This window comes from Pholis gunnellus, assembly GCF_910591455.1.
Source record: "Pholis gunnellus genome assembly, chromosome: 6".
In the NCBI taxonomy this organism is placed as follows: Eukaryota; Metazoa; Chordata; class Actinopteri; order Perciformes; family Pholidae; genus Pholis; species Pholis gunnellus.
Genome location: NC_136532.1, coordinates 26,685,712 through 26,792,432, shown reverse-complemented (window position 1 = coordinate 26,792,432; position 106,721 = coordinate 26,685,712). Strand labels below are relative to the sequence as shown.

At 42.0% G+C, this 106,721-nt stretch overlaps 12 protein-coding genes across 19 annotated transcripts; 1 reads left to right on the top strand and 11 right to left on the bottom strand.

The window, feature by feature from the left end:
- The first annotated feature begins 3,207 nt into the window (after nt 1-3,207).
- Nucleotides 3,208-9,490, top strand: LOC306697296 (natterin-4-like). Of its 2 annotated transcripts, none has more exons than XM_079161113.1 (3): nt 3,208-3,493; nt 4,940-4,994; nt 5,973-9,490. In XM_079161113.1, the coding sequence occupies exons 2-3, from the start codon at nt 4,961-4,963 to the stop codon at nt 6,935-6,937; spliced, it is 999 nt and encodes a 332-aa protein (XP_079017239.1). In that variant the 5' UTR covers nt 3,208-3,493; nt 4,940-4,960; the 3' UTR covers nt 6,938-9,490. The 2 variants fall into 2 exon arrangements, with proteins under 2 accessions (XP_079017239.1, XP_079017240.1); XM_079161114.1 differs by lacking the exon at nt 3,208-3,493 and adding an exon at nt 4,200-4,466.
- Nucleotides 9,491-9,634: 144 nt separating this feature from the next.
- On the bottom strand, nt 9,635-11,295 carry LOC306697093 (nuclear factor 7, brain-like; the record flags this gene model as incomplete). The annotated part of the gene is made up of 3 exons (XM_079160835.1): nt 9,635-10,911; nt 11,162-11,185; nt 11,290-11,295. The coding sequence occupies 3 exons, from the start codon at nt 11,293-11,295 to the stop codon at nt 9,691-9,693; spliced, it is 1,251 nt and encodes a 416-aa protein (XP_079016961.1). The 3' UTR covers nt 9,635-9,690.
- A 2,126-nt stretch (nt 11,296-13,421) lies between these two features.
- Nucleotides 13,422-22,028, bottom strand: LOC306697298 (interleukin-1 beta-like). 4 transcript variants are annotated; one of them, XM_079161121.1, is made up of 6 exons: nt 21,986-22,022; nt 15,833-16,028; nt 14,927-15,172; nt 14,243-14,407; nt 13,964-14,097; nt 13,422-13,850 (listed from the first exon to the last, which is right to left on the bottom strand). In XM_079161121.1, the coding sequence occupies exons 3-6, from the start codon at nt 15,144-15,146 to the stop codon at nt 13,605-13,607; spliced, it is 765 nt and encodes a 254-aa protein (XP_079017247.1). In that variant the 5' UTR covers nt 15,147-15,172; nt 15,833-16,028; nt 21,986-22,022; the 3' UTR covers nt 13,422-13,604. The 4 variants fall into 4 exon arrangements, with proteins under 4 accessions (XP_079017247.1, XP_079017246.1, XP_079017245.1 ...); XM_079161120.1 differs by lacking the exon at nt 21,986-22,022 and adding an exon at nt 17,527-17,640; XM_079161119.1 differs by having other exon boundaries at nt 14,927-16,028; nt 21,986-22,028.
- On the bottom strand, nt 19,492-22,078 carry LOC306697291 (nuclear factor 7, brain-like). Its single transcript, XM_079161108.1, has one exon. It carries the CDS (start codon nt 21,942-21,944, stop codon nt 20,517-20,519), a length of 1,428 nt encoding a protein of 475 aa, XP_079017234.1. The 5' UTR covers nt 21,945-22,078; the 3' UTR covers nt 19,492-20,516.
- A 374-nt stretch (nt 22,079-22,452) lies between these two features.
- LOC306697300 (interleukin-1 beta-like) lies at nt 22,453-23,321 on the bottom strand. The gene is made up of 2 exons (XM_079161123.1): nt 23,198-23,321; nt 22,453-23,084 (listed from the first exon to the last, which is right to left on the bottom strand). Exons 1-2 carry the CDS (start codon nt 23,318-23,320, stop codon nt 22,839-22,841), a joined length of 369 nt encoding a protein of 122 aa, XP_079017249.1. The 5' UTR covers nt 23,321; the 3' UTR covers nt 22,453-22,838.
- A 1,710-nt stretch (nt 23,322-25,031) lies between these two features.
- Nucleotides 25,032-27,629, bottom strand: LOC306697289 (nuclear factor 7, brain-like). Its single transcript, XM_079161106.1, has one exon. It carries the CDS (start codon nt 27,499-27,501, stop codon nt 26,074-26,076), a length of 1,428 nt encoding a protein of 475 aa, XP_079017232.1. The 5' UTR covers nt 27,502-27,629; the 3' UTR covers nt 25,032-26,073.
- A 1,990-nt stretch (nt 27,630-29,619) lies between these two features.
- On the bottom strand, nt 29,620-46,145 carry LOC306697297 (interleukin-1 beta-like). Of its 3 annotated transcripts, XM_079161117.1 has the most exons (6): nt 33,758-33,877; nt 32,217-32,412; nt 31,310-31,555; nt 30,626-30,790; nt 30,347-30,480; nt 29,620-30,233 (listed from the first exon to the last, which is right to left on the bottom strand). In XM_079161117.1, exons 3-6 carry the CDS (start codon nt 31,527-31,529, stop codon nt 29,988-29,990), a joined length of 765 nt encoding a protein of 254 aa, XP_079017243.1. In that variant the 5' UTR covers nt 31,530-31,555; nt 32,217-32,412; nt 33,758-33,877; the 3' UTR covers nt 29,620-29,987. The 3 variants fall into 3 exon arrangements, with proteins under 3 accessions (XP_079017243.1, XP_079017242.1, XP_079017241.1); XM_079161116.1 differs by lacking the exon at nt 33,758-33,877 and adding an exon at nt 46,103-46,145 and having other exon boundaries at nt 31,310-32,412; XM_079161115.1 differs by having other exon boundaries at nt 31,310-32,412.
- LOC306697292 (nuclear factor 7, ovary-like) lies at nt 35,707-38,455 on the bottom strand. The gene has a single exon (XM_079161109.1). It carries the CDS (start codon nt 38,170-38,172, stop codon nt 36,745-36,747), a length of 1,428 nt encoding a protein of 475 aa, XP_079017235.1. The 5' UTR covers nt 38,173-38,455; the 3' UTR covers nt 35,707-36,744.
- Nucleotides 41,368-42,252, bottom strand: LOC306697638 (interleukin-1 beta-like). Its single transcript, XM_079161648.1, has 2 exons — nt 42,129-42,252; nt 41,368-42,016 (listed from the first exon to the last, which is right to left on the bottom strand). Exons 1-2 carry the CDS (start codon nt 42,249-42,251, stop codon nt 41,771-41,773), a joined length of 369 nt encoding a protein of 122 aa, XP_079017774.1. The 5' UTR covers nt 42,252; the 3' UTR covers nt 41,368-41,770.
- LOC306697294 (nuclear factor 7, brain-like) lies at nt 43,595-46,199 on the bottom strand. The gene has a single exon (XM_079161111.1). The coding sequence runs from the start codon at nt 46,059-46,061 to the stop codon at nt 44,649-44,651; it is 1,413 nt and encodes a 470-aa protein (XP_079017237.1). The 5' UTR covers nt 46,062-46,199; the 3' UTR covers nt 43,595-44,648.
- Nucleotides 46,200-46,552: 353 nt separating this feature from the next.
- LOC306697709 (interleukin-1 beta-like) lies at nt 46,553-48,986 on the bottom strand. The gene is made up of 5 exons (XM_079161738.1): nt 48,924-48,986; nt 48,278-48,523; nt 47,594-47,758; nt 47,315-47,448; nt 46,553-47,201 (listed from the first exon to the last, which is right to left on the bottom strand). The coding sequence occupies exons 2-5, from the start codon at nt 48,495-48,497 to the stop codon at nt 46,956-46,958; spliced, it is 765 nt and encodes a 254-aa protein (XP_079017864.1). The 5' UTR covers nt 48,498-48,523; nt 48,924-48,986; the 3' UTR covers nt 46,553-46,955.
- Nucleotides 48,987-59,865: 10,879 nt separating this feature from the next.
- LOC306697471 (metal transporter CNNM4-like) lies at nt 59,866-94,301 on the bottom strand (the record flags this gene model as incomplete). Of its 2 annotated transcripts, XM_079161415.1 has the most annotated exons (8): nt 59,866-60,264; nt 60,513-60,697; nt 63,817-63,879; nt 65,630-65,726; nt 77,632-77,801; nt 80,373-80,507; nt 81,109-81,252; nt 92,888-94,301. In XM_079161415.1, the coding sequence occupies 8 exons, from the start codon at nt 94,299-94,301 to the stop codon at nt 60,010-60,012; spliced, it is 2,463 nt and encodes an 820-aa protein (XP_079017541.1). In that variant the 3' UTR covers nt 59,866-60,009. The 2 variants fall into 2 exon arrangements, with proteins under 2 accessions (XP_079017541.1, XP_079017542.1); XM_079161416.1 differs by lacking the exon at nt 63,817-63,879.
- Nucleotides 94,302-106,721: the final 12,420 nt, after the last annotated feature.

Here is a 106,721-nt window from a genome sequence, read left to right as displayed (position 1 = left end):
GGACAAAAGAATTAATTTCGGCAGAAATAAAAAAGTGGATTACAAATATTACGTTAGATTTCATCAAAAGTTGAGAGAATAGCATAAAAGCACAAGAAGAAAGCATCGAATATTCAGCTGCATTATGTCCGACACTAAACGGGGATCAAAGATAAAAACAATGTCTGTCTGTAGGCTGGTCCCCCACTTTGGTCGAGACAGAAATACCTCAACTACGGATGAAGATGGAATTTTGCACGTGGATTCATGTTCCCCGGAGGATGAATCCTACAGATTTTGGGGGTCCCCTGACTTATCTTCTAGCACCTGCATGAGGTTGACAAATTAGGGTTTTGAGTGAAATGTCTGGACAACTATTGAATCGCCATGAAATCTGGTTCAGACATTCATGTTCCCTTCAGGATGATTCGTATTAATTAAAATGATCCTGTGACTTTAAATCTAGCGCAAACATCAGGTCAACATTTGCATTTCTTCCACAACCATTAAAAACCTGCAATATTAATGCAATCAGCCTCAGCTGTACAGTGCTGTACAGCTGATAGCATGATAGCATGCTAACGTGCTAAACAACGGTGACTAAAACAGCAGTTAGAAAACATTTTTTTGACGTGCGAATTAATCACACGAAACAAAACGCCCCCGGGTAAAGGCCTTTACACGGGCGGGGCAAAAGCTTTTTGGAGCTTTCAAACTGCAAATAAAGGCATCGTCACCCAACCAAGTTGTGCAGAATGGGATTAACAACCCGGAGGCTCCGCAGTCTGTTCTCTTTATACATTCCTGGTCCGAACCAAGACGCCAAACTTTACTTCTCTCATAGACCTTGACAAAGGGAGCGCAGACCAGATCCGATCTGTCCGTTCTTACCTTTGGCCCTGATCATGATTAGATGTGCATACAAGTTTAAATATTCTCAACTTTTTAGCGTCAGCTGCAGAGTCGCATCGCTCATCAATGTCACAACTTGGCCCCGATCAAATCAAGCAAAAGGCGGGCTTTACCACTAACTTCCTGTTTTGATGCCGGTTGATGTGGTAGGGCGGTTTTAAAACATTTTCTGTTTATCACATACAATTGGTTGAACACAAGCCATGCTCCACAGGCGCACTGCGTCGTTTAGCCTTATCTGCCGGTGTTTTTTTAAGCGGTAAGGTTGCACCTTAGTATGATCGGGGCCTTTCTCAGTAAGAGCCCACATATTGTGTGTATTTGGTTTATTGGCTGAACTGATTATATCTGGTGTTAAATGAACACAAGAAGATAATACTTTGTGGTAACATGATACCAGTAGGCCAGAAACTCAACCTTTATGGATCGTGACCCCTTAAAACAAAGTCCCTTCAGCCTGTTCTGCTAGGTTTGTTGTGAAATCGGACACAATCTGCCATCTTTATGCAGTAAATCTGGACTCGTATTTTAGCTTTGTTGCATGTCGCCCCCGTCAACAACAACAACAATAATTCTGGATGACAAAATAATAAGAAATATGTTGTGGTTTCAATGTTCAATAGAACTTGACTATGTCTTCTGTGTGTCCTTTGTAAATGTTGAGACACAAAAACATTTACAATCTTTCTCCATTTGTTTCTTTTGAGCCATAAATTCTTTCTGCAGAAGAAGTCGTCCCGAGAGGAAGTTCAGAGCGATTTATTCATATTCTTAAAAAGCTGAAATGTCTCAGATATCCAGCAGGTGGCAGTGAAAGATCACTAATCTATCACCAGACATGTAGCTCTCACCCAGCAGTGCAGTAATGCTCAAACATGATATTATATCATTTATTACATTGCACAACATCCACACATGTCAATTTGAATTTAGAAATACCAACAAATACTCTTCTTCTGCTTAAACTTGTGTCGTGATATTTGTGTTTCTTGAAGAACAAGTGAAATCTAGTTCTTTCTAAGAAATCAATGAATAAGTTTCATGTTGTGTCACATGAATACAAGTGAGCCATCTCCATGACGATGAAGCAAACTCAACCTCCTGATGAAGACTGGTTTTCTGACAGAACAGCCGATGTTGTGTTTTGGGTTTCTGCCTGATAACCAACACGTGTTGTGTCTCTGAATGTAAAGCGGGATGAAGGTGATTCCATCTGTATTATGGTCGCATGAGGAGATTCTGGATTTAGATGTTTGGAAGGACGGACGACATTTGAACACTGTAGTGAGTTCATGACACGCTGAAGGTCACTGATACAGTATTGATAGATTGGAGGATGGAGGTAACTGATAAGTATGAAGGCAAATCACTGTCAAAATCCGAGAGCGCAAATGAGATCCATGCGCACGCGTATTTTACTTTGACGAGCACTTTTATATCAGCAAAAGTCGCTCGAGAAGCTTAAACCTCGCGAAACTTTATTCTGCCCGCTCGCGAGTCTTTTTTCTGCTCGCTCGCGAGTCTTTTTTCTTTTTGACAGTAAGTGGGCGGACCCAGTCTCCATTGTATCTCTACATCTAATTGGTTACAATGCTCGTTTTTGGATAAACCGGATATCACTGACACAGACGCCAGGTCTGTTAGAGGTGGATCAATCCGCCACTTAACACTACTCCACTACATTTGCTTTGAATTCACTCCATCATTCTATTACAGACGATGTGTGTTTGATAGTCAAACTGTGACAAACCGCTCAAAGACTCTTTGATCTTAATTGATTAAAACATGATGCGATCATATTTAATCATACTGTTGTGTTTACAGAAGAGATATAATGTAGTTGTATATAATATGAGCAACAATTTGGACCTGCTCAAAGATCTGGAGCCAAGATTAGGGACCACTGTTTGTATATTAACTGTTAAATCACTGACAAGTAGTTAGTGGATGAAAAAGTATTCAGATCCTCACTGCAGTAAACGTACTAATACCATACTGATGAAACAATAATCCACTACGAGTAAAATACCTGCATTCAAAACCTTAGTCAAGTATGTTATTATCAGCAAAATGTACTTTAAGTGCAGAAAGTAAAAGTACCCGTGCAGTAAAATGTACATTATTTGCCCCTGACCTGTAGTGCAATCTGAAAATCTTCCCCTGACGTCTGTGTCAGTGATATCCGGTTTATCCAAAGACGAGCATTGTAACCAATCAGATGAAGAGATACAATGGAGACAGGTTCCGCCCACTTACTGTCAAAAAGAAAAACTACTCACGAGCGAGCAGAAAAAAAGACTCGCGAGCGAACAGGTTTAAGCTTCTCGAGCGACTTTTGCTCCCGCGACAGTACATTTTGCTCGCGCGAGAAGGACTTTTGCTCGCGGAGTGATATAAAAGCGCTCGTCAAAGTAAAATACGCGCGCGCGTGGATCTCATTTGCGCTCTCGGATTTTGACAGTGATTTGCCTTCATACCTCACGTCTTTGTGTTCTAGCATCTGTGACCTGTTTGCTTGAACCAAACTCTCACGTACCTGCCTGACCCTCTGCTGCTGACCCTCTGCTGCTGACCCTCTGCTGGACTTTTGAACATCGTAACTGTAAGTGTTTACAACTTCCCCATAAAGCCACTGTTACGTGTCGTGTGTTTGTGCTCTCCAAACAGTGTATATGTTTAAGCCGTGTGTGCTGATTGTTTGTATAAAGTAGTGTCGCTTTCCTTTGATAGGAAAGTGGTTTTCTTTTGCTGCCGTGTGAGCAGCTCGCCATTAATCAACATTATTCCTTTTGTTAAACGCGCATCAGTTGCTTGACTCTCTCTTTCACCGGGAAATTAATATCGTTACTCCCCGCATCCCTTAGACGCCAAAAGGGGGAACGTAACAGTTGGGGGCTCGTCTGGGATCTGGAAGAGCTGATTGTGTGATTGTTAAGAGTGTGTGCTTTTAGGTTCCGAGTGTCTTGTGGTAAGTGTTGATGTCTGTTAGATTGTCTCTGTTAAGTAAAATATTCCGCAGCTTCCTCAGGATAGACAGGTGAGTGTCCAGCTGGGCTTAGCCGTCTTTCCTTCGGGCACTCGTTTATTATTTTGCCTTTTTTAAATTTATTTTCGGAGTAATCCTGGGTGGGGATCAGTCCCTGGCGGAGGAAGGCGGTTCAGGGTTTCGGCCGCTGATGTTTGCCTTTCAAGTCCCGGCACGCTCCAGAAGACAGGTAGGTGAAGGTGTGGTTAGGCAGGATCTGAGGAAGTTTGCTGAGAGAGCCGTAAACACTATACTGTATGTGTGTGGCATCCGGTATCAACATGTATCGCGGTGGTTTCTTGTGACTGTACTTGTGTGTACATGTCAGGTGTTTGTAGAGTGTTTAGCGGCAGCGTTAGGGGCGTTTCTAGCGGTGAGCTAGGGCTGTGGGCTTCTTCGTGGTAAAATGTCAGAGTTTGACATGGAGGAGTTTGTGGCGAATCTTTCTCTCACTCCGCTCGAGAAGTGCAAGAAAAGTGATTTGCGGGAGATCGCCGCGTATTATAGTGTTCCTGTTTCGAGGACCCTTTCGAAAGGGGAACTTTGTGTGGTAAGGGCGTTCTCAGGCTACCGGAGCCGGGAGACCGTGGGCTTAGAGGCCGCGGCGGGTGCAGCGCTGTCTTCGGGTGACGAGAGCGCTGGTGCGCCAGGGCGGGAGGCGGCCGAGCAGCCGTTCACTCCGGCTGCGCAGAGCGGTTGTTTTGTTGTTTTGAGGATTTAAGAAATCTCAGTGGTGATTATATTCATGGTGCGTGAAGCATCATTATATCACATTTTAAAAACTCTGCAGCAAAAGACTACAACTTGGCATTTGTTTTGTTGGCCTCACACACGGCAGCACAAATCAGTAGTTATAACAACATTATTTGTTTTACTTTATCTTCATTCATAAAGTGATTCATGTTTAATAAACTGTCTCTCACCTTCCTGCTGTGTCTGCACTGACTATTCACACTATTATTATTGTTACATAGATTGGACTGATTTTGAAATCAGTGATTTTGTCATTTGCTTTATCTGCAGCTGAAGTTGTGAGTGTTGCTGATGATGGCCCGTTCAGCTCTGTCAGGTGAACCAGGTAAACTGAGACTGCCTTTACAGTTTGCAATATCCATGTCGCTGTTTCTTTTGTCCTCAGTTATGCATCACTTAAATTGTTCATTTTAATTATTTAATTTCAATTGATTGCAAGTGTTTCAGCTATGTTTCTTTTGGTTTTGAAGGTCAGTTCACCAAATCAGCTCTGTAGAGCCAAGACATGCAAATCGTTTCGGTTTGACGTGCTGACGATTTAAGATCTAAGTGGTGATTAAATCTGTGGTGCGTAAAGCGTCGCTAAATCACATTTGATTGTGCAATAATCTACAGACCTTGATAGATTTTCTAACTAGAAAATGCATTTCCTGCTGAAAATGCGTTGGAATGCTGAAAGCTGAAATTAATTAAAAAAAACATTGCTGAAAATAGATATTCAATTAAAAAGAAATTGCAAAAAGCTTAATAATTCAAAAAGTTTAAAGATTACAAATTGCTGAAAATACAGAAATGGGAGACTATCTGTCTGAAAAATGTTGAAGTCCGAAAGCATCTAAACTGCTGAAAACCCTTCTAGTTGAAATGTTGAACAATGGTGTCTGTAGCTGAAAGTATGAGGAAGAAGAAGGCTTTGAAAGTTGAAGAAGTTTAACAGGATTTGAAGATTTTCTCCATTGATATCCCATTCAAAAAAATTGCAAAAAGCTGAATAATTCAAAAGATTTAAAGATTACAAATGTGAAAAGTCCTATCAGCCCTCTCCTGAAAGAGCTGAACATTTTGATAGTCGAACGGTTTCTGTAGCTTAAAAAAGGGAAAAGTCCTCTCAAAATCTCTAAGACCTGAATGACTGTATGAGAGAGAGACAGAAAACAGAGAGAGAAAGAGAGAGAGACAGGTTTTATTTTGCCCTATAAAGCATTTATTATAAATTAATCTTAAAGCATCAGGAATACATCAATTGATTACTTGTTTTGCATTTGATTTATTTAAACATTGTTCCAATCTGTTATTCTCAAAGGGATTGATCAAACCAACCTGGAATGGATAACCTTTGATGGCTCTATCCCCAACGGAGCAGTTTCAATCAACAACGAATATGCTGGACGCATCGACTACGTGTCAAAGTACGAGAGCGTGGCTGGCTTCTACAACCCTGACAAGGGTCCTTACTGCTTCTACTCCTGGGGTCATAAAGAGCATCGTGGCTCCCCATTTGAGATCCTGGTGAACAAAGACAACTTTGAGTTTCTGGAATGGAAGGAAGGCTCCTACGGTTCAGTGCCTGAGAATTCAGTCAAGACTGTCTCCAACAACAAAATTTATGTTGGGAAGCACAAGTATGGTCTTGGGAAGGTGGATGTTAAAAATAAGTCCTTCTACCTTCCCTGGGAAGGTAAAGAGTATTTGTACAAGTACTACGAGGTCCTGACCTTTAACAACAAAATAAACAGCGAGCACATCTCTGATGTCAAGTACAAGACTGATGGGGTTGAAATCGTTAAGCATCCTCCAGAGACAATGAATAAGGCAACCCTCGACAACAAAAGCTGCCAGACAGCGACACAGACAGCATCCCTCTCAAAGAAAAGCCAAGTGGAGCAAAGGTGGGACGGCAGCTTTTCCTTCACATTAGGCGTCAACACTAGCATCACTGCTGAAATCCCCTCAATTGCCTCCATAGGAATTGAGTATAGCTCGTCAACAACCCTCCAGTTCACCAAGGGAGCAACTTATACTGAGTCAAAAGACTACACTGTTTCTGTTCAGTGCAATATCCCACCAAACCACTCCTGCAGTGTCAGTATGGTGGGATATAAGTACGAGGCAGACATCCCTTACACTGCACGCCTCAACCGCACCTACAACAACGGGGAGACCACATGGAGGTCCATCTCTGGGACCTACAAACGCGTCGAAGTTATGGAAGTCCGGTCTGTGGTGGGTCGCTGTGAACCTCTGCCTGACGCTAACCCCTGTGCCTGAAAGAATGATTGAAGAGGCTCCATGAGATGCAGTACCTGACATCATGTATGTTTAGTTGGGTACTTGTAATGTAATTATACTATTAGACGATTATTATTGTTATGGAAGTATATGAAGGTCATTCCTCTGCTGTTATTCCTCATAATTGGTTGCAGCAATTTCCATAATGACAATCTAAAAATAAATGTTGTGTGCCTAAATATATTTTATGAGACAATAACACTACTTAATTATATTTACCTTTTTCTGTTTTGCTTTTTCAGCTATTTTTTTTCCAACCAAAAAGAAAAGTTTAAAAAATTTGCATTTCACATAAAAAAAAAAAATTTGAAAAGTAAATATTTGTATTAATTCAACACTGTTTCTATTTAGTGTCTCTCTATAGACAGAATCCCTTCATTTGTTAACACCAGGCTTTTTTTTTTAAATATTTGCAGGACAGTATTGTTGGGTTGATGATATGATGAACAAATTGATTGAAAAAGTCATGAAAAATTGGAATGACAGAATTAAGAACCTGTGAGGTAAGAAGTCAGCAGGGACCCCAGTTAGTAGATGAGGGTTATATAAATGATTTGCTGTGAATGATGTCAAGTGTTTTTGATTTCTTTTTACTCCGTTGAGATCTTTAAAAACGATTCAGGGACGCATGAAGCTGGGAGTGAGAGGAGAACAATATGAAGCATTGAATGTTGGATTAGTGGTAAAAGAAGAATCCATCAGAAACTGCTAAGAGGTGCTGCTGTTGATCAACCTGTGCAGCAAAGAACAACACGGACTTTGTCTCCATCTTGTGACGTTTACAGGAAGTAGAATGTGTCCGTGCCGTCACATCCTGTACACATGCTGCACATTCAGTAACGTTGATGACATTGAGCACATGTGAGCATGTTGTCCCTGAGAAGTGCATTCAGTAGGTGACAGGATGAATGAAATGTAACAGTGAACGCGTTTCTTAAACAATGTGTTGTGTGTATACAACCCTCAGTGCTCCCTCTCTTCAGTGAGGCTGTCTATAACAGACGTGAGCATCAACACACTGTTACAACTTCACATGACAAAGATCATCAACAACCACAATCATTCTGCTTCTTTGACTGTTTAACAAACACAAAGTCTAACAGCGACTCATTCCTTGAGCAGATTGTTGTAAATGATGATTTGTTTAAACATCCTTTCTCAGAGTTGATGATGAAGCAGTGAAGTTGTAGGAGGTAAAGTTGAACCATCTTTTAAAATGTGATTTCTGACTGTTTCTAATGTTGAGAACACGCACACAGTGAGGTCCAGACCAGTGAGAGCATCAATACAACTCCATCAACATGAAACAAGTTGCACAACTCTTTGTTGCTCACATGTTTACAGCTACTGAGCCTTCATCAGGGAGGTATGAGGTCCATTCAGCTTTCTTTGTCTACAGTCGCTTCATCAGTCACGTGACTTTACAAAAGAACATTAACTTCATTCAGCTGGACTGTCCATCAATGTTGATGTTGAAAGAGTTTCACTGAGGAATCTGTTGATTTGAAAATTTAAAAGTGTAGATTTAACGTTTTCAGATTAAATATTGTCTTCTGTTATGATCTGGTTGATTAATTGTTTTTCATGATTTGTATTCTTTGTAATTTGTCACATGAATATTTCACAGATGTTTGTAAAGAAACTTGAAACAACTTCATACAGAATATTGTGAATAAAAACTGTTGGTGATTTAATGACACGTCATGAAGCAGCATCCATCTGATGTACATTTATAAAGATATAGTTGATTCAATGAAATAAGACGTTTTAAACTAAAGTTCCTTTATTTTGATCACAAACATTTTAATTCATCGTTCATGTTACTGATCATGTAAAAACTACAGAAATCATCATAAACAGAATGAAGAAGCTCTGAAAGAATTACAGACTGAATCAAAACCCATTTTTATTATTATGATCCATACTGTTCACCTGATTTTGTAATGATATATATTTGATGTATTTTAGATTCTTAGACTTTATATTTACACTCTTTATCTCATTTAAACATAAAAAACTAATAAAACAGACAAATATAACAAGGTATCCAAAACTAAAATAACTCAACAGAAAAATATAAAAAGTCAACAAACACAATTATAATCTGAATTAACAGCTTTTATCTTAAACATTTTTATTTTTAACACATTTTTGCTACAGATCCTTACATCTGTAATTTTTTAACTTCCAAAAAATGAATTTCAGATTAAAACAATGATTCATGTGTTGGGTAGTTGATGACAATAGAGACAGTTAAGAAAAACAATTTCAATCATAAAAAGAGAATCAATCAGAGTCAGAATGTGTTTTGATTCACTGAACCTCTGAGACTCTGAGTGTAAAGTGTAAAACACTGAAATTATAACATCAAACCTGAAATAACTCAACAGAAGATCCAGAAATCTTAGAAACTAAAACTGATGTCTGATGAAGATCAAAGTTAAAGAAACACACAACTGGAAACAAAGTGTTTGGTTTGGTGGATTCACTAAATGTTAGATTGTGTTCTGATTAAACACAAGATGCTGAAAACCAGTTTAATCAAAAAGTCATTTAAAAATCATCCTTTAATTGTTCCTGTAGGTTTATCACCTGATGATGTAATGCAACTTCTGTATTGAGTAGATGTAGATTTTCTGTCATAACTGTTGATTGTATTGATTCTATCAATGAGATGTTGACACACAGTGAAGTCAGAGTAAAGTCTGAACAAACACTAACATGTCTGAACATCACAGAGAAACATCAGGTTGATAGATTTTGATATCAGCAGTTTTAGCATCAACAGACTTTCCAATATTGAAATATGGGAAGAGTTTCTCAGTGAAAGTGTCTCTGTGAGTGTAGATGAGAGTCATGTCTTCAGGGTCGTAGAAGGACACGTCCCCCATGTCATAGTCCAGCTGGACTCTGATCCTCTGGAGACTCTTCTTCACTCTGACAGTCTGACCAACAACATCAGTGTATTTACCACTACGATGAGTTAAACACCAGACTCCATATTTTGGTAAAGCAACTATCTTTCCCTTCCTGTCAACTGACTCTTTAGCCAAACCTACATTCCAGTTAGGATGGTCTCCCACCTCCACCTCCCAGCTGTGTTTCCCTGAGCTGAAGCCCTCAGAGCCCAGAACATTGGTATACTTAGTGAATCTCTCTGGATTGTCAGGAAGCTTCTGGTTTGTGTCTTCACGTCTCACACTGGTCAGATCATCAGACAGATAGAGCCAGCGGTGTGCAGTGTTTGGGTCCAGAATGACAGAACTGAAGTGGACCTTAACCTCCATCTTCTCCCAGACTCTGGAGGACAGGTTGCCCAGGTGTTGGGCCACATCTATCAGCGCTCCTGAGACCAGCTGTGGGTCTGACAGTGAGCTCTGGACTCTGGCTCTGGTCTGAGTGGCTTTATAACTGCTGAGGAATGACACGTTGTGTTTCTGCAGGTCTTCTTCAACAGCAGAGATGCTGTCTGACAGAGAGGAGATCTGCTCCTGAATCACCTTCATCTCTCTGCTGACAGTCTTCCTCTTCTGCTGCTCTTCCTCCCTCAGAGCTGCCAGTCTGGACTCCTCTTCCTCTTTCAGGAACTGGTGGAGCTTGTTGAACTCTGCTCTGATCTGCCTCTCTGTGGACAACAGCTGCTTCTTGGAGTGTTCAATCATTTCATCGTATGTTTCCTCCACTTGTTTGTGTTTGTGCCTCTTGTCCTGCAGAGACTCTAAGTCAGATCTCAGCTGGTCCTTCAGGTCACTGACTGCTTGTTCTAAAGGAACCAACTTGTGACTCTGGTGGAGAGAAAACTCACAGACAGGACACACAACTCTCTCTTCATCCTCACAGAACAGTTGAGTCTCTTCTCCATGTTTACTACACACCACCTCCACCTTCTTCTCTCCTTTCACTGTCTCAGATGATCCAGTTTTCTGTCTCTCAGCAAACGAGTCAGACAGTTCCTTCAGTGGAAAGTTTACATACGGAAAGTCTTTTGAGGATTTTCTTTTACAAATGGGACAGTTTTTGTTTGTAGCTTGTTTCCAGAATTGCTGCAGGCAGCTTGAACAGAAGCTGTGGTTGCAGCTCAGAGACACAGGATCTCTGAAGGTCTCTGAACAAACATGGCAGTTCAGGTAACTTTCAACAAGAGCGGTTTTTTCAGCCATTTTCTTGCTTTTCCAAATTGTTCTTTAAAAAAAAAAGACTCACCAAATTATATTTCCCTTCGTTAGTCTTTCCTCAGTCCTCCAGGTGGAACATTGTTGGACAGAGATATCTCACAGTGTCATGTCGACGTGTCTCCTTTCAACAATGTCAGAACCTGCTTTCTATTTCACCAACATCTTTCATTGGTTAATCATTAATGGCAGTAAATGCAGCGATCTGTTTTTATTACCAGCAGATAGAACAGGATACGTTGCACACTGTCCTTCATAATCTGGAACACTCTCAGGTTTTATTTTGTAACTCCTGTGTTTCTCTGTGTGAGAAATGATCCTAAACACTGACAGGAAGCTGAAGACATTATCCCGACTAAATGTTGTGTCTCATGCTTCCTGTGTTACAATGAAAAAATACTTTGTCACAGTGAAGACAAAGCAACAGTTGGAAACACTTGATGATGAAAAGACCACCGATGTAAAACTCTTTAAAGGTTAAACTTCTTTAAGACACTCAGAGGCAGTTTGTTCAGTGCTCCTCCTGGTTGCTGATTAACGCTCTCACTATCTTTGGACTTTGTCAGTTTGTTTTATTCCAGAACCTTTGAACTCAAAGTGTTCTTGGTACGTGTACCTTGTGATTTCAGATCTCATAAACATTAAGGTCTTTTGTATAGAGTCAAACAAATATATAGTGGTTATGTTCCTAAAGATTGACAACAGAAACAATATTTATGTATCTTTTTGACTTCATTTTCAATCTAAAAAACATCTGAAAATACTGTCAAAGCCTAACGCAAAGACTGAGACTAAACAGGGAGACAAGTGAGCTGGCGGCAAAGAAAAACATTTTATTACAAATCAAACAAATGCAAAAGGAATCGGTATCAGTTGTCAGTTCTGAAGTGCATGTATGGATGCGTGTGGCAGCGTATCAGGAGAAACAGAACATTAACCCAAAGAACAGTGTGATGCTGGTGGCTGACAGGATCTCTTCTCCCAGAGAGCGAGGCTGCCAAATGAAGACGTATTTAAGGCAGAGACACACCGGCTCGGGTGTGGCTCATCTAGCTGGAGACCCTCCAATCAGCACCTGCAACAGATTATCAAACACAACAGGGACACTAGTGTGTGTGAGGAGGAGGGTCGTCACAATACTGAAAACTAAAAACTGACTGAAGGTTTGTAGGGTTTACGAGGCTTGTTTCAGATCATAATACTGTAATAATCTAATTTCAGTATTTATTTTCAGAGATGATGAGGTCATAATGATGCTTGGAGAAGCAACCATTACAGTTGATTTACATCCCAGCACCTTTTAAACATATATATTAATGCGTGTGGAAAATCAGACTTTCAACTACATTGTAGGAGAGCGAGGGGCGTTACCAGAGTGCTGGACATTGGCTCGTTGAACAAAGACAACCTCCTGGAGAAGGTGAAGGAGGTGCTTCACGAGCCGTCCTGCAGGGAGAACGTGCAGGAGCTCTCCAGGCTGCACAGAGACCAGACCATGAAGCCTCTGGACCGAGCCATGTTCTGGATCCAGTTTGTCCTGAGACACAAAGGGAGCCGCTCACCTACAGGCCGACTCCTACGAGACGTCCTGGATCCAGCAGCACTCCATTCATGTGATCACACTGTTGCTCGTGTCGCTCGTGATGACGTCACTGATCTGCATTTCAACAGTGAAACGATTGAGGAGCAAAGTGTTTGGTGGGAGGAAAGAAAACCTGGACTGACACAGATACTCATGTTGCCCTGTACGTCCTTTCTGTTATGTGTTTTATGGAGCAGTTTAAAGTACCTCAGAAGTGTACTAACAGTATTCAGCCATAGGAACACGGTGACACTGGTTGGTTACTGGGTCTCTGTGTTCTGTAGAAATATTAGATGGAGGACAGAACTGCAGCTCATCATCTGATCAGAATAACTGTCTCTAGAAAATGTGCGACAGCTGATGTTGATGGTGAAGTCCCTTATCATTTCAGTGAACAAATATAAGACACAAATCCACATAAGTTACAAGGCTTTATTAAATATATTTCACTGCACATCATTTAAATACTTGTTAGTACGCAGATTTCCAAATAAATATATACATGTATATTAAAATGGTGCATAAATAGATAAATACATGAATAGATGAAAGCATTAACAGTGTGTCGTGTCATTCAGCACAATAAATACACAGGGTGTTCACCAGAGAAGCACAATGATGCCATCTTCTGGTGAAACTTGACTTAAGTCAATACACGAAGCATTTCACTTTCTGTACTTGGTACAAACAGTAAATAGAAGCTCTGGAATACTCGCAACGTTTTACCAGACAACCGTATCGTGTCTTTGTTGCTTTTCTGACTCACAATAGCTGAAGTGCAGTTTATTGTTACGCTCTGCTCAACACCCCCAAAATAACGTCTCCTCCAGAGGGTCAAACTTGACCCCCAGATGCAGATCCACGTTCCACTTTGGGCGTCTTTGGCGGGTTTCTAACTCTGACGTTCGACCTCCTCTCGGATGCTGAAGATTCGGGAGCGCTCGGCGGACTCCAGGCACATCGCCAGCGGCTTGTTGTCCTGCTGCGCCGTGCTGATGTACCAGTTCTGGTAGGCGACGGACATGAGGGTGCTGATGTTCACCCCGGTGTCCTGTCTGTAGAAGAGGAATCTCACCATGTCGCTGTCCGTGCTGATGCTCGTGCCCAATCCGCTCAGCAGACTCTTGTTCTCCACCGCCTGAGGGTGTGAAAAGGTAAAGGTCAGGGTCTGCGTAAAGGGTCACTGCATCACCCTTTCATAGCGCTACAAAGTGTGCGCTGAGAATCTGTGTGACGAGTCACGAGCTTTACCTCCAGATGCAGAGTTGGCTCGGCACCGTCTTTGCGGCAACTCAGGTAGAGATTTGTGCCCTTGATGCCCAGAGCCACCGTTCTGCCCTCGACGCTGGGTGCAGGGTGCAAGTATGTCGACATGTTCAGGAGAACTGAGGAGAGAAGAGAGGGTAGAGGTTCCTCTTTATTGAGAACTGAAGGACTATCTGTCATGGTGCTACTTTAAGTGCTTTAAGTGAATTTAAATATCTACCATTAACTTTGTCTATGAATGATCTAACTGTCACATGTAATCACCTTTTTTGGTCTCGGCGCCTCCCTGCAGCATCACTGCGTGGAGCTCCATGCTGTTCTGGACCTGAACTAAGCTCCTCTTCTCTCCGTCGTACATGCTGCACTGCTCCTCGCCCGTCCAGCTGACCTGAAGCTGTGGAGCTGAACCACGCTCAAACACAATTTCCTCTGAGGGAAAAAGAGGCGCACCTGATTAGTGATGTTGTCTTCTTTCTTTAGGAAGCAGCAGGAATTGCAAACAAACAGCTGAAATAGATTTAGTCTCTTGCTGCACAAATGGGTCAGAAATGTGAGCACCTCTCTGGGTAATTTACTGCAGATTATCAAGAACTTCATTGCAGATAAATTCATTGAGGTGATTTCTGACTCAGCGTAGATTAAGTGAAACAAAACTACTGAAACAGTAAAAGAGACGTCAGTCAAACAAAGCAATAAATGAAGGAACGTGTGGATGGATCTGTGATAAACAAGTAAGTGAAGGCCAACAAGATCATGTAAACTGTTGATGGTAGAGGACTTAGATGGCAGCATTTCTGTTTTTACATAATATACAGATTTATTTATCTTTTCAGGAACTTGTAAGTGTTGGTAACAGAGTTTAACCTCTGTGCTAACAGAGAAACCAGCACAGAAAGTCCCTTTTGTTGATGTGAAATTGTTGAAATAAAGTCTCCTCCGTGTGCTTACCTTCCACGATGCTCTCCAGCATGATGTTGAGCAGGTCCTCGTCTCTGAATTCGGTGCTCATCGGGGATTCTGAGCTGCTGCCCTTAAACCTCTCCATGGCGATGACGAGGTTGGCCACGTGCCTCATTGTCAGCGGGTGATGGGAGATCTCAAAGTCCAGTCCTTTGGGCATCTTGGGGCTCCACATCTCGCTCACGTTGCATTTCATCTCGGATTCCATCTTTTGTTTTCTGAAGCAAGGAAGATCTGCAGGAAGATGAATGTACAGTGTCACGAAACATGTAGGGAAATACAGCAGCATTTTCAGGTAAACTTCTACTGTTTTGCTATTTATTCCCCCTTTTTTCCCCTAAATGTTGTATTCAATACCCTTAAATACAATTGTTTACTGGTTTACTCTCAGTTCTAAAAGCTATTGTACATCTGTGTGTGCTGCTGCAGTGATTTATGATGCACTACTGAACCTCCCTCACCTGGTCTGGAGGGCAACCCTGAGGGAGCGAGGAAGACTCGAGTCACAACTCACACAGGGAGAGAAACAGCATCAGTATGCTTCAACCAACGAGCTGGTTGTGTGTTAACTTCTAGCAGAAGCTCTCGGCTTTCATTATCTACACAAACTTCCTGGAGTATAAAAGTGTGCAAATGTCAACAATTATCACATTTCAGCTGTCTGTATAACAGCAGACCTCTAGCACGGCTGCAAGTCTGTCCATTTGGAGAAAGGTTGAAACTGTTTGGTCGCGTTCAGACCAACTAATTCACTTTGGAGTCATAAATTGATTTACCCTCCTCCGAGTATGCAGAGCCCATCCGACAATGTCCGCCACATAACTTCCAGTAACTTGTGAATAAGAAGGCCAGAGAAACCAAAGAGGAAGAAATCCCTCCCTCAACAGCACGTACCTCTCCCAGCAATTTGATGCAGTCGGCCGGGGACCGGTCCACGGCACGGATGAGGGAGTGGGCCTCGTCTCCCTCGTTCATGGCTCCCCAGAAAGGCTGGAGCGCGGCCACAGTGCGCCGGACCTGAGGTTGCACCGGCATTGGGGGACGCTTGTAGGAAATACCCTTGGCCTCCCGCCACTCCTGTAGCTTTCTCCTTGACACCAAACAATAGAGCAGAGGGTTCCATTGAAAGCACAGCAGAGAGACACAAAGGGGAGAGGAAGTGGAATGACTGAGGTCCCAGGACAAACTGGGGTTGATTCCTTTAACATTTGACTCTGGACAAACAACTCTCATTATACTTTCATGCTTAGTGTTTGAACGACAGTAATGAACTACTATCCAGCCACATGCTGGAGCGCATCATGAATGTGTCTGCGTACACATTCATTGTAGATGCAGAAATCTACTAAACGTTTTGTGAGCTCTCTTTAGGTGAACTCACTAACAAATCAAACATTCACAATATAAACAAATACAGTATGTTCATTACAGCCAGCACGCTGAACAACAGATCAGTTCCCCTTTATGGGATGCAATGGACAGAAAAAAAGCAAGTAAAGCTTGTGATGAAACTGATGAACCGAATAGAGATGATTCTTTAAAAGTATGTGAATAACTGTGTAGACACCTGCTGCCATCTGGCTGTGGATTGGTGAGACATGTATGCTGCATTTAGAGAGGATTTAGATTAATTATTAAAGTATATCTTTGTGTTTTGGATAGTTTTCAGACAAAACGATTAATAAATAACAATAATAGGCCAAATAAGCTATGATACATGAATAACTTGTTTGCAGTCTTGTTGCATACAGGTAATTTAACATGTAATTATAATAATTATATAATATAATTTTCAAAGCGCTCTTTATTTTAGGTATAAATCCATCCCTGGCAGAGCTTGTTTTCTACTACAGTGAAGCACCCATACCTGGAGAGTGCAGTTACGTAACGTTACATTTATTTAGACGTGGCGTTTGCTAATTATAATTATGTTCAAAGCGCTCTTTATTTTAGGTATAAATCCATCCCTGGCAGAGCTTGTTTTCTACTATAGTGAAGCACCGATACCTGTAATGCGTGTTCACAAAGCCACGTGATTAAAGAGACCAATGAAAAGACTGCATCATTGTTTGTAACGTTATAAAGGTTCAGCATCAGCATAAGCCCACAGCATTACTGCTAGTTTATGTTAACGTTTGATGCAATAACGTCAATATTGTTAGACAGTGCATCTTCTTCTTCTTCTTTTAAGTTTTATGGCGGATGGCATCCAGTGAAAGGTGCATTCCCGCCACCTACTGTATTGGAGTGTGGACCAGAGAACCCTATCCCCTTACAAAACAAAACAAAAAACAAACAAAACAAAATAAAAACAAACAACAACAAAAGTGGAGATCCATCATTTCAGTGATTTTAATTATTTAGCTCAATCCTGTTTCTTTCACGTATTGTAGTACATGTCCTGCCCCCACGTTTAATGCATCTGTTAGGTTTAGTTCCTCAACTTCCAGCTTCCTCTTAGACAGTGCAGTTACGAAACGTTACATTTATTTAGACGTGGCGTTTGCTAACTAACTAATAGCTAGCGTTAGCTCATAGCTAGCTAGCTAACGTTAACGAACGTATTTAGCTTTCATTCACTCGCTAACCTTTTCTGGAAAGTATCGATACGGTCTCTTCTTCTTCTTCCATGTCTATCAAACTTCAGTTTATTCCTATTGACCAAATAAATGTATTACAAATGGATTGATTGACTTGTTGTTGTGGTGGTTTTAGGACATGCTAAAGTAACGTTAGCTTCATAACAACCGAGCTCGCTCTTCCGGTTTTGAAACTGCCGGGAGTGAACAGCTCCTCTTGTCTCATTGGACGATTTGAAATCTCGCGCATGCGCTAAAATCCAGCGGCGAATGGAGCAGAGAATGTAAACGAAGAAAGGGGCGTACAAGTTGAACAGGTGCACATGGGAGTTTTCCTTCAGACCTGCAATTGTTTCCTGTCCTTACATGACTCTGGAGGTGTATAATGTGTCCTGAATAGAAAAGAAAAGTGCAAAAGTATTAGAAATATAAATTACCAAAAAGTGAAAGTTATGCATGATTGTTACGTGAATGGTACATTGCAGAGTAATATTTATTACATTATTGGATTATAACTATTGATGCATCTATGTGTATAATTTGTAATTATTTTAATTACTTTATAACTGCTTAACATGCTGCTGGATCACTTGTGAATTATCATTAAAGTATTATCTTAGGTTTCTTTAATACGAAGACCACTACGAGCAGCCACAGGAACAGGACGGGGGCCAAAAAGTGATAAGGCCATGCCAACCGGTGGCTGCAATATGCTGGCACTGATTAGGAATTGGTTGTGGGAGGAGCCAGCCAGCCTGGAACACACCCTATTCTTCATTCTCTGGGGAGCATATAAGTCAATCTGAATAACGTGTGAGATTATTTGACTAAATTGGTGGCTGATAAAGCATCAACAACATCAAGAGCCACAGCAATGATGGATTTGTGAGCTACTCTGGACAAACAGCACGTCAGACAAACACAATGAGGTTTCTGTGAAGGATCTGTGTGAAAAGAAGAATCCATCAGAAACTGCTAAGAGGTGCTGCTGTTGATCAACCTGTGCAGCAAAGAACAACACGGACTTTGTCTCCATCTTGTGACGTTTACAGGAAGTAGAATGTGTCCGTGCCGTCACAGCCTGTACACATGCTGCACATTCAGTAACGTTGATGACATTGAGCACATGTGAGCATGTTGTCCCTGAGAAGTGCATTCAGGAGGTGACAGGATGAATGAAATGTAACAGTGAACGCGTTTCTTAAACAATGTGTTGTGTGTATACAACCCTCAGTGCTCCCTCTCTTCAGTGAGGCTGTCTATAACAGACGTGAGCATCAACACACTGTTACAACTTCACATGACAAAGATCATCAACAACCACAATCATTCTGCTTCTTTGACTGTTTAACAAACACAAAGTCTAACAGCGACTCATTCCTTGAGCAGATTGTTGTAAATGATGATTTGTTTAAACGTCCTTTCTCAGAGTTGATGATGAAGCAGTGAAGTTGTAGGAGGTAAAGTTGAACCATCTTTTTAAATGTGATTTCTGACTGTTTCTAATGTTGAGAACACGCACACAGTGAGGTCCAGACCAGTGAGAGCATCAATACAACTCCATCAACATGAAACAAGTTGCACAACTCTTTGTTGCTCACATGTTTACAGCTACTGAGCCTTCATCAGGGAGGTATGAGGTCCATTCAGCTTTCTTTGTCTACAGTCGCTTCATCAGTCACGTGACTTTACTAAAGAACATTAACTTCATTCAGCTGGACTGTCCATCAATGTTGACGTTGAAAGAGTTTCACTGAGGAATCTGTTGATTTGAAAATTTAAAAGTGTAGATTTAACGTTTTCAGATTAAATATTGTCTTCTGTTATGATCTGGTTGATTAATTGTTTTTCATGATTTGTATTCTTTGTAATTTGTCACATGAATATTTCACAGATGTTTGTAAAGAAACTTGAAACAACTTCATACAGAATATTGTGAATAAAAACTGTTGGTGATTTAATGACACGTCATGAAGCAGCATCCATCTGATGTACATTTATAAAGATATAGTTGATTCAATGAAATAAGACGTTTTAAACTAAAGTTCCTTTATTTTAATCACAAACATTTTAATTCATCGTTCATGTTACTGATCATGTAAAAACTACAGAAATCATCATAAACAGAATGAAGAAGCTCTGAAAGAATTACAGACTGAATCAAAACCCATTTATATTATTATGATCCATACTGTTCACCTGATTTTGTAATGATATATATTTGATGTATTTTAGATTCTTAGACTTTATATTTACACTCTTTATCTCATTTAAACATAAAAAACTAATAAAACAGACAAATATAACAAGGTATCCAAAACTAAAATAACTCAACAGAAAAATATAAAAAGTCAACAAACACAATTATAATCTGAATTAACAGCTTTTATCTTAAACATTTTTATTTTTAACACATTTCTGCGACAGATCCTTACATCTGTAATTTTTTAACTTCCAAAAAATGAATTTCAGATTAAAACAATGATTCATGTGTTGGGTAGTTGATGACAATAGAGACAGTTAAGAAAAACAATTTCAATCATAAAAAGAGAATCAATCAGAGTCAGAATGTGTTTTGATTCACTGAACCTCTGAGACTCTGAGTGTAAAGTGTAAAACACTGAAATTATAACATCAAACCTGAAATAACTCAACAGAAGATCCAGAAATCTTAGAAACTAAAACTGATGTCTGATGAAGATCAAAGTTAAAGAAACACACAACTGGAAACAAAGTGTTTGGTTTGGTGGATTCACTAAATGTTAGATTGTGTTCTGATTAAACACAAGATGCTGAAAACCAGTTTAATCAAAAAGTCATTTAAAAATCATCCTTTAATTGTTCCTGTAGGTTTATCACCTGATGATGTAATGCAACTTCTGTATTGAGTAGATGTAGATTTTCTGTCATAACTGTTGATTGTATTGATTCCATCAATGAGATGTTGACACACAGTGAAGTCAGAGTAAAGTCTGAACAAACACTAACATGTCTGAACATCACAGAGAAACATCAGTTTGATAGATTTTGATATCAGCAGTTTTAGCATCAACAGACATTCCAATACTGATATATGGGAAGAGTTTCTCAGTGAAAGTGTCTCTGTGAGTGCAGATGTGAGTCATGTCTTCAGGGTCGTAGAAGGACACGTCCCCCATGTCATAGTCCAGCTGGACTCTGATCCTCTGGAGACTCTTCTTCACTCTGACAGTCTGACGAGATCCATTAGTGTATTTACCACTACGATGAGTTAAAAACCAGACTCCATATTCTGGTGAAACAAATATCTCTCCCTTCCTGTCAACTGACTCTTTAACCAAACCTACATTCCAGTCAGGATGGTCTCCCACCTCCACCTCCCAGCTGTGTTTCCCTGAGCTGAAGCCCTCAGAGCCCAGAACATTGGCATAATAAGTGAATCTCTCTGGATTGTCAGGAAGCTTCTGCTTTGTGTCTCCATTTCTCACACTGGTCAGATCATCAGACAGATAGAGACAGCGGTGTGCAGTGTTTGGGTCCAGAATGACAGGACTGAAGTGGACCTTGTCCTTCATCTTCTCCCAGACTCTGGAGGACAGGTTGCCCAGGTGTTGGGCCACATCTATCAGCGCTCCTGAGACCAGCTGTGGGTCTGACAGTGAGCTCTGGACTCTGGCTCTGGTCTGAGTGGCTTTATAACTGCTGAGGAATGACACGTTGTGTTTCTGCAGGTCTTCTTCAACAGCAGAGATGCTGTCTGACAGAGAGGAGATCTGCTCCTGAATCACCTTCATCTCTCTGCTGATAGTCTTCCTCTTCTGCTGCTCTTCCTCCCTCAGAGCTGCCAGTCTGGACTCCTCTTCCTCTTTCAGGAACTGGTGGAGCTTGTTGAACTCTGCTCTGATCTGCCTCTCTGTGGACAACAGCTGCTTCTTGGAGTGTTCAATCATTTCATCGTATGTTTCCTCCACTTGTTTGTGTTTGTCCCTCTTGTCCTGCAGAGACTCTAAGTCAGATCTCAGCTGGTCCTTCAGGTCACTGACTGCTTGTTCTAAAGGAACCACCTTGTGACTCTGGTGGAGAGAAAACTCACAGACAGAACACACAACTCTCTCTTCATCCTCACAGAACAGTTTAGTCTCTTCTCCATGTTTACTACACACCACCTCCACCTTCTTCTCTCCTTTCACTGTCTCAGATGATCCAGTTTTCTGTCTCTCAGCAAACGAGTCAGACAGTTCCTTCAGTGGAAAGTTTACCAGAGGATGTTCACTTGAGGATCTTCTTTTACAAATGGGACAGTTTTTGTTTTTAGCTTGTTTCCAGAATTGCTGCAGGCAGCTTGAACAGAAGCTGTGGTTGCATCTCAGAGACACAGGATCTCTGAACGTCTCTGAACAAACATGGCAGTTCAGGTAACTTTTAACAAGAACTATTTTCTCAGCCATTTGTCTTGGTATCTAAACTATCTTTCAATAACAAGACTCACCAAGTTACTGTTCCGTGTCTTCACTGGTTCAAATACTCCAAACGTGTGTTTTCAGCAGAGATCTCACACCCTGTAATGGCGTCTCAGCTCTGTTCAACAATGTGCACAATCTTCTTTCAGTTTCACTTTCCTCTGTCACAGTGTGAGTTATTAGGAGGAAATGCTGTGATGTCCTTTAGTCACCAGCAGATGGTGGAACAGGAAACATGTTGTGCTAAAATCTCTTTATAACTGTGTTCATTTCATCCAGATGTACTAAATAAAGATCTCACTCTCATCATCTGATCAGAATAACTGTCTCTAGAAAATGTGCGACAGCTGATGTTGATGGTGAAGTCCCTTATCATTTCAGTGAACAAATATAAGACACAAATCCAAATAAGTTACAAGGCTTTATTAAATATATTTCACTGCACATCATTTAAATACTTGTTAGTCCGCAGATTTACAAATAAATATATACATGTATATTAAAATGGTGCATAAATAGATAAATACATGAATAGATGAAAGCATTAACAGTGTGTCGTGTCATTCAGCACAATAAATACACAGGGTGTTCACCAGAGAAGCACAATGATGCCATCTTCTGGTGAAACTTGACTTAAGTCAATACACGAAGCATTTCACTTTCTGTACTTGGTACAAACAGTAAATAGAAGCTCTGGAATACTCGCAACGTTTTACCAGACAGCCGTATCGTGTCTTTGTTGCTTTTCTGACTCACAATAGCTGAAGTGCAGTTTATTGTTACGCTCTGCTCAACACCCCCAAAATAACGTCTCCTCCAGAGGGTCAAACTTGACCCCCAGATGCAGATCCACGTTCCACTTTGGGCGTCTTTGGCGGGTTTCTAACTCTGACGTTCGACCTCCTCTCGGATGCTGAAGATCCGGGAGCGCTCGGCGGACTCCAGGCACATCGCCAGCGGCTTGTTGTCCTGCTGCGCCGTGCTGATGTACCAGTTCTGGTAGGCGACGGACATGAGGGTGCTGATGTTCACCCCGGTGTCCTGTCTGTAGAAGAGGAATCTCACCATGTCGCTGTCCGTGCTGATGCTCGTGCCCAATCCGCTCAGCAGACTCTTGTTCTCCACCGCCTGAGGGTGTGAAAAGGTAAAGGTCAGGGTCTGCGTAAAGGGTCACTGCATCACCCTTTCATAGCGCTACAAAGTGTGCGCTGAGAATCTGTGTGACGAGTCACGAGCTTTACCTCCAGATGCAGAGTTGGCTCGGCACCGTCTTTGCGGCAACTCAGGTAGAGATTTGTGCCCTTGATGCCCAGAGCCACCGTTCTGCCCTCGACGCTGGGTGCAGGGTGCAAGTATGTCGACATGTTCAGGAGAACTGAGGAGAGAAGAGAGGGTAGAGGTTCCTCTTTATTGAGAACTGAAGGACTATCTGTCATGGTGCTACTTTAAGTGCAGTTTACTAAAGGTGCATTAGCATTTGTACAACAGGTAAAAGGCATCAAACTGCTTTGACGTGGAGGTAGTTATGATATATATATACAGGACTGTCTCAGAAAATTTGAATATTGTGATAATCCCCATACGTGTGATTTAGTTTACTGAACCAAGCTGAGTGTTTTTCAAGGCTCAGGAAACCCTTGCAGGTGTTTCGAGTTAATTAGACGATTCAAGTGATTAGTTGAATACCCTACTAGTATACTTTTTCATGATATTCTAATATTTAGAGATAGGATATTTGAGTTTTCTTAAGCTGTAAGCCATATTCAGCAATATTAAAAGAATAAAAGGCTTGCAATATTTCAGTTGATTTGTAATGAATCCAGAATGCATGACATTTTTGTTTTTTTAATTGCATTACATAAAATAAAGAACTTTATCACAATATTCTAATTTTCTGAGACAGTCCTGTATATATATATATGAGATTTATTTTTAAAAGCATCCAATATCATCAGTTCCACCAGTGGTGCTGCTGCTTTATGCTTCTATTCCACTATGGATTTGTGAGCTACTCTGGACAAACAGCATGTCAGACAAACACAATGAGGTTTCTGTGAAGGATCTGTGTGAAAAGAAGAATCCATCAGAAACTGCTAAGAGGTGCTGCTGTTGATCAACCTGTGCAGCAAAGAACAACACGGACTTTGTCTCCATCTTGTGACGTTTACAGGAAGTAGAATGTGTCCGTGCCGTCACATCCTGTACACATGCTGCACATTCAGTAACGTTGATGACATTGAGCACATGTGAGCATGTTGTCCCTGAGAAGTGCATTCAGTAGGTGACAGGATGAATGAAATGTAACAGTGAACGCGTTTCTTAAACAATGTGTTGTGTGTATACAACCCTCAGTGCTCCCTCTCTTCAGTGAGGCTGTCTATAACAGACGTGAGCATCAACACACTGTTACAACTTCACATGACAAAGATCATCAACAACCACAATCATTCTGCTTCTTTGACTTTTTAACAAACACAAAGTCTAACAGCGACTCATTCCTTGAGCAGATTGTTGTAAATGATGATTTGTTTAAACGTCCTTTCTCAGAGTTGATGATGAAGCAGTGAAGTTGTAGGAGGTAAAGTTGAAGCATCTTTTTAAATGTGATTTCTGACTGTTTCTAATGTTGAGAACACGCACACAGTGAGGTCCAGACCAGTGAGAGCATCAATACAACTCCATCAACATGAAACAAGTTGCACAACTCTTTGTTGCTCACATGTTTACAGCTACTGAGCCTTCATCAGGGAGGTATGAGGTCCATTCAGCTTTCTTTGTCTACAGTCGCTTCATCAGTCACGTGACTTTACTAAAGAACATTAACTTCATTCAGCTGGACTGTCCATCAATGTTGACGTTGAAAGAGTTTCACTGAGGAATCTGTTGATTTGAAAATGTAAAAGTGTAGATTTAACGTTTTCAGATTAAATATTGTCTTCTGTTATGATCTGGTTGATTAATTGTTTTTCATGATTTGTATTCTTTGTAATTTGTCACATGAATATTTCACAGATGTTTGTAAAGAAACTTGAAACAACTTCATACAGAATATTGTGAATAAAAACTGTTGGTGATTTAATGACACGTCATGAAGCAGCATCCATCTGATGTACATTTATAAAGATATAGTTGATTCAATGAAATAAGACGTTTTAAACTAAAGTTCCTTTATTTTGATCACAAACATTTTAATTCATCGTTCATGTTACTGATCATGTAAAAACTACAGAAATCATCATAAACAGAATGAAGAAGCTCTGAAAGAATTACAGACTGAATCAAAACCCATTTATATTATTATGATCCATACTGTTCACCTGATTTTGTAATGATATATATTTGATGTATTTTAGATTCTTAGACTTTATATTTACACTCTTTATCTCATTCAAACATAAAAAACTAATAAAACAGACAAATATAACACGGTATCCAAAACTAAAATAACTCAACAGAAAAATATAAAAAGTCAACAAACACAATTATAATCTGAATTAAAATCTTTTATCTTAAACAATTTTTATTTTTAACACATTTTTGCTACAGATCCTTACATCTTTAATTTTTTAACTTCCAAAAATGAATTTCAGATTAAAACAATGATTCATGTGTTGAGTAGTTGATGACAATAGAGACAGTTAAGAAAAACAATTTCAATGATAAAAAGAGAATCAATCAGAGTCAGAATGTGTTTTGATTCACTGAACCTCTGAGACTCTGAGTGTAAAGTGTAAAACACTGAAATTATAACATCAAACCTGAAATAACTCAACAGAAGATCCAGAAATCTTAGAAACTAAAACTGATGTCTGATGAAGATCAAAGTTAAAGAAACACACAACTGGAAACAAAGTGTTTGGTTTGGTGGATTCACTAAATGTTAGATTGTGTTCTGATTAAACACAAGATGCTGAAAACCAGTTTAATCAAAAAGTCATTTAAAAATCATCCTTTAATTGTTCCTGTAGGTTTATCACCTGATGATGTAATGCAACTTCTGTATTGAGTAGATGTAGATTTTCTGTCATAACTGTTGATTGTATTGATTCTATCAATGAGATGTTGACACACAGTGAAGTCAGAGTAAAGTCTGAACAAACACTAACATGTCTGAACATCACAGAGAAACATCAGGTTGATAGATTTTGATATCAGCAGTTTTAGCATCAACAGACTTTCCAATATTGAAATATGGGAAGAGTTTCTCAGTGAAAGTGTCTCTGTGAGTGTAGATGAGAGTCATGTCTTCAGGGTCGTAGAAGGACACATCCCCCATGTCATAGTCCAGCTGGACTCTGATCCTCTGGAGACTCTTCTTCACTCTGACAGTCTGACCAACAACATCAATGTATTTACCACTACGATGAGTTAAACACCAGACTCCATATTTTGGTAAAGCAACTATCTCTCCCTTCCTGTCAACTGACTCTTTAACCAAACCTACATTCCAGTTAGGATGGTCTCCCACCTCCACCTCCCAGCTGTGTTTCCCTGAGCTGAAGCCCTCAGAGCCCAGAACATTGGTATACTTAGTGAATCTCTCTGGATTGTCAGGAAGCTTCTGGTTTGTGTCTTCACGTCTCACACTGGTCAGATCATCAGACAGATAGAGCCAGCGGTGTGCAGTGTTTGGGTCCAGAATGACAGAACTGAAGTGGACCTTAACCTCCATCTTCTCCCAGACTCTGGAGGACAGGTTGCCCAGGTGTTGGGCCACATCTATCAGCGCTCCTGAGACCAGCTGTGGGTCTGACAGTGAGCTCTGGACTCTGGCTCTGGTCTGAGTGGCTTTATAACTGCTGAGGAATGACACGTTGTGTTTCTGCAGGTCTTCTTCAACAGCAGAGATGCTGTCTGACAGAGAGGAGATCTGCTCCTGAATCACCTTCATCTCTCTGCTGATAGTCTTCCTCTTCTGCTGCTCTTCCTCCCTCAGAGCTGCCAGTCTGGACTCCTCTTCCTCTTTCAGGAACTGGTGGAGCTTGTTGAACTCTGCTCTGATCTGCCTCTCTGTGGACAACAGCTGCTTCTTGGAGTGTTCAATCATTTCATCGTATGTTTCCTCCACTTGTTTGTGTTTGTGCCTCTTGTCCTGCAGAGACTCTAAGTCAGATCTCAGCTGGTCCTTCAGGTCACTGACTGCTTGTTCTAAAGGAACCACCTTGTGACTCTGGTGGAGAGAAAACTCACAGACAGAACACATAACTCTCTCTTCATCCTCACAGAACAGTTTAGTCTCTTCTCCATGTTTACGACACACCACCTCCACCTTCTTCTCTCCTGTTTCTGTCTCAGATGATCCAGTTTTCTGTCTCTCAGCAAACGAGTCAGACAGTTCCTTCAGTGGAAAGTTCACCTCAAAATGATCTTTTGAGGATTTTCTTTTACAAATGGGACAGTTTTTGTTTGTAGCTTGTTTCCAGAATTGCTGCAGGCAGCTTGAACAGAAGCTGTGGTTGCAGCTCAGAGACACAGGATCTCTGAAGGTCTCTGAACAAACATGGCAGTTCAGGTAACTTTCAACAAGAGCGGTTTTTTCAGCCATTTTCTTGCTTTTCCAAATTGTTCTTTAAAAAAAAAAGACTCACCAAATTATATTTCCCTTCGTTAGTCTTTCCTCAGTCCTCCAGGTGGAACATTGTTGGACAGAGATATCTCACAGTGTCATGTCGACGTGTCTCCTTTCAACAATGTCAGAACCTGCTTTCTATTTCACCAACATCTTTCATTGGTTAATCATTAATGGCAGTAAATGCAGCGATCTGTTTTTATTACCAGCAGATAGAACAGGATACGTTGCACACTGTCCTTCATAATCTGGAACACTCTCAGGTTTTATTTTGTAACTCCTGTGTTTCTCTGTGTGAGAAATGATCCTAAACACTGACAGGAAGCTGAAGACATTATCCCGACTAAATGTTGTGTCTCATGCTTCCTGTGTTACAATGAAAAAATACTTTGTCACAGTGAAGACAAAGCAACAGTTGGAAACACTTGATGATGAAAAGACCACCGATGTAAAACTCTTTAAAGGTTAAACTTCTTTAAGACACTCAGAGGCAGTTTGTTCAGTGCTCCTCCTGGTTGCTGATTAACGCTCTCACTATCTTTGGACTTTGTTAGTTTGTTTTATTCCAGAACCTTTGAACTCAAAGTGTTCTTGGTACGTGTACCTTGTGATTTCAGATCTCATAAACATTAAGGTCTTTTGTATAGAGTCAAACAAATATATAGTGGTTATGTTCCTAAAGATTGACAACAGAAACAATATTTATGTATCTTTTTGACTTCATTTTCAATCTAAAAAACATCTGAAAATACTGTCAAAGCCTAACGCAAAGACTGAGACTAAACAGGGAGACAAGCGAGCTGGCGGCAAAGAAAAACATTTTATTACAAATCAAACAAATGCAAAAGGAATCGGTATCAGTTGTCAGTTCTGAAGTGCATGTATGGATGCGTGTGGCAGCGTATCAGGAGAAACAGAACATTAACCCAAAGAACAGTGTGATGCTGGTGGCTGACAGGATCTCTTCTCCCAGAGAGCGAGGCTGCCAAATGAAGACGTATTTAAGGCAGAGACACACCGGCTCGGGTGTGGCTCATCTAGCTGGAGACCCTCCAATCAGCACCTGCAACAGATTATCAAACACAACAGGGACACTAGTGTGTGTGAGGAGGAGGGTCGTCACAATACTGAAAACTAAAAACTGACTGAAGGTTTGTAGGGTTTACGAGGCTTGTTTCAGATCATAATACTGTAATAATCTAATTTCAGTATTTATTTTCAGAGATGATGAGGTCATAATGATGCTTGGAGAAGCAACCATTACAGTTGATTTACATCCCAGCACCTTTTAAACATATATATTAATGCGTGTGGAAAATCAGACTTTCAACTACATTGTAGGAGAGCGAGGGGCGTTACCAGAGTGCTGGACATTGGCTCGTTGAACAAAGACAACCTCCTGGAGAAGGTGAAGGAGGTGCTTCACGAGCCGTCCTGCAGGGAGAACGTGCAGGAGCTCTCCAGGCTGCACAGAGACCAGACCATGAAGCCTCTGGACCGAGCCATGTTCTGGATCCAGTTTGTCCTGAGACACAAAGGGAGCCGCTCACCTACAGGCCGACTCCTACGAGACGTCCTGGATCCAGCAGCACTCCATTCATGTGATCACACTGTTGCTCGTGTCGCTCGTGATGACGTCACTGATCTGCATTTTAACAGTGAAACGATTGAGGAGCAAAGTGTTTGGTGGGAGGAAAGAAAACCTGGACTGACACAGATACTCATGTTGCCCTGTACGTCCTTTCTGTTATGTGTTTTATGGAGCAGTTTAAAGTACCTCAGAAGTGTACTAATAGTATTCAGCCATAGGAACACGGTGACACTGGTTGGTTACTGGGTCTCTGTGTTCTGTAGAAATATTAGATGGAGGACAGAACTGCAGCTCATCATCTGATCAGAATAACTGTCTCTAGAAAATGTGCGACAGCTGATGTTGATGGTGAAGTCCCTTATCATTTCAGTGAACAAATATAAGACACAAATCCAAATAAGTTACAAGGCTTTATTAAATATATTTCACTGGACATCATTTAAATACTTGTTAGTACGCAGATTTCCAAATAAATATATACATGTATATTAAAATGGTGCATAAATAGATAAATACATGAATAGATGAAAGCATTAACAGTGTGTCGTGTCATTCAGCACAATAAATACACAGGGTGTTCACCAGAGAAGCACAATGATGCCATCTTCTGGTGAAACTTGACTTAAGTCAATACACGAAGCATTTCACTTTCTGTACTTGGTACAAACAGTAAATAGAAGCTCTGGAATACTCGCAACGTTTTACCAGACAGCCGTATCGTGTCTTTGTTGCTTTTCTGACTCACAATAGCTGAAGTGCAGTTTATTGTTACGCTCTGTTCAACACCCCCAAAATAACGTCTCCTCCAGAGGGTCAAACTTGACCCCCAGATGCAGATCCACGTTCCACTTTGGGCGTCTTTGGCGGGTTTCTAACTCTGACGTTCGACCTCCTCTCGGATGCTGAAGATTCGGGAGCGCTCGGCGGACTCCAGGCACATCGCCAGCGGCTTGTTGTCCTGCTGCGCCGTGCTGATGTACCAGTTCTGGTAGGCGACGGACATGAGGGTGCTGATGTTCACCCCGGTGTCCTGTCTGTAGAAGAGGAATCTCACCATGTCGCTGTCCGTGCTGATGCTCGTGCCCAATCCGCTCAGCAGACTCTTGTTCTCCACCGCCTGAGGGTGTGAAAAGGTAAAGGTCAGGGTCTGCGTAAAGGGTCACTGCATCACCCTTTCATAGCGCTACAAAGTGTGCGCTGAGAATCTGTGTGACGAGTCACGAGCTTTACCTCCAGATGCAGAGTTGGCTCGGCACCGTCTTTGCGGCAACTCAGGTAGAGATTTGTGCCCTTGATGCCCAGAGCCACCGTTCTGCCCTCGACGCTGGGTGCAGGGTGCAAGTATGTCGACATGTTCAGGAGAACTGAGGAGAGAAGAGAGGGTAGAGGTTCCTCTTTATTGAGAACTGAAGGACTATCTGTCATGGTGCTACTTTAAGTGCTTTAAGTGAATTTAAATATCTACCATTAACTTAGTCTATGAATGATCTAACTGTCACATGTAATCACCTTTTTTGGTCTCGGCGCCTCCCTGCAGCATCACTGCGTGGAGCTCCATGCTGTTCTGGACCTGAACTAAGCTCCTCTTCTCTCCGTCGTACATGCTGCACTGCTCCTCGCCCGTCCAGCTGACCTGAAGCTGTGGAGCTGAACCACGCTCAAACACAATTTCCTCTGAGGGAAAAAGAGGCGCACCTGATTAGTGATGTTGTCTTCTTTCTTTAGGAAGCAGCAGGAATTGCAAACAAACAGCTGAAATAGATTTAGTCTCTTGCTGCACAAATGGGTCAGAAATGTGAGCACCTCTCTGGGTAATTTACTGCAGATTATCAAGAACTTCATTGCAGATAAATTCATTGAGGTGATTTCTGACTCAGCGTAGATTAAGTGAAACAAAACTACTGAAACAGTAAAAGAGACGTCAGTCAAACAAAGCAATAAATGAAGGAACGTGTGGATGGATCTGTGATAAACAAGTAAGTGAAGGCCAACAAGATCATGTAAACTGTTGATGGTAGAGGACTTAGATGGCAGCATTTCTGTTTTTACATAATATACAGATTTATTTATCTTTTCAGGAACTTGTAAGTGTTGGTAACAGAGTTTAACCTCTGTGCTAACAGAGAAACCAGCACAGAAAGTCCCTTTTGTTGATGTGAAATTGTTGAAATAAAGTCTCCTCCGTGTGCTTACCTTCCACGATGCTCTCCAGCATGATGTTGAGCAGGTCCTCGTCTCTGAATTCGGTGCTCATCGGGGATTCTGAGCTGCTGCCCTTAAACCTCTCCATGGCGATGACGAGGTTGGCCACGTGCCTCATTGTCAGCGGGTGATGGGAGATCTCAAAGTCCAGTCCTTTGGGCATCTCGGGGCTCCACATCTCGCTCACGTTGCATTTCATCTCGGATTCCATCTTTTGTTTTCTGAAGCAAGGAAGATCTGCAGGAAGATGAATGTACAGTGTCACGAAACATGTAGGGAAATACAGCAGCATTTTCAGGTAAACTTCTACTGTTTTGCTATTTATTCCCCCTTTTTTCCCCCTAAATGTTGTATTCAATAACCTTAAATACAATTGTTTACTGGTTTACGCTCAGTTCTAAAAGTTATTGTACATCTGTGTGTGCTGCTGCAGTGATTTATGATGCACTACTGAACCTCCCTCACCTGGTCTGGAGGGCAACCCTGAGGGAGCGAGGAAGACTCGAGTCACAACTCACACAGGGAGAGAAACAGCATCAGTATGCTTCAACCAACGAGCTGGTTGTGTGTTAACTTCTAGCAGAAGCTCTCGGCTTTCATTATCTACACAAACTTCCTGGAGTATAAAAGTGTGCAAATGTCAACAATTATCACATTTCAGCTGTCTGTATAACAGCAGACCTCTAGCACGGCTACAAGTCTGTCCATTTGGAGAAAGGTTGAAACTGTTTGGTCGCGTTCAGACCAACTAATTCACTTTGGAGTCATAAATTGATTTACCCTCCTCCGAGTATGCAGAGCCCATCCGACAATGTCCGCCACATAACTTCCAGTAACTTGTGACTAAGAAGGCCAGAGAAACCAAAGAGGAAGAAATCCCTCCCTCAACAGCACGTACCTCTCCCAGCAATTTGATGCAGTCGGCCGGGGACCGGTCCACGGCACGGATGAGGGAGTGGGCCTCGTCTCCCTCGTTCATGGCTCCCCAGAAAGGCTGGAGCGCGGCCACAGTGCGCCGGACCTGAGGTTGCACCGGCATTGGGGGACGCTTGTAGGAAATACTCTTGGCCTCCCGCCACTCCTGAAGCTTTCTCCTTGACACCAAACAATAGAGCAGAGGGTTCCATTGAAAGCACAGCAGAGAGACACAAAGGGGAGAGGAAGTGGAATGACTGAGGTCCCAGGACAAACTGGGGTTGATTCCTTTAACATTTGACTCTGGACAAACAACTCTCATTATACTTTCATGCTTAGTGTTTGAACGACAGTAATGAACTACTATCCAGCCACATGCTGGAGCGCATCATGAATGTGTCTGCGTACACATTCATTGTAGATGCAGAAATCTACTAAACGTTTTGTGAGCTCTCTTTAGGTGAACTCACGAACAAATCAAACATTCACAATATAAACAAATACAGTATGTTCATTACAGCCAGCACGCTGAACTACAGATCAGTTCCCCTTTATGGGACGCAATGGACAGAAAAAAAGCAAGTAAAGCTTGTGATGAAACTGATGAACCGAATAGAGATGATTCTTTAAAAGTATGTGAATAACTGTGTAGACACCTGCTGCCATCTGGCTGTGGATTGGTGAGACATGTATGCTGCATTTAGAGAGGATTTAGATTCATTATTAAAGTATATCTTTGTGTTTTGGATAGTTTTCAGAAAAAACGATTAATAAATAACAATAATAGGCCAAATAAGCTATGATACATGAATAACTTGTTTGCAGTCTTGTTGCATACAGGTAATTTAACATGTAATTATAATTATGTTCAAAGCGCTCTTTATTTTAGGTATAAATCCATCCCTGGCAGAGCTTGTTTTCTACTACAGTGAAGCACCGATACCTGTAATGCGTGTTCACAAAGCCACGTGATTAAAGAGACCAATGAAAAGACTGCATCATTGTTTGTAACGTTATAAAGGTTCAGCATCAGCATAAGCCCACAGCATTACTGCTAGTTTATGTTAACGTTTGATGCAATAACGTCAATATTGTTAGACAGTGCATCTTCTTCTTCTTCTTTTAAGTTTTATGGCGGATGGCATCCAGTGAAAGGTGCATTCCCGCCACCTACTGTATTGGAGTGTGGACCAGAGAACCCTATCCCCTTACAAAACAAAACAAAAAACAAACAAAACAAAATAAAAACAAACAACAACAAAAGTGGAGATCCATCATTTCAGTGATTTTAATTATTTAGCTCAATCCTGTTTCTTTCACGTATTGTAGTACATGTCCTGCCCCCACGTTTAATGCATCTGTTAGGTTTAGTTCCTCAACTTCCAGCTTCCTCTTAGACAGTGCAGTTACGTAACGTTACATTTATTTAGACGTGGCGTTTGCTAGCTAACTAATAGCTAGCGTTAGCTCATAGCTAGCTAGCTAACGTTAACGAACGTATTTAGCTTTCATTCACTCGCTAACCTTTTCTGGAAAGTATCGATACGGTCTCTTCTTCTTCTTCCATGTCTATCAAACTTCAGTTTATTCCTATTGACCAAATAAATGTATTACAAATGGATTGATTGACTTGTTGTTGTGGTGGTTTTAGGACATGCTAAAGTAACGTTAGCTTCATAACAACCGAGCTCGCTCTTCCGGTTTTGAAACTGCCGGGAGTGAACAGCTCCTCTTGTCTCATTGGACGATTTGAAATCTCGCGCATGCGCTAAAATCCAGCGGCGAATGGAGCAGAGAATGTAAACGAAGAAAGGGGCGTACAAGTTGAACAGGTGCTCATGGGAGTTTTCCTTCAGACCTGCAATTGTTTCCTGTCCTTACATGACTCTGGAGGTGTATAATGTGTCCTGAATAGAAAAGAAAAGTGCAAAAGTATTAGAAATATAAATTACCAAAAAGTGAAAGTTATGCATGATTGTTACGTGAATGGTACATTGCAGAGTAATATTTATTACATTATTGGATTATAACTATTGATGCATCTATGTGTATAATTTGTAATTATTTTAATTACTTTATAACTGCTTAACATGCTGCTGGATCACTTGTGAATTATCATTAAAGTATTATCTTAGGTTTCTTTAATACGAAGACCACTACGAGCAGCCACAGGAACAGGACGGGGGCCAAAAAGTGATAAGGCCATGCCAACCGGTGGCTGCAATATGCTGGCACTGATTAGGAATTGGTTGTGGGAGGAGCCAGCCAGCCTGGAACACACCCTATTCTTCATTCTCTGGGGAGCATATAAATCAATCTGAATAACGTGTGAGATTATTTGACTAAATTGGTGGCTGATGAAGCAACAACAACATCAAGAGCCACAGCAGTGATGGATTTGTGAGCTACTCTGGACAAACAGCACGTCAGACAAACACAATGAGGTTTCTGTGAAGGATCTGTGTGAAAAGAAGAATCCATCAGAAACTGCTAAGAGGTGCTGCTGTTGATCAACCTGTGCAGCAAAGAACAACACGGACTTTGTCTCCATCTTGTGACGTTTACAGGAAGTAGAATGTGTCCGTGCCGTCACATCCTGTACACATGCTGCACATTCAGTAACGTTGATGACATTGAGCACATGTGAGCATGTTGTCCCTGAGAAGTGCATTCAGTAGGTGACAGGATGAATGAAATGTAACAGTGAACGCGTTTCTTAAACAATGTGTTGTGTGTATACAACCCTCAGTGCTCCCTCTCTTCAGTGAGGCTGTCTATAACAGACGTGAGCATCAACACACTGTTACAACTTCACATGACAAAGATCATCAACAACCACAATCATTCTGCTTCTTTGACTGTTTAACAAACACAAAGTCTAACAGCGACTCATTCCTTGAGGAGATTGTTGTAAATGATGATTTGTTTAAACATCCTTTCTCAGAGTTGATGATGAAGCAGTGAAGTTGTAGGAGGTAAAGTTGAAGCATCTTTTTAAATGTGATTTCTGACTGTTTCTAATGTTGAGAACACGCACACAGTGAGGTCCAGACCAGTGAGAGCATCAATACAACTCCATCAACATGAAACAAGTTGCACAACTCTTTGTTGCTCACATGTTTACAGCTACTGAGCCTTCATCAGGGAGGTATGAGGTCCATTCAGCTTTCTTTGTCTACAGTCGCTTCATCAGTCACGTGACTTTACTAAAGAACATTAACTTCATTCAGCTGGACTGTCCATCAATGTTGATGTTGAAAGAGTTTCACTGAGGAATCTGTTGATTTGAAAATTTAAAAAGTGTAGATTTAACGTTTTCAGATTAAATATTGTCTTCTGTTATGATCTGGTTGATTAATTGTTTTTCATGATTTGTATTCTTTGTAATTTGTCACATGAATATTTCACAGATGTTTGTAAAGAAACTTGAAACAACTTCATACAGAATATTGTGAATAAAAACTGTTGGTGATTTAATGACACGTCATGAAGCAGCATCCATCTGATGTACATTTATAAAGATATAGTTGATTCAATGAAATAAGACGTTTTAAACTAAAGTTCCTTTATTTTGATCACAAACATTTTAATTCATCGTTCATGTTACTGATCATGTAAAAACTACAGAAATCATCATAAACAGAATGAAGAAGCTCTGAAAGAATTACAGACTGAATCAAAACCCATTTATATTATTATGATCCATACTGTTCACCTGATTTTGTAATGATATATATTTGATGTATTTTAGATTCTTAGACTTTATATTTACACTCTTTATCTCATTTAAACATAAAAAACTAATAAAACAGACAAATATAACACGGTATCCAAAACTAAAATAACTCAACAGAAAAATATAAAAAGTCAACAAACACAATTATAATCTGAATTAAAATCTTTTATCTTAAACATTTTTATTTTTAACACATTTTTGCTACAAATCCTTACATCTTTAATTTTTTAACTTCCAATTAATTTCAAATTAAAACAATGATTCATGTGTTGAGTAGTTGATGACAATAGAGACAGTTAAGAAAAACAATTTCAATGATAAAAAGAGAATCAATCAGAGTCAGAATGTGTTTTGATTCACTGAACCTCTGAGACTCTGAGTGTAAAGTGTAAAACACTGAAATTATAACATCAAACCTGAAATAACTCAACAGAAGATCCAGAAATCTTAGAAACTAAAACTGATGTCTGATGAAGATCAAAGTTAAAGAAACACACAACTGGAAACAAAGTGTTTGGTTTGGTGGATTCACTAAATGTTAGATTGTGTTCTGATTAAACACAAGATGCTGAAAACCAGTTTAATCAAAAAGTCATTTAAAAATCATCCTTTAATTGTTCCTGTAGGTTTATCACCTGATGATGTAATGCAACTTCTGTATTGAGTAGATGTAGATTTTCTGTCATAACTGTTGATTGTATTGATTCTATCAATGAGATGTTGACACACAGTGAAGTCAGAGTAAAGTCTGAACAAACACTAACATGTCTGAACATCACAGAGAAACATCAGGTTGATAGATTTTGATATCAGCAGTTTTAGCATCAACAGACTCTCCAATACTGAACAATGGGAAGAGTTTCTCAGTGAAAGTGTCTCTGAGAGTGCAGATGAGAGTCATGTCTTCAGGGTCGTAGAAGGACACATCCCCCATGTCATAGTCCAGCTGGACTCTGATCCTCTGGAGACTCTTCTTCACTCTGACAGTCTGACGAGATCCATTAGTGTATTTTCCACTACGATGACGTAAACACCAGACTCCATATTCTGGTGAAGCAAATCGCTCTCCCTTCCTGTCAACTGACTCTTTAACCAAACCTACAGTCCAGATAGGATGGTCTCCCACCTCCACCTCCCAGCTGTGTTTCCCTGAGCTGAAGCCCTCAGAGCCCAGAACATTGGCATAATAAGTGAATCTCTCTGGATTGTGAGGAAGCTTCTGGTTTGTGTCTCCATGTCTCACACTGGTCAGATCATCAGACAGATAGAGCCTGGGGTTTGCAGTGTTTGGGTCCAGAACTACAGAACTGAAGTGGACCTTAACCTCCATCTTCTCCCAGACTCTGGAGGACAGGTTGCCCAGGTGTTGGGCCACATCTATCAGCGCTCCTGAGACCAGCTGTGGGTCTGACAGTGAGCTCTGGACTCTGGCTCTGGTCTGAGTGGCTTTATAACTGCTGAGGAATGACACGTTGTGTTTCTGCAGGTCTTCTTCAACAGCAGAGATGCTGTCTGACAGAGAGGAGATCTGCTCCTGAATCACCTTCATCTCTCTGCTGATAGTCTTCCTCTTCTGCTGCTCTTCCTCCCTCAGAGCTGCCAGTCTGGACTCCTCTTCCTCTTTCAGGAACTGGTGGAGCTTGTTGAACTCTGCTCTGATCTGCCTCTCTGTGGACAACAGCTGCTTCTTGGAGTGTTCAATCATTTCATCGTATGTTTCCTCCACTTGTTTGTGTTTGTGCCTCTTGTCCTGCAGAGACTCTAAGTCAGATCTCAGCTGGTCCTTCAGGTCACTGACTGCTTGTTCTAAAGGAACCACCTTGTGACTCTGGTGGAGAGAAAACTCACAGACAGAACACACAACTCTCTCTTCATCCTCACAGAACAGTTTAGTCTCTTCTCCATGTTTACTACACACCACCTCCACCTTCTTCTCTCCTTTCACTGTCTCAGATGATCCAGTTTTCTGTCTCTCAACAAACGAGTCAGACAGTTCCTTCAGTGAAAAGTTAATTCCTGGATAGTCTTTTGAGGATTTTCTTTTACAAATGGGACAGTTTTTGTTTTTAGCTTGTTTCCAGAATTGCTGCAGGCAGCTTGAACAGAAGCTGTGGTTGCAGCTCAGAGACACAGGATCTCTGAACGTCTCTGAACAAACATGGCAGTTCAGGAAACTTTTAACAAGAGCGGTTTTCTCAGCCATTTGTCTTGGTATCTAAACTATCTTTCAATAACAAGACTCACCAAGTTACTGTTCCGTGTCTTCACTGGTTCAAATACTCCAAACGTGTGTTTCCAGCAGAGATCTCACACCCTGTAATGGCGTCTCAGCTCTGTTCAACAATGTCAACATCTTCTTTCATTTCCACAAACCTGTGTGACAGGAGTACTTGTTATTGTACTTGTTAGGAGGAAATGCTGTGATGTAAATTAGTCACCAGCAGATGATGTCATGATGTCTTTCTGAGGTAAATATTTTCCTCTTGATTAAGAAAATATTCCTCACAAAAGCTTTTGTTGTTTCAAAGTTAAATCCAAAACTAAAGTCTCGTTTTTAGTTTCACTAAACAAAGAATAGAACTGATCATAAAATACCAGAAACAAAGAGAAGATTGTCGTGTTGAGGACTGAACATTTCAACAGGCTCACTGACACTAAACCAGTTTTACTGCATATTTAGTTTTACAGCCGCTGTAACAGGAAACATGTTGTGCTAAAATCTCTTCATGACTGTGTTCATTTCATACAGACGGACGAAATAAAGATCTCACTCTGAACCTGCACTTTGTAGAAAGATCGTAGAAAAGTATGAAAGCATAAAAGTATAGCTAATATAACCTGTAACCTTTTTGAGTTCAAAGTATAACCATCACAACATATAGCGCGTTTACACTTTTTATAACCATCATAATATAACTTGTTTTATTTTATGATAGCTGTGATTAACATATAAACTGCATAGATGCCTTGTATAAAATAGTCTCTCCAAACTTTTAGAATCCTTACTCTTCTGAACAGGATCAAACCAGTTACAACCAGTTCCACTCTGTGTCAGCTCTAGAGAGAGGAGGACTCGTGTGTGAGTGACACATGAACTGGAGGAGGTTCCAGCCTTAGAGCAGCAGAAAAAGCAGCAGGAAAACTGTGAGATTTGGTCTTCTACCCCAACTAGAGAGTGGGACATACTTCTTACCCACTCTAAAGGGAACAGAAGACCCTTTAGGGGTCTTACCCCCTCAGAGATGGACCTTTTCCCCACTAGATCCTTAGGGGTCTTACCCCCCAAAAATAGAGCAAAACAAGACCCTTTTATTTACCCAAACTCAGACCCTTTTGCTATCAGACGACAGCATGAAAAGGAGAGATAGAATCCCAAAAAAGTAGGAATGTCAGAGAGCTGACTGAGCTTCCTGCACCGACAGGAGAACAGCAGAGCGGAGCAGAGAGGAGAAAAAGGGGGGCCGGTTTCCCCCAACTAGTGGATTATACCTCATAGCAAAATCAGTGAAAGCCGATAAAGAGGAGAACTTATTAAAATAGGAGTGTTGAATTAGTTATTGTAGCCACTGAAACTGTTTCATTGAATTGAAATTGTTGTATGTGAATCTTGTGTGAAGACCTGAAATAAAAACACAGCCTTACATTTAGTGAGTGTCTGAAACCAAACACAGTATTCTGGTCCTTTAGAACAATGTAACCCTCTTCCCCTGTCCGTTAACGGTGCGATAAGGTGTGACGACTGAAACATGCAGAGGAGCTTAAGGTGAGTTCTCTGGGTGAAGACTTGGCAGTGTTAGTCATAAAATGGTGAGAATGTTCACAATAGGCAATAGTAAAGTACAGACGATGTACATGACTATTACATACAGGGTGTTAGGGTTGCATCCCATTGAGAGCGCCTCGGGCATTAGCCGTAAAAGACTTTCAAAAAGACAATTCATTCTGAAATCCTAACGATTTAGCTACGGGGTGAGATAAAAGGCTGAAGGTCTTGTTCCGACACCTCAAAGAGGAACGTATATCCTCGCAGGTGGGACAGCCGACGGAGTGACCACCGTGTTGGGTGCGAAAGACTTCCCCGCCTAGAAACGGGGCAGAAGCCGCTGACGCTACAAGTTAAAGAATCAAAGCTGATGTTTAAATTTGATTTGTTTATCTCACATTCTCCTATTTATCACAAGTCAAAGTGGCCAAATGTATGTGCAATTTATTTAGTGAGTATTTTGTGTCTCAGTTAATGTACAAATAACCCTCCAAGCTGCTTCCTCAGCATCTGGAGGACTTTGTCCAGAGCTCTGCAGAGCATGGAGTCTTTGTTATGAGCTCGGGGACCTTGGTGGAGACTCTTCCTGAGGATGTAGCACAACATGTGGCTGCTGCTGTTGCCCAGTTCCCTCAGAAGGTCATCTGGAGGCATACTGGGAGGAGACGGTCTACTCTGGTCAACAACACCTTGCTGCTGGACTGGCTGCACCAAAAACGTCCTCTTAGGACACAAAGACCAGAGTGTTTGTGGCCCAACGGAGGAACCAACGGACTTCAAGAGGCCATCTACCGTGGAGTTCCCATCGTCGGCCTTCCTCTGATGTTTGATCAGGACGACAACCTGTTCAGGACGAGAGCGAGGGGCGTTACCAGAGTGCTGGACATTGGCTCATTGAACAAAGACAACTTCCTGGAGAAGGTGAAGGAGGTGCTTCACGAGCCGTTCTGAGGACAGTACTCGAGTAAATGTACTTGTTACTCTCCACCACTGACAAGTCCTAAAGTATACAAAGATAAATACATAAACTCCATCAATGCATGAGCTTCTAATCAGGGAAAACTCTGTGACAAGTATTTAGGTTGTTTACAGAAATAAAAGTCATCCCTCTGTTTAAACATACTCAACAATAATGAAGGTGAAACTGATCAGCACAGGCCAATCTAAAGAGGTGAAACTCACAAAAGCAGGAAGTAACACTAAACATGACACATGACGAGTGAACTTCAAAATAAAAAAAGGAAATAGACTATCAAAATAAAACCTGATAGACCATAAAGACCATAATATTATAAGATAACTCTAACGTCAGAGGACTCTTTCAGAATGTAAATACTCAAGTACAGTAAAAGTACCTCAGAAGTGTACTAATAGTATTCAGCCATAGGAACATGGTGACACTGGTTGGTTACTGGGTCTCTGTGTTGTGTAGAAATATTAGATGGAGGACAGAACTGCAGCTCATCATCTGATCAGAATAACTGTCTCTAGAAAATGTGCGACAGCTGATGTTGATGGTGAAGTCCCTTATCATTTCAGTGAACAAATATAAGACACAAATCCAAATAAGTTACAAGGCTTTATTCAATATTTCACTGCACATCATTTAAATACTTGTTAGTACGCAGATTTCCAAATAAATATATACATGTATATTAAAATGGAGCATAAATAGATAAATACATGAATAGATGAAAGCATTAACAGTGTGTCGTGTCATTCAGCACAATAAATACACAGGGTGTTCACCAGAGAAGCACAATGATGCCATCTTCTGGTGAAACTTGACTTAAGTCAATACACGAAGCATTTCACTTTCTGTACTTGGTACAAACAGTAAATAGAAGCTCTGGAATACTCGCAACGTTTTACCAGACAGCCGTATCGTGTCTTTGTTGCTTTTCTGACTCACAATAGCTGAAGTGCAGTTTATTGTTACGCTCTGCTCAACACCCCCAAAATAACGTCTCCTCCAGAGGGTCAAACTTGACCCCCAGATGCAGATCCACGTTCCACTTTGGGCGTCTTTGGCGGGTTTCTAACTCTGACGTTCGACCTCCTCTCGGATGCTGAAGATTCGGGAGCGCTCGGCGGACTCCAGGCACATCGCCAGCGGCTTGTTGTCCTGCTGCGCCGTGCTGATGTACCAGTTCTGGTAGGCGACGGACATGAGGGTGCTGATGTTCACCCCGGTGTCCTGTCTGTAGAAGAGGAATCTCACCATGTCGCTGTCCGTGCTGATGCTCGTGCCCAATCCGCTCAGCAGACTCTTGTTCTCCACCGCCTGAGGGTGTGAAAAGGTAAAGGTCAGGGTCTGCGTAAAGGGTCACTGCATCACCCTTTCACAGCGCTACAAAGTGTGCGCTGAGAATCGCGTGACGAGTCACGAGCTTTACCTCCAGATGCAGAGTTGGCTCGGCACCGTCTTTGCGGCAACTCAGGTAGAGATTTGTGCCCTTGATGCCCAGAGCCACCGTTCTGCCCTCGACGCTGGGTGCAGGGTGCAAGTATGTCGACATGTTCAGGAGAACTGAGGAGAGAAGAGAGGGTAGAGGTTCCTCTTTATTGAGAACTGAAGGACTATCTGTCATGATGCTACTTTAAGTGCAGTTTACTAAAGGTACATTAGCATTTGTACAACAGGTAAAAGGCATCAAACTGCTTTGACGTGGAGGTAGTTATGATATATATAAATATATATATTTATGAGATTTATTTTTAAAAGCATCCAATATCATCAGTTCCACCAGTGGTGCTGCTGCTTTATGCTTCTATTCCACTATGGATTTGTGAGCTACTCTGGACAAACAGCACGTCAGACAAACACAATGAGGTTTCTGTGAAGGATCTGTGTGAAAAGAAGAATCCATCAGAAACTGCTAAGAGGTGCTGCTGTTGATCAACCTGTGCAGCAAAGAACAACACGGACTTTGTCTCCATCTTGTGACGTTTACAGGAAGTAGAATGTGTCCGTGCCGTCACATCCTGTACACATGCTGCACATTCAGTAACGTTGATGACATTGAGCACATGTGAGCATGTTGTCCCTGAGAAGTGCATTCAGGAGGTGACAGGATGAATGAAATGTAACAGTGAACGCGTTTCTTCAACAATGTGTTGTGTGTATACAACCCTCAGTGCTCCCTCTCTTCAGTGAGGCTGTCTATAACAGACGTGAGCATCAACACACTGTTACAACTTCACATGACAAAGATCATCAACAACCACAATCATTCTGCTTCTTTGACTGTTTAACAAACACAAAGTCTAACAGCGACTCATTCCTTGAGCAGATTGTTGTAAATGATGATTTGTTTAAACGTCCTTTCTCAGAGTTGATGATGAAGCAGTGAAGTTGTAGGAGGTAAAGTTGAACCATCTTTTTAAATGTGATTTCTGACTGTTTGTAATGTTGAGAACATGCACACAGTGAGGTCCAGACCAGTGAGAGCATCAATACAACTCCATCAACATGAAACAAGTTGCACAACTCTTTGTTGCTCACATGTTTACAGCTACTGAGCCTTCATCAGGGAGGTATGAGGTCCATTCAGCTTTCTTTGTCTACAGTCGCTTCATCAGTCACGTGACTTTACTAAAGAACATTAACTTCATTCAGCTGGACTGTCCATCAATGTTGATGTTGAAAGAGTTTCACTGAGGAATCTGTTGATTTGAAAATTTAAAAAGTGTAGATTTAACGTTTTCAGATTAAATATTGTCTTCTGTTATGATCTGGTTGATTAATTGTTTTTCATGATTTGTATTCTTTGTAATTTGTCACATGAATATTTTACAGATGTTTGTAAAGAAACTTGAAACAACTTCATACAGAATATTGTGAATAAAAACTGTTGGTGATTTAATGACACGTCATGAAGCAGCATCCATCTGATGTACATTTATAAAGATATAGTTGATTCAATGAAATAAGACGTTTTAAACTAAAGTTCCTTTATTTTGATCACAAACATTTTAATTCATCGTTCATGTTACTGATCATGTAAAAACTACAGAAATCATCATAAACAGAATGAAGAAGCTCTGAAAGAATTACAGACTGAATCAAAACCCATTTATATTATTATGATCCATACTGTTCACCTGATTTTGTAATGATATATATTTGATGTATTTTAGATTCTTAGACTTTATATTTACACTCTTTATCTCATTTAAACATAAAAAACTAATAAAACAGACAAATATAACAAGGTATCCAAAACTAAAATAACTCAACAGAAAAATATAAAAAGTCAACAAACACAATTATAATCTGAATTAACAGCTTTTATCTTAAACATTTTTATTTTTAACACATTTTTGCTACAAATCCTTACATCTTTAATTTTTTAACTTCCAAAAATGAATTTCAGATTAAAACAATGATTCATGTGTTGAGTAGTTGATGACAATAGAGACAGTTAAGAAAAACAATTTCAATCATAAAAAGAGAATCAATCAGAGTCAGAATGTGTTTTGATTCACTGAACCTCTGAGACTCTGAGTGTAAAGTGTAAAACACTGAAATTATAACATCAAACCTGAAATAACTCAACAGAAGATCCAGAAATCTTAGAAACTAAAACTGATGTCTGATGAAGATCAAAGTTAAAGAAACACACAACTGGAAACAAAGTGTTTGGTTTGGTGGATTCACTAAATGTTAGATTGTGTTCTGATTAAACACAAGATGCTGAAAACCAGTTTAATCAAAAAGTCATTTAAAAATCATCCTTTAATTGTTCCTGTAGGTTTATCACCTGATGATGTAATGCAACTTCTGTATTGAGTAGATGTAGATTTTCTGTCATAACTGTTGATTGTATTGATTCTATCAATGAGATGTTGACACACAGTGAAGTCAGAGTAAAGTCTGAACAAACACTAACATGTCTGAACATCACAGAGAAACATCAGGTTTGATAGATTTTGATATCAGCAGTTTTAGCATCACCAGACTTTCCAATACCTAAATATGGGAAGAGTTTCTCAGTGAAAGTGTCTCTGTGAGTGCAGATGTGAGTCATGTCTTCAGGGTCGTAGAAGGACACGTCCCCCATGTCATAGTCCAGCTGGACTCTGATCCTCTGGAGACTCTTCTTCACTCTGACAGTCTGACCAGATCCATCAGTGTATTCTCCACTACGATGAGTTAAACACCAGACTCCATATTTTGGTGAAACAAATATCTTTCCCTTCCTGTCAGCTGACTCTTTAACCAAACCTACAACCCAGTTAGGATGGTCTCCCACCTCCACCTCCCAGCTGTGTTTCCCTGAGCTGAAGCCCTCAGAGCCCAGAACATTGGCATAATTAGTGTTTCTCTCTGGATTGTGAGGAAGCTTCTGGTGTGTGTCTCCATATCTCACACTGGTCAGATCATCAGACAGATAGAGACAGTCGGCTGCAGTGTTTGGGTCCAGAACTACAGAACTGAAGTGGACCTTAACCTCCATCTTCTCCCAGACTCTGGAGGACAGGTTGCCCAGGTGTTGGGCCACATCTATCAGCGCTCCTGAGACCAGCTGTGGGTCTGACAGTGAGCTCTGGACTCTGGCTCTGGTCTGAGTGGCTTTATAACTGCTGAGGAATGACACGTTGTGTTTCTGCAGGTCTTCTTCAACAGCAGAGATGCTGTCTGACAGAGAGGAGATCTGCTCCTGAATCACCTTCATCTCTCTGCTGATAGTCTTCCTCTTCTGCTGCTCTTCCTCCCTCAGAGCTGCCAGTCTGGACTCCTCTTCCTCTTTCAGGAACTGGTGGAGCTTGTTGAACTCTGCTCTGATCTGCCTCTCTGTGGACAACAGCTGCTTCTTGGAGTGTTCAATCATTTCATCGTATGTTTTCTCCACTTGTTTGTGTTTGTCCCTCTTGTCCTGCAGAGACTCTAAGTCAGATCTCAGCTGGTCCTTCAGGTCACTGACTGCTTGTTCTAAAGGAACCAACTTGTGACTCTGGTGGAGAGAAAACTCACAGACAGGACACACAACTCTCTCTTCATCCTCACAGAACAGTTGAGTCTCTTCTCCATGTTTACTACACACCACCTCCACCTTCTTCTCTCCTGTTTCTGTCTCAGATGATCCAGTTTTCTGTCTCTCAGCAAACGAGTCAGACAGTTCCTTCAGTGGAAAGTTTACAAATGGATAGTCTTTTGAGGATCTTCTTTTACAAATGGGACAGTTTTTGTTTTTAGCTTGTTTCCAGAATTGCTGCAGGCAGCTTGAACAGAAGCTGTGGTTGCATCTCAGAGACACAGGATCTCTGAACGTCTCTGAACAAACATGGCAGTTCAGGTAACCTTTAACAAGAGCTCTTTCAGCCATTTGTCTTGGTATCTAAACTATCTTTCAATAACAAGACTCACCAAGTTACTGTTCCGTCTCTTCACTGGTTCAAATACTCCAAACGTGTGTTTTCAGCAGAGATCTCACACCCTGTAATGGCGTCTCAGCTCTGTTCAACAATGTGCACAATCTTCTTTCAGTTTCAATAACCTGTGTGACAGGAGTAGTTATTAGGAGGAAATGCTGTGATGTCCTTTAGTCACCAGCAGATGGTGGAACAGGAAACATGTTGTGCTAAAATCTCTTTATAACTGTGTTCATTTCATCCAGATGTACTAAATAAAGATCTCACTCTCATCATCTGATCAGAATAACTGTCTCTAGAAAATGTGCGACAGCTGATGTTGATGGTGAAGTCCCTTATCATTTCAGTAAACAAATATAAGACACAAATCCAAATAAGTTACAAGGCTTTATTCAATATATTTCACTGCACATCATTTAAATACTTGTTAGTACGCAGATTTCCAAATAAATATATACATGTATATTAAAATGGAGCATAAATAGATAAATACATGAATAGATGAAAGCATTAACAGTGTGTCGTGTCATTCAGCACAATAAATACACAGGGTGTTCACCAGAGAAGCACAATGATGCCATCTTCTGGTGAAACTTGACTTAAGTCAATACACGAAGCATTTCACTTTCTGTACTTGGTACAAACAGTAAATAGAAGCTCTGGAATACTCGCAACGTTTTACCAGACAGCCGTATCGTGTCTTTGTTGCTTTTCTGACTCACAATAGCTGAAGTGCAGTTTATTGTTACGCTCTGCTCAACACCCCCAAAATAACGTCTCCTCCAGAGGGTCAAACTTGACCCCCAGATGCAGATCCACGTTCCACTTTGGGCGTCTTTGGCGGGTTTCTAACTCTGACGTTCGACCTCCTCTCGGATGCTGAAGATTCGGGAGCGCTCGGCGGACTCCAGGCACATCGCCAGCGGCTTGTTGTCCTGCTGCGCCGTGCTGATGTACCAGTTCTGGTAGGCGACGGACATGAGGGTGCTGATGTTCACCCCGGTGTCCTGTCTGTAGAAGAGGAATCTCACCATGTCGCTGTCCGTGCTGATGCTCGTGCCCAATCCGCTCAGCAGACTCTTGTTCTCCACCGCCTGAGGGTGTGAAAAGGTAAAGGTCAGGGTCTGCGTAAAGGGTCACTGCATCACCCTTTCATAGCGCTACAAAGTGTGCGCTGAGAATCTGTGTGACGAGTCACGAGCTTTACCTCCAGATGCAGAGTTGGCTCGGCACCGTCTTTGCGGCAACTCAGGTAGAGATTTGTGCCCTTGATGCCCAGAGCCACCGTTCTGCCCTCGACGCTGGGTGCAGGGTGCAAGTATGTCGACATGTTCAGGAGAACTGAGGAGAGAAGAGAGGGTAGAGGTTCCTCTTTATTGAGAACTGAAGGACTATCTGTCATGGTGCTACTTTAAGTGCTTTAAGTGAATTTAAATATCTACCATTAACTTTGTCTATGAATGATCTAACTGTCACATGTAATCACCTTTTTTGGTCTCGGCGCCTCCCTGCAGCATCACTGCGTGGAGCTCCATGCTGTTCTGGACCTGAACTAAGCTCCTCTTCTCTCCGTCGTACATGCTGCACTGCTCCTCGCCCGTCCAGCTGACCTGAAGCTGTGGAGCTGAACCACGCTCAAACACAATTTCCTCTGAGGGAAAAAGAGGCGCACCTGATTAGTGATGTTGTCTTCTTTCTTTAGGAAGCAGCAGGAATTGCAAACAAACAGCTGAAATAGATTTAGTCTCTTGCTGCACAAATGGGTCAGAAATGTGAGCACCTCTCTGGGTAATTTACTGCAGATTATCAAGAACTTCATTGCAGATAAATTCATTGAGGTGATTTCTGACTCAGCGTAGATTAAGTGAAACAAAACTACTGAAACAGTAAAAGAGACGTCAGTCAAACAAAGCAATAAATGAAGGAACGTGTGGATGGATCTGTGATAAACAAGTAAGTGAAGGCCAACAAGATCATGTAAACTGTTGATGGTAGAGGACTTAGATGGCAGCATTTCTGTTTTTACATAATATACAGATTTATTTATCTTTTCAGGAACTTGTAAGTGTTGGTAACAGAGTTTAACCTCTGTGCTAACAGAGAAACCAGCACAGAAAGTCCCTTTTGTTGATGTGAAATTGTTGAAATAAAGTCTCCTCCGTGTGCTTACCTTCCACGATGCTCTCCAGCATGATGTTGAGCAGGTCCTCGTCTCTGAATTCGGTGCTCATCGGGGATTCTGAGCTGCTGCCCTTAAACCTCTCCATGGCGATGACGAGGTTGACCACGTGCCTCATTGTCAGCGGGTGATGGGAGATCTCAAAGTCCAGTCCTTTGGGCATCTCGGGGCTCCACATCTCGCTCACGTTGCATTTCATCTCGGATTCCATCTTTTGTTTTCTGAAGCAAGGAAGATCTGCAGGAAGATGAATGTACAGTGTCACAAAACATGTAGGGAAATACAGCAGCATTTTCAGGTAAACTTCTACTGTTTTGCTATTTATTCCCCCTTTTTTCCCCTAAATGTTGTATTCAATACCCTTAAATACAATTGTTTACTGGTTTACTCTCAGTTCTAAAACACAGTAGATCTGTGTGTGCTGCTGCAGTGATTTATGATGCACTACTGTATCAACACTTGGCAATAAGGCACGTATACACTCTGCAGAGGACATGCAGTTCAAAGATTTACATCTGACAGAAACATAATAAATCTTGTAGCTTCTAGTTTATTAATGACACAATAGGCAGCAGATTGTGTTAGATAAACCACACTGATCCTATCAAAGCCAGAGAAGTAAAGAGAGTCAATTTACCTGTTAAAGTCAGTAGAATAGAAGTTGTTTTGAAGTGTGTGTGGTTAAGATCCAGCAGTCGTCCTGGTGTCAGTGTTGTTCTGCCTTTCTGTGCCGACCTGCAGGGTTTTTATACTCACCAGAGCCGCCGAGGGAATTTTCCCTCTCAGACAGGAAGTGGGATGGTCCTGTCTGCTGTGATGAAATACTGTACTTACACACTGCTGCCGTACACACGGCTCAGGTGTGCTGTGGGATTGTGACACACGTATGTTGGAATCAAGAACAAAACGTAGCAATACATACAGTATGAGATACATTCTTCGTAAAATACAGATATTATCTTTATTAGATATTTGTTTTGGTGATCGTCAGTGTAGAAGATTTACAGCAAAGGTTTCAGGACATTTTGGGAAATAAGCGTATTCTCTTTGAGGTGCAGAGTTAGATGAGATGATTGAATCCACTCTCAAATCTGAATGGTAACTAGTTATAAATGAAGCTAATGCTAAAACCAGTAGAGGGTTAGCTTAGCTTAGCACGACGACTGGGAAAAGGGGAAACAGCTAGCATGGCGCCATCCTGAGGTTAAGATAATGTCGGCATTGTTCATTTCGGCAAACCAAAAGGACTTTGTTAGGTTTTGTGAAAGATCGTGATGTTGACTCTTGGTTTCACACGGAACGTGAACAACGGGTTTAACTTTCATGGTTGTCTGAGCCATTCGTCCACCACGTCTTCCTCTTTACATGGATTTATGTGGACTTTGATTAGAAACGTATTGGTGATGTGTCAAAAACAATCTCAATCCTGGAGAACATGTGTAAGTTTTAAGAGACCACGCAGGCTTAAAAAAATCCACCTCTGAAGCTCACTAATTAACACGCCGTATCTCGTGTGTTTAATCCGTACAAAAATCAAAGTGTAAAAACAGCAATTTGCCTTTTTATCGGAGGAGTTAGGCCTAATTATGGCCCTTGTAAAACAGCAAATTGGCTTTTTTAGCCAATTGAGTTGCTGGTTGGTGGATTTTGGTAACTTTCGGACAGATCCTGGCAAGTTTTCTTCCACTGCTTTCACCCTTTGTGCTAAGCTAGGAGCATTTCCATAAAAAGTGCTGCCCTTTAGAGTACACAGAGTTTACTTTCAAATACTACTAGTTGAAGAGTCTACCAACCATAATAAACGAAACATCAGATTCATATTAAAAAAGAGTTTTCCAGCAAGAACATCTGGCTGTATAATGTTAAAAGTTGATGAAAAATCAATAAAGGTTTAAGTCTGGCATAAGCCACCACTGTACCGACCCTGTATTTAAACTGTAATAACTGTAATGACTATAATAATTATAATAATACTAATAAATATTGCAATGATTGAAGATACATTTCCATTAGTCACAACTGTGTAAAAGTTGTTTCATTTTGGAGAAGTACTAAAAAAGTACACATAGCCTGCTGTCACAGTTTGCATATGAAATGCTAAACCTTCTGATCTAATATGACCTAATCTTCTCACGTCTATGAGCAGGTCCTTTGGGGTTTTGCGGTTCTTTTGATGTAAACAAAAATTCCACCAGCAGTAGAAGATTTGCCCGTTGTTTAGTGTTTCATAACAGCGGCTGAATCTCACATTTCTTCACTTCCCTGTTGAGCTGTGGTGCAGGAGGAAGCTGCGTCATCCCGTCTGAATTCAACCTGATGGAATTCACACTGTCTGGAGGGGCCAGGGCTGCTATTCAATTATACTTATGTTATAAACTAAGTGTTCTCTGAAGCCCAGTTATTAAACAGTAAACTAAGTCTATATCTGCTAAATATCTTTCTGTTATGCTTCAAAGTGTGTCAGAAGTCGCTCTGCCTGTAGAGGCACAAATACCTTAGAACGTGAATAGGCTTCTCATTGAGCATATTCAGCTATCCTAAATTGTGTTTTTTATATGGTTATTACAAATTTATTTACATTCAATATACTCTAAATATTTCGAAATCCACACAGTAACAATATTGCTTTCCAGGGAATCCGGAGTGCATATATTCTAAATAAATATTTACAGGACAAGAAGAGTCTATACTGCCATGCTGACGGGCTGCTATGCTTTAAGTTAAATGCTAACACTAGCCCTGTCTATGCACTAGCATAGCAACGTGCTCACAATGCCAATGCTAACATGCTGATGTTGCTAACCCTAACCCCGATTCTATGTGAAAAGGAGAGTACAACACCACTTCCGTAGTTATATCACCCTAAACGACAATCGTTTCCTAAACCTAACTAAGTTGTTTTGTTGCCTAAACCTAACTAAGTTGTTTTGTTGCCTAAATCTAACTAAGTTGTTTTGTTGCCTAAACCTAAGTTGTTTTGTTGCCTAAACCTAACTAAGTTGTTTTGTTGCCTAAACATAACTAAGTTGTTTTGTTGCCTAAACCTAACTAAGTTGTTTTGTTGCCTAAATCTAACTAAGTTGTTTTGTTGCCTAAACCTAAGTTGTTTTGTTGCCTAAACCTAACTAAGTTGTTTTGTTGCCTAAACATAACTAAGTTGTTTTTTTGCCTAAACCTAACTAAGTTGTTTTGTTGCCTAAACCTAACTAAGTTGTTTTGTTGCCTAAACATAACTAAGTTGTTTTTTTGCCTAAACCTAACTAAGTTGTTTTGTTGCCTAAACCTAAGTTGTTTTGTTGCCTAAACCTAACTAAGTTGTTTTGTTGCCTAAATCTAACTAAGTTGTTTTGTTGCCTAAATCTAAGTTGTTTTGTTGCCTAAACCTAAGTTGTTTTGTTGCCTAAACCTAACTAAGTTGTTTTGTTGCCTAAACCTAACTAAGTTGTTTTTGCCTAAATCTAACTAAGTTGTTTTGTTGCCTAAACCTAAGTTGTTTTGTTGCCTAAACCTAACTAAGTTGTTTTGTTGCCTAAACCTAACTAAGTTGTTTTGTTGCCTAAACCTAACTAAGTTGTTTTGTTGCCTAAACCTAACTAAGTTGTTTTGTTGCCTAAACCTAACTAAGTTGTTTTGTTGCCTAAACCTAACTAAGTTGTTTTGTTGCCTAAACCTAACTAAGTTGTTTTGTTGCCTAAACCTAACTAAGTTGTTTCCTGTGTAGGTGGACATTTATTTTGATGTGCATGTATTGAGACTTGTTGCTGGACTTTTCAGGGGAAAACGCACCAAAATAAACTTGTTGTCATCCAACGAACCTTCGTATGAGGATACGTTGATTTACAACATGATGTGTGTTGTGTTGAGACCGCTATTAAGCAGCTGAGCGGTGTACAGCTATAGTGCTTTGAGCAAACACTAGCTGTAGCAAAAGCTGGTAAATCAGGACTGTCTAGTCCAACGTAGTAAAGTAGTGGAAAGATTTGATTTGTCTGGAGCAGAGGTGTGTGTGTGTGCGTGTGTGTGTGTGTGTGTGTGTGTTTAATAGGTTGGGTGTGTTGTAATTGCAGTGACATGTTGTTGCACTTCCTCTGTGTGAATCACTCTCCTTTAACTGCTGCTGACTAATGTTTTGGTAATAAGGAAAAATGGAGTTTCTGTCAGTGCTGGAGCAGCACTTTCACATCCCATTAACACCTATCCTTTTCATTTAACTGGAGGAAGGGAGCAAGAGAAGACATGGCACAATGGAGTTACTGAAATTTAAAAAATATAAGAAGTTATGTTATCTTTGCTGTGGAAAAAGTCAGAATCCACCACAACAAATATTTATATTTATATACAGCTTTAAAAGCTAAAACCGTCTGCATTACAACAATATATAACTATAACGTGTTTAAGAACATCTTGCACTTGAGAAAAACTGTAAATTACAAATAAAAATTTGGCCAAAGCGGCACATTTAAGGAGGAAAATGAACATTTAGTGAGCTGCTCATTTAATTATACACAGCGGTCCTCTTAACAAAAATCCCACAACAAGACATGAAATATTACAATAAAATGAAACGTATCATCTATGAAACACAACGATCGATGGAAAAAGATTAAAAAACAGTTTCAGTCTTATTGTAGAGTTTTCACTGGAACAAGTGACCTTGAATACACTTAAGTTTGATCGTGATATCATCAAAGTGACGCTTCATTGAGTCATTTCTTAAAAATTATGAATAATAAAGAAATCCCAAAAATACCTCCACCAATTCTGTCATCATATAAACTGCACAGTGAAACGCACGTAAACCTTTTCATGTGAGAGGAAAAATATACATTTCTGTAACTTTCTTTCTGTTCTTTTAAGACGTTACGAGTCACATGCCCGATGTTTTTACAAGCAACATATCAGATATTTATTTATCGTTATTCCACTTAGAGAGACCGTTTATTATGTCAGCTCTTTGTTTGGATGGTGGCTTTGCTAATCTTTAAGGATACACATATGCATGTAAACAAACACTTAAATACTTATACAACTGTTCATATGAGGATCATGTAGAGGGTGATCCGTTAATTTGAAGAAAACAATAATTAATATTTCTTTTGTAGTTAATAATTATCAGTGAATCTTGATAAAGAGAAAAGAACCTGGAGGTTTCATTATAACAAGTTGTAGTCTGTTGTGATTTAATTACCTTAGAAATGTGTTTACTACTTCCTGTGTGCATATTATATTGATAATCAAATTATACATATTTTAAAAGAAAATAGAAGTTGTTCTTAAGCGGGTTGTCTTACCTGATATTAGTCAGATGTTCGCTTTTTATATACACTTTACTGACTTTGTAACGTTGTCTTTAATTGCTCTTGTATAGTTTTAATTTGACCTTTTAATTGACTTTCCTTTTATTCTACACACCTCTTTGTATTTACCTGCACTTATTTCTGTCGGGGATAAATAAAGGCTTATTCTATCCTTTTTTATCTTATAACATTATATAACATAATATAATACGGCCGTTCTGATTTTTTACATTCATGTACATGTTCTAGTAAAACGTAAAAAGCAGGAGTATTTATTACACTGATGTATTGCGACTTTAAGTGATGTAAAAGATTTCAACATCTGATCTGAGACTATACGTGAATGTGAGTGACACCCATGTTTCCCTAAATCCTCCTCTGAGCCTGTGGGGGAGTTGTGTCGGGTGTCATTTCATACAATGAAGGCAAACGTGACGAGAGATCTCATCCAATGGATTCACTCCCCTCTTGTATTCTGCGTCGTGCTCGCCCGATAGTTTCATAAGCCGGAGGAAGTGTCATCAGATCCGGTGTAATCAAACCCTTTATTGTCATATCCCGCCTGTATTCTTCCTCCGGGGCATCGCTTGTTCGTGACTCGGTTACATCCTGCAGCACCAGTTTGACGGGCAAAATTCCCGGTGTTGTAAGAGGACGGTGGGGAGCAGCTCAATCATTTCAAGCCACTTCTCCAAAAACTGCTGAGATCTCACTTCCTCGTCCACGTGTGCGTGTCAATAAACCCCGAGCACACGTTTCATCACCGTGTGTCGTTAACGTTACTGTACGTGTGACATAAAAGCACTAATTACCGCTTCAGAGAGACTCACACACCCAGAGATGGGCAGTATTTCTATTACTTATATTTGAAATACGTATTTAAATTACTTTTGAGTATTTTGTAATTTGTATTTGATAGGGCCGATTAAAAATCTAACGTAATTTGTAACAAAATACTTTAGAGTGGAGTAATTTTGTATTTAAAATACTCAAAATACTTTCTCCACAAATCAAAAAACAGTTCACGAGTTCATCTTCAGATCTTCAAGTTAAATATTGTATCTGAGTGTGACAGATGTCAACTAGCTTGATGTATACTTTATGTCTGGGTCTGGCTACATAGCCTACTGTTTATACATGGTGATGGTTATAATATCAAGCTAGCGATCGATGCTAACATGCTAATGACGCTAGCATGTGGTCTAGGCTAGTGCATAGCCAGTGTTTAGCAAGTTAGCTTATCAGCCGAGTAGCTAGCTATAGGAAGAGGGAGATTGGGAGCTTGTATTTCATATGTGATGAATATTTTCTTGTTGATACAAAGCCAAAGTTTATGGGCTGTTAAGTGCCATTAATACAAATATATATATATATAATCAAGTTGTTGTCTTTCAATAGCTTGGCTTAGTTACACTGACATTCTGTGACTGTTCTTCCTGTTTGTGGGGTTCACCAGAGCGTTGTGTACATTATATAAACCTGAATGCTCTGCTATACCAAATTGTGAGAAAACGGAAAATCTAGAAAAAAGTATTTCCTATATTTTTATGTATTTTGTTACATTTTCTGGCACCAGTATTTTGTATTTTGTATCAAAATACATTTTTATGTATTTTTGCCCATCTCTGCACACACCTACAAGAGGAGGGGAAGTCAAAGTGATTTCCATGACACGTTTTGCAGGAGGAACTTTAAAACATAATGTTATTGATGTCAATATTACATCCGTGGCAACACCAAGACTTATGGCGGCCAACAAAAGCAAGTAAAAGTGAATAAGACGAGTCAAACATACATAATACATTAAGTTAAATTAAAATGGAGATTGTCAGCCTAAAGGGGAATAAAGAAAACAAAACCGTCACAAAGGTCCATAGAGAAATATATCTCAGGTTTATTAATAACTCTCTTCATCTTCAAAACTCATTAAGACAAAAATTATAAAACAGTATTTACACCTTGTTTCTCTGATTGTCTTAAGTTACAGCATGCCAGAGAGAGTGAAGGACAATCAGTTTCTTTTTCCCGCCCAAAAAAACGCTCCATTTGCTCTGATCCCAAATTAACTTCATGACAAATTAAATAAAAAGGATTACACACACACACACACACACACACACACACACACACACACAAACACACACACACACACAAACACACATGATGAACCCAAACCCAGTACAGTTTAAAACAGGTGAGGGACATAAAGAAGACATTTTATCAACAATCTCAGCCGTAAAAATCTACAAAACGAACAAAATCAGTCCTTTGAAATGAGAGTGTTTGTGTGTGTTTGTCCAAAAAAACAGTTCAGGAATGAACACAAAAAAAAATAATAATCCAGTACAGTCATTAAAAGACAGTGAAGGCAACAGAACGGTGAGTCAGAGAGCTTTGACAGCTAAACAAAAGAAGAGACATAAAGATAAAGGCAATGTCATGCTAAGGAGTCAGCGTAGAGGATGACGGTTATGTAATCCTGGTCAGGAACAGTATTGCGACAGAAGCTACTGAGGCGGAAACTTTGGCAAATTTGTGGCTTTTTTTTGTGTTTTTTTGGGGGAAAATACTGCTTTCCTTGTTAAAGTGCTTTTATTTTTAAATCGCAGAAGAGTCCGGGCTGTTTCAACGTCCTTCAAACATGATGGAGAACAATCAATGTGGAGGTAAAAAAACAGAAAACACAGAGTTAAACGTCAGTACCTTTCAAAATAAAATGATCAGCTTTCTACTCTGTAGGATTTCCTCAAGAAGGTTTTTCGTTGGACAGTCTCTCTCATGTTGCTGGTGTTTTCTAACATAAACGGGTCTCTACTACTGAACCGGACAGTCAAATCTTTAAGATAAAGAAGCATTTAAAGAACAATAAATGCCACTATTGTTGTCCAGTGCCAGCCTCCTTTGTGACCTCATACACTGAGAAGTTAAACTTTGTTTTTGAGCAGCTGATTGTATCTTCATAATGATCCGTGAGCTCACAGACAGTCTGCCCGACATGACGCAACGCTTCCCTTCAGGAGAAACCAATCTGTTAATCCAATATTTCCACCGCACCGCAGCGACCACATCCTCCCATCGCAAACATTTCATCACCGTGAACATGTATGAGATCACAGTTATACATTTTAAGATGAAATTTAATCTGGATGACCGATTAAAACAAGCTTTCCCGCTCAGGTTCGTGCCTGAATCACAGAGCAACGAGTGCTATCGACGTCTCAGGGGAGCTGTAGTGTTTTAACACTAACAGCCGTACAGCAGATGTATTCGTTTATCTTTAGGACATATGAATAAGCACATTAAACCCAAGAAGAAATGTTGCTGCTTTTCAAAATAAAAGAACCCCCTCTATAAGAAAATAATCTATCTTTTTAGTGATTTCTATATATATGAAGGTAAACGAGCCTCCTGACTTCAGCTTAAGACGAAACTAACAGACGAAGAGTCATCAGCTGTGAAAACAACACCACGGTGAGCAATACTCGACTGAGAAGAATTTAGTTTTAAAATGTGACATTTGTTTTGTTTTTAATTCGGTCATAAATCGACCTAAAGATAAACACACTTTGTCCAAATATTTACCAAAAAAACTTTATAATTCACAAACCAGTTACCCAGTGGAACTGCGTAACTATAATGAATACCACGATCACCAGTGCATGAAGAGGGACATTTAAGTGTTTTATTCTTAAATATATTTAACGTTCACCGTCTCCTCGGCTCCGCCCACTGAGCTTTACCTCAACCAGTGACGTTACTGTAAATCCAGTCTGCTGTCATGTTAGTGTGTATGACTTCGTGTAATTGTTCAAATAAATTGGAGATAAACTGACTATTGACTAAAGCATCAGCTCAACTTACTGTAAATTGTAGATGAATCGTTGGCAAACTGAAAGTTAAAACACAACTCAGACCCACAAAACAATGAATTATCTTTAGCTTATCGCCGCTCGTGTCTTTGGCAGAACAAAACACACAAAAGGACAGAAAACCTTCTGCCTGCTTCAAATGCTGCTCGTGTGTCCATTTGAAAGGCAGAACCACAACGTAGATGGGTTTTAAAAATAAATGTTTATGTGTTGCAGCAGCTGATTAGCCTGAAAGTGACTCAAAGTGGGTTTTAAAAAAAAAACACACACAAACAAACCTTGTGACATTTGAGCTTTTCCAAGTATGAAAACCTCAAAATACCAAGAATTTGAAAACCAAAATGAAATCATCCTTTTGTCTCGAGCTTTTTTGTTTCAGATCCACGTCGAAACTGGAAATAAAAGTGCAATTCCTCTTTTATGTCGGAGTAATTAAAAACATCAGACGACCACACGTTTCAACACGTTTCACAGCCACAGCAGCGCTTCAGTCGTTTGTTACTCGTTTGTTCTTTGACGGAAGATGAATTTAGGGATTAGAAATCGGTTGATTGAGCCTCTGAAAAATCCACCTTCACAAACTCAGAAATCTTCAGTTTGTGATGATCTGCGTGTGAAAGGTTTTTGGTGAATCCACTTCCTCTCGGCGTGCATCGTCTACTACTACTCCTGATGTCCTACATTTCCCAGAATCCCTTTTCCCCCAACGTGTAGGAGAGCAGACGAGAACTCGTTGGATTTACTCGAGTATTCAAGTGGAAGAAGAAGAAAAACTCTGACAGCAGAGCATCAAAGATGAGAGGGGAAAAAACAAAAACGTTTCCAGTTCCTGCATTGCATTCTGGTACATGTAGTTGTCAATCTTCGCAGGAATAACGAATCTCTTTGGTTTTAAAAACAAAAACCTGGATGACTGATTCACTTTCATGTTGAATATCACAACAACAACAACACATCTTTGAAACTGTACAGTGGTTTATGAGTGTGTACAGTTCTGTGAAAAAAAAAAAAAAACTCAATTGTCATAATCATAAAATATACATCATTGCTTCCCATAAAGCTGGCGACATGTGGCTGATGTCGGGGCTGAGCGCTGTGTTTGGCGACAAAAATGCGAAACAATAAATGTTACGGTTTCCCCCGAATCAGAGTCACAAAAGAATGAAGAAAACCCAAACATAAGCACTGAACGCAACATTTAACATGGACAAGCTCACAATGAGGCTAAATAAAAATCACATTTCTCGCCCCCCCCCCCGCCACCCCCCCCTCATTGACAATAGTATATTTACACACACACGCGCACACACACATCGAACTCAATAAATAAAGTCTCTGATTTCTTAAAGTATTTTCTAGTCAGAATGTGTTCAAGCTTCCCTCTTTTGGTTTCTGTTCCCACCATGTCTGGTGATGGCCATTTTGGTCTCTCACACACACACACGCACACGCGCGCACACACACGCGCGCACACACACACACACACACCCTAGGAAAAGACTCGACGAGTTAAAGTGCTCTGAAACATCTTCCATCTTTGTAAAAAAAAATAAGAAACGGATTCCTACACGCCGTCCAGGATCCGTCATCGGCGAAACTAGAACACAACATTTCACAGAGAGGAGGCTGTTTGAGAGCACAGTCAACGAACCCGACACATTTAATTCAACACATTTGCACAGAACCATATTGATTGTCTTAATCACGTCTAAATCTCGCTGCTAAATCTCTTTGAACAAACTCTGGTTTAAAGGCTCTCGGCTATACTCACTGTTTCTATCCAGGAAACAAGAAGGGAAAAAGAAATACAACCCACACCCCCACCCAAAAAAACACTGTGCCGCCGTCTCACACAGGATTCACCAATAAATATCTCACTATAAACGTCTACGGAACATATATTACTTTGTTTGAACTCCGCTGACGTGCTCGGGGTCGTCTTTGTCTTCTAGCTGTACGGATGGTGAGGAGAGGGATGCAGCTTGCTACACATGCGGCGGTGGGTTTGGTTCATGTGTGTGTGTACGTACGTTGGCGAGGGGGGGCGGAGTCTCCCTGAGTCTCTGATTAGGGACAGTGATTGGGAAGCAACACACACACACACACACACATTTAAAAACACGCACGCACAGGTCGGCGAGGCCTCCGAACGACGTTGATTGGCGAGAGAGGGAGGAGCTTCCTGGTCCAGACGAGCAGGTCCTTCAGATCAGTCAATACATTAAGGAGCATGTGCAAACACACACACACACACACACACACACACACACACACACCTTTCTGCCGATGGACTACCATAGATGAGTGTTGGGTTTTTTTGTGGCGAGTCTTTACGATGGAAATGTTCCCACAATAAAATGTGTTTAATCCTTTGCATATTTACACAATATGCATGCACATGGCTTGTCTCTTTACATCAGTGTGTGTGTCTGCATTCCTACTCTCTCTCTCACACACACACACACACACACACACACACACACAGCTCCCCTCCTCAGCATACATTCGAGCGTAGTAGTGCATGCGTGCAAACGGTGGAGTACGGTGGTGGTGGTGGTCAGATGCTGTTCTCCAGCTGGCTGTGGTGGTTGGCCGTGTGCGGCGAGTTCTGCTCGTTGAGGAGGAGGAGCGTCGTCTCGTCCGGTCCGTTCTCCGTCGGGATGGAGTCGGCTCCCGCGTCCGTGACGGCGGCGTCGGCGGCGGGCGGAGCGGCTTGATCCAGGCAGAGCGCGTTGTGGCCGCTCTCCGGGGACTGAGGCGTGCTGTCCAGACGGGACGTCATCAGGCCGTGCTGGTACTGGGACCGCGTGATCTGAAGGAAAAATTAAATAATACCACAAAACTTGTTACGCCAGTACGCACCGACGATTTGTAGATCAATAAACATCAAGACATTTAGGTTAAAACTGTATTTAGATGATAGAACTTAAATGTGCAGAGTTCCTGGTAAAGTACAGACTTTATCACGACAGTTGCAGGAGGAAAGCAAGGCCGAGACAAGACGGTAAAGAGAACAGAACAACTTTCTATTCTACCAAAAGGTTCAAACGTCTAACCAACCTTGACGAACTGCAGGTCGGTGAGCGCTCGGACGTAGAAGTCGGGCGTGTACTGCTGCTGCGCCGGGACGCCGCCGCTGTTGAGCTGGCTGTTGCTGCCGCTGACGGAGAGCGAGTCCGTCCGGTCGGCGCCGCTCAGAGACGACGTGCGGTTCAACTCGCTGTGGTGGGACGGCGTACGAAACTCTGCACGCACACACACACACACACACACACACGCAGAAAAATAAAAGGTTATTGACAGCTTCAGAGGGACAGAATTGTGGGATAGAGCATATGTGAGGTCGTCCCGCATAAATGCATAAAGAATACGGTCGATCGCTACAGAAAGCCGCGGCGTGAGCTTCATTCTACCGCTTCAAAGCCATTCGCGGTATTAAAGGCTCTATGAAGCAGATCAATGGAGGACCTCGAGAGAACAGGATGCAGCGGAAGTTCAAATGCAGGTTAATGTGAATGACGTGAATGACTAATCAGTGACACACACACACACACACACACACACACACACACACACACACACACACACACACACACACACACACACACACACACGCACACACACGCACACACACAAGGTTGAATGAAAACAAAATAACATCTGAGGGAACGAGCTTAAAGAAACAAACTCATGACCAGCTGTGCTGTACGTACCTTTGTGTTTGTTTCACTATCAGCGAGCCGGTGCCTCATTCACACTAAAGCCATGTGACACAAGGACGTCTTTACACGAAGCAAACACTACGATTTATACTTCCACTGAGTGCTGGGCAGTCCAGTTTAAGTGTTTATTAATGTGTTTATAAACGGACATAACTCCATAAACCCATAAGTGGAGGCTGGCCTCGTGCTTATTTCTCTGTGCTCTTCTATGTTTTCTTTAATAACGTCGACCTGTGTGACGGCTCGTGTTAATTAATGTGCATCGTCCCTTCTTATATGAAATAAACATTCAACTTTAAAACATTATATACGATGTAAAACAAGCAGAACTTGCTCTCATTTAAGAAGCAACAGCACAGGTCAGCATGAACATGCCTCTGACTAATAACCAAGCATCCAAACAGCTGCTGCCTCATTTAACGGATGAATTCAGGAATTGTTTCGGCTTTTACAAACTGAAAACTTAAAAATAAAAGAGCCAAATATGAAGATAAATTCTAATTTTTTTGTGGATGCGTTTAAAGAGAAAATACTGAACTTAATTACAGTTTAAACTTCAGTCAAATCAGAACAGGTGTCTCCACTTCCAGAAGTCCTTCACTGCACGACTCTCAGTCACAATCATTAACGGTTAACACCTGATGACTGAGAAGACTTCCTTTAGTTAGCTGCTTATTTTCCACCTCTGCTCCACGTGTGTCATCCAGACAGTTCAGCTTTTTTATTTTGACATGCTTGTTTCACCCAAACACACACACACACACACACACACACACACACACACACACGCACACACACATGCTCTTTACCCGCTGCTGTGTGTTATTACCGGTGGATGTGAGTCTTCCAGCAGGGGACCTCAGTGAGTCATAGGACACGGTTTTACCTGGACACGTCAACGGGGTTAGCTTTCAATGAATTACGCTAGCTCGTTAATCATGGACGTCTACGGCTGATGTTCTAGTTTAGAGGTTAGAGTTCACTTAGTCACGACTGTTGTTTATTATTATTATTATTATTATTATTATTATTGGTCAGTCTTGAGATCACAGTCGGAATACTTTTCTTCATTCACGTCTACAACTTAAGACGTAAAACACACTCAAAGTAGCCGCTACAGCTACGATCAGCGCTCACGTGACGCGGTCACAGAGTTGTGTTTACGCCGTGTAAACTTTAATAAGATTAATGGTCCAGACTACATCTAAATGTTTGTGCAATTTGCCGTTTACGTCACTCTGGAGGCAGAAAGTTTAGAGCTGTTTACTTTGTGAAAAAGCAGGATTTAAAGGTTTTCTCAGCTCGAGTCACATTACTCATCACGAACACAATGAGATACACGAGAACAACATATTTCAGCTTTTAAATACACTATTTTACGTTTAAGAACGAATACACCAAATCATCTTCTGTATTTTGTCTTGTTAATCACCTTTCTGTCTTAAAGCTTGTAGAAAAGAGGCCGACTGGATCTTCAAGACGTCAGTGAAGGTTTGAAAACTTAACGAGTTAGTGTTTTCTATAAAAATCAAAGTGGACCCAATTCCAAACAGCACTCCCACATTAACCCACATCTTATAATGAAGACGTTTTCATTCATAATTACAAGACTAGAGGAGGGGGGGGGGGAGTGCATTAGGAACTGGGTGTTTGTGATTTAAGTACAGGAAATGTTTATTTGTTGTTTTCTGAAAGACTACGATCTATTCCAGCAATTAATGCTTTGAATACTAGGACAGCAGTAACCAAACCATAGCTCCACGTTCTCTCCTTCATCCTTTGTATTAACAGTCATATTACACCTGAATCCTGATTAACAGCAGACGGCTGAACCCCTCGAGGGGCTTCAGGTCCCCTCATGGTGTCTCATGGTGTCTCATGGTGTCTCATGGTGTCTCATGGTGTCTCATGACGTCCCATCCTTTTCTCCGTTTGATCTCAGAGGAGCCACGTGATCATTTCCTGTCCCCCGAACTGTGCCGACGATTTGTCGGATGAGCTCTTTGATCGACTTTCTCACTGAAACGGCTGCGTCACCGTTAGAACCTGTGCAGCTCAAATGTGTACACGAGGGCGATATTTTACAGTTGCAAAAATAAACTTTGTGAGTTCTCTCTGCTGCCGGACAAAGTTAACCAATTACAAAGTCAACTCATCGCTGTACTTTCTGCAGACAAACCTCTTCCTGACAAACGGAAACATGAACGCTGAGCTGCACCTGTCTGCTCCTCACTGCTCACCTGCTCTGCATAATTCATGCAAATAAAGCTCAAACAAAGAGCTTATTTGCCTAAAAGCGTCTGTCGTCTTGGCCCTCTTTGCTGTGTGTAAAGGGTGAATGCACGGTGAATCACAGCGGGAAGAACACTGCCGTTACTCTGCATCTACCTTTGGACATGCTGCGCCGAACACCGGTGACGTCACAGCAGGTGTTTTATCACTGATCAGGGAGAATGAAGAAGAACAACACGGAGCCGTTTCAACCCATAATGACCTCCGCCCTCTGTGATCCGGCCTTTATTTACCCCTTTGACCCAAAAATGTCAAAGCCACACCTGGTGAATCAAGAGCCAGGCATGCCCCCCCCCCCCCCCCCCCCCCGTCCTTGGTGTTAAAATGGACCCAGACATGCCGGAGTTTACCTGGCAACCGAGAAAACAGAGAAAACCTCTTAAAGGGGAGGTGGCGAGGACGAGGTGCGGCCACTGAGAGGAGAAAAGGAAAGGAGGGAGGGAGGGAGGGAGGAGGTGATCGATGGCACAGAGGGAGGGGGGGAGGGGGGAGGGGTGAAGGGGGGAGAGTGAGTGAGACAGTGGGAGACAGAAGGACAGATCTGCTTCACATGCAAAAACCATGCACGGAGTAAAATCTCCAACAGGAAGATCACAGAACAGATAACAGCGGACGGTTCCATCGATCAGGAGTTTGATGAAATGGGTGAATGAGGCGGACGCTGGTGAGAAGGAAGGAAGGAAGGAAGGAAGGAAGGGAGGGAGGGAGGGAAGGAGGAAGGTTGGAAAATAATAAAATGCCGCTTCACAGATCTCGCTCTTCACCTGAAGCGCCTGAAGGAGCGAGCCGTCGAGGGCTGAGATGAAAACGAGAATAGAAAGAAAGGAAAGACGACAGCTGTGTCTTTGTGTTGAACTGTTACCAAAACAATACTTTCTCTGAATACCTTACGTTGAGCACAAAAAACTGTTTTGCCAATAAGAAAAAAACATGATTATTTGTCAAAAGACACCGAAAGCAAACGGTTGTACAAGTCTAAAAAAAGTATGATTCAAATCAGTAAATATCGATGTAAATATAAAGACAAAGAGGATTCAGTGCTTCTGGTACTTGACAGGTTTAAATACTTAATACACAGCTGCGCCATGAAAGTATCGTGTTCCTTTTGTTCAGCGTTGGCACGAGATGGACAAAATAATTCATACGCTAGTGTGTCCGTCGGGGCGTCACGAGGACACAATACTCAGGACAGAATCAACTGTTCAAAGAGAAGCAGACGAACACAAACCAGAGGAAACACAGATTAAACTGACTTCTGTATTTTAAGAAAGTGTGTGAAAGAGACAGAAAGAGATGAGAGGAGGGAATGAGTTCAAAGGTCATCAAACATAATAAATAAAGAAGAAAAATCCATTTCAAACACTTGATGCTCATCTTCCTGAATAACACTAGAAAAGCTTTTGATTTCATAGTAAGAATCTCTCCTGATGCGACTTTTTAAATTCTATGAATATTGAGCTGGTTGAGTGAGGTGTGTGTCTGTGTCTGTGCGTTAAATCTGATGTAATCAAAGTGTGTTTTAAACTTGGTGGATCAGATGCACCATGATGTCAAAGAAAGATGTCCGACAAAAATTCATCTGAGCCAAACTCGACCCACCTGGTCCTCAAAAGTGTGAATTACATGTGCGGTCATTTAGAGTTAAGTTAATGAATTGTTGCCGTTTGTCTTGAATTTTCATTGTTTTACTCTTATTGTCTGTAAAATGTGCTGCTATTTCGTCCAGATTATCCACATTTTATCACAGTAGATGAAAAACATAATGTTTTGCAGGGTATATACTATGATATGTTCTTTCATCATTATCCATTCCCCAGAATAAACAAGATTACAAATGTTCCTAAAATAAGAAATAAATCTGGTTCAAATGTTTTAGTCTTTGTAATTCAACGAAGTGAACATTCAGGACAACAGCACAGGCTGCTGTACTCTATTAATCCACTAGGTGGCAGTAAAGCTATTTACACCACAGACATTACACTGAAAATACTCATTTAAACGTGTAGATTAATTAACCGTGCAAATTCACAGGAGAGGAGACGAGAGGAGAGGAGGGAGAGGAGAGGAGAAAAGAGGAGGGGAGAGGAGGGGAGGGGGAGGAGAGGAGAAGAGAGGAGAGGAGAGGAGAGGAGAGGAGAGGAGGGACGAGGGTTTAGGACTCACCCAGTGTGGGAACGCTGATGGCCATGACACCATAGAAGGAGAACGGTCCGGTCTCAAACTTCATGTTCTCGTTGCCGGCCTCGACCTCCACTCGTCCCTGAGAACAAACAAAACCACAGACACAAACATGAACGTTGTGACGACGTCATAAAGGAACTATCAGAGGGGTTTACTCATCTTTTCTGACTCCTAATAGAGAAGATAGTTAGTAGTTGTGTCAATGATGCTATGGACAGACGAACAGCAGCCTCTCTCTGAAAACAAAAGGCCACTGAAACATCACGTGACACCAGAAGATTCCACTTAAAGTCATGTGATTTACATCTTCAGGCGGTTTATTTTATAAGCTCTTTAAGGGTCCAGAAATCATGTAATCACATCGTATCCTCACACCAATCACAACAGAAGAATGATTTTCCTCCATTAATCTGCTGATTAATGGTCGTTTTACCATCAGTAAGAAGTCTGTAAAATGTCAGAACATATGAAAAACATGTTGTTCTTTCTTAGACTCCAATGACACATATTCACATGTCGTATAGTAACAGTTCAAAACCCCAAAATATTCCGTTCCTGAGCATCAAATCCTGACATTTGAGAATTGACACTGCGGCGTGACCCTGGTTTTCAGTTGGTATGACGCGACACAGTTTGTCCTCTAGAGGGCGGTACAACCCCGGGTCAAAGCAGGGAGGCGTACAGTGTTTATTAGTGATTGTTCCCTGGAGAGGCTCGCCGCCGTTTGTGGGAGGAAACATGTTGACTTTGGCCTCGATGAGACAACATCAGACACTCGGGAGTCCCACATTTTAAAAAAACAATAAAGAGATGTGACGGTCGGAGGGATGACGTGATGCAGATGAGGAGGCGGAGCTGCCAGAGGTTCTTTTGGTTGAATCAAAGAGCGGAGGGATGGAGAAGTCAGAGAGTCAGAGAGGGAGGCGAGAGGACAGGAAGGGGGTGAAGGAGGCCTCTGTGTTAGTACAGTGAGTCGGCCTGAATCGGCCTGCTGGAATGTGTGAACTGCAGCAACAACACGGCACAGTTAATCCACGCGGTCGTCCCTCCTTCCCTCCGTCTCTCCATCACCCCCACACTAACACACACACACACATCACTCACACACACACACACACACACACACACACACACACACACACACACACACACACACACAGGGAGTGGGCTGATGAGAGCAGAACAGGTGGTGAAATAAAAGAGAGACCGGAAGACAAAAGGACAAACAAGACGGTGCACGGAGCTCCCTGTTTTAGGAAAGTCAGTTTAAGATCTTTTTATGAAGCTTGATCCTTGAGCAACATTACTTTTAAATTCAGGATTTTAAGGTTTTGAAATATATGCAAATATGTGTGGATGGACTGCAGGGACGTAACGTTAAAATAATGCAGAATGTGTCCAGCGCAGCCATAAAAATCACAAGTTAGGTACATTTTTCATTCATATATCGTCCAACAAGCAGACAGAACACATGCACGGTGATGTCTACATTTAAAGGGTTTTCCAGTGAAGTTAAAGGTAGAAATTAAGAATTTATGAGGCACACAAGGTTGTATTTGTTCACACGAGGCACCTTTGAGTTCTGTGTACACCTCGTGGAATGAACCGGGTAGGGCCGAGAGATTTACAAACATAAACGATCCGATATAAGCATCCCCTCGTGCTATTTTAGGGTGCGTGCCAGTTTAGAAACCTGGCTTGGATATTAGATGGGAGGTGGGGGGGAGAGAAGGGGGAGGTGGGGGGGAGAGAAGGGGGAGGCGGGGGGTGTATCTGTCACTGAAGTTACAAAGTAGGCTGCTCCCATCACAGACGCTGTGCTGAATTAAGCTCACATCTCCCCGCCGGCTCTGCAGCGAGCGCTTCACAGCCGACGCCGATCAGAACGTCGCTCCGACCTACGGCAACACCGACGACTGCAGGTTTAAAAAGCACAAGTCGACCGTTTCATTCTGCTCAACGTGACAAATGATCTAATTCATGAGAGAAGCTGGAACCAATAAATGTTTGATGTCGCTGCCGAATAAATGACTGATAATCACGTAGCACTGCCCCTAAAATGAGACGTGCGTGAATTATATTTTCAGTTCATTCATCAGACAACTTTTACTAATTATTATATATTTAAAAAAAAAAAAAAAAAAAAAAAAAAAAATATATATATATATATATATATATATATATATATATATATATATATATATATATATATATATATATATATATATATATATATATATATAAATAAATATTTATATATTAAAAAAAAATATATATATATATATATAAACACATAAATAAATATATATAAATACATAAATATATATAAATAAATATATATAAATACATAAATAAATATAATTAAATATATATAATTAAATAAATATATAAATACATAAAATATAAACAAATAAATATATATAAATAAATATATATAAATAAATATATATATATAAATACATAAATAAATATAAATACAAATAAATAAATATAAATAAATAAATATTGCTGTGTCCAGTGGAGCATCATAAAGAGTAAAAGTTGTCATGAATGAACTGAAGTTTCATTTGAGGGACAGTGTGTAGGACGTGGTGGAATCTAATGGCGGTTGCCAATCGAACACCCCGCCGCTCACTTTCCGAGACCGCGGTGACTCGAGCCGCCTCGCTCGGAGGCCATCCTCACCATAAAGACTCGACTCTATAGCAGCAGCAGCGGCAGTCAGACGGCGGCTCACGTCACCACCGTTTTCACAAGCGTGTCCTGAGAACTACGGTGGCCTTCAGGTGACGTAAAAATGTGTCTCTCTAAAGCCGGTGTTCGGTTTGTCCACTCTGGGCTACTGTAGAAACACGGCGGTGCAACACGGCGGACTCTGTGAAGAGGACTTCCTCCGCATGTAGGCGTGAAGGGATGATTCTGAGCTAACGGAAACACAACGACTCTTAGTTCCAGGTGATTATACACCAATGAAAGCATCGATGATAAGATCATATTCCATCTCTCCCAGTAAACGCTACACACCGGCCCTTTAAGGAGCAAAACCACCGCACACAAAGAGACGTGTGTGAGAGGCTTCAGATGTTTTGGAGGTTGGTGTGTGTGTGTGTGTGTGTGTGTGTGTGTGTGTGTGTGTGTGTGTGTGTGTGTGGTGTCCAGGTTTAAAAACGTGCATTGTCAAACCTTCAGGGCGTATTCTTAGTCCACACTCTGGCTCTCTACCCACAATCCTACTGTCAACGTGTGCAGAGATTCTCATTTCTTATCTTCATATTGTAAAAAGCTAAACTCCCTGAGCACGAATGCCTTTGCTGCAACGCAGCGGTACAAATTCATCCAGTTACACACATTAACACCTGCTCAGAGCAACCACAGGTCAAATGCCTTGCTCAAGGACAACCTGCAGCTGAAAGAGGAGACGGCATTCACAGCAAACCTCCTCCGGCTTTTCTACCTTAATGGAAAGGCAAAGACAGGAACTAAAGAAAGTTCAAGTGTGTGCGGTTCACAGCAGACTTCTTCATTCGACACTTAACGCAAAAGTTAAAACCTCCTCGTCGCCAGCTTCCTGCAGATTTGGAAATCACCTCTCAACACAGGGTCAACCCTGCGCGTGTGTGAGAGCGTCGGCCGTGGGTCAAATACTTAACCTGCAACGCGTGCACACACACTCCAAAAAAAAAACTACACTCGTGCACGCCTCACGAGCAGCCAGAAGGCCGACGACTGCTGGTGTTGAATTTACAAAAGGGAGGCACGGGGGAGGGAGGAGAGAGAGAATAGAAACAGGGGGGAGGCGGAGGACAGCAGTGAGGAGGTGGAGAACCCGTTTTCCCAGACAAACTGACAGAGCAGCTCGCCAGCACTTGGAAAAATACACTGCAGCGACCAAAAAAAACAAACAAAAGGGCCGCTGTATTACAGAGAAGCAACCCTGGTCACAGGCTTTTAGCATCTTTGTGTCAGAATTTGAATTCACGGCCTTTTGAAGTCTCGGTCGACGACGTAAAACTAAAACCCGCTCCTTAAATTAAAGCTGCAGCCTCGAGGACAAGTCAACTTCTTACTAAAGAGCGATGGGGTCACGAACACAGGATCATCTCCCAAAGTTTGAAGTGGGCGTGGCTAAAAGGCGACATCATTCACTGCTGAGCACCAATCAGAGCAATATTATATAAAAAGAACACGAGGACAGTTGTGAGACTCATTTTGTTCATGACGAGGCAGATGTTTTAATAAAGGATGCTTGTTTTCTCCTTAACATCAACTTTGACTGTTGCTTATTCAGTGTTTATAGAATGAAGCACAAGGTATCTAGAATACTTTACATTTGATGAAGTGGAGGAGGACAAGAAGGCACAGGAAGGAGTTCAGTGTCACACAATGATCTACACACCTTTCACAGAATACTACAGGCAACAGATTGACACGAGGAAGCAACCTTTATTGACCCTGAACCGCTGACCTAGACTCATGGTCGTAGCTTTAAAGTTCAACACGAGTGTGAGACTCTGGTTGTGTGTTTTTTTGCTCAAACATGTGCAGAGACCTGGTGGGTCTTGGGTCAAAGTTCAAGTAGCGTTGTGACTCACAGAACAACGTGAGCTGAAGTCTCAAACAGTCAAACCGACACACATCGGGGGTGCTGACGTCTACACCGTCGTACTCCACGGAGGAGTTTTTCTATTTCACTGATGTCCCTGAAGTCATGTTGAGGCCTGATGGGAACCAGTGAACGTCTTACAGGAGGGTTCTAAGTGTTGACATGAGGCCTGGAAGTCAGAAAAGTGAACTTTTTATAACAAATGTCGTCTTATTTTCTATAGATGTTGTCATTGTTAGGATAACATTGTTATAAACACAGTGGCAAATATTTGTTAAAACAGGATCTTGAAAGTACAGTCAGTCACAGTTTTGAAGTCGGGCCTTGAAGACAGTTAATGAGAGAGTGAAGTTTGTAAAAGTATTGAGAGGCAGACGACGTTTCTAAACAAGGAAGCATCGACCAGGAAAGAAACTGGGACTCTAACAGACGCTGAGTATTGGAACGGGGCCGCCCCGTGTGTTACAAGTGACTGAATACAGTTCAGAGGCAGAACTAGGTGATGTGAAGTCATACTGCTCATTGTGTGTGTGTGTGTGTGTGTGTGTGTGTGTGTGTGTGTGTGTGTGTGTGTGTGTGTGTGTGTGTGTGTGTGTGTGTGTGTGTGTGTGTGTGTGTAGGAGTGTGTGTGTGTGTGGAGGTGTGACGAGTTCCTCCAGAGGTCTGAGGAGTTATTAACAAGTCTGTTAATAACTTATAACAAACCAGTAGGGAAACCACACACACCTCCAGACAGAGAGTGTGTGTGTGTGTGTGTGAGAGAGATTGTGTGTGTGTGCGTGGTTGTGTGTGAACCAGAGGCCTCAGCGTTTAGTGGTTGGTGAACATGTGTTTGTCACAAAATGTACCGCTGACTTCAGTTAATGGTTGGTATCAAACTGAACAATTTGTGCAAAGAGGTCATGTATGCTGACACACACACACACACACACACACACACACACACACACACACACACACACACACACACACACACACACACACGGAATATTTCTTATCCTCAAAGGACTGACTTTTTTCCAGCTCTTGTCCACAACAGGAAGAGTTGCTCACAAATATGTTGTGACATAATTATCCTGGAATGCGACAACAGAGTTTCAAACATCGACCACAAACAGAACATTAATAATCAGCGATCACGTTGATCATCGATCAGCTGTTTACCTCCAGCTTCTTTCTCAGAAGTCATAACTGTAGACACTTTTGGGTGGTTTCTTTTATCTGCTGGGGGGAGCAGAGCTCAGCGCCCGGCAGCAGCAGCGTCTCCTCCTCCAGGAGCAGAGCTTTGCCTGCTGGAAGCCGACACCGACACCGGGCCGTATTACTGGGCCCGCTGGAGGGAAGGGAGGCGCGGGAGAACCAGAACCAGGACTGACTGTCGCAGACTGTCAAGACCCTGCTGCAGTGGAATGAGAAGTTTTGTCCACAGGGACCGCCAAAATCAACACAAAATCAAAGTTCCTCGTAGTAACTTTAAAACAGAGAATGACTGTCAACCAGGAAACCTACAGCAACATTCAAATAAAGGAAAAATGCCACAAAACTGGAATTGTGAAAGCTTATAAGACACCTGCATAGAAACAAATCGACGTAGCCGGATGGTCAGAACGGCGGCCATTTTTACGTGTTGCCTTTGTGACCGTAGCAGCGGGCTAACTTCTGTATAAACTTAACAGACTAACGTCTATGGAGCTAAATCCAGGTCAAAAGTTTTGTTCATTTGAAAAAAAAAATCTGAACCTGAAAGTTCAAGTTAAATACAGCAATGTATTCAAAATAAAAATAAGTGAATTACATTTTTTTTTTGGGTTGAATATAATTTTGATTCAGTTCTGGAATTATTTTGAATACATTTTTTTTTTTTTTCGTTTTTCACTTTCACATATTTGAGTTCTTATATTTTCAGATTCAAATCTTTTTTTTTTTCCGGTTTCAAATCTTTTTTTCTCGTGATGACACGCCCCTCTCAGTAGATACCACGCCCCCCACGCTAGATCAGGGTCAAAAGTCTGGACTGAAAAAAAAAGATCTGAAAGTGAAAAAAAAGATTGAAACTGAAAAAAAAAAGATTTGAAACCGAAAAATAAACCGAAAATATAAGAACTCAAATATGTGAAAGTGAAAAACGAAAAAAAAAAAAAAATGTATTCAAAATAATTCCAGAACTGAATCAAAATTATATTCAACCCAAAAAAAAAATGTAATTCACTTATTTTTATTTTGAATACATTGCTGCATTTTTCAATGTTCAAGACCACAACTTGAACTTTCAGGTTCAGATTTTTTTTTCAAATGAACAAAACTTTTGACCTGGATTTAGCTCCATACAAGTCCTGGTTTCACTGAGGTGAGGTTTTGCAGTCACGACTAAAACGAGCAGTGGAGTAGCGAGAGTAGAGAGCCGGAGTAAATGAGTAAACTTTAACAACGTAATGCTTCCGTTCGTCACCGAGGTGGGTTGTCACCATAAGAACGAACCACAATCAGCGTTTTTCTTTTGTACTCTGTAAATGAACACAGAGAACATTTTGATGCCCGTTCTCCTGCTGTTCCATCTCTATAGCCTCCGAGCATCCCAAAAGGTTTTTCTCTGGTTCATGACAAAGCAACTACTCATTGACTATACGGGCTGAACTTCATCGCGTCATTCCACCCGGACGTGATCCTCCAAACGACCAAGAAGTTCTCAAACTTCCAGAAGCCGAGAGCACACAACAGCGATTCCAACTGTGGCCGAGCAGACGGACTCCGTCCTGCGAGAGTAACAGAGTATCTTTATAGACGCATGAATCACGCTGGTCGTAAACAAACTGCTGACAGGGAAGATTACTACCAGGAGAACACACAAACACACACACACACACACTATAAAAGGAGTGGAACAAGGACATTGAATTATCTGTAACTGAGGGTTTTAGTTCTCATGACATCAGACATACGTAATGCAAACAAACACGTACACGAAGTAACAGCAACAGCAAACCGTTTGTGTGTCGTGGCAATTGAGGAAAGAAAAAATGGACTTTTCAAATCAATAAACTGTTAAAAAAATCAAATTCAAACGCTCTCTCTGCATCTCCACTAGTCCACCTCGGCCTGTTTCCAAAAAAAAAGGCACTCCTGGAATGTGGGGGTATAATTGTGTTTACAGGACAAATATGAGCAGCACACACACACACACACACACAACCCAAATCTACACACAGGCTGGTCCAAGACTCTTCTGAGAAACTAGAAATGAATAATTTAATGAGACGTCTGCAGTCTATCTGTAATTACCGGGATAAAATATTCATCAGCACGGAATCTAAGTTGAGCATCTATCCAGAAAATCAGGGTTAGGCCTCTTTTAAATGGAGAGCGGTTCTACCTGGAAGCACCTGGATCTCGTGTCTTAAACTTCACCTTGTTTTACCTGAATTAGACATAATCTGAGACACTTGACAGAGATCAAAACATTGTGAGCAAAGACAGGATATCGGTCCACCTACTACTTTTAGAGTTCAACGTAAACCCAGAGGACTTTCTGCAGAGTCACACCGACTATCAGGACCTATTCACAGCTACGTCTCTCCCTCGCTGGCATGCTCACACTAAATGCCAAAATAAAAGGTCTCAGCGGATTATTCCACATGTGGGGTCTCACCACAACATCCCCGACAAACATCCGGCCTCCCACCTCGACAGTCTCACAGAGAACGAGCAACGACGGATTACTGGAGCCGGCTAATGACTGTTTTGGGGGGACGATGACATAACCGCCGTGTGGGAACCGAATGTGTGTGAAAGAGTGAGGTTAAGGACGATGAGGCGTAGTTTCCCCCCAACCTTTGTGGGGCTTAGAGCGAAGGTGAACACAGTACACAGAGCGGATGCAGGAGGCTTCGTGTGGAAGGTGAGCGTGCAGACTGAGGTACAGATGCTCAAGTGGGTTCTGGGTCACGTGAGTAGTTTCCTCCCTCCTTCCATTAACATCTTATATAATGGAGATCAATTAGTGGAGAGCGTCTCCTTTAGGACACAGCTCTCCTCCCATCACTCTCTGTCTGTCTGTCCAAGGTCACATCTCCCCTCTCCCTCATGCCTTTACTCTTTTTAGACTCTCTGTTAAAGTGCTGGCATCTCGTCTTTTACAGACCTGTCGGCCGTCTATTGTTGAGGTCTGATCTGTTACGCTTTCATCTCTCAGGCGCTCCGCTCTCCTTTCGAGAGAAAACATTTTCGAGAGCCTTGTGCTCGGTGCGATTTATATCGTTTTTGGGTGAACTGTTCCTTTAACTATTCCTTACAGCTTCTTTCAGCCATGACAACATATTCAAAACATTATGAAGAAGACTCTCCCTTTCTCTGGCTGCATCACTGATGGATTTTAATGCTTAAGCATGAATCAATGTCCGTCATCTCCACGTCAGTTTCATCATTTTCTAACACAATATCCGACAAAAGCAGTGAATAACAGGATGTTGAGGTGGCACTTTAATTCTTATTCCCTCACATCCTTTATGTGAAGCGCTTTGCTGGATATTCATTTATTCTGGCATGAATGATGATCATAGCGAGAGCGCGCTGGTCGGATTGTTTCTGTGTTTGTGTGATTCTTTTTGAACTTCTTTTGCACTGAGAGGAGAATTAGTTTTTAAAAAGACTCTTTCACAGCGGCTACCAGTTTATTAAAGCGATTCTGTGCGTACGACATGATGGCCGAGGTAACACATTCACCACGGTGGTCTAACAACTGTTGTCACGCAACATGTGTCAAACTTGCAATTCTCTCTAGTGTCCACCAGGGGGCGACTCCTCTGGTTGTATAGAAGTCTATGAGAAAATGACTCTACTTCTCTCTTGATTTATTACCTCAGTAAACATTGTAAACATGAGTTTATGGTCTCAATCTCTAGTTTCAAGTCTTCTTCAATACAGCATGATGTTCATTTAGTAAATGATGGTCCATTTAGAGTCAAACAGACCATAAAGCAGGGGATGCTTTAGGGGCGGGGCTACACGGTGATTGACAGGCCGCTAGCGCTACAAGAGCCGAACACCCCGTCACTAATCCGTCGTCCAAATAGGGTGACTTTCGCTCTCTGGTTGCAAAAAAAAACAAGATGGCGACGACCAAAATGCTAAACTCAAGGCCTCAAAACCGCAATCCACCAACCGATGGGTGACGTCACGACAACTTCGTCCACTCCTCATATACAGCCTGTGCTCAGGGCTGAAAACAGGAGGCAAAGTAACGACTAGAGCTGCAAGTAACAATCATTTTCATGACAGATGAATCTGCTTGATTGATTTGTTTCTCTAGAACAGAAAGAATAGGCTGAAATGACATCACATCCAGGGTGAAATCAGCTTCTTTCTGTATGTGTCTTCATTGTCAATCACTCACTTAATCCCTTGTAAATCTTTAAGAGCAGTTATGTTAACAAAAGGTTAATATTTGGGGAACCAGATATTGAGCCCGATTGCTCCACAAAGAGTGTGTGAACAAGAGCATCAAGAAGTTTACCACAGAGTCTTCCAGCATGCTCCATAAAGAGCAGAACTACAAACACATTTAAATACACTGCAGTCTAGAGGAGGTGGTTGAGAAGATCTTCGGTGGAATGTGACTTTAACCTCCCACAGCTCGTTGGCACTCCACCAACTCTGACTCTTAAAACCCTCAAAGTTGTCGGCTAATCTCCTTCTAGAGTTGATTGACTTTGGATCAACTGTGACTTCCAAAACGGTTGCTGCTCTCACAGCAACACACAGACTCACACAGAGGGGGGGGTTTACATTTTATTCATCAACTTTTAATTCTGTAAAAACTGCACATTAATGAAACTTGAATTCTTGGTCTGCGCTATCGTTTGAGAATTGACGTATCCAGATAACATTAGAAGGATTTATTTATGCTGGGAGAGAGATTAAGCCTGATACAGAATATTATACAGAGCCTGTTAGTGCATGTGTGTGTGTGTGTGTGTGTGTGTGTGTGTGTGTGTGTGTGTGTGTGTGTGTGTGTGTGTGTGTGTGTGTGTGTGTGTGTGTGGAGGTGTGACGAGCTCCTGCAGAGGTCTGAGGAGTTACCAACAGGTCTGTTAATAACAGGTCTGTTAATAACTCATAACAAACCAGTAGGGGGCCCCGCCTGAAACCACACACACCTCCAGGCAGTGTGTGAATGTGTGCGTAAGGTCAAGTATAATAATACTTTATAATTGCCGGTGATTCACCGACATGTTTTTTTGCATCATATTCTATAAGATCGTGATATATTTGTAGCGTTGCAGTCATGTGACAACCACGCATCTCTTCACGAGCTCAGAAAAAACATCTGTTTTCAGCTTTGTGACGATGCATTTTCCAGCTTATTTTAAATTTTATGAAGGAACACTTCATCCTTCAGTTCAACACGAACACATTCTGGAGATACGTGGTTTTCACTGGACAGAAAGGGGATGAAAAGTTACCTAAAGCAGTCAGATAAATGTACCAAAAGGTACAAAAAGGAAATACTCTAGTAAAATAACAAGTATCTTTAAGTACAGTTAGTTTACAAGTTATAAATGATCTACCGGCTGCGTATTAGTAATACTACGATGAGTGTGTGTGTATGTGCTGGCTAACTAACCACTGCAGCTCTTTTGGCGACCAACGTTATTGTCGCGGAGGCGTAGTGGCCACAGTTTGGTTCTCCTGCAGGTAAAACACTGTTAGCCGAGTCAGCACTGTTGCCTTTGTTCGCACCGTTAGCGCCGTTAGCTGCCGGTTCAGCCGTCGCCATGTTGAGAGCCATGTGGAGGCAACAGATATGCTCTGAATTTCATATTTAGCCCCTTTTAAAAGGCGATGAGGGAGTATTGAGTCTTCCCTTTATGCGATAAACAGTTAACGGCGCTCTTGGAAGATCATTTTATTTTTGTTCAGTGACTCAACTTCAATTTTGAATGTTTTAAAAACACAGACCCCGGCAAACAGCAACAGTTTCGGGAGTCGGGACCCCCCGTTGGGTACGACGCCTACCGCCATCTGTCACAAGCTGCAGCTCAGTATCAAGTTTTAAACTACTACATCATCAACGCCGCTGATGCACTCGGAGAGGGGACGAGTTGACAGGTGGAGAGAAGAAGAGGAGGAAGAGGAGGTGGAGATAAGGGTCAAAGAAAGAAAGAGGAAGAGTCGGTCCCACAATCCAAGCTGGAGCAATGGGAATGTGACCTTTAGAGGGCGGGGTGTGTTTGTCACGGTGAGTCAGAGGGCTGTTAAACGTCTATAACTCGTCTATTATTCCTTGATTTTCAAGATTTGCAAAGATCACACAGCGGTGTGAGCTGAACGCCCGCGCTGAAGCAGCGAGCAGTCACAGGCAGAGAAGTCGCGCTCCGTCACGTACCTGCAGGATGAGAGCGAAGTAGTCGACGGGCTTGCCCCTCTGGTAGACGTAGTGATGGGGCGAGCGCTTGTCGCCGTCGTTGAACTTGATCTCCTGGATCACGTCGTGGTGACGCAGGATTCGCAGCAGCACCTTGTCTGAGATCTGAGACGGGCTGAACAAGCTCACCTCTGCGAGAAGAGAGAGAGGCGAAAAGAGTGTAAATAAAACCCTTTTTTACTGCACTACAACATAAACATTAGAAGAAAGACATTTCTGGAGATGCACCAACATCATTGTCTGTGCCGAGTGCTATTCACCGATCCAAGCGTCTATTGAATGAGTCATTCGTACGAGACAAACAATGAAATACTGTAAACCGGAGAGCCAAGTACATCGGTCCTACAACAGATGATTGTAGCGCAACATGTTTCCAGACATAAACTTTGCTTTGACAACCAGAGTTAATTCAAAGCAAATGGATGTTACATGAAAATCAGCAAAGTACAAAGAAAACTACAAAGAACAGAAACATTGAATTATATCCTGGCTTGCTTAAGAGTGAGAAGAGACGTCTCGGTAACACTTTCTATGACGCATCATAATACTTTATAACGGCTGACATTTGTTTGGGCAAGCATAGTTTGTACTTTGTAAAACATTATCTTTTCATAATGCATTATAATTGCTGCATTGTGATGTGATTGCAAGTTACTGTGAGCGGTCATAATAATAGATAATTAGATCTATGCAACTTGCATATTATACACACTACCGTTCAAAGGTTTGGGGTCACTCAGACAATTTCGTGTCAATTTTCAAGTTTCTTCGCAATGTCTCTCATGGAATAGCTTCATTTCTAAGAACAAGAACAGACGGCGAGTTTCACATGAAAGTTCTCTTTTTCTGGCCATGTTGAGAGTATAATCCAACCCACACATGTGATGCTCCAGATACTCAACTAGCTCAAAGGAAGGCCAGTTTATAGCTTCTCTCACCAGCAGAACTGTTTTCAAGGGTTTTCTAATCATCAGTTAGTCTTCTAAGGCGATTAGAACTCTGGAGTGATAGTTGCTGGAAATGGGCCTCTATACACCGATGTAGATATTTCATTAAAAACCAGACGTTTCCACCTAGAATAGTCATTAACCACATTAACAATGTATAGAGTGTATTTCTGATTAATTTAATGTTATCTTCATTGAAGGAAACAGTGCTTTTCTTTGAGAAATAAGGACATTTCTAAGTGACCCCAAACTTTTGAACGGTAGTGTGTGTATATATATATATATATATATATATATATTCTGAAATGACAGATGAATCCAACAATATTGTTAGACTGGTGACATGTGTTTGGTTTACGTGCATGTCTCAACTGTTGCATGCTGTCGCAATCAGAGCCCAGGCATAACTAGGTGCCTTCGACCCCACCCAGACGGAGAACAAAGACACGGTTCACCCTGCAAACAAAACCCTCTGCGACACACAGCGAGAGGTGAGGCGTGCACGACCAACCAATGTTGAAATCCGTCGTCGAAAAAAAAGGCAAACAAACTCCTTTCATTGTGGTTTACGTATTAAGTGAACGAGTTCACCTGGTTTACAATTCATTAAAAAAACAAAGGACTGAGAGCTTCTGCTGGGATTAAATGTTCCAGGACGGCTCAATGATTTTCAAATCACTTTCACAGCTCGCTCATTTTGATATCTCCCTGGGTTCTTCATGTCTGTTTTTCCAGATAAATATAAATCATACAAATCATACAGACTGACGGGGCTGTTGCAAAACACATATGTGCTTAACCTTATCTAATGAAGCATTAGATTAGCATTAGTTTGCACATAACAGGAATTTGACTTGTAATTGGTGCATAACAGTAAACACAGTGCAACAGTATAAAGATGCCAAAATAAAAATGTAAAGAATGTCCAATAGAACAGGATAAACAGTATGAGAGCAGGTTAGAAGATGTCTGGTATGAAAGTGTTACGTGTCTATTTAAAGTGTACATTATGAAATCAGTGATACTCCAGATAGCACACATCACACATCCACAGAGATCAGACACGATGCAAGAAGAGCTGCTTAAAGATCGTTGACGTGAACAAGAACAACGACGAAATAAAAAGGAACAGAAAACAGGAGAGCAGTAACTTCCTGGACCCAAAAAAGGAAAAAATCCCATTCCTGTGTAATGAGTCAAGACAGAAAAACGAAGCCGTCATCATCCTGAGGAAAAAAATAAAACAGAAACAGCAGACAGTGACGTTATCCCATCACGCAGAGCAATGAGACTCTGCCAAGGCTGCTCCCGCCACAGCGTCTGTGAGAGGAGGAAGAGCTACGTCACGCTAGCAGCTACCGCTAACACGCTCCTGGCAGAGCGCGTCCCCGCTCACGCTCGCCAACCGGGGCGGATTGCAACACGTTCTCCGGTGATTTGCAGCAGCGTCGAAGGCGTCGCGTCCAGCTGGCAAAGGTCCAAACCAGCCAGGCAGACTGCTCGGATCCTAAATAGACCTTCCAAGTAAATAAACACGTGTGACGCCCCCCCCCCCGGCCTGCATGGAGCTGCTTTGCTTGTCAGATGGGTGAGATGACAGAATCATATTCATGTTGTGGCTCCATATCGAAGACATATGTTTAGTGGCTTTAGACTGTGACTGTGACTGTGTGTGTGTGTGTGTGTGTGTGTGTGTGTGTGTGTGTGTGTGTGTGTGTGTGTGTGTGTGTGTGCGTCCATCAGTCTGTTCCCCACCTGTAGCCAGGAAGCGATGGGCGGCCAGCAGCAGCTGAGGCGAGATCTTCACTTTCGATTCGCTCTCGCCTTTGAAGGCGGAGAAGTCTCTCTTATTCTTATTGGGCACCACCTTTTTCCTGTTGCGGTTATCAGCTGAGAAGTGACAAACACACACACATTAGTTGTTTATGTGGAGAACAAAAACGCTTCAACCAGACTAACAGCTGGAGGGCAGACAGAGACAAAATCACCAGTCATTGGGAAACGAAGAAGAAGAAGAAAGTGGAAGCTTAGCCTTTAGAAAGGGAGCCGGTTCCTGTGTCAGTGTCAAGTGTTTCACATATAATGCAGCCTTTGATTAACAGGCAAAGCTGCTCTTCAGCGGCACTGTTGGAATATCAGCTGAACACAACATGAACTGACAAATCACAGTTGAACTTCTTCAATCCAACCGCTGAACGAAAAACGAACATTTAGAGCCCAGTTGAACTGTTCATTAATGATTCCAACAGAATTCTCTCTAATCACTGCAACACTATAGGGACATCGTCCATTCATTCTCCTCCTTTTGACGCCAAAACTACTTAAAATGTGAATAATATACCTGTTTTATCTGTTAAAATAGTTATAATCGACGATAAAGAACAAAAACATCAATAGAACAACTTATTCCAAGCTTTTAAAAACGGTGGCGTAACAAAGACCCGAGATGTAAAATGATCTTCACGGACAGTAAAGAGATGAACCCACTCACTGTAAAGGTCCGACTCGTCCAGAATCTCAGATTTGATGATCTCCTCGATGACGTCTTCCAGGGTGACCAAGCCCAGCACCTCGTAGAAGGGATCTCCCTCCCCCTCGTTGTTCACCTTCTGGACGATGGCCAGGTGGGATTTACCTGAAGTGGAACAAAGAGAATCATGAGTGGGGGGGGGGGTTTGTGGATCAACGCATGGAGCATGAGGGTGGTGGGATGTGCAGTTGCATCAGTTGGTGGACGCGTCGTGAAAGCAGGCGATGAATAAATAAACAGAACGAGACGAGGAGAAGCAGATGTAAGCCGAGCCGATGTCTTTCTGTTGAATTAACTGCGGCGGCCATCGCTTCTTTTTGCCAATGTTTTATGAGATATGGGAACACACTGAACTGGGATTTGTTGGCCCTTACGGACACACACACACACACACACGGGTTCATTTGGGGGGAAACATTCAATGTAAACAATGAAAAACATCCACAGCAGAGCTTTAAATGTCTCTATTCTAATATAAATAAGGTCAACTACAACAGAGACATGTGGGGACAGATGCTGGTCCAATGAAAACAGGTGAAGCAGACAAAGCACTTAATAATAATATCTCGTGGTTTTAACGTGACCGCAGAGGAGGAGGAGGAAGAGGAAGAGGAAGAGGAGGAGGAAGAGGAAGAGGAAGAGGAAGAGGAAGAGGAAGAGGAAGAGGAAGAGGAAGAGGAAGAGGAAGAGGAAGAGGAAGAGGAAGAAGAAGAAGAAGAAGAAGAAGAAGAAGAAGAAGAAGACTCGTGGCGTCAACGTCTGCGTGTTCACCACAAACCTCACCGAGCCGCTCCATCACTCAAACAGTCTTATCACAATGTTCTCACAAACAGCCTGTCAATGAGTACAGGTCGTTACAGAGCGGGGTTGGGTCTGGACTTTGGCCACGTGTGTTACTGTACAACACACACACACATGTACACTAAGACACACACACACACAGCTGAACTCTTCACATGACAAACTGTTCAAAGTGCAGATGGACGCACCCAAGAGGACATCTGAGGGTTTGGTCCACCCGGACATAACGTATAGGAGGACACATGTAAGCCAATGGTTTAAGAGACACACACACACACACACACACACACACACACACACACACACACACACACACACACACACACACACACACACACACACACACACACACACACACACACACACACACACACACACACACACACACACACACACACACACACACACGATTTGAAATGTAGGACGGGGTGAGATGTTTTGGTTGCTAAATATAGGAGGAGCCGTCTTCACTGTCAGTCAAAATAGAATCTAAAAAAAGCCTCTGGCATCCCATTCTCCCCAGAAACAAAGAGCCATTAAAGGTTGTGATCAAGCGTAAAAAAAACAAGAGAAGAAGAAGAAGACGCCGCAGAGAGAGAGAGAGAGCGGGAAATCCATCGACGGCCTTCGTTTCCAAAAGCAGAGCAGCAGATCAATGAGATTCACAAAGAGCTCATATGACCACGCGATTAAAAGAAGATAAAAGGCTGTGAGTGTTTCTGTTGTGTGTGTGTGCGTGTGTGTGTGTGTGTGTGTGTGTGTGTGTGTGTGTGTGTGTGTGTGTGTGTGTGTGTCCTTGATGTCTGTCTGCGTGTCCTGGCAAAGTGGGCACCGCCGGCACGATGACACAAACACCACTCCACACACACACACACACTCTCTCTCTCTCGGCTCCGACCTTGCTGGGTTTTACTACGTGAACAGCGCGGAGGGACTTTGAGGAATCCATTTCCCACAAGGCCGGCTCGCCTGTGATGTCACGCCGCGAGAGGTCAGGGCGGACGATGCACTCACTGTACAGCAGCAGCAGCAGCAGCAGCGCTGGACATCCATCGTTGGCTCAGTTACAGTTCTTATTACGGCACGAGGGCGGATTATTTATTAAGTTCACGTACCCAGGATCTGTTTTAGCCTAGAAAATGTCCCGACAAGTGAGAAACTTCCCGGCAGGAACTGGTGTTTTTAAAACATCTTACTTTGTCCGACACAAAGTCATTGATAAAGACAAAGAAAAGAGGCAAACCGACCTTTGAGCTTGAGAAGCTGTGAACAGCAGGAGTTTGGTATTTGTACTAAATTAACGGCTTTTACGAGTCGATCAACTGATGTAATTAATCAAGTCATTGTTAAAGCCCAACATGGGCTTCAGTGTCTTGCTCGAGGACACTAACTATGTAGACTTACAAGAATAAACTCCATCAGGACATCGCTCACTGCAACCTTTAGTTCATGGAGACGAGCATCTTGAGGAGGCGCTACACCCTTGAGACGGGCCACGTGACGCACATGACACCCTGAAAAGGTCCATTGACTTTCACTTAAGTGTTAATCTCTTAAAGTGTCCTCTTAAACCCCCTAAAATCCTCAGGGAGGCACATCAGGACGTGCGTCACACGAGGACGGAGCGGCACGACGGAGAACTTTGAGTCGACGGTGTAACTGCAGCAAGAAAGCCTCTGAGCGCATTCATTAGCCGGATTGTTGTTCATTCCACACAAGATCACTGTAGCAACAAAAATAGAGACAGCATGTCATGGAAAAGGCACTCCGTGTGTGTGTGTGTGTGTGTGTGTGTGTGTGTGTGTGTGTGTGTGTGTGTGTGTGTGTGTGAGAGAGAGACCTCTCCCTGTGGTGCTGAGTCAATATTTCAGAGGAAGCAGGACCCCGGGGGACATACTTGCCCCCAGTTACTGGAGAGTCACTTGAGAGTCTATTGACTCCTTCAGAGCACGCACGCACGCACACACACACACACACACACACACTGAAGTTCAGCCAAGTACAGGCTGCTTCGTGCAGTCGGTGTCTGACCTGCGTCCGCAGAGTTTATAATTAAAACCCACAGAGCGGCCGAGCTCCTGTGTGTCTGAGATGTGTGTTTCACACAGAAACACACACACAGTTGTAAACACAAAGCACAGTGGATATTATATTTCATGAATACAAAATCCGTCCACCGCTCATCCGTTCTACACGCTGCCTCGACTGCTTCTCTCTGACGTCACTTTTTAATATCAACCTCTTTAGATTACTAATCCTTCATTAACTGATCTCAGCTCAGCTTTGGTGTTTTTTTATATATATGTGTATGTTTTGGATTTTACTTGGATTCACTTGAGGTGTCAAAGCTCCAATGAAGTGCACTGATTCAGCCTCGTAGTTTAACAATGTGCCTTCCATTCACACACACACACACACACAGATAACTGTGACAGTGTCCATTAAAATGCCCTAAAAGCAGGAAGTGAAGTCATCAAACTGCTTGGGTTTCATCTGATTAAAAGAGTCCTAAAATAAAAAGTGTTGCTAATTCATTTTCTTTCAATTAACTCATCGTTTCAGCTCTAAATCTCCATCTATCCATCTATCTATATATTATGTTTTTATGATCGTCCGAAGCATTTTGTGCTTAAAAAGGACCACAGATTTGATCCATAACTATGAAGCAACGTGAGACGAACACTTTGTGAAAAACAGGAACCGAGAAACACGGTGACCTTTAGTCACAAACAATAAACTCCTCTGAGCTTCGGGCTGCGGCTTCTCTGTTCTCTTGACGGAGCACACGGCGCAGCGTTCACCAGGAAATGAACACGACACCCTCAGCGTTTCTGCTTTTCTGGGTGATGTAGTCGTTTCTAGTTCCGCGTTGAGTCCGACCCGGCAGCTGGCTACCTGCTCACGGCTTTGACCGTGTTTCAGATCATCATACACTTGAACAGATAAACTCCCAGCGGGTCGGGTGACCTTGCAGGTCTGTTTCTCTGCCCTCTAGCTCTTCCGTCACCGGCCTGTTTGTTGACATGAAACATCGGCGACAAAAGGCCGAGGGGGAGGGGGGGGAGGGGGGGAGGAGGGGGGGGGGGGGGGGGGGGAGACCGATGAGTCTGTATGGGAAAGGAATGCCATGCCACGCATACCGCCCACGCACAAAAACCCAACCGGCACGGACCACGGCCACAGGACCGCAAAGCATGCGCGCCGTGCAGGGATGAAACAAAAACGCATGGCTGCAAACATGCACGGGAACGCAGCACACACACACACACACACACACACACACACACACACACACACACACACAAACAAAGGCCTGTTGTGTGGGACGGGTCAAGCTCTTCCAACCTGTTTTTCCAGCTATAACTGGAGCTCCGTGCACACAGAGCTACTCTGATCATAAGGGACAGTCGTGTGCTGTAAAGAAATGGCTCATCAGATTCAGTACCGATTGTTTTAGAAACCGCTAGTATCGATCCTCCATCACCAGCAGAGGTGGTGACATGTTATGTTTTAGGCTGAAATCGGGCGTAGAATAACACTGCAGGAAAACATGGTGTTGGTGTGGACTGGTGCTGTTGAAGAGTTTCAGTGAGGCGATGAAATATAAACCAGGTTTGACGGTTTAGACGCCAAAACAGTGCACAGCACTGTTCACCTGTGAGCGCCAATCAAAAAGTCTGGAGCCTTGTAGACCAGCTGCTGTATCAAAACTAAACAATCTGTATGTGCCAATATGGATCAATTAGTATTGGCTGCGTACTGACTCCTACTGACAGTGCATGAAGCTGCTTGTGTGCAGAATGTGCGTTTGTATTGAGGCCAGTACGTACATATAAAAGTATATTTTTGACCGGCCCTGCAGCCAATAAAAACCGGGAACTAAGACGTCTCAACAGCCCGATCTGCTCATCCAGGATACGTGTTAACACGAGATGATATCAGGCCCGGTGTGATGTCATATCAACAACATAGACAGCTGTCTGTGTGCGCTTGTGTTCGGGACATCAAGTCATTAGTGCTGAGCCGCTCTTTCTTCATGCTGACTGATATCATTATGGCACACTAGCCTGGAAGTGTTGCTGTGACAGACACACACACACACACACACAGTAAAAGTTGAAGGACTGCGCTGCACCGTCAGCACTTAAAGCTACGACGACTCAACAGGAAGAGAGAGAGAGAAGCAGCAGGCGGCTGATAAGAAGACAGAGAATCGTCTGCTACTGATTTTCCGGCTGCTTGATTGTTTTGTAGCTTTGACGAAGAAGAAGCAGAAGTCCACCGATGTCTGGAGTCGGTCCACACTCCCCAAAGCAACCGGTGCATCCAGGGCTGCAGGTTGCCATCGCTGTGGTGTACTATAGCGATCATTAATAATTCATAAACGGACGATGGACGAGAAGCTCTTAAAGTGCTTAGAAAAATCTAAATAAAACCGCAGTTCAAACTCCATCTGCTGAGGACGACGGTGTGACGATCAATGAGAGAAAACGTGCCGCTTCATGTCGATGAAAACAAACTTTATAACCTAAAAACAGCAGCGGACGATGTAAGAGTGTACTGTGTGACCTGTGTGAGACATGGAAGAATTCTCTGTGTGAGCAGAGGTTTGTCTTCTGCACCATGAAGTGTTTTTTAGCAGATGTCACACGAAGCAGTGAGAATAAAACCCAAATCAATCATTCAGGGTTTATCGTCCATAAATCAAATCAGAGCTGGAGCGATGGGGGGGGGGGGGGGGGGGGGGGGGGTCAGCTGATGTGAGAGGGAGCGAATGTTTACGCTCGGTGACTCAGCAGAACACCTGAAGGGTTGGTCTTATAAATAGAAAGTCAAACATCCGTTGACAGACGCGCACACACACACACACAGAAAACTACCTGCAGAGAACGCTGTTAAGATCCAGCTGGCCGGTTAACTGCTAGATATTGTGTGAAAAATCTTTAGAAAGCTGCAGCTGGTGCCGAGTTTCTCTTTGGTGACGTTGGACTCATTTCTTCTTCATTTTGTTTTTGAGGACGCAACGTGCCGATGTCACCCGAGGCTGCTGTCGCTCAAACTGTGGCAGATTTGTTTTGCAGCAGAGCACAGATAAACAATGACAGTACACACACACACACACATCAGACTGGATAAGATAAAGCGTGTAAGTGCACGGGGGCAAGGTAACAATTCATTGTGTCAATACTGTATTGTTGTGTGACCAAACAAAACAAAAAGCTTTGTACTACAGATTTCATGAGTTCCAACGTGAGACTAGAAGTCACTTTTTATGGATCACACGATGACAAAATGTCCAAAGTGAAAGAAGAAAACAGGAATATTGTGGAGAGGTGTGCAGGGTGATACCACCACAACACACACCCTGAATCCATGAACAACTATGAGGAGCGGATAAGAGCTCGGAAAGTCTTTTGCAAACTCTTAATTATTTAACAATTATTAAAACAAAGCATGACGCCACAACTAACGGGCCCATTCTCTGCCTCGAACACAGCCATGAACAGCATTTAGTGAGTCATGTTTGGAGGGACTTGACCAGGTTTTCCAGGCTGTTAATCTGGAAGATTCTGGGTTTTTGCGAGTCCTCCCGTGTTTTCACTCTGCTGGCGCGCCGCCAGCTCTAATGTGAACACAGCGCTCGTTACACAACAATAACTGCTTTCTGCAAAAAATTCTCTTTCCTGCCGCAAATAAAGACTATTATTGTTTTTTTATCACATTCAAAAATCGCTGCCAAGAGTGAGTCGAACTGCTCCCTCCTTCACAGACGACACAGAAGAGATGGAAGAACGAGAACAGACGGGCGAAGAGACGCAGAGAACGGTAGAATAACCGGAGAGAGAGAGAGAGAGAGAGAGACACACCCATCATACAAAAGAGGAGTGGAGCTTCACCTCCTCCCTGCGACAGCCTCACATGAGACTGGCTAATCTTTTACTCAAGAGTTGTAAATCTCTTTCATACACAGAAAGAGGAACTAACAGTATCTCTGGTCACTGGCACTACAGAGTCAGGTTCACAGATTAGAGCTGAGATTAGGAGTTCAACTGGAGGAGATGTCGTAAATCACGGTGTCCTGGTGTACAGTACGCGTAGGGAGTGTCACAAGCTCGGCCTCATTAGTAAAAGGGAGTGCGTTTCGAGCTGTCAGGACACATGACGAAGCCAACGGTGAAGTACTGATTAAATACAGAGGAAGACAAAAGAGGGGAGGGCGAGGACAGAAACCAGAAAAGCAACTTCAACCGCACAATCCTCTCCGTGGGATGTTTCCATAAAGTTTCCATTCACGTCGTTTGCAGCGTAACACGAGAAACGTGGAGCGCCTGCAGGTCAGAAGACAATGAGATTAAAGGAACGACACTTGTTCCTCTTTATTCACCGTTACAATCGTTATAACGCTAAAGCAGCACGCGTGTGCATTCAGTGTACCTTCAGGAAACTTCTCTGAACCTCTCGGTGACACTCACCGTTACACAACGTTTAACACGACGAGCTCTAGATCCACTAAAGCAGCCTGAACATGAAGACCATCTGAACTGCATGATGGTCTGTGGAGCAGAGGTCAGTCGATCAATTCTTTAGTTTACTCAAATAAAAGCCATCATGTGTTTCCTGTGGGGCTGCAACTAACGATTATTTTAAATCCTCGATTAAACTGATGATTTTCTCGATGAATCGATTAATTGTTCGGTCTGTAAAATGTCAGAAAACGGTGAAAAACGGCCGATGAGGAGTGTTTCCTGAAATCATAGAAGACAGATATTAATCAAAATATTAATATCAGGAGAGACTTTTGGGCATTATTGCTTAAGAATTAACTTAAAATGTTGCATTAATCCATTAATTGTTTCAGCTCTTTGTTTATTTTACACGTTTTGTAACACAAATGACCAAAAATAGTTAATTTGAGAAATAAAATGACCGTTTGTTGTCTTTATTTTTACTACTGCCGCACTGTGTTTGGGCTGAGCCTTCATCATCATCACCATCATCACCATGAATATGAAACTAAATGGTGTAACTAGTATTAAAAAGACACAAAGGAAACAGTGTCGTACGTGTTGTTGTTTTTCCTTTGATGCTGTACCGTCATGACTCAAAGAGCCCGAGGACAACACGCCGGCTGACACACTGCGCCGCTGCTCCAGGGTGCAGCATGTGACGGTCTGTTGACAGAGTGCGAGGAGCCTCCAGTGACTTCACGCTTCACTTGTGCGCTTGTTCTAAATGATGCCCGATGTCCAGAGAGAGAGAGAGAGCGTGAGTTCAAACCGCCCCGCGAGTAACGACGAGTAACGACGAGTAACGACGAGTAACGGCGAGTGCACACGAGGCACAAACTGACGCCATCGGCATCTTTTTTTTAAAATTCTAGTAAATGTCAGAGCTTGTTCCACTATTTGCTATAAAACCACATTTTATTTATAAAAGACACATTTAAGAGGGTGATAAACTATTTTTTTTTATTTCCTTGTCTGATGTCTGCGGTTACTATTTCCTGCAGCGTGTCATTAAAATTTCATCTCATCTAAAAAGGTCGCTTCATAGCCGATCTGAAAGGTCACGTTGTGATGACTGAAAGGGTAGTAGACACACACACACACACACACACACACACACACGTAGACACACACAGACACACACACACACAGACAGAGAGTGATGGAGAAATGTCAGAACATAAAGTATTGATGACTCTTATAACCATCTATTCAGAACTGAACTTTCAGAGTAAACCGTTGAAAATCTTGCAGCATATTTGGTTGTAAAGAGCAGAAAACACACACACACACACACACACACACACACACACACACACACACACACACACACACACGCTGTTGGATGCCATCCCTGTGGAAACGGATGCCAGGCGGCAAGTGAGTGGAATTTGAGATGTAAGCGGGGAGTCAGGTGTGTGTGTGTGTGTGTGTGTGTGTGTGTGTGTGTGTGTGTGTGTGTGTGTGTGTGTGTGTGTGTGTGTGTGTGTGTGTGTGTGTGTGTGTGTGTGTGTGTGTGTGTGTGTGTGTGTGTGTTCCTCCTCATGAATACGGTCCTCGCTGCGGTGTGTGTGTTGTACTGTCGTTAGGTTAGATTTTCTGTGGATATTCTTGGATTTGCCCGCTTGGTTACAGTTTTTAATTAAAAACAATAACTCACGCTGAGTATCGGGGGATTTTCTTTTTTCCAAGTCCAAGTTCAAATCGACTTACTCGCTTGATGAATCTACAGAAGATGAAGAGCAGGAAACAGATAAGATCTGCTCTCACATGCAACCAGCTGAGGCTTCACGACTACGCCGCCGCAGATAAGAGGCCGAGCTCCTCCGTCACTAGCTACAGAGTCAACACGTCAAAAGAAGTATTTCAGCCACTAAATGTTGCTCCTTTCACTAAATACAACCGTGCAGTCTCTCCTCACACAAGGTCACCACTCAGACGTAGGAGTGAAGCATTTACATGTAGTTGGTACCGGTAGCAAGCTGTCAATCACCAGGTAGCCCCGCCCCTAAAGCATCCCCTGCTTTATGGTCTGTTTGACTCTAAATGGACCATCATTTACTAAATGAACATCATGCTGTATTGAAGAAGACTTGAAACTAGAGATTGAGACCATAAACTCATGTTTACAATGTTTACTGAGGTAATAAATCAAGAGAGAAGTAGAGTCATTTTCTCATAGACTTCTATACAACCAGAGGAAAGAAGAAAACACGCCGCCGTAAAATGAAATGACAGTTCCCAGATATTTTTACCACGGTGTCAAAAGCTCTTTGGACCTCATGGTTCAGGCTCTCTGAGTGGCTGCTCTCTGTACACACTGAGTAGAAGTGTTGATGAACTGACTACGAGCTGGAACACTTGGCTTCGCCAAACTTTTCATACTTCAGCTCCTTTTGTGCAAATTGTAGCTAAATAACAAGTTTGGAGCTGTGAAGAGATTCATAAGACAGGTTCAGCTCCGAGGGGAGGCCAGATGTCAACGAGCAGACGCATCGCCCCAAAGCGCTGCAAAGTGCAGCAAAAAAAACTTTTTTAGTGTTATTCACACTGATGAGTTGAAACTGTACCAGATGTCTGAACTCAACCGTACTCAAAGCAAAGAAGTCACAGGATGCTGCTGACGAGGAAACATCGTTACGTAGTTTCTTGTGAAAATGTTTCTTGTAATTTCTTGTATATCTGACCACCAGTGATGAGGCACCGGTGCGTTTTCTCCATCGTGTTACTCAAACTCAACACGACTTACTGAGTATTTTACTCATAACGGTCTTGCAGTAAACGTCTCTGCCGAGCTATGAGCCAACGTGGATTGTTTTCAATTCTCTGTGCAGCCCTTGTGTGTGTGTGTGTGTGTGTGTGTGTGTGTGGCACTGCAGCTCGTTGCCAAACCCTCCCACCTGACCAACCGAGCCGATACTAAAGACGAGCCGCAGGGCCGTTTCTTGGCCCAAATGTCACGCAGCGCCACCACCACCACCACCACCACCACCACAGCTACCACAGCCACTCAAAAGTCAAATCTACAGCAGCTGATCTGGGAGAAGATGCTGGTCCAAGAAGACGCGGCGACTCAGTCGGGATGCATTCAGTGAGACAGAATCACGAGGACACCGTCAGGAGAACAATCGCTGTGAGGAGATACAGACACAGCAAGTGTGTCTTCCGTCTGTGGCCTTGAGACGAGACGCCTGAGGAAAGGAAAAATAAATCCCTGCAGGGGGGGGGGGTGGCGTCACTGTCTGTGTGTGTGTGTGTCCTCTCCTGAGAGAGGCAGTGTGCACATGAGGATAAGCAGCACAAAGCAAGAAGAGAGAAGTGAAATGAGGATGTGATCTTGGATATCAACGATAAAACGTTTTGTTTCCCGTCGAAGCCTCGACACCACTCCAGTCATGTTTTGTCAGAAACACGACTTCAGACAAACAACGGGTGTTCTTGCTCACCTTGTTTGGGTTGTAAGAAAAAAAGGCCAAAACCTGCTTTCTCTTGTTCTAACACCACCGGAAATATCTAAGATGGTGACTTGGCTCAGTATCCCTCCTGAAACTCTTGAGCAAATACTCACACCGGGTTGAAATTTAAAGCTAACCCGACTTCCAGTCGGGGAGTCTGGAGGTCAGATATCGTCTCCTAATGAAACGCTTGATGCTCACAGCAACCACAACCCTCTGGATACGATCACATAAGACACTTTATCTACCAGCAAAAACACACACAAAGAAGAACGTGTTGGGGGTTGTTTTCCATGCAGGACGAATCCACACATCCCATCGATCACCAAACCAGAGTGAGCTCACGGAGAGGTTCACATAATCATGTTGACATTTGCCAAAAAATGATGCTGGGAAAGAGGAGCAGAACTGAAATCATCTCACACACACACACACACACACACACACACACACACACACACACACACACACACACACACACACACACACACACACACACACACACACACACACACACACACACACACACACGCTTCAGAGATGAGCATCCAGTCCACCAACACGTCTGACGGCCTCATAAATAGTGAAAAATCAACTGCACGGTTTCTGTACGGCGTCTTCTACTCAAGTACTAGTTTGAGGCACTTGTACTTTATTTGAGTATTTCTATAGTTGTGCTACTTTATACTTCCACTTCACTACATTTCAGAGGCAAATATTGTACTTTTTTACTGCACTACTTCTACTTCATACCTTTAGTTTTCTTTATAATATCAATACAAAACTGAATCAACTACAATTATTGTAATTCAAAAGGGTCCATTGTGCACGATTAAGTATTTGTTTTCCCACATGAGTACTGCTAAATATACTTTAAGATCGGAGTACTTTTCCCACCACTGCCTGTGTTGGACAACCACAGTATTAAATTGGGGATTTCTTTATCGTATCAATGACGTCACAAGATCCCCCACGAACCTTTCTTGAACTCCTCCAGCATGGAGTCCAGCTTGGTGTCGTGGAACACGAAGTGGACCGGGTGGTTGTAGAACTTGGTGATGGTCTTGAGCGTGGTGCAGTCGTCCGGGTCCACGAAGGCCAGGTCCTTGACGTACAGGATGTCCACGATGTTGGAGCGCTCGTGCTCGTACACGGGGATCCTCGTGTAGCCGCTCTCCATGATCTCGGACATGGTGTTGAAGTCCAGCACGGTGTCGCTGTGGATCATGAAGCAGTCGCCCACCGGCGTCATGACGGCCTCCACCGTCTTGGTGCGGAGCTCCAGCGCGCCCTGGATCATGTTGAGCTCCTCCTTCACCAGGTCGTTGTACGGCTCGGTCACCTTCAGCATGCCCACCAGCTTCTCCCGGTTGTACACGGTGCCGATCTCCTGGCCCAGGACGCAGTCCAGGAGCTTGCTGATGGGCCACGACAGGGGGAAAGTCAGCAGCATGAACAACTTGGTGACCATGATGGTGTTCGCTCCGACCGCCAGGCCGTGCCGCGAGCACAGCGCCTGCGGCACGATCTCGCCGAAGATCACGATGCCCACCGTGGAGGCGACCACGGCGCCGATGCCGGACTTGGTGAGGTCGTCCAGCAGGATGGTGAGGGTGGTGTTCACCAGGACGTTCCCGAGGAGCAGCGAGCACAGCAGGTAGTTGCCCTTCCGGCGGATGGGCTCGATCTTCCGCGCGTACTTCTTCTCCTTCTCGGTGCCGCAGCTCTGCACGATGCGCAGCTCCATCGGGTCCAGCGCCATCAGCCCGAGGTTGAGCCCGCTGAACATGCCGGACAGCACCAGCAGGAAGCAGATGATGATCACCTGCAGCCAGGTGGGCAGCAGCGACTTCGCCACCTCCACCACGCGCACCCTGCCGTCCTTGTCGTCCATCAGGTTCCACGTCTCCTCCTTCTCCTGGGTGTCGCGGACGCACAAGCCGAACACCTTGACCGCCTCGCTCTTGCGGAGCTGCTTGATCCGGAGGCTGACCACGCCGGAGGTGTTTTGGTTGGTCACCACCATGGAGCCCTTCACTTCTATGTCCTTCGTGAGTTCGGAACAAGTCCTGTTGACCGGGGTCATGAGTGCGCCGAAGGTGTCGTCCTCTTTCTCGCTGGAGTAAAGTTCCGTGAACTTGAGGAGCGCCGAGGTGTTCGGGAGCAAGTGGAGCCCGTAGAACCTGAAGAGGATGTCGCTGCCCTCGGTCACCTGGATAACCCCTCTCTCGGTGGTCCCCGCCGGCGTGTCGCTCTTCTCCAGCCGCATGCCGAGTATCCGGGGCCCGCTTCTCGACTCCGCCGCCGCCTCCTCGGCCCGGCTGGCCGCCAAAACACCAGAAAAGACGAGTAAAGTTAGCGTGAACCCGAGTCCACTCGAGTCTATCGCCATGTTTGTTTCGCTCTCTGCGAATGGGGGGAACTGACGTCACACCTACTCGTTTCCAACTAGCACCACCCTGCTCATTTGCATAACCACAAACATCGACAAGGCAGCCAATCAGCGGGTGTGACGTCATTCGACCGAGCCCCCTTCAGTTATCATTTTTAAGGTCGACTGATATATATATATTTTTTTTGCTTTTAAGGTGGACTGTGTGGAGTTTAAAAAATGTCACTAAGTTACATGTCTTTTTTTTTACTCATTTTATACTTTTTCTAAATTTTGAGCTTTGACAACATTTATTTTATTTATTTATTTATTTTATTTATTTTATTTATTTTATTTATTTTATTTATTTTATTTATTTTATTTATTTTATTATTGTTATTTTTATTTATCATTATTTCTATTTTTATTTTTATAAAACCTGAACGATATGAGTGCTGATCAATACAGCTGAATTACCATATAGTACATTGTCCTTTTTACATTCTTTTTCGTTAACAACAATCCAGATATAGTATATTGGCATTTCAATTGCAATTATCTTTATTCCAATGAATCTCCAGGCCTGTATTGAGGGATAAATGGGATTAAAAACATTTTAAACTCTTCTTGTTGCTTGTTGGTGTCAAATTATAAATGTAATAGTTTCCTATAAGAGACAGAATACCAATTCAGTTCACATTTAGTCAAATTAAATAAGTCAATACAACTAACTGACATTAAACTATTTGAATTTAAATAAAGTGAAATACCCTACTGTCAAAAGTGTTGTTTTTTTATCATGGTACTACTTCTGACACATTAGGCGTTACAGGTGATGGAAACATTTAAGTATGAGATGATAAGTGACAAAGACACAACAACACAATAACTGATGTTTTTGGATTGAGGCTCGGTGACATTGCAGTTTGTTTTGTATCTGAAAGATCATTCTTTCATGCGTTTTTCTCTTTTTCTGTGTACATTTCTATTCATGATCCATAACATACGACTGTGGTGGAAAACATGGGACTATAATAATCTACTAATGTATGTGAACCTGTTTTCTACTGAACACTGAACACCCACCTGCTCCATTCTATTAAACTGACCTTTGGACAAAAGAATGTTGGTGCTGATAGAAAAAGAAAGAAGGAAGTCTGAGTAGTGGAGAACTCCTGTATTATTTTGTCAAAGTAGAGAAGAACTTGAAATTAAAAAGATGAAACTACAAATAACTATCTTCTTTTTCTTTTGAAACATCAGTATATTAAATGTCTTTGCTTAGAACAGAGCTCCATCTTGTGGTCAAATCACACACAGTGCAGCCTGATCAATGCTGTTCAAATAGAAATCAGCTTTCCATTATTAATGCTGGTTTTATAGTCCAGCGGTTCCCAACCTAGAGTCCGGTCCCCTCCGGAGAATCAATCTGAAAAGTAACCACAGTGCAGTGTTACGTGATGTATAAATTAGCATGAAGAGGTAATGCTCATGTAAAGTACATCAAAAATGTACTTAAGTACAGTACTTGAGTAAATGTACTTAGTTACATTCCATCACTAATTAAACAAAAACCAACTTGACTTAAAACAACATGAGATGAAACAGTGATATTTATCGGGGTATTCGGTTCCGTCATCTCCCCCTAAAACCACAAATTGTTTGTTTTAAATTTCTGTTTTGTGTACAAATAAAACAAACAAGCTACAATATGTTAGTTAGTGCACATTAGAGGTGTTGACAGGTGTTTGGAGAGATCCAGTTTAGCTGCTTGTAGTCTTTACGCCATGCTAAGCTAACTGCTATCTAACACTTGAAATAATTGACCAATCATCAATGTTTGTGCACATGCTAACAGAGCAAAGGTCTCTTGTTGGTTGGCCTGGTTTGCTGAAGTGGTTGTGGTTGTGGTTGCTATGTGAGGGTGGTTTGCGGGTCACTCAGGATGCCTTGCCACTCTGCACTACCTCAGTGACCTCAGCAGGACGGACAGAAAAGCCTCCTCTGAGTCCTCCAGTACTTCCTGCTCCTCCAGAGAGAATCACAGAAGCTGCAGTCCTTACCCGGCTGGTAAATATGTGTTCAGTAGTTCTCTGCTGGTAAAAGGTCCTCGCTGCCTCATCAAGCTCCTCTCACACAGTAGCTGATACCTCGACAACGTTAAGCCTTCCTCCAGGTTCCACCATCAGGTTCTAGAGCTGCTGCCACGTCAGGCATCAATCATCCTCTTCCCAAATCTCTGGGAGGGAGTAAAAAAAAAAGGGCCGACTGCAACTTCATGTCCTCAACGTCCTTCAACGTACAACAAAATATGTCTCTAATGCATCAAACCCTGAACAACTGCTCCCTGCCTCCTGTAAGTATGGCAAAGCCTCATGTGAAATATTTCCTGCATCAGATCACACTGTCCTGTTTTTGTTTTTGTTTTGTCCTCCAGAAAGCGCTACAAGAGTCTCTGTACTGACCAACCTGCAGCTGCTATATTCAATTTATTCCCTTTTGTTTCATGGTGATGAAAAATACATATAAAAATGATTTTATTGGTTCATTGCACAGATACAGATCATAAGGAGCTGTTAATATAACGGTTTATGTCTTTATTCAAGTTAAAGTAGCAAAAATACAGTGTAAAAATGTTCCACTACAACAGTCACTATGCAGAGGCCTCTTTGAAAGTCTGCCAACATATAATAAAAGTACATTGTTCTTTATTGGCGTAGCTGGTTGAGAAGTAGCTCATTGGGTTTAATCTACAACAATGCTTCATATTTCATCAAATGTTTTGTATGAAAATTCTTAATCTGCAGAGTAACTTATCTCTAAAGTTGGAGTGAAGTAAGTAAAGTACAACATCTCACTTATAAATGCAATGTAATATAAAGTGTTATGAAATGAGAATGCTGAGTACCTCTAAATTGTACTTTAGTAGTATTTGAGTACATAGATTCAGTCCACAGGTTAAGAGGAAGAAGAAGAAGAAGCAGCAGATGAAGAAGAGGAAGCTTTAAAAAGGAAGAAGAAATACTTTAATTGTTTCACTTTATTGTTATTTCCTAACAGACGAGCCTGAAATACACACACATGCAACAGAGATGTCAGCGCAAAGAGACGACGTCCTCACACCTGGTGATGATGTTCACACGACACCCAGATGATCAATATCTGTATTTGGGTTTTTGTCAGATTACTGAAAAACATATTTATTTTACTCGCCTAGAAGTACAAACTGAAAAATATCTAAACACAGTTCAGTGTTCTACTCAAACGATTTTATGCATTTCGGCGACACCTTGTGGTCACATCTTCATTCAGGACAGTGAGTTACTGTAAATACAGCATGCTCAGTGTATTCAACGATTCACTTAACATACATATAGTGCAGCAGCCATACAGTTGAATCACCTCCCAAAGCTGAACATAACAACCTTTTGTTGTTGTTGTTGTTGTTGTTGTTGTATTACACTACTTTAGTTTTAAACAGAGCAGATTTGAGGGTTTTATTAAACCACAGTGACTTCCTCCTCTGGGTCTCCAGGAAACTGAAACCTCAGTCAGAGGGGCAGACGGAGACACTGCAGAGACGAAGACACAGAAAGCTGGAGGCAAACATCAGTAAATCAGAGAGTCACACACGGGACCAGCTGCAGAAGGAGTACTTACAGGTTTTACTTCAGTAGAAGTAGTAATACTACAGTGTCTGCTACAAATCCTGCATTCAACTCAGTTCAATGTAAAACGTTCCTAAGATACAAACAACACAAAGTGTCAAAAACTAAAGTGCAACAACTTTCAACAAAAGTTTATAATGTAGACAACTGAATCAGCAGCAATATGAATATAATAATACATTACAAATATTATTTAGCATTTAAGCTGCATTGTAAGTAGCTGAGATGGAACACATGACTTAGTTTAATCAACAGTAATGCATCATATTTTGTTTAAGTATCGTGTCATTTCACAAGCTCCACCCAATCTCCACCCTAGAGAGGCCTAATCAACCATCATTACACACCTGTGTGTCCAGAGACCTTCATTTATAAAAAGCTGTGGACTAAAAGGTACAAGATGTGCCTCTGAGATGTGGCAGAGTGGGAGTATACAATGGAAATACTCAAGTCAAGTACCTCAAAATTGTACTTTAGTTCTTTAGTAAGTACTTTGCATGGGACAAATAAATAAAAGATTAAGAGGGATGGATGACAGAGAAGACCGAAATAATGTGAGTGAAGCTTGTGTGAGACACGTCCATTTACTCAAGTACTGTACTAAAGTACAATTTTGAAGTACTTTAATTTCAATTAAGTATTTCCATTTTATGCTTTAAGATTAAGAATAGCTGGGACATGTGCAGAGTTACAGCAGCAAAGTGGACAGTGAACAACAAGAGGCATCAGTAAAGAAAGAAATAAGCAGTAAAGATACTTCTACTACATCTCAGGGTGACATATTGTACTTTTCACCACATTAATCCAGCAGCTACAGTACCGCTGTATTCAGACCAGTTACTTTAGAGTTTAATATGTTACATAAACATGTGATCATATCCAACACAGTGTCAAAGGTTTAAAACGTTTTGTCTTGTGGCCTCGAATATAAAAGTTGAGGAAAGTTGAGGCTGCTTGTCATGTTTCAGTTGCAATTTTTTTTAAAGCAAAAATGCTTCATTTCATGGTGCCAGTTTCTAAAATGTGAGGATCTACTTCTTTATTTATTTATTTATTTATATATATATCCAAGTTGGAACTGTTGGTTGGACAAAACAAGCATTGTGACTTCCATTGATGCTGCTTAAGGGACATTTTCAGTGCAGTGCTTTTACTTGTGAGTATTTTACATCCCTGCCTCCAAATGAGCACTTAAACCTCCGCACACACGTGAACCTCTGTACACGCGTGAACCTCTGTGTGCGGTCGTTTCATTTATCAGTTCACTAGGGGTCATAGTTGCCTCAAACTTCTTAATTACCACTTTACTCCACTTTTGCTCGCGCTTAATGTGTTTTATAGGTTTCCGTGTTTTCATGTCAAAAGTAGAACTTTAACAAACCCTGCGCCCTCACCACGGAGGGGAGTGGAGAGAGAGAGAGAGAGAAGGAGGGAGGAGTGGAGAGCACGAGAGAGGGAGAGGGAGGGGAGTGGAGAGGAGGCGGGTGGTGGGGGAAGCCTGGAGGAAAAACATTAGCCCCTCGTTTCTCCTCGCAGTTGTGAGATTTTTCGTGTTAACTTTCCAGGACGCTTCTTCAGCTCCGCCGCAGGACGCACCGCACAAAGGACGCGCCGCACCGCACCAAGGACGCACGGTAAGGAGACATGCTGCCACTCGCACTTTGGGTTGACCTTGGGGGCGTCAAGGAGAAGCGAGGGAAGGTGGTCGACATGCTGAGATGGATTTATTTTTTTTGGACGGGGGGGAGAAAGGGAAGCGATGGAGGAGGAAGAGAGAAAGGCAGACAGGCGAACAGGAAGCTGTAGAGAATGAAGGGCGAGCGTTGTCCGGTTCCGAGTCCCAAACTTTAAAAGTAACGGAAAGAATTAAAGAGCGAGTTGAAGGAGAAGAGAGTTTGTGTGTCTGGGTTGGAAAAAGGGGAAACACCTCTGCTTCACCTACTTTCTTTTCTCTCAAAACGGCTCATCGTGGGTGTGTTTCCACAACAACACGGGTTACTTTGCGTTCATTTAACTGAGCGCAAACTTCTCCAACACTTCTTACAGTCCACATGTTTTACTTAAACTCTTCTTTTTTACTGTCGACGTGTGTTTTGTTGGTTTTTGGGCAGGATTGTTCAGTCTGTAGTGTGATGTAGGTGAAGATGACGACACTATTATTGAACTATAATTGTTGTTGTCTTACTTATGGCGGTAAAGGTGGAGCTGATTTAGACTGCTTTATATACTGCTGTATAGCTCAATCTATAATAATACTTCATTTATCTTTAATACATCTGAATCTGTAAAGTAGGCCAAATTTACATAGTGGAGTAAAAAGTTCTATATTTGCCTCTGAAATACAGCAGAGTAGAAATATAAAGTAGAAGAAATTTAAAACACTCAAGTAAAGTACAAGTGCCTCAAAATTGTAGTATAAAAAAGTATATTATTTAAGTAAATGTACTTCGTCTAAAAGGTCTAAAATGTCTGAAATAAGAAACATTTTATGCAACTTTTGTTTCATGTCTTTATACAATCACCAGTTGTGTGCTGCTGTATCATGTTAGCACCGTTTACACTGAAGTGACATCCAAGTGTCACCTGAAACAAAACATCTGCTTCTCTTCTTCTCGCTCTATCTTAACTTTTCACCCCTGATGTTACATTTCTATGCTCTCAACATGAGTGATCTCTTCATGCTGTAATTGATGCAGCGTCACTTCCAGAGAAAAGGAAACCGACAGTATGTGTGATCTGTCAGCAGTACAGGGATAAAGCTCCAGCCACCGTCGAAAGAACTGAGCAACGTGATCGTCATGAGACTACAGGAACACTTTGTATATTTTGACTAATTAAAAATTCACCTGTGCCGTTTGGAGCGGGCCGCTTGTTTGCTGCGTTCTTCAGCGTTCGGACTTCAGCGACTTGAGGAAAAGTTTGGTTGTTACACCAGGCGACTGTGACTCAGTGGAAGAGCACGGTCGTCCTTCAATCAGAGGATCGGCGGTTCGATCCCCACTGGTCGGGGACTAAACCCCAAATTGGTTCCGAATGTTAGATAGTCCTGATGGGCAGGTGGCACCTTGCATGGTAGCCCCTGTCATCAGTGTATGAATGTGGTGTGAATGTAGTGTTAAAGCGCTTTGAGTGGTCGGAAGACTAGAAAAGCGCTTTACAAGTACAGACCATTTACCATCAGTATGTCCAGCATCCAGCAGCTAAAGTGAACTGCAGGTCAATAAGCAGCGGCTGCACCTGAAGCTCCGCCCCCTCAGTTCCTCAGCAAGGTTTATTAATATTGAACAAATTGCACCAAATTCGACACAGCCCTTCATGGGGTCCTCAGCAAAACATGCACACGGTGTGAAGACGATCAGATGAGCGGTTTTCGAGATACGCGAAGAACACACAGACAGACTCACTTCATAGTAGACAAAATACGATGCATTTAAAGTTAAGTTAATTGTACAAATGTTTTTGAAAAATGTCAAGAAACAAGACAAAAAGAAGTGTACGGTCATGCTAACTGAGGCTGAGCGCTGCTATGAGCTAAATGCTAATGTCTGTGTGCTAACATGCTTACAATGACAGTCGTTACGATTCATCCTGAAGGGAACATGAATGTCTGTACTATATTTCATGGCAATTTGTTGACATTTCACGCTAAAACCACAAATGTGAAACTCATGGTGGCGATAGTGGATTTATCCTCTGGGGAACATGAATGTCTGCACGAAGTTTCATGTTATTCCATCCAGCAGTTGTTGAGATGTTTCAGTCTGAACCAAAGATGTGAACAACTGACAAAACAAATAAAGAAAAGCAACACAAATAGAGAAGAAAAACTGTAAATATGACAAACGTAAATTCAATTAAAACCTATGAAGGAGAAGTATTTTACAAAAGCAACACGCTGCAAGATGAGGAAAGAATGTCGTCATGAATCGAAGCTTGTGCACGAGTTGAAGAAGCAGGAGTAAGAGTGTGTGTGTGTGTGTGTGTGTGTGTGTTACAGGCAGTTAATAAGAAAGAAAAACTTGTGCATGTGACTGAACCTCGGCAGCGTCGTCTAAACTGAACACTGACAGGAAAGGTCATTTAAGGCAAATCCTTGAATCTGATCTGGATGACTATCAGCCAGCTGCACTAATGAATCTGGGTTTGCGTCGCAGCTTGAAGGTTGTCCGTTGTTAGATTGATGAGTCTTTGTGGTGCATGGAGGAGGTTATTGAGCGTAAAAAGGTCAATCAAAACGTCTGGGTTTTATCAGGTAAGGTAAGAGGAGGAGCGGCTCCGTGGCCTGAGAGGTCAGGTGAATTATTCAGAGGTCGATTGTTCGGGTCTTTTGGTGCGGCGCTCGGGGCTCGGCGCTGTATTGTGCCCTTGTGTCATAACTGCTTCTCACTTTTCCCATTCTTGCTTTGTTAATGCTCATCATCATCATCATCAGCGGAGAAAGAGGTCCTAATGGGCGACGGCTCTATTCCTGTATCAGAGTCACAAATCAGTTCAGTTTGTAATGTTCTCCAAAGGCAAATCTTTTTTATTCCCAGACATGAATTTTGAGAAAAAGAGACGGTTTGTGAGCGACGACACACAGCAATCCATTAATCAGTAACTCACAGGAACACGGCCGGTATGTTCGCTTCTGTTGTGTTTACTCAACCTAGTTGTCGGGTAGATTAAAGCTGATGCTGTGGGCCGTTGTGAAGTTAAACCTTTACTTAAGTAAAAAATACCAATACTGCTATTTAAAACAGATACAAGTAAAAGTGATGCATTTCAAAAGAGAGTAAGTGAAAGTACCTGGCCCCTGTGACTGACACACTGCCAGATTATACATCATTAGATTGGCGGAGCTCGTTTTAACTACTTTATACTCCGTTCAGTTGTTCACCTCAGTGGCTCCAAAAGGTCACAGGCAGTGCTGGAAGTGGAACTTCTCACAAGCTGCTTCTTACTCTTCTCTCTCTCTTCATGTCAGGTAGCCGTATGAACATAGAAACGATCTGGATAACATCTGGACGAGGCGACTCGGAATAACGTGACATGACACCGGGGGGAACAAACATAATGAAACAATATTTCAGAGTTTTCTGAATCTGCTCTTTTGATTTGCAGAGTATGATTTTAAAGGGCAAACATATCCAGAAGAATTAAATGATTGATAATATAATAATTGTTTAACTACTATCACAAGCTTTGTCTTTAAGATGTTTGCGGGTTATCTATAAGGGTCCAAAACTCTGTGAAATGCTGAGTTTTAAGTGAAAACCCTTTACATTCTTTGGGGGGGAGGTGCCCCAAACCCAATATCTCTTAGTGTCTTTAATTCACTGTAGAAATTCAGATTGTAATAATGATTGCTTGTGAATACGGTGAGGCACTTCAATCACTGCACAGAAGATAAATCTGAGATGTCGTGAGAAGGAAGAAAATACAAATCTGTATTAATCTTGTAGATTCTTTTCCTCATACTCTCTTTTTATTACGCAATATTATAATAGTACCTCCGTATTTATTTCAACAGTTATTCTTAAGTGGAACTGCTGACAACTTGCATACATCTGGAATCTGTGACGAGTGTGTTTTTGCGTAGTATTTTAGAAGCCGGTCATGTTTTTAGTGTAACATCGTACTTTGTAACCACAGCTGTCATGTGACTGTAGTGGAATGGAGCCACTCACTTAGACACGTTCCTTGTGCTTAACTAGAGCACTTGATTAAATGGGCTTACTGCTTTTCCACCACTGCAATTGTTAAGAAATGAAATGGTTGAATTCACAGGTAATTTCTTTTTGTTTTGTGTCACTTACATTAACTAACATTTAAGACAATATGTGTGAAGCTGCAACTACAGAATCCAAACCGAGACTCCGTGCAGAAAAAGGAGGACTTTGTCAGTGGCCGCCCTGTAGAGAGTTAATGTGCTTTTGTGGTTATTGGTTCATAGCTGAGGCTCTAAATTAGCGGAACAACCAACAAGCTAAAACAAATATGGTCTGTGTGGTTTAGTGGCACAGAAAACCGGTGAACAGCAGAGACCATTAGCCCCCACACAGGAAGCCGAAGCCCAAAGCTGTGCCTCGGCTCAGCATCCTCCAGTTATGAGATGAAATGAATGCAGTTTATTTGTACGGGAACATCATTTTGTAATTTAACCCCCTCAGGGTTGGTAAATGCGACCCGAAATGTAGTTTTGAGTTTACCTTCTTCTGTTTTACGTGTGCAACTACAGTGATTGTGTGTTGGGCTCGGAGGGCGGCCGAAACACAGGTGACCTACACTCAATACCGTTCCTGAACGCATCCAGAGAGAGTTGCATCCAGGGTCGAGTACTGAAGCTGCTGCTCTGTGTAAATGCTGCTGGGGCTGCGTCTGCTGTGTGTAAAACACGGTGTCGGCCATCGGGCTCCTTTGGATTTGTCATAAACTCAGCAGCAGTTCGCGTGCTCTCTGCAAAAAGTGTGTTTCCCACAACAGCTCCAACTGTAAAGACACAGAGCTCGGGGGTAAGAGGGGGAGAGTTTCTGTTGAGATGTGGTTGAACTGTGGGCAGGTGAAATCCAGAGCCCTCTGCAGAGTGAAAGTTTTACTCATTTCTGTACTTAATGTATGACCTAGATAAACCTTTTTCAAAGGTTTACTTCAACAGTCCAAAAATAGTTAGTTGCAGCCCTGATGTAGCTAATAAAGCAGTAGTAATATAATCTCACGGTTGGATAACTTCCAGCCGTGTTTGTCTATTTACAACTTTTTACTTAAGACTTTAAACTTTGTGTGGAATCTCACCACCTCTAAAAGCTATTTCCCCTTCCTTGTGAACTCACCTCCACATGTTCAATATAAGCTGCTTTATATTGAGAAACTGTCCCTCACCTTCTGCTGTTTAGGGCACAGTTTTTAGATTTTTCTTTCCCTTTTTTATGTGAAGAAGTGATCTGCATATGACGTCAGAATTTATTGGCGAAAAGGTTAAATCTAAAGTAATCTGGAGGGAAGATACACGTAGAAATGTACTCGTAATGACATCAGTAGCACGGTTTGGAGACTGTCGACTTACTCGGCGGTGCGTGTTTGAGTAGCTGCGTTAGAGTTGCATGCTGGTCTAAAGACTTTGTCTCCCCTGAATCCCCCTGAAGTGGCTCACAGCCGCGTTATTCATGCTTACCGTACGCGCCCGGATGTCCACAGAAGTTGCTGTTGGGGGGGCAATGTAAGAACTCTATCAGTGCTGCTTCCTGCAATTGTTGAGTCAAATGTAACCGACTGAATTCTGAGGGCAGATAGGGTGAGAAAACACAGACGCCCAATTTTAAGTGTTTTGCAAAAATCAACAGTTGCAGTGCAGTTTGCATACAGGATGGAGGTCTGCTTGTAAAGACTTTTAGCTTCATAGAGATTCTAAATAATCATCTTTAGAAGCTGAAAGCGTTGATCCGGTTGGAATGTCAGTTCTGATTCAGTGCTACTGTTCCTTCCCGGCCTTCCTTTGTCGTATCCGTTGCAGTGGCCCCATGATCTGAGCTACACAGGACGTAATGATGAAGATGAACTGATTTATTTGCTGATTATTTTTCTATATTTGTTACCTATGGTTTGGTCCAACAGTGATCATCATCAAACGTCTTGTTTTGAACTCCAAAGATATTTAGTTTAGCAAAAGAAGCCGGTTGAAACCATCACGTTTTTGTTTAAAACGACTTAAATTATTAATTTATTATCAAAATAGTTGCAGATTAATGTTCTGTCGACCAACTCATGGATTGATTGACTACTCATTACAGCTCTGCTGCACTCTATGGCTTCATGCTTATAGTTGCACAGTGTGGGGCTTCCAGCTATTATTAGCTAGCAGCCTGATAAGACAAGTACCTGTTGAAGGAGATGAGACAGAAAACGTATGCTGGGGGAGTTTGGAAAGCTGAGCTCTCTAACAGCTAAACCAGGACTTTGTATTTCATAGGCTTTAAACAGAATACATCAGTAAGGTTTAAGTAAGGTTACAGAGCTTATTGGTGCTTTATGAAGGAGATCTTTCAGACACCTTTCTGTGGTTCCATCATGAATATATTATGAAAGGAGCCTATCGGGCAAAGAGACACACAATTAAATCACACAGACTCAAAACGACTACAAAGACGCATAATGACCACAAGAAGATGCAAAGTGACGACAAAGCAGATACAAAGAGACGCAAAACTACCACGAAAAGACACTAAATGACTATGGGACACACAAAAAACCCTCAAAGATGCATGATGACCTCAAAAACAAAGGCACTATAAAAGGGATGCGAAATTACTTCAAAGATACTTCAAAGAAAACAAAGACATCAAAATGACCACTTACAGAAAAGCAGCTACAAAGAGACTCGAAATGACCAGAAAGAGACGAAAAAACAACTACATAGAGAAAAACTACCACAATCAGTTGCCAAAAGAGACACAATTACTATGGGAAACACAAAGAGACACAAAATGACCACAATCAGATGCATAATAGCCATAAACAGACTCAAAATGAACACAAATAGACAACAAAGATGCAGAATGACCTCAAAGATACAATAAAACAAAGACCTTACAAAGGAATGCAAAATGGCTACAAAGAGATACTAAATGACAAAGACGCATAATGATCACAGAGGGATAAAAAATGACTACTTAGAGACTCAAAACAAACAGAGAGACATCAGGAAAATGACTACAAAGGGGCTCAAAGTGACTGCTGTAGTCATTTCTTTCAGTCTGGGTGTCTTGCTCGTATGTCGGGGTGGGGGGGGGGTCGG

Coding starts and splice junctions, on each gene's coding strand:
- LOC306697709 (XM_079161738.1), bottom strand. CDS start 48,497: ATGGAATCCGAGATGAAATGCAACGTGAGCGAGATGTGGAGCCCCGAG. Junction 47,759..48,277: donor GCTGGAGAGCATCGTGGAAG/GTAAGCACACGG, acceptor TTTTTCCCTCAG/AGGAAATTGTGTTTGAGCGT. Junction 47,449..47,593: donor AGGCGCCGAGACCAAAAAAG/GTGATTACATGT, acceptor TTCTCTCCTCAG/TTCTCCTGAACATGTCGACA.
- LOC306697289 (XM_079161106.1), bottom strand. CDS start 27,501: ATGGCTGAAAAAACCGCTCTTGTTGAAAGTTACCTGAACTGCCATGTT.
- LOC306697297 (XM_079161116.1), bottom strand. CDS start 31,610: ATGCTGCTGTATTTCCCTACATGTTTCGTGACACTGTACATTCATCTT. Junction 30,791..31,309: donor GCTGGAGAGCATCGTGGAAG/GTAAGCACACGG, acceptor TTTTTCCCTCAG/AGGAAATTGTGTTTGAGCGT. Junction 30,234..30,346: donor AGCCAACTCTGCATCTGGAG/GTAAAGCTCGTG, acceptor TCACACCCTCAG/GCGGTGGAGAACAAGAGTCT.
- LOC306697638 (XM_079161648.1), bottom strand. CDS start 42,251: ATGTCGACATACTTGCACCCTGCACCCAGCGTCGAGGGCAGAACGGTG. Junction 42,017..42,128: donor AGCCAACTCTGCATCTGGAG/GTAAAGCTCGTG, acceptor TCACACCCTCAG/GCGGTGGAGAACAAGAGTCT.
- LOC306697294 (XM_079161111.1), bottom strand. CDS start 46,061: ATGGCTGAAAGAGCTCTTGTTAAAGGTTACCTGAACTGCCATGTTTGT.
- LOC306697298 (XM_079161119.1), bottom strand. CDS start 15,227: ATGCTGCTGTATTTCCCTACATGTTTCGTGACACTGTACATTCATCTT. Junction 14,098..14,242: donor AGGCGCCGAGACCAAAAAAG/GTGATTACATGT, acceptor TTCTCTCCTCAG/TTCTCCTGAACATGTCGACA. Junction 13,851..13,963: donor AGCCAACTCTGCATCTGGAG/GTAAAGCTCGTG, acceptor TCACACCCTCAG/GCGGTGGAGAACAAGAGTCT.
- LOC306697292 (XM_079161109.1), bottom strand. CDS start 38,172: ATGGCTGAGAAAACCGCTCTTGTTAAAAGTTTCCTGAACTGCCATGTT.
- LOC306697291 (XM_079161108.1), bottom strand. CDS start 21,944: ATGGCTGAGAAAATAGTTCTTGTTAAAAGTTACCTGAACTGCCATGTT.
- LOC306697296 (XM_079161113.1), top strand. CDS start 4,961: ATGATGGCCCGTTCAGCTCTGTCAGGTGAACCAG. Junction 4,995..5,972: donor AGCTCTGTCAGGTGAACCAG/GTAAACTGAGAC, acceptor TTATTCTCAAAG/GGATTGATCAAACCAACCTG.
- LOC306697300 (XM_079161123.1), bottom strand. CDS start 23,320: ATGTCGACATACTTGCACCCTGCACCCAGCGTCGAGGGCAGAACGGTG. Junction 23,085..23,197: donor AGCCAACTCTGCATCTGGAG/GTAAAGCTCGTG, acceptor TCACACCCTCAG/GCGGTGGAGAACAAGAGTCT.